General features: G+C 40.7%; 1 protein-coding gene across 1 annotated transcript; it reads left to right on the top strand.

Annotated features, from left to right (window-relative positions):
- Positions 1-24,998: 24,998 nt before the first annotated feature.
- On the top strand, positions 24,999-85,473 carry QSOX1 (quiescin sulfhydryl oxidase 1). Its single transcript, XM_051998843.1, has 13 exons — positions 24,999-25,586; positions 38,482-38,582; positions 48,842-48,890; positions 50,432-50,537; positions 54,576-54,666; positions 57,046-57,191; positions 60,377-60,511; positions 66,681-66,810; positions 75,804-75,926; positions 76,400-76,547; positions 78,080-78,256; positions 83,737-84,566; positions 85,331-85,473. The coding sequence occupies exons 1-13, from the start codon at positions 25,286-25,288 to the stop codon at positions 85,346-85,348; spliced, it is 2,355 nt and encodes a 784-aa protein (XP_051854803.1). The 5' UTR covers positions 24,999-25,285; the 3' UTR covers positions 85,349-85,473.
- The last annotated feature ends 30,609 nt before the right edge of the window (positions 85,474-116,082 follow it).

The raw sequence follows: 116,082 nt of genomic DNA, 5'->3' as shown, positions 1-116,082 counted from the left end.
GATGGATTTAGCTCTTTTCAACAATGAGGTGATTCAGGATAATTCCAGTAGACATGGGATGGAGAGAGCCATCTTCATCCAGAGACAGGATTATGGGGACTGAATATAGATCATAACATAGTATTTTTACCTTTGTTGTTGTTGTTTGCTTGCTTGTTTTTTCTTATTCATTTTTTTCTCCTTTTGAAATTATTTTTCTTGTGTGGCATGAAAAATGCAGAAACATGTTTAGATGAATTGCACATATTTGACCTATATTGGATTACTTGCTGCTGGGGAGGAGAGAGAGGAAAAAAATGAGAACACAATGTTTTGCAAGGGTGAATGTAGAAAATTACCTTTGCATGTATTTTTAAAAATAAAGAACTATTTTTATAAAAAAAAAAAGACATAGATGGTCATCCTTGCTTGATTGTGTTTGTTGGAACACCTTTCAGTTTTATTTTCTTTTTTCTTACTTCATATAATATGTTGATTTGTTTCTATTTCTCCATTTTACTAAGCTCACTTTGAAATACTAATTTTTTTTTTTGCTTCATGGAAAAAAATGTCTCCCTGACCACCTCCTTCTCCAGCTGACTTGGTAGCAACTGTTCTCAGTCACCAAGAATTTATTAAGAACTTACTATGTTGAACATCAAGCAAGATGTTATCTATATAATTCTTAGCATTGTGTAGATACCTAGTATATGTTTAATAATAAGCTTTCTCTCTCTGCTGTTCCCTTAAAAAAAAACTACTATGTTCCAGGTAATAAGTTCTGAGGATTACAAAGAAAGGTAAAAGACAGTCTTTCTGTTCTCAAGTACCTCATTCCAATGGCTCTTTTTTCATTTTCCCAACTCACTGGTGAAAATGTTAAACTTATTAAATATAAAATTATTAATATTACATTAAATTCCAAGTTCCTTTTCCAGTTTGTCACTTATTAGACCCCTCCAAACTAGCAGCAACTCTGATAATGGGTCTTATTAAGATCCTCCAGGTCAACTGTTTTTTCATTCATTCATTTACTCACTCAGCTTCTCAAGGGATTGTGATATAAAAAGAATGCTGAATTTCAAATCACAAGACCAAAGGCTCTATCTTTTATTATTTCAAGATCTTGGAAAAATCACAGAAATTGTACAAGCCTCATTTTTTCCATCTCTAAAAGGAAATATTATTGCTTGCATTATGTGTTTCATTGGGTTATAAAGATCAAGTGGAATACGGAGGATAAAATATTTTGCAAACCATCATGTGCTAAAATAGCAATTACTATTATTCATTCATTCATAAACAAATAAGCACTAAATACCTGTTCACTTGATAGGAGGCAATCACCAAGTTCAGGACTAAGAACAAAGGTAATATGGCACAGAGAAAGGTGTGCTGGCTTTAGATGCAGTGTCTCTGGATTCTAATTCTAGCTCTGAAATGTATCTGTGTGACCTTGGAAAAGACATCTTGCCTCTTTAGATCAAATGAAATAGTCTTTGTTAAGACAAAGTGTCTAGCACATAGTAGATGCTTAATCAATTCTTGTTCCCCTTCTCTCCTATAGACCTAAGTTATTTTATTTATAAAATGATGGGGTTAGGCTAGATGGCTACTAAGGTTGATTCTATCAATCTAGGTTTCTATGATTTCCAGATTTGGAATTTGGGGAATACAAACTAGTTAAGCTTGAAATAGAGATAGTTCGGAGAATAAATCCACTGCTGTCCATAAAGTTCATAAGGCATCCAGTGAGAATCACTACCCAGCCTAAGTTGGGAATAGGTTAAGGTACTTGTACATTACAGTTGGAGCCAAGAAAAGTTGGGTTTGAAGCCTGCAAACTTACTAAATTGTGTGATTCTAGACCAATCATTTAGCCTTGTTGACTCATTTGGAAAATGGGGCCAATAAGAGCAGCTATTTCATTGAATTTCTGTGTCAATCAAATGAGATGATATATACAAATATATATATATATATATATATATATATATATATAATTGTATATATAGTTGTTGTTATATTACCAGAGGCATTACCACAAAGCTGTAGGTCAGATCCATATACCTATAATTACTATGTGCTAACTTGGATTTCACCTTCAATGATTTGGAAAGACTTAAAGATTCTTCTTTGGAAATCATGAGCTTGTTCTCTAATCACCCCTTACTACCAGTACTGTAGCACAGTTTAAGTTCCAAGTGAATTTCATAATCTAAATAATGGACTTTCCATTTCTTAATAATCATTTCTAGACTGAAAATTGGTTCTTTAAGCAGTTATACATATTTAGCAGCTTACAAAAAGAACTAATAGGAAAGGATACGTCTAGGAGACAGAGACAGAGAAATGAGGAGACAGAAGGGAAAGAGGGGGAGCGAAGAAGAGAGAAGTAGGAGAGAAAAGAGGAAAGAAGTGGGGAGATAAGGGAAGAGAAGAGGGAATGAAAATTAGAGGCAAGAAGGAGGATAGAAGAGGAAGAGGGAAAGGAGAAGGAGAGGTGGGGTGGAGGGAAGAAGAGAGAAATGGAGACAAAGACAGATAGACAGAGAGAAACACAGAAGAGAGAGAGCCCACAATGAGAAGGTCATACAAAGGGAAAGGTATCATGCTCAAGCTAGCACATGTCATAATGACCTGAGGAAGAGTTTCCAGAAGTGAAGTTACAAAGTCTACATGTGAAGTCCAGACATGACCAATTATAGGCCTTCTCAATCTTCAGTGCTCCAGCCTTCAATACTGTCTCTTGTCTTTCTCTGTATCCTCAGCACTTAGTACACTACCTATACTAGTGTATAGCACTATACACTATATATACTAGCACATAGTAGGTGTTAAATCAATGCTCCTTGACTAATTGCACACACTGGCCCTAGCTGCTTGCATTTCTCCAGGACAAAGTCTGAAACCTCATTTTTTCTAGCTACAACAGACTAAAATCCTGAAGATTTATCATTAAGCATTTCTATAGCTCTTGATTTTGGCAAACATCTCCATTCTTTCTATTTCTATTGCCTACAGGATACAAATACAAATGCCTTAGCCTGGCATTCAAAATCCTTCACTACTTGTCTCTAGTTTCAATTTTCAGCCTTATTTTCTCTTCCTCCCCTATGTCTGGAATAGACTCCATATTTCTATTTCACACAATCCTGTCTTTCCAAACTCATCTTAGACAAGATGGCCACACCTCCATGAAGTCTTCCCTTTTCTCCCCAAATAGAAGTGATCTGTCCTTTCTTGATCTTTTTAGGTCAGGGAACTCAGGGAATTATTATAATTGTGGTTTTTTTTTCTTTTAAGAAAAAGGAGCAGCACCAGTCTTGGAGTCAGAAAGACTTGAGTTCAAATTCAGCCTCAGACATTTAACACTTACTAGCTGTATGACTCTGGGCAAGCCACTTAACCCAGATTAGAAATAAAGAAGAAAAGAAAGAAAAAGGAAGGAAGGAAGGAAGGAAGGAAGGAAGGAAGGAAGGAAGGAAGGAAGGAAGAAAGAAAGGAAAAAGAAAAGAAGAAAGAAAAAAAGAAAGCAAGGAAAGAAGAAAGGAAAGAGAAAAAAGGAAGAGAAGAAAAATTCAGCAAAGTTGTCAATACATCAAAATAATCTAACATTAACTGCAGTATTTTAAATCATAAAGATCTATCTCTGCAAAGGAGAATGAAGACTCATCTTTCTCTCTTTGAGGTTAAATTTGCTCTTCATAATTTTTCAACATTTAGTTCTTATTGTTTAATAGTTATTTCTATTTACATCGTTGCAATTATTGTATATATCATTTCCCTGGCTCTGTTTGCTTCTCTTTGCATCAATTCATGTATGTCTTTCTGTGTTTCTTTGTATTCACTGTACTCATCCTTTCTTCTAGGACAGTCAGATCCCAATATATTTATGGACATCATTGTCCACTCTCCAGTTGATGTGTACTCATTTCACTTTTAGTTCTTTTCTACCATCAAAGGCACTACAGTGTACATGGAGCCATTCTTTTTGTCAATGACTGTTTTGGGAAACATTCTTAGAAATGGAATCTCTGCATCTAAGAGTAGGGATACTTTAGTCACTTTATTTGCATAATTCCTAAGTGGCTTTCTAAGTATTAGTACCTATTCACAGCTCTACCAACAGTGTTTTAGTGGGTCTGTCTCTCCAAAACTCCTCCAGCCCTGCTTATTCCTGATTTTGGTCACCTTTGCCAGTTTTTTGGATATGAACATTGTAATGAGGGTAATAAACCGAGCACATATGCCACCCCCCCTTCTAAGGGACACACAGTTCACCAAAAGCAGCCTAAAATCCCAAAAATGGGAAAGGGAAAAGCTCAATTCTGATTCATACTATAATAATTTGGGTATATGTCTTAGCCAGGCTCTTATTTGCTTCATAGAATCCCTCATTTAGTTCAAGATACAATTCAACCAATAGCTTCTACATAAATCTTTCTTGATCCATTTCTCCCTCCTTTCTTAAATATGTTGTATTTATTTTGTGGATAATGATGTGTGTACATGGCATCTCCTTTAGTAAAATTAAGCACCTTCAAAGTAAGGATCATTTTAAAGCAGGTTGTAGTTCCTTTAAAAAAATGTATTTCCTATTGATCTGTGATCCTTCTGAGAGTCTCAACCATTCCTGGGGAAGGCATATCACCCCAGATAAGTTATCTTTCCAGGGTGCCAAGGCCTTTGAGTAAATTAGAAATCCTGGTCAAAAAGCACCCCTTTAAGTGTTAATTCCAGTAGGAGATCTGGGCTGTCCCAGCCTCCCACCTGATCTGACCTCCTTACAGCTGTCCCAACCCCCCACCAAGATACCCAATATAACAGCTTCCAACTAAGGTCTTTGCAGATGGACCTAGGAAGCTCACTCAGCTGCCAGGACCTTCTGTCCACTGAGAAAGCATTCTCAGTGCAAAACTCCATTTTCCAATAGTTCTGTCACTATAGAAATCAGTCTCTGGTCAAACTGATTTCTATACAACAATAAACTTTCATTTTGCAGCTAATAATTCGGGAATGAGTGAATTCTTTCACTCCTAACACCTGCGGCCGATTTAAAGGGGATTCTTAACAACTCTCTTATTGTCACTAACCTCTAAACCGCCAGGAATTGAGACCACCCAAACTGCATCAATTTAATTTTTTTTGTCTTTATACTCAGTAGAGGATAGAGACTCTTAATAAATGCCATTGATTGATTGATTTTTCCTACTAGACTAAAAGCTCCTTAAGAACTAAGACTATGTAGTTCTTCATCTTTGTTGCCCCCAAACCTAGCATGTTGCTTTGCACACAGTAGGAACTCAATGATTTGTTTGTGGAATTAAACTAGATTTCTATAATGAAATCAACCAAGTACTCCTGCAAGAAATAGGAATAATGATGATAATGCTAATAATAAATAATAAGCATTTGTATAACAACTCTACTTTTTATCCTAGATTCCATAACAAGTCAGTACTTATTGAGATTAACCCCCAGAACTCTAAAAATACTTTCCCCATTATTATTCATTTGCATTATTAGGATTTGGAGACTCTCTTTCTGTCTCTTGGTTTGTATCATGTGAGTTAAGAACTATGGGCTGGTTTGAATGATCTGAGTTACTTATCTTTGTTCATTACAACACTGCCCTGGTATGCGCTCTTCTGAGCACTGTGAGGATTATTTCTATCTATGATAGCAGATATGAACTTTAAAAGTCTGCCTGTTAGGCAGGAAGAACACAACCAAATAGCAACTATGGAGAGAGAGGGAAAAAAAGAAAGGAGGGAAGGACGGAGGGAAGGAGGGGAAGAGAGAGACAGACAGAGACACAGAGACAGAAACAGAGAAGTATACACAGAGAGACAGAAATTCAAAGGTAGAGACACAGAGAAGGACAGAAAGAAACAGAAAGGGAAGGAGAGACAGAGAAACAGCAAAAGAAACAGACAGAGACACAGAAAGAGAGAGAGAGAGAGAGAGAGAGAGAGAGAGAGAGAGACAGAAACACATACATAGAGACAGACATAGAGACAAAGGAGAATCAGACAGAGATTCAGAAACACAGAGGGGGACAGTAAGAGAAAAGGGGAGTAAGGGGAAGAGACAGAGAGACAGAATGAGAGATAGGATGGGGAAGGCAGAGAGAGACAGAGGAAGGGAGGGAGAAAAAACAGAGACAGAAAAATAAACAGAAACACACACAGAGAGAGACGGACAGAGAGAGAGAGAGAGAGAGAGAGAGAGAGAGAGAGAGAGAGAGAGAGAGAGAGAGCAAAAAAGACAGAGACACAGAGATAGAGAAACTCAGAGAGAGATGAAGGGAGAGACACAGAAAGACCCAGAGAGAGATGAAGGAGAGAGAAAGAGAGAGAGACAGAGAAACAAAGACAGAGATATGGGGAGAGGGTAGAGGGAAAGAGGGAGGAAGGGAGGAAGAGAGAATCCCAGAAGTGAGTATTGTTGGAGAAAATGGGGAGGATGTTTCACTTGGAATGTGGAAGACCCATTCCCATATTTGGGCTCTCTTTGCCAACCTGATAACTGATAGCAGCATGTTACAAAGTAATTCTTTGTTCTGGCCTCTCTGGTTATTTATGGAGCCTGGGAAATGTGTTCCAGGAGTACAAGGATTCAAATGATCTTGATCTGTCCCCCAGCTTGGAGCTGTCACAGGAATGGCCTCCTGTGATAAAGGAGGGGGAAGAAAGCAGGATTGTTTCTAGGAAAATACATGGGGGGGGGGTAGAGTTGGTGTTTGTTGCCACCATATTTGTCCCAAGGAAAGTGGTTTGTAAATCTTAAAGTCCCTTATAGGTGTGAGCTACTACTATTATCAAGAAAGGTGGGACAGCTTGAAGAGCAAGTGATGAGGACATAAAGTATGTCAATCTCAAAGCACTTGCTTTGACTTTAAGCCCAGACTAAAACGGTAGTATATTTGTTCCCTGTTCTTCTTTCTTTGAAGGTTTCTTGTGATTATCCCAGTGTTACTTCAAGTAACTAAATGAAAATTGGAACTGGGCCTGTGATTTCACTGATAGAGGGAATTCTCCAATGAGAAAAGTCTCACTGAAAATGCAGATTGACACCTTCTCTTAAGAGAGTTATCTGAGACTTGGGAAGTGACTTGATTGCTGACAGTATGTATCTGAAGTGGGATTAAACCCCCATTTTCCTGGCTCTGAGGAAAGCTCTCTTAATACTACAACATGCTGATTTGCAGTTAAAAAAAAGATGAGTTAATTAAGTAACTAATACTGCTTTTTCTATTTGCTCTTTACTTTCCTGTGTCTCTGCAAAATGTCAGGTTGAATAGAGCTCTCTGATTGGAAATGACATTGTCAGATGCTCTGGGATAATATGGAGGAAGAGATTTTGGCAATGCAACTCCAATCAAAGAGCTCCATTGAACCCAAGTGTGAAAAAAGAGAGACAATCTTAGTGGAAGGTAACAGAGACCTGAGATTGGAATTAAAGCTTTGCAGCATCTACTGTTGAGACATGGAGAAGGAAGGTGAGGGAGGGATTTGTGTGCCATAGTTCATACATATAAGGGATATGTGTTAATTTGCTGACTATATAGGGTAGTGATGTGATATAGTGGGTAAAGAATCAACCTCAGAGGCAGAAAAACCTGGCTTCAAATCTCAATCTAACACATACTAACCATGTTCCCCAGGTAAATAATTCAATCTGTAAGCGTTCTAGGCAACACTAAGTTTAAGACCTTTGTTTTAGGTTAAAGAGTTAAAACCCTTGTTTTGGTAAAGGAAGTTTCCTCACTTGAAAGTTCTCTTTCCCAATGACAAAAAAGTCCAGTCACTTTCTTTTTTTAGATTTCTTACCCCAAAAGTAGAAATGTGTTATATTCCATAGAACAGTGAATTGGGGATCAAAGGTGCTGAATTTACATTTTGAGTTGGCTAATTATTACCTGAAGGAACCTAAACAAATTATCTTTATGGATCAGTAAAATCTGTACTTTAGCTATAAAATGAAGGAACTGGATTAGATAAGGTCCCTTCCAGATGAATTATCTATAATGCTATGAGTCTAAGACTTACCTTTGAATTTCAAAAGCTTTTAATAGGGAACCACAAAGATATTTGTATGAGTGGACTGGTAGCAAAAAAAACCCCAAAACCAAAAACTATGCTGTCACATAGTGTTGCAAAGTGAGTGGCTTAGTCTGATGTTTTCTAGGCCAAGGGGAGCTTTATTATGATTTTTCTTTTGAGCTGAGGGTTGAGACTGAATTTTTTCTAAATGAGAACTACCCTCAACCAATATTATTGAGCACTGAAGGGCTTTGGAAAATAACCTTTGCTGCAGATAATGTTTCTTAATGAATTCAACCTAAAATAACAAGGCAAAAACAATACTTATGTACAAAACTCATGGTTTGATAAAGTTCATTTGATGACAACTAATGTTTGAATCACGGGGAATGTCAAGCTGCTCTATATACTTCTTAGATTATCAAAGGTTAAAACAAATAGTAAGATCTCTCATGTCCACACAAATTTGCAGCAGAGATATTTTTTGAGCTCAAACTATAGTTACAACAGCATATTGCAGACTTCAGTGAAATACAAAAGAAATTCTCATATTTCAAAATCCATTGTGGAGCTTCCACCTAACCTTCAATTGAAAATGATTAATCTGCAATGTAATGTCATGCTAAAAAGGCAAATATCAAGAGAAGAATCTAATAGAATTCTATAAATGTCATCCAGGTGATGAATATGCTCAATTAAAATCATATGCTCTTGGATTGATATCAGTATTTGGCAATAACTATCTGTGTGAAAAGACATTTTCAAAGATGAAATATGTAAAATCTAATTACAGATCAATGTTAATAGATGAATAATAGCAATCAATTTTGTTGATAGGGAACACTAACTTTAAACCCTAATTAAGAGAACTGTTATTCCCTCCTCCAAAAAAAAGATTCTATTCTTTTCAGTGCTAGAAAAATGTATTCAGTTATTATTTTTATATTTAAGATTTTGTCAATAAAATTTTGTGGGAAATTTGTTTTTTCTTTTTGTGTATCTATTTAATATTCTTGATTGTGCCTCTTGACCACAAAGTCTAAAATACTTATTGTCTGACCCTTTATAGAAAAAAAATGTTGCTGATCCTAAGACTATATCATCTCTAAAGTTCTTTCAGTTTCTAAATCCCAAGATTCAGTGAGAAATGTTATGATAGAGAAGGTCCACATAATATAAAATTTCTCTGAGTTGTACAACACCTCCATTTAGTTCAACCTCAAATAGGAATATCTTCTCTGACATCCCAAGAAATGGTCATCTAGTCTCTGTCTGATGAACTCAAAAGATAATATAAGAGGCCAGATCGAAGTCTAGTCTGGTTAAGAGCTCAGGTTTGAGATTGGAATTATATAAGAACGTCATGAAACATTTAGCAAAAAACAAAAAGGCTTTGCTATGGAATGGAAAAGATACTCAACTAAGACATGTCACTTAGCACAAATAGTGTGACCTTTCTTAGCTCCATGTAGAAACATGGGTGGTCAGAAGGCAAGGATATGATGACTTGCTAAGACTAAACAAATGTGAAGTATTAAGGGCACTGACTTCACATGAACTGACCTCTTTAAGCCTTTAATTACCAGAAACCAGAGTCAACTGGAAAACTCCTTGAACCTTGAGCTCCTTGGCCAATTAAGTCTTAGAGAAATCTTTTTTGCGTTTTAGGAAAAGAACTAACCAAACCAACTTAGTAAAGGATCATAGTAGAATTTATTTTTACCAAAAATGAGGGACTCATTAACTGCCAAGGCAGCACATTTAACTTTTGGATAACTCTCTTTGCTAGGATGTTTTGTTTGGCTTTCCCCCACTTATGTTGATAATTGCTCAGATCCAATAGAGGAAGTACAATGAAAGGGGGAAATGTTCAAAGGAGAAAAAAGAAAAAGAAAAAATCTGACTTTGCTATTACTGTATTTGTGGGTGTATACCCTGGGGAAGCAGAGTGACACATAGAGAACCCAGAATAATTTGGGTCCAGTTTTCAATGTCCCCGATGTTAACAGGAGTCATATGTTCATGAACCCTGTCCAGGAGGCAGGGGAATGTCAGAGAGAAGTTTTTTTAGGTTCCAGTTGGCTCCAAGCAGCAGGAGTAGTATTAATATCTGCCAGTTCTGGGGTCTAAAACATCATAAGAGTTAACAAAGCCTAGCAAGGTTTTTCTGAATTGGGTTCCCCCTGTGTGATGAGGTGAATGAGCTTTGGATCCCACTATTGTCTGTCATTCTCTTTATTTCAACAAGTCACATCACTTTTATAAATCCCAGATTCCCTGTCAGTGAAATGGGAATGAGAATCCTTATACTCCCTCCCTTGAAGAGTGCCTGTCAAAGAGGGAAGTACAGTATTATGTAACATGAGCTTTGCTTAGCATTAGCTTAATTCTCAGCACTACACCCACCTCTGGGCCAAGTAGCTGGGGCAAAGTTTCCTCCCACAGATCAAGGGCATAGCCAGAAAAACCTGCCCCAAGTATAGCAAGAGTTGAATCCCATAATCCCAGGCTCTCAAGAGTTAGAAAGAACCTTAAAAGCTGCCTAGTCTGGTCCACACCTAAACAAAAATAGCCTTTACAACATCTCTGACTAAGGGTCATGCATCCTTTGCTTTAAGATTTCAAGCTGCCTCCCAAAATAGTCCATCCCACTTTGAGACACTCAGATTGTTTGTTCTAATGTCAAATCTAAGTTTTCTATTCTATCACTTCTCTGTAATACACCCATTTCTGCTATTTGGAATCAAGCAAAACAGGTCTAATCCCCCTTCTACACAACAGTTATTCAAATATTTAAAGACTTCAATTATACCCTCTTCTTTTCCCTTCCCTAGAAAGATTCTGTCCTCCAGGCTAGTAAACTGATCATTTTAAGATCTTTAGGCCATCCTAGTTGCCTGGGGACAAAGCATTGGGAACTATTTGATAAACTAGATAAATATTATAAAATGAATTTTTGAAAAGTGCCATCAGAGGGACTTGGCTCTTTTCAGCAATGAGGTGATTCAAGGAAATTCCAATGGACTTATGATGGAAAGAGCCATCTGCATCCAGAGAGAGGATTATGGGGACTGAATATGGATCACAACATAGTATTTTCAGCTTTTGTGTTGCTGTTGTTGTTTCTTTGCATGTTTTTTTCTTTCTCGTTTTCCCTCTTTTTATCTTGTTTTTCTTGTTCAGCAAGATAACTGTGGAAATATGTTTAGAACAATTCTCATGTTTAACCTATATTGGATAATTTGCTGTCAATGGGGAGGATGGAGATGGGAAAAGAAGAAGAAAAATTTGGAGCACAAAGTGTTGCAGGGGTGGATATTGAAAACTTTCTTTGCATGTATTTGGAAAAATAAAAAGCTATTATAAAAAATGAAGTATAAAAGAACACTTGAAAAAACTGGAATTATAGTTGTTAAGGAAAGAAAACTATCTTTACATAGAAAAAATATTTTAAAAGATGGAAATGAAAGAATCCAAATAAGGAAATAGGTGAGGGAAATTTTGGGTTTCACTAATTATTTGTTGGGGAAGTTTGGGAATTTTACATAAAAATAAAGGAAGGAAAGAAACAAACATTTGCTAATTATTTATTATGCCCCATATGTTGTGCTAAGCAATTTACAAATATTATCTCATTTGATCTTCACAACAATCTTGTGTGGTAGGTACTATTATTATTCCTATTTCATAGTGGAGGAAACTAAGACAGGCAGAAATTAAGGCACTTTTTCAGAATCATATAGTAAGAAGCTGAGGCTAGATTTGAACTCAAATATTTGAGCTCAGGATTTGAACTTACTAAATCCAGGCTCAATATTCTATACAATATGCTGCATAGCTTCAAAAGAATAATGGACAATTATATTGCACCTCAGTGTAAAACCACATTGAAAAATTTTTTTCATTATGAACTTGTCAGCAAAAAACCCCAAACATTTTAACTTACAAAGAAGAAGAAAAGAGTATTAGAAGAAAACAAATTTCTGTTGCATCTGTTTTGTTCATTTTAAAATATGTATATATATATATATATTTATACATAGATATACTTAATTATCAATATATAGAGAATATAGTAATAAACTATATAGTATATTTACTATTATTGTATATGTATATAAATACAGTATAAAAGTTATAAATGTATAAGAAATTTAAAAGGGTTGTCAGAAAGTTTCTTTATTTGTCTCCCCTTCTGTATTTATATTTGTTTTCTTTTGTGTAACCCTCTTGTGATGTCATTGGTTTACTGATCCTCTTCAAAAAGCATTTAAAATATTTCATTGATGCTCTTTTTGTATATCCATTACTATTCACTAATCTACCACCTGTATGCTCCTCAACCAACCCCTGAACAGGAGGAGCTCTTTCTTGGAACAAATATGTATGGCTCTGTGTTTTTCCCCAATACCCAACAGTGGTCAGGGAATAGCACTTTTGAGCTGGAAAGAACCTGGCCTCATCTAATCCATGTCTTCCCATCTTTCCTCTCTCCCATCTTCACCCGTTCAATTTTACACAGAAGGAAAAACCAACAAACAGAAGCTCAGTGGGTTGTTCAAATTCACAAAACTCCACAGAACAGCAGAACCAAGATTAGAGTGGAGATCTCCTACACCAAATGCCTTTTCAACTCCATTGTACTGCTTCTTTTGAAAAGGGGTGATTAACACTAGTTATCAGAAAAAGGCAATTTAAGACAACTGTGAGATAGCACTACACACCTCTTACATTGGCTAAGATGACAGGAAAAGATAATGATGAATGTTGGAGGGGATGTGGGAAAATTGAGACATTGATACATTGTTGGTGGAATCGTGAACACATCCAGCCATTCTGGAGAACAATTTGGAACTATGACCAAAGGGCTATCAAACTCTTCATACCCTTTGACCCAGCAGGGTTTCTACTGGGCTTATATCCCAAAGAGATCTTAAAGGAAGGAAGGAGACACATATGTATGTGCAAGAATGTTTGTGGCAGCCCTGTTTGTAGTGGCTAGAAGCTGGAAATTGAGTGGATGCCCATCAATTGGAGAATGGCTGAATAAATTGTGATATATGAATGTTATGGAATATTATTGTTCTGTAAGAAATAATCAGCAGGATGATTTCAGAAAGACCTAGAGAGACTTACATGAACTGATGCTGAGTGAAATGAGCAGGATCAGGAGCAGCAAGATTGTACGATGATCAATTCTGATGGACAAGGCTTTTTTCAACAATGAGATGTTTTAGGCCAGTTTCAATTGAATGTAATGAAGAGAGCCATCTACACCCAGGGAGAAAACTATGGGAACTGAGTGTGGAGCACAACACAGCATTTTCAATTTTTCTGATGTTTGCTTGAATTTTTGTGTTCCTTCTCAGGTTTTTTTTTTTTTGATCCAATTTTTCTTGGGCAGCAAGATAGCTGTATGGATATATATACACATATTGGATTTAACACATATTTTAATATGTATTGTAATACTTGCCATCTAGGGGAGGGGATGGGGGAAAGGAGGGGATAATTTAGAACAGAAAGTTTTGCAAGAGTCAGTGTTGAAAAATTACTCATGCATATGTTTTGTAAATAAAAAGCTATAATAAAAAAAGAAAAGGATAAAAGAAAAAGGATGATTAAACAATTCTGAAGTACTACTGCATACCTATTAGATTGGCTAATAGGACAGAAAAAGAAAAATGACAAATGGTGGAGAAGATGTGAGAAGAAAATGAGACATTAATGCACTGTTGGTGGGGTTGTGAACTGAATAAACCAATCTGTAGAGCAATTTGGAACTTAGGCCCAACAGGCTATAAAATCTTTTTTTTATAATAACTTTTTATTGACAGAACCCATGCCAGGGTAATTTTTTTACAACATTATCCCTTGCACTCACTTCTGTTCCAATTTTTCCCCTCTCTCCCTCCACCCCTCCCCTAGACGTCAAGCAGTCCTATATATGTTGAATATGTCTCAGTATATCCTAGATATAATATATGTGTGCAGAAACAAACAGTTCTCTTGTTGCACAGGAAGAATTGGATTCAGAAGATAGAGATAACCCAGGAAGAAAAACAAAAATGCAAACAGTTTACATTCATTTCCCAATGTTCTTTCTTTGGGTGTAGCTGCTTCTGTCCATCATTGATCAATTGAAACTGAGTTAAGTCTCTTTGTCAAAGAAATCCACTTCCATCAGAATACATCCTCATACAATATTGTTGTCGAAGTGTATAATGATCTCCTGGTTCTGCTCATTTCACTCAGCATCAGTTCATGTAAGTCTCTCCAGGACTTTCTGAAATCATTCTCCTGGTCATTTCTTATAGAACAAAAATATTCCATAACATTCTTATACCACAATTTACCCAGCCATTCTCCAATTGATGGGCATCCATTCATTTTCCAGTTTCTAGCCACTACAAAAAGGGCTGCCACAAACATTTTGGCACATACAGGTCCCTTTCCCTTTTTAAGTATCTCTTTGGGGTATAAGCCCAGTAGTAGCACTGCTGGATCAAAGGGTATGCACAGTTTGATAATTTTTTGGGCATAATTCCAGATTGCTCTCCAGAATGGTTGGATTCGTTCACAACTCCACCAACAATGCATCAGTGTCCCCGTTTTCCCGCATCCCCTCCAACATTCATCATTATTTTTTCCTGTCATCTTGGCCAATCTGACAGGTGTGTAGTGGTATCTCAGAGTTGTCTTAATTTGCATTTCTCTGATCAATAGTGATTTGGAACACTCTTTCATGTGAGTGGTAATAGTTTCAATTTCATCATCTGAAAATTTTCTCTTCATATCCTTTGACCATTTATCAATTGGAGAATGGCTTGATTTCGTATAAATTAGAGTCAGTTCTCTATATATTTTGGAAATGAGGCCTTTATCAGAACCTTTAATTGTGAAGATGTTTTCCCAGTTTGTTGCTTCCCTTCTAATCTTGTTTGCATTAGTTTTGTTTGTACAAAGGCTTTTTAATTTGATGTAATCAAAATTTTCTATTTTGTGATCAGTAATGGTCTCTAGTTCATCTTTGGTCACAAATTTCTTTCTCCTCCACAAGTCTGAGAGATAAACTATCCTATGTTCCTCTAATTTATTTATAATCTCGTTCTTTATGCCTAGGTCATGGAGCCATTTTGATCTTATCTTGGTATACATTGTTAAATGTGGGTCCATGCAACAGGCTATAAAATCATGCATACTCTTTGACTTAGCAAGGTCTGTATCGCAAAAGAAAAAAAAAAACAAAGAGGAAAAGGGCCTATATGTACAAATATACATTTATAGCAGCTTCTTTCTGGAGGCAAAGATTTGGAAATTGATGGGATGCTCATTAATTGAGGAATAGCTGAATATATTGATATATGTAATGGTGATAGCATAGTATTGGGTTATAAGAAATAATGAGCAGAATGTTCTCAAGAGAACCTGGAAAGACTTCTATGAACTGAATCAAAGTAAAATTTACCATGTATCAAAGTAACAATACTGTATGATGATCAGCTATGAATGACATAAATATTCTCAGCAACACAATGATCCAAGACTGCTCTAAAGGGCTTATGATAAAAAATGCTATCCATATTCAGAGAAAAAACTGATGATGTCTGAATGAGACTTAAGCATACTTTTAAAACTTTATTTTTCTTCAGGTTTTTTTTTTTGCTTATGTTTTCTTTCATAACATGATTATTCTGTTTGACTACAAATGTATAACCTATATCAAATTGTTTGCATTTTCAATGGGAAAGTAGGAATAGAGAAAGGAAGGGAGATAATCTGGAACTCAAAGTTTTAAAAATGAATATTAAAATTGTTTTTACATATAACTGGGGAAAAATAAAATACTAAATTTGAAAAGTACATAGCAGAGAACAAAAGAAAACTTGAAAGGAAGCTTTGAAAACAATGTATAGTATTTCTTATGTGGTATTTTTAACAATAGTCTGAAATGGAAATTCATAGTTTTATATTGAATCTTTTATGTTGTGTTGTGTCCCTGGATATGGTTGGGTCTTTTTTTTAGGGGGGTCTTTTTTGTATTTAAGTTCAAAATGAAAAAAAAATTTTCAGAAGGAATAACCTGTCAATATTTGTTAACCAAAAGATTAATGAAGATAGTAAGCAAGAAAATAATTTAATTTGGATATGTTTTTAACATTTCAACTATTTTCATGTACTATTTACTGTCTCCAGGAAGAAAATATGTCATAGTAGATACACAAAAGTCTTGAATCTGGAGTTAGGAAGACTTGGTTCCAAATCTTTTCTCTAACATTTACAAACTAGGTGAACAACAGCAACTTACTTAGTCTCTCTGAACTTCAGGAAACTCTCTAAGACTATCAATTATGAACTGGGCAGGATCTCTCTCTTAAGTAGAGGGAGCTTCCCAAGTGACAAAATTATTATTATTCTGAAAGTTGCTTATTGTAATATTTCAAGTCTGACAGATGAGCTATGTATGGAATGGAATAATACTATATACCCTGAGGTCTGTCTGGATTGTCTTTCTACTATGACTCTATACTGAGTCCTGTGTCAAGAAAGAACAATTATTAGGGCAGCTAGATAGTGCAGTGGAGCACTGGCCCTGAAATCAGGAAGAACTGAGTATGGCCTCAGACACTTGACACTAGGAAGTATCTAGAAGTTTTCCTAACTTGTATGATCCTAGTTAAGTCACTTAACCCCAATTGCCTCATACACACAAAAGACCAAAAAAAAAAAAAGTATGTTTGTTCCCCTGAGTATGGAAACATTGAAGATTTTGTTTGCTTTGGTTTGGTTTGTTTGTTTGTTTTTTGGTATGTCCACATCACCAGAGTATTACAAAGTCTTAATAGTAAAGTTTTAATCTTTTTCAAGCTCTCAGAAGTTCACAAAACTGAATTCAAGAAGGAAAGTAGTTACTACCATTTTAATCCTGTAACTGCCCCACTCACCTCCAAAAGTGTGCAGCTTCCATCACTTATGGTCCCTAGTACGTTCCTTCTGTCCTTTATCTCTTCTTGAAACAGGAATTTTCTTTAAAACAGTACAAATATTTCAAGATCTTGAGACAGAGTAGTGCTCTCTGTGTGTGTGTATGTATGTGTGTGTCTATCTCTGTCCTTCTGTATGTGTGTATGATAGAGGTGTGCGCTCTGTCTCTATCTCCTCTCTCTCTCTCTTTTTCATCTCTCTCTCTCTCTTTCTCTTTATTATCTCTCTCTTTCTCTTCTCTCTCTCTCTGTCTCTCTCTCTCTCACACACATCTCTCTTTTCTCTCTCTCTCTCTCTCTCTCCCTCCCCCCCCTCTTCACCCCCACTCCTACTCCATTTCTTCTCATGAGAGATAGAGAATGACACCTTCTCTCACCCCTGGCAGTATGGAGGCTTTAAGCACATGTGCTGCTTAGGGAGGTTTGAGCCTGGGCCTCCAACCTCTGGTTCTCTGTTATGTTTTGTGTGTCCTTTCCTAAGTAAGAAATTCTGAGAGATGTTCTCACCTGAAATTAGCAGCCTTAGAAGTTTCTAGGCTCCTCAATCTATACTTAAGTACTGCCTATATACCCTAAACTAGTAGTTTAATTTTGAAGATTATTACAGTAAGCCTTAGCTCGATTTGCCAAAAGTCAGAACCAAGAATATTATTCCTACCACATAGAGGCAAGATCAAGGTGAAAAGTCCATTCAACAGATCCAACACAAATTTCTTATTTTAGTGTTTAAGTATTAATACTTAATACTAATTCTAGGAGAATATAATAATGGTTTTTAGTTACTGTTTTTTCTTTGTCAATGTGTAATTGTCAGTCTTTTGTGTTTTAAGCATTTCTTTTGGGGGAGGAAATATCCTATACCTCTACAACATCCATTAAGGACCTTATTACTCCATTTTTTAGGAGACCCTAGACATGAACCCAACCTGAGGTTAAAATTATTCTCCTTGAAGCCCAGATGTAAGGATGCGAAGAATCTCAGAGTGTGTGTGTGTGTGGAAATAAAAGATCATGTCTCTTCTCTTCAGAAATGTCTGCCCTAGTACTGAAACTGATTCATGACAGTGGGCCCAGATAGTTAAGAGCCCCTTTAGAGGGAGGAGGCAAATATCCCAGTTCCCTTGGTCCAGCAGTTTATTAGATATATTAAATATATATTAGAAATATATTAGAAAAATATATTTAGAAAATATATTAGAAAAAGAAAGAGAAATGCTAACACCTAAAGGAATAGGGAAAGTCTTTCTGTAGGAGATGGCATATAAGCTGACCCTTGAAGAAAGATACTAAAAGGATTCTAAGAGCAAATAATGAGGAAAGAGTATATTCCATGCAGAGGGGAAAGCCTATCTATGTCAAGGTGCAGAGGCAACAGAAGGAGGATTATGTTCTGGGACTAGTCAACTGACTTATTTTGTTGGAATTTAGAGTGCACAAAGGTAAGAAAAGTCTAATTTGTCATTAAGTATTAAACAGACTAGATCCAAGCCCATTTTTTTCTCCTTTCCCCTGCTCCTACCTCCACCTAATCTTTCTTTTTGTCTCTTTCTCCCACTGAGTATTCCCTCTGGGAAATATCGAATATAGCTGGTGTCTAAGCCCCTACAGATTTGGAGAACATGGTCCTCAGAGCCTATAAAAGTAATCAAGGTAACAATTCATATCAGACTTGGCTTTGCCCCAGAGATCTATTGAGCTATATATTTTAAAATTCTAATACTATTACTCATAATAGTTATGCTTATTTGTATTCTTGTTCCTTTATTAAAATAAATGCTCATTGTGAATAGGTATATTTCATTCTTTGTACTTGTATTCCCAACAACCACTTAGCACATATGTAGTAGGCATTTTATAAATACTTGTTTACTTATTGATAGGAAAAAGAGATAGAGTTGAGAAAAAAAATGACTATGATGCTCTCTTCTATTTTCTTTCCTAGACTGATAAACAGACTTAATTTTCCACTGGAATTTTCCACCACAAGACTCTACAACAAGGGTACAAAGATCCAGTTACCATGTTGTCTTATTTCTATGTCAATAAAAGATTTAATTTTTGAGGAATGCTTAGTACTATTCTTATTCCCCTGTAAGAAGAGATTTTTTTACTCTATCTAATATTTCAAATTTCCATTCATTTCTGACTTTGTAAGTTTCTAGTCATAAAACTGAGACACAGAACAATAATAGACTTTGTTTCTTTAGCCTACTCAGCCTTCTCAGAACTGAGCATTCTTGGAGGTATTTGACTAGCACTCACCCTGGGGAAAAGAATTAAGAAACATTTATATGAAATTAATATGTGTATATACCAGAAGATTGCTTGGGGTCCTTTGAATCAAAGTTCACTTTGACAGTGGAATGAGGAAACCGTGTTCCCAACCCTTCTTTGGAAATCCAGAACTCTGGGAAGTTGGAAATGGCACATAATCTGATCCTCAAGGAGGGAACCTCCAAAAGGAATTAGTGAAATGGGGTGGAAGGGATTCCTGAGAATGGACATGGAGGCAAAAATCTTGGGAATTAGTATAGTACAGTGGGAAACAATATGGACTTAATCAGAAGAACTGTGTTCAAATCCTATCTCTTATTTAATTTTTCTGTAACTTTGGTAGAATCTTTTAAACCATTCTGAGACTTAGTTTTTTCATTTGTAAATTAAAGGGGTTGGACTAGATGACTTCTGACCCTTCTAGCTCTAGAGTCTATGATCCTGGCTGAGAAATGGGGGTATAAATCTCCCTAGATCCTTGATCACACAGTTCTGATGATGTAACTTCTGCTCAAAACCCTTCATAGTTCCCTATTGCTGAATAAAGTCTAGACCAGCACTCAATACCTTTTATAAACTAGTGTTAATATATATTTCTAACTGTATCTTGTTTGTATTGTACTTTTCAATCAAACTACTTTTAATAATTCTCTTAATATATTTTTCCTTCTGGTATATTTCTTTCCCATTGCTTTGCTCACATTATTTTTGATGTCTGAAATATTTTTCCCCTCTTCTTTGCCTATTGAAATCCTTTTTGCCTTTTGAAATCTAGTTTAAATGCCACTGCCTCCCTGAAACTTGATTTGGCTGTCCCTATTATAGGGAAATCTCTCTTGTAAAGAAACATTCACAAAATATTACTATACCTTTATTTTATACTGTGGATTTTGCTTTTTGCATTAGAGTTATTTGTTTACATTATATCTTCCTATTAGACCAAACTCAGGTGCTTTTGTCTCATTTTTTTCTCTAAAAAATTTGAGGTTTTTGTTGTGAATTTTTAAATCATTTTTTAAAAGATTTTATTTTATTTTTGAGTTAAACATTTCTCAATTACTTTTCTCAATAATAACTTTTTCTTTTCAAAATTATGCAAAGTTAGTTTTTAACATTCCCCCTTGCAAAGCTTGTGTCCAAATTTTTCTCTCTCTCTTCCCCCCATCCCCTCCCCTAGATAGCAAGTAAATACAATATAGGTTAAACATGTGCAATTATTCCATACATATTTCCACATTTATCATGCTGCACAAGAAAAATCAAATCAAAAAGGAAAAAAGAGAAAGAAAAAAAGCAAGCAAACAACAACAAAAAAGGTAAAAAAGCTATGTTGTTATCCACATTACCCATAGTCCTCTTTCTAGATGCAGATGACTCTCTCCATCATGAGTCTGTTGGAACTGGTCTAAATCACCTCATTGTTAAAAAGAGCCAAATTCATCACAACTGATCACATAATCTTGTTACTTTATATAATGATCTCCTGGTTCTGCTCATTTCACTTAGCATCAGTTCATGTAAGTCTCTCCAGGCCTCTCTGAAATCATCCTGCTGGTCGTTTCTTACAGAACAGTAATATTCCATAACATTCATATACTATAATTTATTCAGTCATTCTCCAATTGATGGGCATCTACTCAGGTTCCAGTTCCTTGCTACTACAAAAAGGGCTGCCACAAACATTTTTGCACATGTGGATCCCTTTCCCTCCCTTAAGATCTCTTTGGGATATAAGCCCAATAGTAATACTGCTGGATCAAAGGGGATGTATAGTTTGATAACTTTTTGAGCATAGTTCCAAATCGCTCTCCAGAATGGTTGGATTCATTCACAATTCCACCAACAATGTGTCAGTGTTCCAGTTTTCCCACATCCCCTCCAACATTCCTAATTATCTTTTTGTGTTATCTTAGTCAATCTGAGTGTGTAGTGGTATCTCAGAGTTGTCTTAATTTGCATTTCGCTGATCAATAGTGATTTGGAACACTTTCATATGACTAGAAATAGTTTCAATTTCTTTGTCTGAAAATTGTCTGTTCACATCCATTGACCATTTATCAATTGGAGAATGGCTTGAATTCTTATAAACTTGAGTTAATTCTCTATATATTTTAGAAATGAGGCCTTTATCAGAACCTTTCAATATAAAAATGTTTTCCCAGTTTGTTGCTTCCCTTCTATTCTTGTCTGCATTAGTTTTATTTGTACAAAAACTTTTAAACTTAATATAATCAAAATTATCTATTTTGTGATCAATAATGATTCTAGTTCTTCTTTGGTCACAAATTCTTTCCTCTTCTGCAGATCTGAGAGGTAAACTATTCTATGTTCTTCTAATTTGTTTATAATATCATTTTTTATGTCTAGATCACAAACCCATTTCGACCTTATCTGGGTATACGGTATTAGGTGTGGGTCAATGCTTAGTTTCTGTCATACTAGTTTCTGATTTTCCCAGCAGTTTTTGTCAAATAGTGAGTTTTTATCCCAAAAGCTGGGGTCTTTGGGTTTGTCAAACACTGGATTACTATTGTCATTGACTATTTTGTCCTGTGAACCTAACCTATTCCACTGATCGACTACTCTGTTTCTTAGCCAGTACCACATGGTTTTGATGACTGCTGCTTTATAATATAGTTAGAAATCAAAGAAAGGGGGAAAAGATCTATATGTACAAAAATATTTATATCAGCTCTATTTGTGGTGGCAAAGAATTGGAAATCTAAGGAATATGTATCAATTAATTAATTATTAAACAAGTTATAGTATATGAATGTAATGAAATAATATTATGCTATAAAAATAGTGAATAGTGAAGAAATGAAAACATTTCTGAATGTTTTCAGAAAAACCTGAGAAGATATGTTTGAATTGATGCAAAGTAAAGTGAGCAGAAGAATAATTTATATAATTACAACAGTATTATAAAGATAAGCACTTCTGATAAATCTAGTGACTCATTGATTTGAGTATAATAAAATCTGATATTTACCAAAACAATGAAATAATAATTAACATTTATAGAGCACTTTAAAGTTTGGAAAGAGTTTCCTTCTAAACAATCTAAACAAGGTATGAAAGTCAGCTCTTTTTATCCTCACTTAATAGATGAAAATGTTGAGGGACAAAGAATCAACTTATACATAATCTCCCTCTAGTAAGAGAGAGTTTTTCTCTGCTCAGTCACCACATAAATCTTATCTTGATTTTTATCCATTATTAGCACCCTCTTCATTCGATATTACATTGTATATATTTTGTATTTACTTATTTTTATAAGATCTCCCCACATACACACAGAATGTAAGCTCCTTGAGGACAAGAACTGATTCCGTTTTTAGTCTATGTATCATTAGCACTTAGCAGAGTATCTGGCTCTTAGTAGAGGTGCTTAATAAATGCTTTTTAAATCAACTTATGAAGAAGTTACTTTGTTCACATAACACCTGATTCACCAGCAGTGACACTTTGGTTTAGGAAGTTCAAATAAGCTCAGGTCCTGTTTTCTTTAAGCCTATATAGAAAGGCAGTATGATACTGTATCAATCATCCATCAAAGGAGTATTATATCTAGGTTGTCCACTAGGTGACATCCTCCTTGAGCAACCAGGCCTTTGGTAACCCCAGTGTCTATCTAGTACAGATCCAGTGGTAACATACCAAAAGGTTGTGGCGTCACTACTGATCGCTAGAGAGCACTCAGCCAGCAAATGCCTAGATTACTCCTCCCACCTTCATATGGATGAGCAACTGGATTTCTAATTGGGTTAGGAATTTGGCTAGGAGATGACACAGAATACTACTCAAAATATCAGGAACACAGAATCTATCATTCCAGAGCCCCTACCTACCATCTGGAGTCTTATTTTTCAGTCAACTACATCCCCATTCACTAGACACAAGGACTCAGCATATCATGGCCACATAATTCATTGAAAGAAGTAAAAAATGAAAGAAAATGAGTATAGGCATCCTTATGTGAAATTTTCTATTTCTAGCCATTACTCTTCATATTTATCTTTCTAGATCTCTGAAGTTCTGGGGTAGGAGGTACCCCCAAATGCCCACACTCATTACAAAAATAAGTTTTGGGTTCGGGACCCCTCTCAAGGTAAGAAATGATATGCAAGGAAAATAAAGGAATTGTATTTTGTCTTCTAAAGCTCCATCACGAACCGGAAAGGATTTTCAGTAACTACCTAGTCCCAGCTGTTCTTATTTCTGCTCCAGGATTTAACTGGCTACCAAATGCCTCAGATTCATGAAAGCCCTGATTTCAATCTTGGCTCTTGTTCCTTTTTTAAAATTTTATTTTTAATTTTGTTTTTTGGTCCACCAACAAATTTGCTAATGGTTGCTGAAGTATGGCAGACCCCAATCCCAAAATCAGCTGTTGCTTGCCTTCAAGTCCATAAATAATCCTGGCTCAAGTATCCAATTGCACCAAATGCATGGTGACCAGAAGCCCTGCACCTCAAGAATTAAGCTTAATTGCAATGACTTTTTATGCCTCACATGGGGAGTGGAAAGTCTCCGATCTCAAAGTCATGTAAATGAGAAAAAATTCCAAACCTGCATGTTTATATGTAGATCTCACTATTTCCCTCTCCTTTAATCTAGAAAATACTGAGGCAACTTTATTTCCAGTGGTATCCCACAAACTCTGAAATGTTGAGCACTTGTGCCTTGTGAATGGGGTTGGGAATGAGTAGTTGACCTAAAAAGGAAATTCTAGTTGCTGAGTAGGGGTCTAATGATAGATTCTCCTGATATTTCTGTCTCCTCATGTAAGGAAACTCCTAGGGTCCTTCTGGTTCCCACAAAGATGAGACAAAAAAGAAGCATCAATTACAATACTATGTGAGATCTGAATTGGGGAATAAGGAAAGTTTTTTTAGAGTAGGGTCATTAAAGTTTAGGTAGGGATTCAGCAGACTGAACAGGTAAAGAAAACAGTAAGAGCAAAAGATCCTTAAGATCCAGAACCCTGGTTCTAAGGGGTGGGGAGGGCTGGCTGAGGTGGCAAAGTGAAGGCAGAAGGGATCTTGAAAAACCGTGGAATGGCAGGTGTGACTTCAGTGTCCCGAAGAAGAGAGGTAAGAGAAGGAGCTACAGGAATAATGTCGGAAGTGGCTTATCTTTTCCATTTTGCCAAGGGCTGGTCCTGTGAAAGAAGCCTGTAAACAAACACTAGAAGCCCAATACAGAACAGAGGTCCAAAATAAATAATGAGAGGGGCTTAACTCATGTCAAGGAAGGACACAAGTTCAAACCTCAGCTCTTGGCTCTCCTCAAGCTTCATGGTGGAGAGAAGAAATTATTGAGATGGGGCTGTGAAGTGCCTCTGGCCCTAGGAAAGCAGAGCTTATTTTCTCTTTATCTATCAAAAAAGGAGAGCCAACCCCAACGACCGAGTGGCGTTTCTGCTGCCTCCCAGGCCAAAAGCAGGTTCTACAAGGCAGAGGGCTCCTTCCCAATCGTGCCCTGCCTTTCTTGGCAAGGCTCAGCCCCGGACTTTGAGGCCGGGGATGGCAGAGCTGTGGGGGAGAGGAACTGGGGTGGGGAAGATGTGCTAAGGGCTCCAAATGGGAGAACTACCTGTTGAGAAGTCGGGCCAGTGCTCTGTGCCCAGCATGGAAGGGCACCCTTGAAAAGGTCTTGGGACTGGGGCACCCCTACATCAGTGTCCAATAGATATCAAGAACGATACGCACACGTAAACTTGGATCCTCCCCCGTTCCCCAGATTCAGAGCTGCCTCTTTGGACGGAAGGGGGAAAGGGGAAAGGGAAATGAAGAAGAAGGGCCCCCCTTCCAGACAGCTTCGGCCTTGCTGGGCGGAACTTTGGAGGGGGAGGAGTCTCCTCGCTCCTCCTTGTGGAGGGCGGGCGCAGGCAGCCAGACTGTTGGAGTACCCGGCTGCGGCCGGCCGCTGCGCTTCGGCAGCTCCGGACTGATTGCAAACTTGTCTGCAGCCGCTGGCAGCGGGCGCCTGCCGAGAATGGGGAGGCGCGGCCGCTGCTCCGCCGCCACCATGGGCCCGGACTCCGGCTCCGGAGCGTTCCGGCGGCCGCTTGTGCTGCTGCTGCTCGCCGCGCTCCTGGTACCCGAGGCGGACGCGGCGCGACTACGCGCCATGCTCTACTCGGCCCAAGACCCCCTGGTGCTGCTAACGGATAGCTCCTTGAAGTCAACTGTCCTGGGCTCCCCCAGCTCCTGGGTGGTGGAGTTCTTCGCCTCCTGGTGCGGACACTGCATCGCCTTCGCCCCCAAATGGAAAGCCCTGGCCAACGAAGTCAAAGGTGAGCGGCTGCTCCCCATCCCAGCCCTCGGCCGGGGCAGTCCCGGGCTCCCCGGGCCCACCAGCCCCCGGGACTCCTCCGTAGCTTGCAGTCAGGAGCCTTTTCTTCCTCTCTCCTTCCCCGGGCTCTCTTCTTCGATGGCGTTGCTCTCCTCCTCTCCCCACCCACCCATTCCCTTCACTGCAAGGAATTGCTCTCTCACTCTCCTCTCTGGTCAAGCATCCTTCTTCTTCCCCTAAATGTGCCTCCTCCCATCCCCCCCACACAGCCCTCAGCTTTATTATTTCCAGGCCTGTCTCTTTTTCCTCTCTTTCTTCCCAGCCCCACATCAACTCTTATTCTTGGCCCAGGTCTTTTCTTTTCTGTTAACTAGGATTCTGGGCCTCTAACTCCTCTCTCTGTCTCTCTCTTTCTGTCTCTTTCTGTCTCTCTGTCTCTCTCTCTCTCTCTCTGTCTCTATCTTTCTATCTGTCTCTCTCTCTAGCTCCTCTCTTTCTCTCTGCCTCTGTCTCTTCTTGTCTGTCTCTCTCTGTGTGTCTGTGTCTGTCTGTCTGTCTCTTTCTCTCTCTCTCTGACTCTGTCTCTGTCTCTCTCCCCAGATTGATGGCAGTTTTCTTAAGTACTTTAAGAGCTACTGCTGTTTTCACTTCATATACCTTTCTGAACCCCGTACTGTTTCCTCTTCCTGTCCCATCTGTCACAGATCCCTTGTGTTGACATGTTTCCTTTGAATCATTTACCTCCTCCTTAGCACTCTGTCCATCCATAATTCTGTAATTGTGTCACTGAGGATAGAAAAAATTTTTCTGTTAGATCACAGAGATCATAACTGATGTATTCCTTCATTTAACCCCCTTTCTTTATTGCTTAGCTATGTTCTGGTACTTCACTCTAATAGAAACTTTTCTGACTAGCCCATCCTCACTTCCTTGTTCTGAAGCACTTTTTCTTCTTTCACATCTAATCTCTTTTTGATATTTTATTTCTTTTTCCTTGTGAGCATTTCCCCACTCCTAACTTAGTCCTCTGGTCCCAACCTTAGGCTTTCCCAACACTGAGGATAACAAAGGTCATAATAAAAAATTAGAATTTTTTTCTCAAGGTAACTAATATATTTTCTAATTTTCTGATCCTGTTCCCCTTTCTTCAAAAAAAATCATCAGATTTACTTTTTTTTTTTTACCTTGAATCAAAATCTTCTAAGGCTGCCACAAATTGTTCTATCTTTGCTTCTTGTTCACTGTCTCCAAACTGGCCACTGTTTTGTAATTAAAAGTGGGAGTCTCACAGAACTCTATTTGAAATACTGATATCAAGGACCAGAGAAAGACTCGAACTTATGGAGATAGGATGAAGCTAGGCCCCTGCTGAATGGATTACAGTTCATTTGGTGGCACACTGGTTTCCAGATCCAAATAGTGTCTCACTAGAGTTCAGGTATTATGATATTTTTATCAGATCATAGCAGTGATTATAGATCTAGAATTGGAATATACTTTCAGGCCCATCTGAGCCTACTCCTTTATTTTTATACTGGAGACTCAGAAAAGTAAAGTGGTTTTCCTATTGTCATATAGCTCATAAATGGCAGATAGAGGTTTTGAATTTAGATCCTCCTGACCCTAAATCCTAATCTCTTTCTACTTCACAGAGATGGACTCAGTTTTAAAAATTTAGATTTTACAAAAAGTCTTATAATTTCACTTAAGCATTAATTGCATTCTCCCAGTTATTTATTGACACAAAAATATGTATGTTCCCCATTGCAAAAAATTCATCTACCTTTGAGCAAGGCCTTTGACTAAAGTACTTCAGTGATGTCAGCCCATGATGGGTCAGGGCAGGAAGTAATGAATGCCTAGTATGGAATTGAAGTGACAGAAGCTGAGTAAAGTCAAAGAAACATATTATGTGTCACAACATAGTTAGGAGAAAGGGAAATCCTATTCTCTGTTCATACTCGAAAGACTTTTGGGTAAGAGGGGTTGAATGAGCTGAAAAACTTTGTGGTACAATGGAAGGGGCACAGGATTTGAAATCAAGAGGGTCTGTTTTCAAATTCCGGTTCTGCTCTTATATATCACTATGTGACACTTAGGCAGATCACTATCTCTCTAGGTCTTGGTTTCTCTAATTGTAAATTGAGAGTTGAATTAAATGACCTCAAACATCCCTTTCAAATCTAAGTCATTGATTCTGTAGAGCCAGGTTATAGAACCAGACAATCATTGTCTATGATATCTCTTCCATCTGAGGGTTCAGGAGTGAAGCACTTCTTTCCAGCTGACTCACCAGCCCAACCTCCTGCACCCCTTGAAATATACACCCAGATACTGACCCAGCCTACTCCTGTGTGGGGTTTGCCAAACTTAAGGTGGCTCTCTGAGGCAGAGCCCGATTCCTGGTCAGCAAAGAGCTGGGTTCCTAGGAATATGGCACGCGTCTTCTTCCACTTAAGGGAAATAGTGGGTGTGGGGGAAGTGGTAGTGGTATGAAGAGAATGATAAAGAGAGGTAAGAAGCTCATACTGGTCTCTCAGCCACAGTTATCCCTAGATTATATCTACCTTACTTCTTGCCTATAATATATAGTAATATAATGTATCATGTATAATATAATAATATACATTATACTATATATTTTGATGAGAGAGAGTGTTGGCCTGAAGGATGGAGAGTTGGCCTTAGAGTCAGGATTAGGCAGTTTTCATTTAAAACCTATCAGTTGATAATGAGAAGCTAGTGAGAAGAAAAATGACTTGTTCCCTTTGCCCTGCCTGTATTGACCATATTTAGACCTCAGTACTATGACTGGAATCTGTTTTTTTATCTTTTCTTTTTTTCCCCCAATTAATATTTTTTCCATACAGCCATTTCTCTAACTGAAAAAACAAAAACAAAACATTCCTAGCAAATACGCACAGTCAAGCAAAACGAATTCTCATATTGACCATGTCCAAAATTTTTATGTGTAATTCTGCATCTCAAGTCCATGATTTCTCAGTCAGGAGGTAGGCAGAAGGCTTCATCATTGGTCCATAATTGAATTGTGGTTGGTGATTGCACTTGTCAGAGTGTTTAATTCCTTCAAAATTGTCTGTCTGTACAATATTGTCATCATAAAAATTGTTCTCTGGTTGTGCTCATTTTACCCTGCATCATATAAGTTTTTGCAGGCTTTTTAGAAGCCACCCTTGTCATTATTTCTTACAGATCACTTTTTTGACAATCTTTTTTTGTCTTTTATATCTATTGCTTCTTTTTTATATTATTGTTTTGGTTTTTCTTTCAATAGTGTTTTATTTTTATTTTTCAATTACATATAAAGATAGTTTTCACCATCCATTTTTGTAAGATTTTGAGTTCCAAATTTTTCTCTTCCCTCCCTTCTTCCCTCCCTCCCCAAGACAGCAAGCAATCTCATATATGTTATACATTATACTATATATTTTGATGAGAGATAGTGTTGGCCTGAAGGATGGAGAGTTGGCCTTAGAGTCAGGAAGATTCTGATGCATTCTGATTCTGTGAATCTAGGGAAGATACTTAACTTTTCCAGTTTACTCAAGACTGTATGTTGAAGAGAATGTACTGATCTGTATTTAGAAGAGATTTACCTTATTAGTAATTCACCATTATGATTCTGTCCCCCTTCATAAATCTGTATATGCTATGTACAAAAAAAAAAGAACCCAAAACATTTTGACACTTGGTAATATTAAATTTAGCAAATACAGACACAACATACACACACAGATAAGTGTGTAGACACTTATAAGTAGACAAAGGAAGAAAAGGAGGAGGAGGAGGAAGAGGAAAAAGGAACAGAAGGAAGAAACCTTGGAAGGAAAGAAGTAAGGGAGGGAGGGAAGAAAAGAAGAAAGGGAGGAAAGAAGGAAGGAAGGGAGGAAGGAAAAAAGGAAGGGAGGAAATGAAGGAGTGAGAGAGGGAAGGAGGGAGGGAGGAAGAAAAAAAAAGAAAGAAACAGAGAAAGAAAAAAAGAGAGAAAGAAAGAAAGAAGAGGGAGGGAAGAAAGGAAGGGAAGAAGGAAAGGAAGAGGGAAGGAAGAAAGAAAATAAAGAGGGAAGAAAAGGAGGGAAGGAAGAAGCGAGAGAGGATGGGAGAAATGGAGTAGGAAGGAGGGAAGGAAGAAAAGATGCCGGGCTTTGTGCTAACCTTGAGTCGAAAATAATGATAACAGTGAAAGAGCCCCTGTGGTCACAGAACTTATATTCTAAGAGGGAAGAAAGGATATATACAAAATGCTATGTATGAGATGAATGCAAGATAATTTTAGAGGCCCCCCTTGCAGTTGGAAGACCATGAATGGTCTTGTGCTTCAGCATATGGCATTTGAGCTGAATATTGAAGATAAGGAGAGGTTGAGGTAAAAAGGATATGCATTCCAGGCAAGGGGGAGACAATGGCTTCCCTCAAGAAGCTTATGTTCTTTGGGGAAAATAACCTGACAGGGTGACTTTGTGATAAAGTATTCCCTCAAGCTTGTTATGTCTCTTTCAGTAACAGGGTACATAGTGGTAGTTAGTAAGATGCCATACTTAAAATCAAGAAGACCTGAATTTAGATTTTGCCTCAAACACGTACATTCATTGTGACCCTGGGAAAATCATTTAACTTCCTCCAGCCTCAGCTTCCTCTTCTGTAAAATGGGGATAATAATAGCACAGATCTCACAGGATCATTGTAAGGATCAAATGAAATAACATGTATAAAGTGCTTTGTAAGCTTTCAAGGACTATATAAGTGCTGGCCAGCTAATTTCATAGCTATGCTAGCTTCCCTTGAGTCCCACCTCCTGTGCTGCTTTAGGAGAAATGACAGAATCACAGAATTGCCCTGTCCAGGGCAATCATAACACCACAGAGTGTTTTCCTACCAGAGCTCAGGTTTGGGCTCACATCATAGGACATGCTGATGCTGTTAGACATTCAAAAACACTGCACCTGAGTCACCAGGCAATTTGAAAGCACCTTTCCCCAAGAGGCATTCCTATTCAGACAGGGCTTAACTCTAACTCAAATGTACCTGTATTTGATTGATGTAACAGGTGGGGGGGAAAAAACTCCTTCCTATTATTATTATTACTGATAATGGTCCTATGAATAGTAAAATCCAAAACAATTAGTGTTTCAGCAAGACATTTAAATATCATTAGTGCCCATTAAGATATAGGCACTAACACTTCAGCGTAATATTTTTCATCTCAGGATTTTGGAGCACCTGACAAAGATTAACCTCTTCCTGACAACATCACCAGGTACTAATAGCTGCATGGTTTCATGTCAGAGATGAGGAAATCTAGTGCCTGCTGCGTGTAAAACATTGAGCTTATAACCTCGTTGGGCATCTTGTATTTCTTTGTCTTTATATCTATCTTCCATGTAGAATGAAATCTTTTTGAAGGCAGGGACTGGTACCTTGTGAGTACTACTAGTAATGTCAAACATATTTGTCATTTTCAATAGACTATTATAACTGGAGAGGGAATCATGCTTTACCATTTCTGTCCTTCCTTTTATAGCAATCTTGGTGTTGGGCTGTTAGGACTACAGTGAAATCCTATTTCAGTGAAATCTTTGTCATAGAATGTCTTAGCAATACAGGCCAGTGGTTTTTAGCTATAGGAAGAAAGAATTAGCTAGAAGCCTTCTCTGTTTCCAGCCTCATCTGTCTTTTTCCCTAGCTTGCCTCCAAAGGAAAAGGTTGTGATGATTCGAAGAAATAGTAGTAAGAATCTGATCTTCTACTTCAAGCCTTCATCAAGGAGATACTATCCCAGAGAACAATTGGGCTTTCCCTCTTTCCGTGTGTGTGTCAGTCAATTAATCAATTAAGTAATATTTATTGAGGGTATACTACGCCAGCCTACTATGTGTAGAGCTAGGGGACTCAGAGAATAAAATAATGAGTTTATAGTCAGGAAGACTTGAGTTCAAATCCAGCCTCAGACACTTATTAGTTGTGTGACTCTGAACAAGTCAATTAATTTCTGTTTGCCCTCATCCACTGGAGAAGGAAATGGCAAGCCAGTCTTTGCCAGGAAAACCCTATACATAGTATGATCCATTAAGAGTCAGATACACCTGAAAAAGACCTATTGGGAATTTTTTAAAAAAGCAAAAATCAGTCCTTCCCTTAGGGATTTTACAATCTAATGGGAGAGATAGCATGCCAAAAACAAACAAACAAACAACAACAAAACAACAATAACCAAAAAAAACCCTCCTTCCAAACAAGCTATACTCAGAAAAAATGGGAAAGAATCAATGATGGGGTTGAGAGTGGAACTGTAACCTGGACTTTTAGAGAGGGACTCTCACAGTGAAACTGTGCCATCATAGAAATGAATCTGCCTAGCTATTTTTGTGCAGATGACCTAAGCTTGGCTATTATCCATGCCCCTCCACCCCATTCCTACTTCCCCTTTCTTTATTGAGATGAGTTTAGAGGAAGCTTTGCTCTAACCTGATCTCCCATGTAATATCCTCCAGCCAACTCCAGTCAAGTGCATGCTTCCTAGAACAAGATGCCCAAACCATCTAGTTCTCTCCAACTGATCCCTTTCTAGTGGGCAGTAACTTATAGGAGGCAATGGCAGTCAGGGGTTGAACTGCTGTTTTCCTCTTACTCCCTGCTGGTCGTTGGAAAGGAGAGGAACTAATTCAATTTGACAAACATTAAATTCTTGGGCTGGGATGCTAAGAGAGAAACAACAACAAAAAAAGACAGTACCTGTCCTTGAAAAGGTTATTTTTTCAATTTAGAGGAGGAAGAGAGTTGAGCGAGGAGATTTAGGGGAGGAAGAGAATAACTTGTTCACTTCTGTGAGCCTTAGATTTCTCATCTGTAAAAGGAAGGGGTGGACCAGTTGACCATCTAAGGTCTCATCCAACTCTAAACCTATGGTACGATTGAATTTTTAGTACAGTGAATATCAGAGCAGTTAAGTGATTTAATAATAGAAGCTGACAGCTAGCACTTATTTGTGCCAGGCACTGTGCCAAGTGCTTTACAATGATTATTTCTTTTTAGCTTCATAACAATACTGGGAGGAAGGTGCTATTATTTTCTCCATTTTACAGATGAGGAAATTGAGGCAAACAGTTTAAATGACTTGTCCAAAGCCACACAGTTAGTAAGTTGCCTAAGGCTGGATTTGAACTTAGGTCTTTCTGATTAATGTTTTCCATTATATTAGGTTGTTTCTCCTGCATACTATTGTGATACAGGAGCCACCTGCCTGTGGCTGCTGGAGGTCTAACTCGGACCTGTAGAATGGGGCTTTTCATGTGAAAGGATGATGATAATATAAGGAGACTGAGAGGCAGTTGTTGTTCTCTGACCTCCCTACTGAGAGGCAGTTGTTCTCTGACCTCTCTCCTCTTCCCTCTGCCTCCAATTTATTTCATTCCAATCCACAAGCAACACCTGTGTCAGTAAAGGCTGCTTTGCACCTCCTTCAGATGTTATGATTCACAGCTGTGGAGGCTCTCGGAGAATTGACCTGCCCCTTCACCTAGCCATGGTCCTTAACAATATAGATTGCTCTTATGCTCTCATTAGCATCCCTTACCCTCACAATCAAGGTGAATTAAGTGGACTTGTGTCTTCCTATTTCCAAAAAAGTACTTCAGACTTCCCTTTTCCTGTACACTTTGATGGGCAACCTGAAAAACAGAGGAGTTGGGGTGGTACATCCCCAGCTTCTTGGAGCTCTCTGTTTTGGGGGGAAAAAAAGAATATGGCCCAATGTAGCTGTAGTTACTGTCTTTGGAGGTAGGATTAGTAGTTTCTAATTGGTCTGTTACTTGCTTAACTGCATCCCAGTCCCCAGGCAATTGCTTTTTCCCTTCAGTGGGTCCAGGGAATCAATTTAAACTGCTAGCACAGGGATTTGGGGATCTCTGAAAGCTATCACTCAGGAGAGGAAGGAGCATAGATTTGCCTCCTGGTAAGGAAAATTTTTCCCAGGATTACTCCTTGGCCTAACTCCACACCCTGTGTGAACGGCTATTCCATAAATATTGCTAAATGTTGATGCAAACCAGCTTGTGTGAGTATTTGGCTGAACTTAAGCTGTTACTGTGTGACCACGGATGTGGGGAGGTTAGTCCCTCCCTAAGAAGAGAGATAATAATAGCTAATAATAGCTAACATTTATATAACACTGTGTGCCAGTCATTGTGCTAAATGCTTTATAATTATCATCTCATTTGATTCTGACAACAGCCTTGAGAGGCAGGTGGTATTATGGTCCCCATTTTACAGATGAGAATAGTGAATGGTTGGATGGAATTTGGGGATCATGGGAAAGAATGGTAAACCACTATCCCTGCCTTGTGTTTGAGTTAGGATTCCTTTATAATTGCCACCTCCCTTCTTTCTCATATGTAAACTTTAAAGTAATACATAAATCTTGTTTTTTATTATCATTAATAAGGCACTATATAACTGCTATCTATTAATAAATTGTTATTTCTGCTAGATTTTGTTATTTTGTTGTTGTTATTCAGTCATGTCCAACTCTTCATGATCACATTTGGGGTTTTCTAGCAAGGACACTGGAATAGTTTGCCATTTCATTCTCCAGCTCATCTTACAGTTGAGAAAACCAAGGTAAATGGGGTTAAGTGACAGAAGGTCACACAGCTAGTATCTGAGGCCAGATTTGAACCAATGAAGATGAACCTTTCTGAGTTCATGCCTGGTGTTCTATCCCCTGCACCATCCAGCTACCCACTAGCAAAGATCTGTCATTTGGGCAAGAAGACTGTGGGAAAGGGGGAGAAAGTAAAAGCTTCCTAAATTACTCCAATGTAAGTCATTCTTATCTTCTACTATATCTTATCATTTATTCTCAATTCTCTTGGAGCAGGCAATGTTGGCCATTAAACAGTCAGTTCATGGGCTTTCTGTCCATATGGTGGAATGGAAAGAATACTAGACTCAGATTCTGGTTCAAAATGTTTCCCAGATGGGAGATGATTGGCCAGTTACTTAACTTCCCTGAGCTTTGGCTTTTCCATCTGAAAAATGGGAATATTAATTCTCTCTACCTGCTTCACAGGGTAGTTGTAAGGAGCTTCTCTGTTAGCTTTACAATTCTATGGCAGTGTGAACTGTTATTCTTTGTTAATCCCTAGTTCAAATATATTCTTGCTAATTTCCCTTGTGAGTAGGATTACATGCTACCGTCCATAATAATAAGGGCTTTTCTTTTTGGATCTAAAACTTTAATAGAGGCTGTGAAATCATCTTAGCAGTAAGGATTTCATGGGAATTTTGGGGGTATTGTCAGGATCAAAAAGAGGGATGTTATATGGAGCCAGAGGAAGGGAGGAAATAAAATTAATTAAATCTGCAAATAATATATCATTTAATCTCTACAATAAGATAATTTCTATTATTATCCTCATTTTACCATTGAGGGAACTGAGGCAGACAAAGGTTAAGCTATGTCGAGGGCTGCATAGCTAATAAGTGTCTGAAATCAGATTTGAATTCCAGTCTTCTTGACTGCAAGTCCAGTTCTCTATTCCCCATACCATTTAGCTACCTCTAAGGAAGTAGATTTGAATCCCAGCTCAGCTACTTGGGCAAATCATTTCTGAAGTTTCTAATCTTTGGTATCCTTATCTGTAACTAGAATAAACCACTTCCCTCACAGAATTTAAGACTTTGTAATCTTTGAGTGTTTGTTCAGTCATTTTAATCAATTCTTCATGATCTCATTGGAGATTTTCTTGACAAAGACACTAGAGTGATTTACTATTTCCTTCTCTAGTCCAATTGACAGCTGAGAAAACTGAGGCAAAGATGGTTAAGTACCCAGGGTCACACAGCTTGTAAGTGTCTGAAATCAGATTTGAAAAGGAGTATTTCTGTCTTCAGGCCTAGAATGCTATTCTGTATGCCATCTAGTAAATCTTAAAATGCTTTATAACCTGTGAGTAGTGATGAAATAATGGGGCAGGGTAGGATTGAGAAATCTCAAAAGAGTTGATGATTTCAGATTTCTTATTTCTTATTCACATAATGCTTTAATAAGCTTATATTATTAGAAGGAGGGAGGGAAGACAACAGAGCACATTGGATCACTGTACTGAAGATCTCCTTTTGCTCCCAAAGAAGACCCCTACTATTTGTCAATATGAAAAGATTCTCTTAATAAAAATATAAACTGAACCTAACTCATCACTTTACATGTGAATGGATTAAATAATCCAATAAGACAAAAGTTAGAAATTGAATAAGAAAACCAAACTCCAAAATCTGTGGCTTATCAGTATTGTTTAGAATGTTTTCTCTTCACTTCTTTCTTTTTCCTTTAAAAAATTGTCATATATCGAATAGGTCTAGTGAAGGAAAAAGAATACAAGAAGAAATTAAGCAATGTAACAACAAATTATATCAACAACAATGTTAAAAGATTTAAAAAAAGATTCCCTTAAAACCTCCTGTTTCTTGAGTCTTTTTTTGAGTTACTGCTTTATATGAAAAAGATTCAGAGTGCTTCTGTAAGCCCACCTCAGGCATCCATGGACACCACATGGAGGGTTCTCTCTGCTTCTCTGTGTTCTCCATGAAAGAGTCTTTTGATGCTTTGGGTCTCTGAAGGTGGCTAACTAGCTGTTGTGGTAGATAGAGTACTGGTTTTGGAAACAGAAAGGCTCATTTTCCTGAGTTCAAATCCTCAGATACTTACTAGCTGTGTGATCTTGGGTCCCCTAATCCTATTTACTTCTGTTTCTTCATTTATAAAATGAGCTGGAGAAGGAAATGGCAAACCACTCCAATATCTCTGCCAAGAAATACCCAAATAGGGTCATGAAGTGTTTGACACAACTGAACAAAAAATAAAAATGTACCATAATTCTTTTTAAAAATCAATTGTTCTATTTTTACTGGTTCTATATGTATATTAACTTATTTAACACACTTTTTTCATGAATCACGTTGAAAGAGAAAAATCAGAATAAAAGGGAAAAAACACGAGAGAAAAAAAAAACAGAAAAAAAGTGAATATAGTATGTGTTAATTTACAATCAATCTCCATAGTTCTCTTTCTGGATCCAGATGGTGTTTTCTATTATAAAGTTTGCTGGGATTTCCTTGGATCACTGAACCACTGAGAAGAAGCAAGTCTTTCATAGTTAGATCATTGCACATTCTTGCTATTATTGTGTACAATGTATTCCTGGTTCTGCTTGTTTCATTCAATATCAATTCATGTAAATTTTTCTAGTCTTTCTAACATCAGCTTATTCATCATTTTTTGTAGGACAATAATATTCTATTACTTTTATAAAATATAACTTATTCAACCATTCCCCAATTGATGGGCATCTACTTATTTTCCAAGTCTTTGCCACCACAAAAACAACTGCTACAGATATTTTTGCACATGTGGGTTCTTTTCCCTCCTTTATGATTTTCTTGGCAATCTACCATAATTCCATGTTGCTGAATGGGAACTAGTTCCTCTTCTTTAAACTGGCAATGAAGGGCCTTCACAATCTGGACTCTACCCTGTTGATCCAGTGTCCCAATATTTCTCCAAATAATTCTTTGGTCCTAGGAAGTCTGGATTTTTCCCCATAAAAGTTAGGTTAACAACCACCACCTTTCCTTTGCTCATCTCTCTCCCCTTACTCGAGATTCTCCTCTCCGACTAAATTCCATCTGTCCTTCAAGACCCAGCTCAATGTTCTACTTCCTCACTAGTTAGCTTTGCTGACCCCTACAGAATTCATTGCTTTTCCTCTCTTGAATTTCTCCAAAACTTACAGTCTGGATATTATGCAATCTAGCAATAATTATATTATTTTACATCTTGTAATGTTTATTTGGTGTGTGTAAGTGTATTGACTAATTGGATTATAAATTTCTTGAAGGCATATCTTCCCTTGAATGCTTAGCATAATTTAGGTACATCACTCAGGACATGGGTTCAGAATCAAAGAATCCTTACTTAGAGACCTGACTTCTGTCTACCACAGTCCATGTTCTTTCTACAACTCATCAGCTAACCAATCAGCCATGAAGTATTTTCTAAGCAACTTCCTTTTGAGGAATCCCTCTGTTGGCACTGTAGGCATTGTATGACATGGTCACCCAGGGTTTAGGAGTGGGTGAGGCTCATGATGAAGGAGCTATCAAGCATCTCCTCCTAAGGAAATCTAAAGACAAAAAGCTGGGCAGTCAATCAGTTTAGAACTGCCAAGTCTACCTGTAGGGTCTCTAGCCTAGGGCAGGACCTCCTATCCCAAACTCCATTACCCTGAGATTTCTACCCTTCTCTTCATTGTGACTCTGTTTCATACTGGTGTCTGAGACTCCTCAAAGAGGAGACTATCATGGCAATTCTTTGCTCTGGTTTACTTAATTTTTCTGAGCAAAACTGGAATGGTTTCCCATTGCTTGAGTTATCCCTATAAGGAAAACTATAGGGTCTCTATAGGATCACATTGTTTCTCTTTTCCTTATTCATGTCCTCCTCCATCTGCATGTTTTTTAGCACAGGTGGAATCAGTTCAAATGAACCTAAAGTAGCCCTTCTAATTGCAAATGCACACAGAAGAAGAGTAATTAGAACAGAGATTATAAACCCAAGGCAGTAGTATTCCATGCTCCTACTGCTCCTTGTGCCCAAGGTCCCTTCTCCCTCCATGCTAAGCAGTCCTGGAGATCCTTTCCCTACTGTTGGCAAAGTGTGAAATAATTGGCCCTTCTTCAGAGATCATTCTCATCTCATTCCTAAAGAAGGGACTTTACTCATCAGTTCTGACAGGGAATATAGGGACAAGCAGGAAAGATGGGTGAAGCTGACTGACTATTGTGGGTCTTCCTGATCATTGTACTGTTTGTCATTTCAGACTGGAGGCCTGTGCTCAGCGTAGCAGCCTTGGACTGTGCAGACGAAGCCAATTCAGAAATCTGCCGGGACTTTGGGATCATGGCTTACCCTACTGTAAAGGTAAGGGGTCTTGAACTGTGAGGGGAAAGTTGAGCCACAGGAAGGGAGAGGTTTTGGAAGGGGAGCCTGGTGAGAAGTAGGACATGACAATGTTGGTTGTCTCTCCTCAGCCCTCGTCCTGAGTATCTGGGTCTCTGGCTGTCATTTCAACTCAACAGAGCTCTAGGGATAAAGGATCAAACCTGCTGACTTGTACTTGTCCCACTGGAATATTTGTCTTGGAAGCAGGAATGTTACCTTTATACTTTGTTTGCTAGGGGTGGAAAGCAATTATTTTTGATAGGCAGAAAAATCTCTTATCTAAAAGGGATGTGGCCCTGCCCAAGGGGAAACCTGAACTGTTTAATTTAGGCTTTAAAGGACTCTTTGCCAGAAAAATGCTTTTGTAAAACCAGACCTACTGACTTGCTAGGGCTCTTTCAACTGGATCTTGTAACTGAAAAACTTGTGTAGCCTTTCAGGCTACACTACAGTAATAGTCTATGGACATGAATTCAGTCTCAGAGAGCTTAAGGGGCCTGTGAATGTCCTAATAATAGTAGTAGTAGTAGTAATAACACATGATAATACGGGAACAGGATGAGATCCATATCACTATCATCCTGTCACTAAACTTTTCCCAGAGATGCTTTCAGTGAGCCAACAGAAGAAAAACTTAAATAATAGTAATATTTGAAACATCCACATAAATGGATAACATCAAATAATATGGCTTCACCAAAAAACAAAGTCCTCCCTCCCATTAAATGGCTTCCTTCTTCTATAGAAAGTTTCTCTAATGATATCAAGTCTAAATAACATTTCAATGATTATAAAATTCTTAACTTACACCAAGGAAAAATAGAGATGGAAGGCTTTGTTCTGCAGCTTGGAGGTCGAATTGAACCAATGGATGAAAATTATACTTAAAAATACCTTGGTCTTCTCTAGGGAAGGCATATATACCTGGGGAAAACCAAACTAAGTTTTAAGTATAGAATCAAAAAGGCCTTCAAGGGTGACATCCACATGAACTCAACCATACTTCAAAAAAGTAGCTCCAGATAATGACTGAGTCATGATCATTTATTCACAGAAACAAGAATATTTATGGTCATTACCACCAAAAATTACAAATAGATTAGCTTTAAGCAGCCCAGACTTATGGAGCAATGCAGATTATTCAAAAAATAGTAGGAACTATATATCACTATAGGTGGCAAATATTTAACGTCTTAGTAGATACTAATACAAGAAGATATGACCTGTTGGCCAGACTTAACACAGTAAAAGGTTTTTTCCTTTTTATAAATTAATAGATGATAATATCCTGAAATACAAATACAGATCTCAAAATATTCTTGAGAATTCAGTATATAAGTTGTTCAGAAACTAGACATAGACTTTCCACATTCATCCAAGGATAACAGTTTTCCATGAATATTTGAGAACAACATTTTTAATAGATTCACTTAACTCAGTATTCATAATCTCTAAAATATGTAAGATGAAAACATTTTAAAGTATAGAGACATCTCAAAAGATTTTCTCAGAAGGATTTCTACTAGCTGAAGAAATAAAAGAATGAGATAATAACTTTAACATATTTAACATGTATTGGTCAACCTGCCATATGAGGGAGGGGGTGGGAGAAAAAAGGGGGAAAATTGGAGCAAAAGGTTTGGCAATTGTCAATGCTATAAAATTACCCATGCATATATCTTATAAATAAAAAGCTATTTTAAAAAAAAAAAAAGAATGAGATAATAATGATGAAAAATAACTAATATTTTTCTGAACTTTAGTATTGCCCAGAGCTTTGTGTGTGTGTGTGTATATATATATGTATATATATATGTGTGTGTGTGTGTGTTTATATATGTATATAAATCAATCAAACTGAAAAATCCATTACCTTAGCCCTATATCTTTATGCCCTACCTAGCTCCCAGACCTATGAACCAGAAAGCTCTCACAGTCACTACTCTCAAATTTGCCTATGTAGGCAAATGTAGGTGCCTATAATATTAAAGAAGAACTCTCTTCCAGAGAAAATAGTGGGGACAACCTTGAGAAAGGGACCTATCATCTCAAGCTCAAGTCTGGCAGGAACGCTCCCCTACCTCACTCTGGGGCATCCACAGTTTCATTGAAATCTTTTCAGTAATCTAAAAGGAAGTCCCCACATAGGCACAAAACAGCAATATTCCCTTAACAATCTGGTGGTCCATACAGAGGGTTTCTGTCCCATTGCTCTGAATTACTTTCTTTGTATTGGAGAGAAAAATTCAATTTGACTTTTCACAAACCTCCACTACCCCAGGTAATAAAAATAGATTTTCCTTATTTCTTTTGGAGTCAAGAATGGCTTAAAGCTAGAGAAATTTCCTTTTTTTGGCCATTGAGGGCTAATCAGGAAATCCATTTGGATTTGAAAAGCAAGACTTGGCTTTCAGTAACAGGATGCCTTTGAATCTAATGGTTCTTTCAGTCCAAACAGCCAGGAACCACTCTGCTTGCTCCTCCCTTCCCCTTCCCTCCCCTTCTGACTCCTTGCTCAAAAAATATCCATCTCTCCCCCCACTTTTTTTTCCATCCAGGAAACAAGATTTCTAAGGTCTGAAAGTTTTACTGCTGTTTGTTTGTTTATTTGAACTCTTTTCCTTGTAGCTTTCTTTTTGTGAGAACCTCCCAGTCTTAATTCCCACCGAGAGAGACGAAGGCTACCTTTCACATGTTAGGCCACTGTTTAGAACATGAGGTTTTGTAGATCCCCAAATCTCAGGACATTGTCCTCTCTGGTGCCTTAAGCCATGATAGGACTACAGGCTCCCATCTCTCAAGACAGCAATTCAAAGCATTTGACTATAACTGATCAGTCTGAGGAACTGGAAGAAGCCAGAACCTGCTGCAGTCATTTTGGGATAGAATATTACTGATGCATTTTTCATTTGTGTCAAAAAACCAGACTTCTTTTCCATGTTATTATTGCTCCTTTAGATTATACAAATAACATTTTTTATACAATAGATTGTACTTGTATAGCCCTTGAGAGATTAGATTATTTGCATATGATCATATAGATAATAAGTAACAGCTGAGATTCACATCTAGATACTCTCTCTCCACATTTATACCTTCCCCTAAAGCATACTATATCCTCCGTCTATTCCCTTAATCACTGAATAGGTATGCCTTCATCCAAAATGAGATCCTTTGAAGACTTTAGCTGAAAAAGCTTAAGGCTTCCTGCTGCATCTAGGGCTATTTCTAATCATTCTGATCCATATCTGGCCACTGGATCCAGGTGGCTCTGGAGGAGAAAGTGAGACAGGGGACCTTGCACAGCACCTCCCTCACTGAAATCCAATTCACTTGCATGTCACCTCTCTGATATCATGGTCCCCTTCGAGAAGGAAAGATAATCAACAACTCACAATGCTAGCACCCTAGTTTGGGGGCAGCTAGATGGCACAATAGTTTGGAATCAGAAAGGCTCATCTTCATGACTTCAAATCTGGTGTCAGGAACTTACTAGCTGTGTGACCCTGGGCAAGTCAATTAACCCTATTTGCCTCAGTTTCCTCAGCTGTAAAATGATCTGGAGAAGGAAATGGCAAACCACTTCCATGACTTTTGCAAGAAAATCCCCAATGGGACCATGAAGAGTCGGGCAGGACTGAAAAGCACCCTCATAAGGGATCCCCCTGCTTCCAATCTCTCCCCTCTTCAGGCTCTCTTCCAAACAGCTGCCGAAGTGGACACAAGTTTGATTTTGTCACTTCTCTGATGCAACAGTTCCCCTTTGTTTATAGAATAGAATACAAACTGAAAGGGATTTGGGGGATATAATCCAATTCTCCTTCATTTTACATGTTCCCAGTTCTGTGAGTTGAATTTGAACCCAGCCCTCCTGATTTTGTCTGGTTATCTCTCATTAGGTTATGCTTCTACATATATTATCTTATTTGATTTACCAGCATTTACCAATAGATATTTATGTACCCACTTTATAGATGAGGCAGCTAAGGTTTTCCAAGGCTAAATGACTTGACCAGGAGCACTCAGTTGGCAAAAGGTCTTTTGACTCTGAGGCTAATGATCTTCCTCCCTATACCTATGATTAGAGAATCACAGAATTTCTGTAGGACATGCTAAGAAGTCCTTGAACCCAAGCCATGTGTCACAGGGATTTCAATTGGGGTATGTCCAAATCAATGGACATCAGTCTTTGATTGAAGATCACTACACAAGAGGGAGAGCATTTCCCACCCCTTGGTAGCTCGTTCCATTTTGGGATAACTACAGTTTGGGAAATTTTTTCCCTCACATTGAGCCTAAGTCATCATCTGTACCAGTGTTCCCTATTGCTTCTCATTTGACCCTCTGGGATCAAGCAGAATAAACTTAATTCTTCTTCCATGTGCCACCCCTTCAAATACATGTAAAACACTATCATTTCCCTCCTCAGCTTTCTAAATCAAATTGACCTCAATCTAGGTCTTTGTCACATTTCATTTATAACTTATGGCCATAGTTAATTTTTTTTGATGTTGTCACCACCTTTGGCAGACGAGTGAAACTATTTTTAAAATAAATAAGACAAAAGAATTAGGATTACCAATTCCTAGAGTGGGGTCTAGAGCCCATCTCTGATACATACAGTTATATAATGCTGGTCAGCTCCCAGCTGCCTAAGGCTTCTCTACGAGGTGCCAGAAAGGTGCTGACTTGCATGGGTAAGGAATCCCCTATCCTAGTTTTTGTTCCCTATATCTTATATTTCAAATACTTGGTATGGAGGCTACTACCACTTCAGTTGGATCCAGCCATCATTTATTAAATCTGTTTTCTGTAAAGCTCTATGTTCTCACACCTGCGGGAAACAGGCCGGGGATCTTGCTGCTTGCTTTGATGGCCAAATGTTCCTAAGGTACAAAGTACATTGTGTGTAGTGTTCATTCATCTATCACCAGGTGCGTTCTGTTCCAGACAGAGTGAAGTGGGAGATAAGTAGAGTAGGAGGAAGAGGGAAGTCAGGGAAAAAATTATAGAGAGATAGAGGCTTACAGGGCTTGAATCTCCCAGTGCCCAAGTCCCTTTGTGGAAGCAAATTATGCACATTAGCAAGGCCAATTTTGCCAGTTGTGGGCTGTTGTCCTAAACATATCAACTCATTCCTTAGAAATCAAGAAGGGCTAAGTCACTTCTTTAACCATCTGATTTACAAGAAAAGCAGGTCTAGTCTGTACAATCCCTGCAACTAGGAGGAACCTCAGTGGATCATAATCCATCCTCTGCCTCTTAGAAAGACCACACCTCAGATGGACCAGCGAGTCATCAACCTACTTCTTAGAGAACTAATCTCTCTTGGTGGCCATTCAATAAGCCTTCAGATCAAAAAGGTGTGTGTGTGTGTGTGTGTGTGTGTGTGTGTGAGAGAGAGAGAGAGGGGGGGGGGGGGGAGAGAGGGAGAGAGAGAGAGATGACACTTATCTGGGTTCAAATCCTGACGGATTCTTACCACCTATGTGGCCTTGGACAAGTTAGTCATTTGTGAAATCAGAGAATTAGGTTGGATGACTTGAAGGACTCTCCCAACTCTAAATCTGAAATTCTGTGTATTCTTTTCTTAAATTGCTTGGGATTTCTTGGTTCCTGGAGTTCTAGGTGACAAGAGGAAGCAGAAAAAATGGCCTTATTGGCTCAGCATTGGGGCTGATGTTTTCTCTGGCAGCTGACAAAGCCATGGGTCAATTTTTACTTTGATTCTCTAGCTGTCTTTCCCAACCAAAGAAAATGGAGACAACCACAGGTGTGTGATGGAGAAAGCCAGAGAGTGGGTGGTTGGTTTCTTCCTGTCTTATCCACCCCTAGCTGAGTATCTGGATTCTAGTGGAAAGTTGTGGGATGGGCCATCGAGAGTATGGCTTCTGTGTGTGTTGGGTGTCACGTAAGACTTCTAAATCCAAAGCCCAAGGGCTATGGGTGTCAGTCACCCACAGGGCTGACAGGGAAATATTGTGAAGATGGAAGTCATTGTTATTGCATTCTCTTGAAGATTATCCTAGCCAATAAAAGACCAACAGTAGTGACTTACATGTTATCCTCCAAGGAGGGGCTGGGTTAAGTTATAATAACAGGACTTTCCTAGAAAGTCTGTTCAAAAATGAGGAAGTCTGAATGTCCAAAGGGGTATGTTAAGGCAAGAGGAGGGTGGGGTCAGGTGACTGAAGCATGGACACGCAAGCCCTTGGGTACTCCGGCCATCTGTGGCACTATCGCTTTCGGGTTCCTCGTCACCTTTAACAAACAGCTCAGCTTCCATCTGGTCCAACCTGTTTAGCAAACACTTGGTTTTAAGGCGGGCTCCAAGTCTGTGTCAGGCTTACGTCAGGCCCAGGGCTGATACACAGCTGGAGGTAAACAAAGGGAGCCAAAAAGGGAGGGGCCAGTTTGCCTAGTGATGTGGATGGTACTTACTCAGAGCTGGAAACTCTAGCTCTTTTGGTAGACATCCCTTAGCAAGCTGTGTAGTGGGCAAACTTGGGGAAGTTCCCAGCCCTCAGAAGAATAAAAAAGAGAAGAGCTTTTTGGTTTCCAGACTCCAGAAAAGAAACCAATCAGAAAAACTGGGAAAAAAGGTTTATCAAGAATCCCATGTCTTTATTTCCATAAAGAATACCTTCTTTGCTCATTCCTTCACCTTTCCTTTTGGACATTCAGATCTAATGTAAACATCCCTTTCTGTCAAGAATGTCAGAAATAGCTACCTATCAATCAGTCAGATGTTGATTGAGTGGGAACAATGTACTTAATACTGTTCTGGGTGATATGAGGGAAATACAGATAAGGAGATATAATGCTTGACCTTAAAGGAGTCTAGTTGGGGAATAAGACATTAGCACATTTACAAAAGGAAAAATCATCTTTGGTCTCAAGAAGCTTACATTTTTACTGAACTAATATTCACACATGTGAACCTTTAAAGTCTTAAGTCCGACTTCTTCATTTCACAAATGAGGAAACTGAAACTCAGAGAGGTAAAGTTACTTACCTAAAGTCATAGAGGTGATAAGTGACTGAGACAGGATTCTAATTTAGATCTGGTGACTCCAAATTTAGAGCTTTCCCCAATGAACCCATTTTCCCTCTCACACAGGCCTCAGTGATATTCAACTTGACTCCAAGTTATAAGCCCTTATCAATGAAATCTTTTTTCCTTTCCGTGAAAGGGGCTGTTGTCCAAATTAACAGTGGGGACCTTGACAATATTCACTGCTTTCCCAATTCAACAACCATTTATTAAATGCCTATTGTGAGCAGTTCACTCTTGTTGGCGTTGATTTGGGGAGGTACAGGGAAAGAGGATGGAGGTTGGAAAAAGTAAATGATGTCCTTTGTTAGAAGCAAAGAAAGGAAAAGGAAGCAGTCCTTTTCTGAAGAGAACATTTATTCCAAAAGTCTTAATTACCTGTTTCCAAGATGGCAAGCTGGCTCCCTGAGGCACGGCACACCTCCCAGGAATGACGATAAAGAGGTGCTTTAGCCTGGGAACAAAAATGCAGCTTGGCTTGACTCTAAAAATATTCCCACTTGGGCTCCCACAGATGATCAAAGGAAATGCTCCTTAATTGGCCAGTTATGGAAATAGTGAAAGGGACATGGAAACAAGGAAAGGCAGAAAGATTCTTCTTTCCAATTCAATACTTGTTACCTACTTTCTTTTTTAAAAATTTAATTTGTTCCATTAACAATCATTTCCCCCCTCTTCTACTCCTTCGATTTAACAAAAAAAGAAGAAAATTTGTGTAACAAACAAGGCAAATTCCTATAATGACTATGTCCAATAATGTTTGTCTCATTTTGTAACTGGATTTCACTACCTCCCTGTCAGGAGATAAAGATCAGCTTTATCTTTAGTTCTTGGGAATAGTGTTTTGTTATTGTATTAATCAGAATCCTCAGGTCTTTCAAAGATTTTTTTATGTTCTCCCAGTTCTGCCCAGTTTGCATCAGTTCATATAGGTCTTCGCACTTTTCTCTGGAACCATCCATTTTATCATTTCTTACTCCATTATATTTGTATACCATGATTTGGTTAGCCATTTCCTAATAGAGTCACCCCCTTAGTTAACTGTTATGTACCTTGTTAAATATAAAACACAGAACAGAGGAATACAGAGATAAATAAGGCAAAATCCTTTGATCTTAAAAAGATTGTAATCTAGTTGGGGAAAGAGTAGATAAAACAAATATACAATATAAATATGCAATAATAAAATGGGTTATGATTAGAACTATCAAATATATAGTAAATATATATATATAGTATATTTTTATGTACATATATAAACATATGTACATGTGTGTGTGTCAAAGTTGTTTTGGAAACTTAGAGAACAGAAAGTTTACATGCATATGGAGGGATATCCAGGAGGTGACATTTGAGCTAGGTCTTGAATGATTTAGAATTTAGAGTGAACAACTTGAGCAAAGGCAGTGGGGGAAAGGGAGAGTAAAAAACATGTTAAAAGAATGGTGAGCAGTTCAGCTTAGATGGAATGCAGACCATGTGGGAACTGGGAGAGATAGATCAGTAAAAATTGACTGAGAACAGAGAATTAAGGTCTTTGAATGCCAAGCTAAGAGGTTTCTTTATTTGGTAAGTTATAGGAGACATTTAACATTTTTAATCAGGGACTGACCTGATCAGACCTGGATATTAGGAAGATTAATCTGGCAGCAATGTATTCACTAGTTGAATACTATTGAATAGTTTAGAAGATGCTACAAAGATTGGAGTTGGGAAGAGCAGTTAAGATGTTGCTGTAGTAGTTCATGAGAAATCATAGTAGCCATTGCTATTGTAATACAGAGTAATGAGGACCTGAAATAGGATTAGGAAACTGTAATGGATAGAAGATACCTGGAATGATAAAAGCACTGCAACTAGGGTGGTAGTTATATAAATGGAGAGAAGGGGATGGATTGAGAAGGGGAGGGTGTTGTAGAAAATAGTATTGTAGAAATGACAAAATGTATCTGTGTGGGTGGGGGGAAGGATTTATGAATTCAGGAAGATTCCAAGGTTGAGTACATGAATGGCTAGAAGAATGGTGGTGCCCTTAGGGGAAAAGAAAAAGTCAGGAAGAGCAGAGGGTTTGGGGAAAAATATGGTGAGCACCATTTTGAATGAACTGAGTTTAGATACCCATAAAACATCCAATTGAAAATGTCCAGTAGGCGGTGGGTGATCCAGGTTTGTAGTTCAGGAGATACTATTTAGCGCTATTTAGATCCGGGAATCTTCAACATAGATAGATTATAGGGGTAAGAACCAGATCTATGATATCCCTTAGTATAAGGAACTCTCAGATGAGGAAACTCCCAGTACCAATGCAAGTCAACACTTTCTCTGTACTGAGAATACTCTGAAGATGAGAATGACCAATATGGATCAGAGGCAAAATTTGAACCCAGATTCTTTTTATTCTAAAGCCCCTCTAGCTATGAAAAGAAATTCGGATCAGCTTGGGAAGACTTTATGGTCTGATACAAAGTAATCAGAACCAGGAAAACAATATACATAATGACTAATGTAAATGGAAAGAAAAACAACAAAAAGAAACTGCATGCTACATAACTATAATGACTAAATCTGATCTTGAAGATAACATTAAAATGCACTTCCTTCCCTTCTGTGTAGATGTGAGGGAGTATGGGAATAATATATATACTGTCAGCTTCAGTTAATATGTTGGTCAGTTTTGCTGAACTGATTTTTTTTTTTCATTGTTGTTAATGTATGACTCTGGGGAGATAATAGGATAGGGATAGATTTGGAAATGAAGTTTTTACAAACTATATCTATCTATTAAGCCTAGTCACAAAGGAATGGAGTTAAGAATGTAGGCAGAAGGATGCCTTTCTTCCTGAGGCAGGAATAGAGTAAAGGAATAGAGAAAGGTTAAGAACAAAGATTTTTAGGTGTGGATAATAGTGAGGGAAGATAAGGGAACTCAACTTGGATATAGTTGATTTTAGAACTTAGATTAAAGTACATAAATTATGCTGAGATTCTGGCTATGAGGGACAGAGGGCCTGGAGGTCAAAGTCTTTTCAAAGTTGCACTTTACCTTCATTCAGACCTTATTTATCATCTGTAAATTCATATATAAATGCAAAACAGTGGAGAGTATTGGGGTGCTGATGATAAAAGGGGATACCAGAGTCCAGATACATACTAAATCGTGGATGTCGTGTGTGTTTGCTTTCAGTATTTTAAAGCCTTCTCAGACAGCTCTTCTCTTGGAACAGAGTTTTCAGGTATGTATCTATAGCCTGTTCTTGGGTCTGGCTGACCTGGTCAGACACTTCCAATGTTCTCTCTGATTTCCCAGCCCCTTCCTACTCCCATCACATTTCCGTCTTTCTTTGTGGCGACTGAGAGGACATAGCTTATGGACACCTGAAGGTTGTCCTTTGAAAAATTCCTTTAGGAGAGAGAGAGAGAGAGAGAGAGAGAGAGAGAAGAGAGAGAGAGAGAATATAAAAGAAAGAAAAGAGAGAAAGAAAAGAGAGAGAGAGAAGAGAGAGAGAGAGAGAGAGAATATATGAAAGAAAGAAAAGAGAGAGAGAGAGAGAAGAGGTCAAAGATCAAATTCTCATTAGCCTTTGTCTTTGCCAGGCAGCATGGCACACACTGGTAATGAAATGGTATCTAAAAAGGCCCTGGATTTTTTACCTCATTCTCAGGTATAAGAAGGGGCTTTTTAGCTAGGATAAGTCTGTGATACTCAAATGGTAAGCAATCAAAGATTGTCCTTTAGATAAGAAAGATCTTTCTCCCAACGAAAGGCATAATTTCCTTGGTTTTGAGTGGGAAATCAATATGCTCCATTCTTCTTTCTTTCTGAGGAATGGGTTGAAGCTCCTTGGTTGAAGCTTCAGGAGTCTCTTTATCTGGTGTAGGTTTCTATGGCCTCTATCGTAGGGGTTTGGACTTTAGTGGCCTAAGTCAAAGGTCTGTGGATCTATGACCTTTTATGAAGAAGTACCCTAATACTTCTGATTCTGGAAAGAACATGGGAGAGTACCCTCCACCCCCTAAGGGACAATGGGGAAGGTCACTGCTAGGCCAGTCAGTCAAAAAAAATTCTAGGGACTTCTAAATCTAGCAAGGATCCTTTCCATAATATAAATTCCCTTCAATCAATATGTGTTCATTAACTGTCCACTAGGTATTAGTGTTTTAGATAAATCTAGATAAATTAAAATATTTAAGGATACAAAGACAGAAGTGAAAGAGTCCCTGTCCTCAGGAAACTTAAATTCCATTGGGTGAGAAAGTATACACATAAATGTATTTATACAAAAGGAGTTATTAACTTTTTTTGTATCATGGATGCCTTTGGTAGTCTGATAAAGCCTATAGTTCTCTTCCCAGAATGTTTTTAAATTATGAAATAAAATGACAAAGGAAACCAATTATGCTGAAATGTAATGATTGAAAGATTTTAAAAACCTAGTTTGAATACCTCAGACTTAGAACCCCGATGTAAAAAAGGTGTCATTCAACAAACGTTAAGAAGGAAACAAGAGATTCTAAGGAGTAAGGATGAGGAGGGAGTATATTCCTAAAGAGTAGAGTCATTGCAAAGATGTAGAGGGGGGACATGGAGTGTTGTTTGTGAAGAACTGGAAGAAGATCAGTTTGGCTAGATCAGAGCATGCAGCCAGAGGAGTCAGTGTATCATAAGTTAGAAAAATAAATTGGGGCCAGATTAAGAAGGGGATTTCCCTAATCTTTGCCACTGAAGAAAGGCCTTTTGGAGTTAATTTTTCCAAATGTTCAATTCCTTCTTTAGTATCTGGGAAAACTGTTGAAGAGCTTCAAGCATCCCTCATCGATGCCCTGGAAACACATCGTGGTGGACGATGGCCCCCATCTTGTCCCCCATTGTCACCAATCAGGTATTTGGAGTCTGACTGATGTTATCCTGTGCTCAAAGACAAAAGGTGTAAGGGGAGAGGGGAGAGCTCAGGGCAGAAGAAGATGGGGCTGATCTGTTATTCCTGTTATCTCCTCCAGGCTGGACCTCCTCCCACAGGGCAGACACAAATGTATCCACCTCTAAGTGATCTCTTTCTATCTCTTGTTTCTCTGTCCCACAAATAGAGACATTCACCAGAGCCCTGATTTCAGCTGCCACTGGTGTCTTAGCAGCTGCTACAGAGGAATTTCCCAGGGATTTTTTGACTTGCCCCACTCCCCACACATAGAATCAGTGGCCTCTGTTGGTCATAATTGGCCAAATGCTGCTCCAGATGAGAAGTTTTGGGAGGTGCGGAGGGTAGATCACCCCACAGACAGGTGTACCTATGGTGGGGTGGAATGGAGGGAGAAGACAGTTGGGATGTGTACAGATTTCAATAGCCATTCACTCTTTTCTTGATATATCTTTGCTAGGTCTTGTCTATTCAACAAATTTTCACACGATTCATTTGTTCATATATCCATTTAACAAATATCTGTAAAATAAAAGATGGCTTCTAAAGTGCCATCTACTGTTAAATCCTATGATCCTATTTTTAAAAGGTTTCCTGTGTACTGAACACTATATCATGGGGTGGGAAAGATATGCCATAAATAATTTTGGATCCAGAACATTTATTTGTTCAGACATGGCAAAAAGAAATCGGCACCCTTTAAGAACAAAGAAAAAAGATAATTACTGCCCAGTTCCTTGAAAGGAAGCCATTTGCTTCCAGCACTTAGTAGGTGCTGAATAAATGCTTGTTGGCTAAATGTTGATTGTTTTGGAAGGGGCAGGTCTCAAGGTTAAAACTTGATATCAATTCTCCTTTATTTATTAATCAAGCTGGTTTCATCCATGGACTGAATGTGGACGGTATATCTATCTTGCTCAGGCTTTCCCAAAGGGATGGTAGCATCAGGACTTAGTCCAAGGGTGATTGAGACAGGTTACTATACTATCTCTGTGGGCCCGTGGACAGTAGAGCCAGGTCTGCTAGGGGAGGGAATGAAACAATATAAATGATCTTGGGTCCAGGAAATTTATTTGGTCAGGCAAGGGAAGAGGGAATTAACAATGCTATTAAGGATTGATGGAGATTCAGCAGACCCATTCTGAACTGGCAGTAGGGAGCTGCCTATTTCCTCAACTGCATACTTATTTATGACTTGAAAGCACTTTATACTCATTAATTACTAGTTTCTTTATAGCTTTCCTCTGGGAGAACTCTAGATTGTTTCCCCAAGCTTTACAAGCAAGAGAACCCAGAGATCCAGTGATGTATTTGTCAAGGATGTGGGTGATAAAGTCCTAGATCAGAACTCAATATGTTCTGATGAATCTTATAACTGGGCTGTTGTCTTATTCAGGAAACTACCTGTGTTCTCCTGGAGCTAATTTGAATTAGCCCAACAAAGACTAGCCAGATACCTGCCATATGCCAGACATCAGAGGTACAAAGATAAAAACAAAACATCTCTTAACTCTCAAGAAGCTTATATTCCACTGGAATGAAAACAAAATATATAGAAAATCAATACAAAGTAGGATGGGAACAGGAGGGAAAAACTAATTTTTGAGGGGATCAGGAAAGGCCTCTTGTAGTTGGAGCTTTAGAAATGAGACTGAAAGGGAAATCAGAGGTAAGGATCCAGTTTTTTTTCCACAAATCGAGAAAATTTATTTTTTCCCTATATTGTGTATACATACATATATTCCTCCACTCCCAGCCCAAAACACATACTCATACATTTTTACTCCTGAGGGCTCTTAAAAGTCTCTCTCCTGGGACCATGGAGAAAGTCTGCTGACAAAAAGTTATGTCTGTAAACCTACCTACTTAGTCATCCCTTTAAAAAGTATTTTGTGTGTATTAAATATCAATAGGGAAAAGGTTAACTATCTACTGGAGGAGATCTTGGAGTATAAATGAATAAGGAAGAGTAGAGTCCAATAGCACTTACTGTTCTGCTCATTTGTATGAAGTTGAAATGAAATTACTTTGGATGTAGCATCTTCCTAAGCAGAATACAACAAGGTAGAGGCTGCTTCAATTTTAACTGTGTCAACAATACTTTGGATGTTTGCTGTTCGTTCAGTCATTTCAGTTGTGGTCAGTTCCTTATGATCCCATTTGACTTGACTGCGATATTGGAGTGATTTGCCATTTCCTTCTCTTGATCATTTTATAGATGAGGAAACTGAGGCAAAAAGGTTAAGTGACTTACCCAGGATCATTTTGCATCAGGTCCTCATATGTATCTGAAGCCAGATTTAGACTCATGAAGATTAGTCTTCCTGACTTCAGGCCTGGTGCTCTATTCATTGTGTCATCTTGCTGCCTCAATTTATTATATATTAGCTGGTGCTTATATTACTTAAACTAACTTGCATTGAACATCTCAGGTACCAGCTTCGAGATCCCATTTTCTATCACTTTATTGAGAGGAATGACTCTAACCTCTTCTGCCATTTCCCTTTTTCTCTTTCACAGTCTATGTGTTCACCAGGATTGCTCAAGGCTCACATGGTCAGCATCTTAAATGTGCTGGTATTATTCATTTTGTTAATTAACTTTATGAAACTGGGTTGTTTTCTAAGTCAAATATATTTTGCTTAAAAGTTTTTTTAATTAACATCTCCAGTTTTTTCTATAACCAACTCTTTTCTTCCCCCAGTGATTTTGGTTTTGTTTGTTTTATTTCTCCCAGTTTTTGGTCTGATTTTTCATTTTGGCTTCTATTCTGTGTCCTCATCTGGAAATGAAGTTGAATTACATGAAGCCCCTTCTGGGTCTGACATGCTATGATTCCTCTTTTTAATGATCATAAGAGAATCAGATTTCAAGTTCCTGTGGTACTTTTTGCATCAGGTCCTTTGCATCCCGTGCCAAATTGATAAACGTTTATTAAATGTTTGGACTGTGCTAAGCATTAAGGATACAAAAAGATTCAAAAATAAGTTCCTACTCTCCAGGAGCTTGCAGTCTAATGTATATGGTTCTTTTTCTACTTTATTGCAGTTCTTGCTGCCTCTGGGCATCCACATTTTTCTCCCAAATTACGTGGATTTGTCATATTGCTGTGTGCATAGCATACCCCACTAAATCTAAATAGCAGATACCCTTCCTTTTTGTTTTTTCCTGAATTCCAGATTTTGACTGAATCAACTGTCTCTTCTTCCATTTGCTTTTATTTCTCTCTTATATCCACTTTCTTTTCATTTGAACCTTTCTCTTGATTTATAAGCATTTGCTTTTTCTCTCCTATATTCCTCCCCCCCACCGGAAAAAAAAAAGAAAATCAATAAATATTCGTAAGCAGCCAAAATAAATTCCTGCATTAGCCAGTGCCTAAAATTGCACGTCTCCTTCTGCATCCCATGTCCACCACCTCTCTGTCAGGAGGTAGATAGCATGTTTCATTATCAATCTTCTGGAGGCTCCAAGAAAGCTAAATCGACTCTCAAAAGAAGGAAGAAGGGATCTAATGAAGGAACAATATTCACTTAGAACTAGAACAAGGAGGTAAAATGCCCATTTTTCCTCTTCCCCTACTGATAACTATAGGTGACTGGTTGCCCCGTGGTTAGAGCATTGAGACTGGAGTTAGGAACACCTGAGTTCAAATACGGTCTCAGATACTAGCTGTGTGATCCTAGGCAAGTCTGCCTCCATTTCCTCAGTTATAAAACAGCACAAACCTCTCAGGATTTTGTGATAATCAAATGAGATAAAATTAGTAAAAGGTGCTTGGTACAGTAGACACATCGCCCTTTTCTTCCCCATGCTTTAAAAGCCTGGGATGAGCTGGCAAGGTATGCCTCTGGCAGGATGATTCGGGAGGTTTTATTGCCATTCTCCGAGTCTTGTGTCATTACCATTGTCTCATACGCACATGGGGAGTCAGATGTTCTTTGGACTGGAGCAATGGCACCCTTTTCCAGTGGGCACAGCCAATGTTATTATCTCTTGCAGGCGGGACGAGATTAATAGTTTCTTCTTGAGAAACAATGATGATTACCTGGCCGTGATCTTTGAGAAGAAGGACTCCTATTTGGGTAGAGAGGTAAGATCACCTGAGCTTGCTGGGGAGCAAGGTGAAAGTTTAGGGATGGGAATTGTTATCATTTGGGGTGGGGTGGGAGTGGGGTTTGACCTGCCAGCTGCTTTCACTTGGGAGACATCTGCTGGGGGAGACAGGTACTACAGGAGCTTTGTGGCAGAATCATAGAAAAGGAACGAATTAAAATAAAATCAAATATAAAAAAAGAAAAAAGAAAAAAGAAAAGGAACGAATTTTAAAAAGCAGCTGTCCCAGTGCTCTCTTTTTATAGATAAGGAAACTGAGGCTCAGACATCTTAGATGTCTAAGGTCACAGAAAAGTCAAATGACCCAACTGGGATTAGAATCAAAGGCTTCAGATTTTTTTAAATTGTATTTTGTTTTGGTTTTTGGCTTTTTTTTTTTTTGGATCAGACCCGTGATTTCATTAGTATTGGGTAATTCCTTGGGGGGGGGGCGGGAAACAGCAACAAAATTACCTATGCAGTCTGACTGACTCTTGCTCTGAAGCTTAGAGCCTTAGAGAACATGGACCTGGGGGAGAGAAAAGGGAGGGGATGAGTGCCAGCAGAGAGAATTGAACCTTCCTTCAGAATCTGGATTTCTGATGTACTAGCGGTGTCAGACCCAAGTACAAATGGACCCCTGTGGGCTCAGAAAACCTCAAGTAAAAAGGATTGGTGTGATATTTTTATTTTTATTTATTTTGTTGAACATTTCATAATTACATTTTAATCTGGTTTGGTAGAGTGTCCATGTTGGGGGGGCAGCGTGTGTCAATATACCTTAGCTGCCCCTTTCCCAAGGTTTTTCCCCATCACATTGCCTCCCTCTCTGTCGCCCTTTGTCTCTCTCTCTCTCTTTTTCCCTTCCTCCCTCTTTTCTCTGTCTGTTTCCCTTCCATCCTTCTCTTTGTCTTTGTCTCTCTGGGTCTGTCTCTCTCCCTCCCCCTCCTTCTTCCTTCTGTGTCCCTGTCTCTTTGATTCTCTCTCTCTCCTTTCTTCTCTCTTCTCTCTTCTATGTGTATGTCACCATCTTCCATTCTTTTCTCTCTCTCCTCCATCTGTCTCTCTCTTTGTCTGTCTCTCCCCCCCTCCATCCTTCTCTATCTCTCTACCTCTCCCTCTTTCTGTTTCTCTGTGTCTCCCTGTCTTTCTTTGTCTCTCTCTCTCTCTCTTCCCTCTATGCTTTTCTCTGTCTCTGTCCCCTCCATCTCTATCTCTCAATTTCTCTCTTCCTTTTGCTCTCTCTTCCTTCTAGCCATCTCTCTGTCTCTGTCTTTCTCCCTCACCCCCTGTGTCTCTCTGCTTCTCTGTCTCTCTCTCTCTCTCCCTTTCTCTCCTCTGTCCTTTTCTACCCCCCACACTGACTCTCCTCATAGCCCTTTTTATTCATGAATTAATTTAATTCAAAAGTGGATTAGTCTCGTGCCTGGGTGAGATTTCTAGGTCTGCTCCAAAAGAACCCTAGAGAAAAGGAGAAGGGGGTAAAAGGAGATTGCACTGTGGCACAAAGGAATGAGGGATGGATTTAGAATTTGAAGAACTGGATTCCATTCCTTGCCTGGCACTAAATCTTCAACAAAAGAATTTCTTAGTAAAGATTACTAAATTAAATTACTAAAGTAATCTTTAAGTGATCTTTACTTTGATGGACCTCAGTTTCTTCATTTATAAAATGAGGAAGATGATTTGCAAAGGTACTTTCCACATCTAAAGCTAAGACCCTGTGATTGTTGATGCATAAGGAAAATTCTGTGTAGTCACTGTGCTGGATGGGCTGAACTGAGAAAGATCACTCTGGTGACCTGGAAGCAGGAGGGATGGGGAAAGGGAAATACAGGTACCTATTCTCATCCCTGGGTGAAAGGTCAATGCCTTTCTTCATTACCATCCCCTAACCCCTTGAAATGACAGTGTGCAAGACAGGGACCACAAGAAATGATTGTAGGGTCGTCAATAAACACTGCCTTTAAAGGATTTCCCCCCTAAGTTTTCAAGTGAGGAGGTTGAGTAAGTGGTCTGTGGGTTTCCTAGTCGTTTTTACTCATGGCAGTGACCATGAAAAGAAAAGTTTGAGAAGCTTAACCCTAGATCACTTGGAGCCAGCACTCTCTAGCTCTCCACTAGCCTGAGAGTCTAGTTTGGAGTCAGAGGATCAGAACTCAAATTATGATACCTGTCTGACCAAAACTCATTTTGGGGCTCAGTTTCTTCTTTTGTAAAAAAAAAATTTTTTTTTTGGTAAAATGGTTTCCGAAGTTCCATCCAGTTCTAAAACTGTGGTTCTGCCATTCCAAGTGCACTGAAAACAGAGACTGACCATCCCTCAGGTCGTTCTGTGCAATGCCTGTTCCTTCAACAAATTCACTGATTTTTACAGGTAGAGCTGGACCTGTCTCAGTATCATGGCATCAAAGTGCGCAGGGCCTTGGATGTGCAGGAGGATCTAGTGAAGAAATTTGCTGTTACCAACTTCCCTTCATGCTACCTACTGAGCAGAAATGGTTCTAGTTTCAGGGTTCCTGTGTAAGTACTTCCTCAATTCACCCCTCTTTCTCCCACCAGCCCAGTCCCTGCCCCCACTTCCTGCACAGAGTAGGCATCAGGAACCCTGGTTCTGTCCCCCCAGTTGTTCCAGCCCATCACAACTTTGAAACTTGACTCTGTCTGCAGTGTTGGTGGGCAGACACACTGGCAAGCTTGCTTACTTGGCAGGGAACCAATCGTGTCTGACCCTCCCTCCCTTTGGTTTCCTAATTGCAGAAAAGTTCATTAGAAATCTGACAATAGCCAGTTCCGAAAAGCTGGCAGAGAACAATGAGCCCAGCGCCGGGCCCCTCTGGCAGTCCCCTTCGATGAATAACGTGTTAAATAGGGGCCAGATGGTGCCTTCCTCCCCTCAATGGATGATGGATGTCAGGCTAGCACTTGAAGGAAGAGCGTGGAGGGCAGGGAGACAAAAGCCTGGACCTCAGGTTGTCTCTGGAAGTGATCTGGGGTTGGGGGCAGTGAATGTGCCATCCTTTTCCTCTGCGGGGGGAAGGGGTGAGTTAACTCTTCCTGGAGACCCTGCTACCCTGACTGAGTCTGCTCTGCCCTCTCCTGGGTAGACCTCGCTGGTAGGGTTTGCACTGAGACAGGATGGCATGAGTGGCAGAGAGGGGCTTGGCCTTCTGGGCGAGCTCAGATGATGCCAGCTCTGGCAGAGAGCAGTGTTATTGTTTCCTTGCTATAGAGTTGGTGGAGGGGAAAATTGCTTGTGACGATGCCATCTCCCAGCCATCTGCTCATCGATAAACATCGGGTCGTGAAATCAGGGCGGAAAGTGATGGTTTCTCGCTGCCAGCTCCCCTGCCACTGTGCCTCACTCCCAGCCTCTCTCTTGGGGGGGGAATCTGTCCTTTTGCCTTCCCCTGCTTTCCTCTCCCTCCCAAGCCAGAGGATTCATAGCCTTAGTGTCCCCAGAGCCCTGTCTGAGCCTTAGCACTGTTTGCTGGGACCAACAGCCACACAAGTAACCTGACACTGTAGTGTCAAAGGAGGCGATATCAGGGACCAGGTGAGTTGTGTCTCCAGGCATAGAAGGGGAGAAGTGGCCTTCTCCAACCTCCCTGCACGGCCAACCCTTTAAGCACCTCAGAAACATGATCGCTGCAGCCGAGGGACGCACATACATCTGTGGGGTGGGGTGGGGTGTGAATGTGCTCGGGAACCCCCGTGCACACAGATTGAAATACAAATGTAGTCCCGGAGAATAGAGCAGAAGGGAGGAAGGACAGCCTGCAATGAAGAGGGTAAACTGTTGCATGTAGTGTTCAATGTGGTTACTGTATCTGGTGTTTTTGTTTAACTGTTAAAAGGAAGGTTTCACTTTCAAGAGACACGGAGATGGGGGTGATTCCAGAAATGATGATGATGTAAAAACAAAGGTAGCAATAAAAACTTTTTCAAGTTAAAAAACCCAGTTCAGTAACAATAATAACCATATTATTATAAATAATAAATAATAATTTCAAGTTTAAAATCTCCAGTTCAGTAATAATAATTATCATATTATTATATATTATTATAAATAATAAACAATTTCAAGTTAAAAACCCCAGTTCAGTAATAATAATAACCATATTATTATATATTATTATAAATAATAAATAACAATTTCAAGTAAAAATATCCAGTTCAGTAATAATAATAATTACCATATTGTTATATATTATTATAAATAATAAATAGTTTCAAGTTAAAAATATCCAGTTCAGTAATAATAATTATCATATTAAAATATATCATTATAAATAATAAATAATAATTTCAAGTTAAAAATATCCAGTTCAGTAATAATAATTATCATATTATTATATATTATTATAAATAATAAACAATTTCAAGTTTAAAATACCCAGTTCAGTAATAATAATGATTACCATATTGTTATATATTATTATAAATAATAAATAAGTTTCAAGTTAAAAATACCTATTTCAGTAATAATAATTATCATATTATTATAAATAATAAACAATTTCGAGTTTAAAATACCCAGTTCAGTAATAATAATGATTACCATATTGTTATATATTATTATAAATAATAAATAAATTTCAAGTTAAAAAATACCCAGTTCAGTAATAATAAATATTTGATTATGTATTATTATAAATAATAATAAATAACAATGTATATTTACACATAATATTCATTAATAATAATACAATTAATAATAACAATGTGCTTCAAGGTTGGCAAAAATATTTACAAATGTTATCTCATTTGATTCTCACAACAACTTGGGAAGTAGATTCTATAAATCCCCATCTCACAGATGAAAGAGCATTGGTGCTAAAGTGAGACTGCTTGTATTCAAATCCAGTCTCTGATGCTTATTACTATTACGACCCTGGACAAGTCTCTTACGTTTCCCTCATGAAGGATTTGGACTAGATGATCTCTAAGATTCTTTCTAGCTCTAGATCCCATATGTTCCATAGAATCCCTGGATTACTGTCACCCTTCTGATAGTTCAGTCAATTTATAGCATATATAACTTCCACTGTGAACCTTCTTGCCCAATGGGAAAGGTGAAACAAAACCCAATAAGGGGTCTTGACATGACAGGACATAGAAGAGGCTGGCTTTCTTGAGATTCCTATCCATCCCCATTCCCTTTTCTTTTTTTCTTCCACCAAGACTCAGTGACCTTAGATCTCCTTAGGGACTGGATCAGTTTTCCTGCAAGGTCTTTCCCTCCCTGAAGAGGGCCCTACAAGAGCAGATTCTCTAGAATAGCACCTTTTAACCAGATCAACATTTTGACTTTCGCAAGATTGAAAACAGTTTGTAGCTCCTCTGGGCATCTAGCTGCTTTTGAAATGGAATATAGAAGATTCCAATCAGGCAGTTTTTCCATAAAGGAATATGGATGGAAGATAAAAAAATATTCTTTTCTCAAACTGTTCCAGAGGTTAGGCAGATAGATACTTGAAAAATCTTACTAATGTTTCTTAAAGAAAAATCTTCACCCCTTAGAGTCTCCTTTAACCCATTCTTGGTAATGAACCATGGGTCAGAGACTTCCTCTTGCTTTTTTTCTGGCTGAGGTGCAGGCATTTCTGTAAGGAGATTGGGATTTTAGTAGATTGGTTTTGACTATCTCCTCCCAGCCCCAGTGACTGCCTCTTCACTCATATTTTTCTGTCTCTCTCCCTTCACAGGCTTATGGAATCCAGATCTCTTTATAGCACTTACCTACAGAAATTACCTGGAGTGGGCAAAAAGAGTTTAACCCCAACAGTGCATCCAAACACATCAGAACGGATAGCACCTCCTGTTATTAAACCCGTAGATCGGTAAGCACGCTGCTGAACCTTCTTCTGCTCTGTAATGATCATTGACTCCATTTTCTACTCTTCCACTTGTCCAGGAATCCTTTCTGACTACTTTGGGTGTGTGGGGAATGTTAGTAAGAAGTGTAAGAAGAACTCTTGAGATGGAAGTGTTGTTAGGAACCATCTCATTCAGAGTCCCACCTAATATAGGATGTTATTGAAGGGATTTCTATTGTCAGCTACCTGATGTCATGGTTCTCTTTGAGAGTGAAGGACCAATAATAACAACCAAGTCAAAACAACTATCCCTCCTAGCTCTGAATTTCTATCAGTATCCCTGACAGATAGATGAGCCATCCAGCTTCAGAACTGGAGGGTCATGGAGTGTCAGTGTGATCCCTGCATATAAGGATCATATATAAATTCATAAAACCTACCAGGATTTTGGCTGCCAAAACAACATTCCCAAAACATGTCTTATGGACACTCTTATTCTCAGAAGTCTTGCCTTTAAAATACAAGACCTAAAATTTTCGCCCTGGTGTTTAATACCCTCCACAGTTTGGCTCCCACTAATCTTTTCCTTTATGTTCTCTCTTTATACACTCTCTGTTCCACTCAAACTGGCCTGCTTAGCTCTTCCCCTTTTATGGTATTTCATCTGCCTACTCTATAACCCTTTGTATGTATTGGGAATGTATTCTCTTCTCACCTCTGCCTCGTTGAATCTCTAGCTTCCTTCAAGAATAACTGAATTCTTATGAGCCAGCTAAGTGGTACCATAGGTCCATAGAGCTCTAGATCTAGAATTAGGAAGACCTGAGTTCAAATCGTATATTTATTAGCTTTATGACCCTGGACAATTCACTTGATCCTGTTTGCCTCAGTCTCTCCATCTGTAAAATGGCCTGGAGAAAAAATGTCAACCCACTCTAGTATCTTTGCCAAGATAACCCCAAAAAGATCATGGAGAGTCAGGCACAACTTAAAACAATTAAACAACAAATCTGTATTTTCCCATTAGAATGTTAGCTCTTCAAGGGCAGAGATTGGGTTGTAGGTTGTTGTTGTTATTGTTGTTGCTTTTTAAAATTTTAGATTTTTAAAAATCCCCAGCAAGCACCTTGCCTATAGTAGACACTTAATATGTTTGTTTACTTTCCTTTTATTACTTTATTTTCTTGAATTAATTTGTGATATAATACTTAATTTGTTGGATTTATTGGTGGGGACCAGGATTCATTTTCAAAATAGCCTGGTTTTTCACTGGGCATCTCCTATGAAGGCTAGATAGCTTTTGCTTTTATTCTTGTTGTAAACTACCTAATAATTCTAGTTGTGTAGGCAAGTTCTGGAAAATGAAACTGTGAATATCTGGACAGCACATCCAGTATCCCTGCTCCAAGCCTCAAATTATGTGGAAATTTTCCAAATTTTGTGACTGCAGGAGGATTCTGTTGACTTCCTATGGACATATTGAAGAAAAGGAGGGAGGTCTCTAGGAATAATAGAAGCAAAAGTGCAATGTGCTCATTTATTTTAAATTTAAATTTAAGAGTTAAATTTTAGAAAATTAACATCTTTTGTTTGTATACTACCTTTGTTTCCAAACATATTCCTTTCCAAAAATATTCTCTAACCAGGGAGCCATCCCTTGTAACAAAGAATTTTTTAAAAAGTGGGAAGGGCAAGGGAACAGATACTGAGAAGGAGGCAAAGAAGGGAAGGAGGTACATTCTCATATCACTTCTTCCAGAATTTAATTCCAATGTTTTATACTTCTTCATTTTGCATCAGTTCATATAAGTTTTTCCATGCTTCTCTGTAGTTATATTCACATGGCAAAGTAATATTCACTCATTCACGTCTCATTGTTTGTTTAACCATTCCCCCAATCAATGGGCAGCTGCTTTATTTCCAGTTCCTTGCTGTTATTTTTTTTTAATGATGTTAAAAAATATTTTGGTATATATGAGACCTTTAAAAAAATCACTGATTATCTATTGATAGATAGATAGATAAAATACAAGACCTAAAATTTTCGCCCTGGTATTTAATACCCTCCATAGTTTGGCTCCCACTAATCTTTTCCTTTATGTTCTCTCTTTATACACTCTCTGTTCCACTCAAACTGGCCTGCTTAGCTCTTCCCCTTTTATGGTATTTCATCTGCCTACTCTATAACCCTTTGTATGTATTGGGAATGTATTCTCTTCTACCTCTGCCTTGTTGAATCTCTAGCTTCCTTCAAGAATAACTGAATTCTTATGAGCCAGCTAAGTGGTACCATAGGTCCATAGAGCCCTAGATCTGGAATTAGAAAGTCCCAGTGATTCAGAATCCACTTTGAAAGTGAAAAGTCTATGGAATATTATTGTTCTATAAGAAATGACCAGCAGGATGATTTCAGAGAGGCTTGGAGACACTTACATGAACTGGTGCTAAGTGAAGTGAGCAAAATCAGGAGATCTTTATACACAGCAACAGCAAGATTATACTATGATAAATTCTGATGGATGTGGCTCTCTTCAACAAAGAGATGATTCAGGCCAGTTCCAATAGTCTTTTGTTAAAGATAGCCATTTACATCCAGAGAGAGGAGTGTGAGTACTGAGTGTAGATCACAACAACAAAAACATTTTCACTCTTTTTGTTGTAGTTTGCTTGCATTTTGTTTTCTTTCTCATTTTTTCCCTTTTTGATCTGATTTTTCTGGTGCAGCATGATAATTGTAGAAATATGTATAGAAGGTGGGGGAATGGAGGGAAAAAATTTGGAACACAAGGTTTTGCAAGGGTGAATATTGAAAATTACCCATGCATATGTTTTGAAAATAAAAAGCTTTAATTTAAAAAAAAGTAGAAAGTCAAAAAGTATCCTTAACAGAGACTAAAAAGTGGGCAGTTTGGCGTTTATTGCCAAAGCAAGACATAGAAAGTGGCTGTTATGTCAATGTAAGCCTGTGGTTTACCAGTAAAGCTAAGTAGATAAGTAAGTGCCTTTGGAAAGAAACTGCTCTGGAGAGAAAAAAATAATAATATCTAATAATTGTGTCAGGCTTTATTGTTTTCAGAGTACTTTTGAGTCCATTGTTTTGTTGCTTGTCCAACAAAGCTGTGAGATAGAAGAGATATTATTTATTTCCATTTTATAGGATGATATATTTAGAGTTGGAAAGAACCATAGAAATGGCATTCAATGCCCTCATTTTAGAACTGAGGTGCTAAATGATGTCTTTAAAGTCAGGATTCAAACACAGATCTTTTCACTCCTTATCTATAGTTTTTTACATTTCACCTCATTTTTTTACATTGAGAAAATGGAGAACCAAAGAGGTCAATTTAATCTTAAGTCAAAGTTAATTCCCTGGGACTTCTTTGCCTGAAGTTATGTGTAGAGGGCCACAGACAGTGGGGGAACTCTGGGTGAGGTATAAAGACCCTTCAGCCCAGAAGGAACCTGCTGACAACATCTGGTTCGGCTCCCCATCTCCCCTACGGGCTCTCAGCCTTTCTGAGAAGTCAGAGGCCGATGACAACCTGTGTTGTGATTAAAGCAGAGTGATACCAGGTGGCAAACTACATACAATAGCAAGTTGTTCTTGTGGTCCCATGGGCACAGTATATACTTGACGCATGCACGGTGTTGTTTTGGTTACATAAGCATATATAAAGGGGGAAGACCTTAGAATAAACAGACTCCACATTTTAACCATCCTCGGGAGTCCCTCCTCATCACTCCTCCATTAAGAGAATATATTTTAACCACCCCAACTTGGAGGCTCTAGAAAGCAGGACACAACAGTCATGTAGTTTGATAATTAAAAAATGAAGATTAGAACTGAGTTTTCAAGGAGTATGATCACTGTTAATGACAATTCAGAACTGTCTGGATAGAAAAATTCAACTTTGAGGAAGCTTTGCTGACACTGGAGTGACTTGAAACCCCTCTTCATCCTGGGCTAATCCAGGCTTTCTATGGTGGCTATTCAAATATAGTAGCTCCCCACTTACACCATTGCTTTGTCTTTTAAATCTTATAACTAAATTTTGGGGACACAAAATTATAATTTATTAACAGAAATTGTTTGATTTGTATACCTATTTTATATACCTATATGCCTGGAGTCAAGGAAAAATTTCTCTGGTGAGTGGAAAAAGTTTAAGAAGCCCTCCCTTAGACAACACTTAGGCACTCAGAAAGTATTTGAATGAATTCCTAGATGAGTGTAACTTGGAGGACATCCAGTCAACTGCCACAAAGAGAATCTTTCCCCTTAAAGAGCTCTTTCCCAGTCTCTAAAAGGGCAGAGCAGGTGTAGGAGTGTAGAAAGATTCAAGGAAGCCTGTAATTCTCTCCCAGAGGGGCATGGCTACCTAGCAAGAGTATCCATCAGCTAGGAAAGGGTCAGAGACAAAAATGGAGCCAACTTCCATGTTAGGCTGGGCTTCCTCAGTTCTTGGCAATTGAGAATGAACCTCCTAGGAAAGACCAGCCCCAAAGTCCTGAAAAAGAGATTCAGGTTCCAGAACATGTTTGATCAGGTGACCCAACAGATAGAGCAGGAGTTAAGAAGACCTGAATTCAAATCAGGCCTTACTGGCTGTGTGACACTTGGCAGTCTCTGTTTTCTCATCTATAAAATGGGGATAATAATGGTACTGTTCTGTCAGAATTGACATATTTATAAATCATTTGATAAATCCCAAAGTAGTGGGTTTCCATGCCAGCTTCCTTAATAACACCTTTAGGTGTGGGAAAGGAGAATCCCTAAGAAAGAGAAGATCCCTCTTTACACTTAGCCCAAGGAGAGTTCAGCCCAGCCAAAAAAAAAAAAAATGACTTTTTATTAGACAGCTTTAATGGCTTAATTGAATTAGATGGTTTTAATTTATTTATACATTTGTTCATCTATTTCTTTATTTATTTGTATACCTATCTGTTCATTTACTTATTTTTAATAATAGTTTTTTAATTTTCAAAATACATGCAAAGATAGTTTTCAGCATTCACCCTTGCAAAACCCTGTGTTCCAAGTTTTTCTCCTTTCCTTTCCCTACCTCCTCCCCTAGATGGCAAGCAATCCAACATATATTAAATATGTGTAGTTCTTCTATACATATTTCTACATTTATCATGCATCACAAGAAAAATCAGCTCAAAAAGGGAAAAAATGAGAAAGAAAGAAAAAACAAGCAAACAATAACAAAAAGATGCAAATACTATGTTGTGATCCACATTCAGTCCCCATAGTTCTCTCTCTGGATGTGGATGGCTTTCTCCAACACAAGTCTATTGGAATTGTTCTGAATCATCTCATGTTGAAAAGAGTCAAGTCTATCATAATTGATCATCACATAATCTTGTTATTATGTACAATGTTCTCCTGGTTCTGCTCATTTCACTCACCATCAGTTCATGTAAGTCTCTCCAGTCTTTTCTGAACTCATCCTGCCAGTTGTTTCTTATAAAACAATAATATTCCACAGCATTCATATATCATAACTCACTCAGCCATTCCTCAACTGATCGGCTCATTCAGCTTTCAGTTCCTTGCCATTACAAAAAGGGCTGCTGCAGATGTAAAAGGCTGGGGGGTGGTGGTGAATATATATAGTTGATTTGCAAAAATCAAATGATATCTTTGTATCAAACATTACAAAGTATTGTTTTTTGTTTTTGTTTTTGTTTTTGCAAGGCAATTGGGGTAAAGGGACTTGCCCAGAGTCACACAGCTAGGAAGTATTAAGTTTCTCAGGGTAGATTTGAACTCAGGACTTCCTGATTCCATTGCCCTATCCATTGTGCCATCTAGCTGCCCCAAAACTACCCTTGTTACAAAGCTTTGTAAAGTGCTTTGCAAACCTTAAAGCAATATTTAAATGTTAGCGATGACGATGATGACAATGTGAAGAATCCTATAGGATCATGGAATTAGAGATAAAAAGAACTTTAGAAGCCCTAGTTTAATCTCTTCATTTGGTCCGTGAGGAACTTCACTGAGAGATAGAATGCTGGCCGAGACTCACACAGTGTCTGACGTTATGATGGAGATTCTTTCTCTGACTGTGGATTGTTTAAATTGGTCCCAGGTGGGTGATCAGAAAATAATAACTTTCCCTTTCTGATCCCGCGTTGCCCCTCCCCATTGTCAATACCACCTTTCTCTCCTTCCCCTCCTTGTCCCCAGATCCAAGATATATATGCTCGATTTGGAATCTACTCTCCATTACATCCTTCGGATAGAGGTGGGCAAGTTCAAAGTCCTAGAGGGAGAGCGTCTGACAGCTCTGAAAAACTTTGTGTCTGTGCTGGCCAAGGTAAGTTGGGCCTGTGGCCTCCATCATCCTCATTAACATTCTCATTAGCTGATTAATTAGGGCCTGTTTCTTCTAGTCACTGCCAGTCACTATCAGTTCATCTTGAAGTTTGCTCAGGTGGCTCCAAGGACCCCGCCCTAAAGGGTAGAGGGAGCGAGACATTTTCCTGGTGACCTGCAGTGCCTAGAAATTGTATTTAGGAAACTGGTGTCCTGTGAACTTGGACATGGTGTGTGTCCAGCTGTCCAGCCATTTACCTTAGAGCCTCAACCTGAAAGCTACCAGGCTACCCAGCCCCGGGGCACTGTCTGCTCTCAGACTGGGGCATATGAGTGACAGAGGGCCTTGTCGGCGAGCCCTTCTTTCCTCCCAGATCCTGGCCAGAATAGAATCGAAAATTTGAAAGTCGGAGGAGAAGTTCGGGCAATATTATAGGTGGCAAATCTGACTCTCAGAAAGGGTTCAGTTTCTCCTACTAGAATTTAAAGCCTTAGACTCTCATTCAAAAGCCTCTATTTCCCCCTTAAACCAAACCTCTGCAAACCTCTTCTGTGTGAACCACTCAGTTCTTCCCTTGGCCCCATTTGCAAGATCCATACCTCTGTTTCTGTCTCTCTGTCTTTCTCTCTGTATGTCTCTCTTTATCTCTCTGTTTCTTTCTGTTTCTATCTCTTTCTGTCCCTCTGTCTGTCTGTTTCAGTCTTTCTATCTGTTCTTTCTCTGTCTCTATCTCTTCCTCCCTCCTTTCCTCTCTCTGTGTTTCTGTCTTTGTCTTTTCCTCTGTGTCCCTCTCTCTCTCTGTCTTTTTCTGTCTCTTTCTATGTCTGTGTCTGTCTCCCTCTCTGTCTCTCTCTGCCTTTCGGTCTTTGTCACTATTTCTCTCTACTCTCCCTCCCTCTTTGTGTCTCTCCCTCTCTCTCTGTGTTTCTCTCTATAGAGATCTATAGCTGATCTAGAGTTTATACTCCATTATTTCCTTCACATAGAAGTGGGGAAGTTCAGAGTCCTGTGGCCCAATTAAAACCATCTGCATTATGTAATGTTTTAAGACTTGCAAAGCATTTTCTTTACCACAGCTTTGGGAAGTAAAGAGTTCAGTTCTTTTATTCCCATTTTACAGATTAGAAAACTGTGACTTGGCAATAGAATTGGCAGTCAAAGTGACTTGGCCATAGACTTCAGACTTAGCTCCTCTGACTGATCATGCTCTTTCTACTGCATCATGTTTCCTTTCAATATTCCTTTTTTAAAAATCAATATAGTTTGGTCTCCTTGGAATTTCTAGGCAAGAGTATAACCCCAGAATACTGGTAGCGTCCTTTCCTGGCTCCAAAGGCTGAGTGCTGACTCTGCTTCTCCCACCCTCGGCCATTCCTCCCCCGCCTTCTCCCTGTCTCAAGAAGAGCAGCCAAAACCCCACTACTTAAAACCCAAAGCACCTGCCACTAAGTGCTGCTGAGTCAGACATGGGCTTTGGCTAAAAGGGATGGCTGAATGCTGAATCAGCTGCTCTGGGCATTCCAACGTGCCAAGCGATGGAGCCTAATCCAGTTCTCTGAACCACCCCACCGTCCAGTCATAGCTGCCGGCCTCCCTGAGCCTTATTCTGCCAGGCGGGCTCTTTGCTCTAGTTCCGAAGGGACACTCCTCCCGACCCCCCCCCAAAAAAAGATAAAGTGCTTGCTTCCTCCCAGGCCCCCAGCTCCCTCAGGCTTACTCACTCTTCAGCTTTCATCCCAGCTGGGGATCGGCCCCTGTGCGATCACCAGCTACACACGCTTCTTCTAGAGTCCCAGGACCTCGCCCCAGGATGGCCCTGGAGAGTCCTGGAGGGCGCCGAGTCCTGTGACTTGGGGTAAACTGACTGCTGGTTGTGGCCAGCTTCTCAACCCCTCTGAAAATGAACGGGGGAGCTGGCAGCCCCAGAGGCTGCTGGGTCAGCGCTGGAGAGATCCTCTGAGTGTTCTCCTGCCTTCCGCAGAGAAGAGAAGAGGCAGCGGGTTTTCAAACCCTGCCGATGAGTCCCTTTCAAAGCCTAAATCCGTTCTGTTGTGGTCCAGGCTTGCTTGCTGCTGCCCAAGTCATATGAATAAGGTGGACAGAGGCTCTGGGTCAGTACGTCTCAAGCACTTCCTTTGCTCCAAGCATTTGTTCATCCCTGGGGATACAAATTTTAAAAAAGCAGTTCTTATTTTCGAGACACTTACTTACCCTCCTAGGGAGACATCAGTTACTCCAACACACACACGTATGTATGTATATGGTCATAATACATATGCACATGAATATAAGAGCTTACACAGATGTGTATATATTCACATGTGCATTTATGTACGTGTGTGATGGAGCTGTTTGAATGCATGTGGTCTGATGCTCAAATAACCCACACCTTGGGCAGGAGGCAGGTTGAGCTTTGTGTATACCTGTAACACAGGTGGAGAATAGATTTCTGTGCTGTGAGTGCAGCAGAGCTAAGCCTGCCTCCTGCCCAAGGTGTGTGTCATTCGGACCCAGCCTTGGAGGAAGCCGGAGATTTGAAAAAGAGTCAGAGGTTAGGAAGGAGAACATTCCAGACAGAAGGGCAGCCTTGGCAAGATGGACTGGCACTTAGCACGGTGTCTGACACATAACTGTCCCTGAGAAGATGCCCATTGGTGACTGATTGTAGTGGCAGCGGGAGAAAATTCTTTAAATAATTTAAAATTCTTTTTAAAAAGTGGCAGTGGGCAGGGAGGGAGTGATTGGTCAATCGTGGAGAGAAGGTAGGATTGTACCGGTTCATTGGCAATAGGAACGCAATAGGATTCTTAACAGTCTCCACTGGAGATGCTATGAGGCTCCAATCCTTCTCTCTGACTGGGAGCTCAAGGATGAAGTAGTCGGTTCATTCAGTTTTCTAGCAAAATATACTCCCTTTCTTGGGCTCTGAGTGTACTTCCTTCCCCCTCAGGCTCTGAGTGTACTCCCTTACCCCCTCGGGGTCTGATTGTACTTCCTTCCCCCTCAGGCTCCGAGTGTACTTCCTTCCCCCTCAGGCTCTGAGTGTACTTCCTTCCCCCTCAGGTTCTGAGTGTACTTCCTTCCCCCTCAGGCTCTGATTGTACTTCCTTCCCCCTCAGACTCTGAGTGTACTTCCTTCCCCCTCAGGCTCTGATTGTACTTCCTCCCCCCTCAGGCTCTGATTGTACTTCCTTCCCCCTCAGGCTCTGATTGTACTTCCTTCCCCCTCAGACTCTGATTGTACTTCCTCCCCCCTCAGGCTCTGATTGTACTTCCTTCCCCTCAGGCTCTGAGTGTACTTCCTCCCCCCTCAGGTTCTGAGTGTACTCCCTTACCCCCTCGGGCTCTGATTGTACTTCCTTCCCCCTCAGACTCTGATTGTACTTCCTCCCCCCTCAGGCTCTGATTGTACTTCCTTCCCCCTCAGGCTCTGATTGTACTTCCTTCCCCCTCAGGTTCTGAGTGTACTTCCTTCCCCCTCAGGCTCTGAGTGTACTTCCTTCCCCCTCGGGCTCTGATTGTACTTCCTTCCCCCTCAGGTTCTGAGTGTACTTCCTTCCCCCTCAGGCTCTGAGTGTACTTCCTTCCCCCTCAGGTTCTGAGTGTACTTCCTTCCCCCTCAGGCTCTGATTGTACTTCCTTCCCCCTCAGACTCTGATTGTACTTCCTCCCCCCTCAGGCTCTGATTGTACTTCCTTCCCCCTCAGGCTCCGAGAGTACTTCCTTCCCCCTCAGGCTCTGAGTGTACTTCCTTCCCCCTCAGGCTCTGAGTGTACTTCCTTCCCCCTCAGGCTCTGAGTGTACTTCCTTCCCCCTCAGGCTCTGAGTGTACTTCCTTCCCCCTCAGGTTCTGAGTGTACTTCCTTCCCCCTCAGGTTCTGAGTGTACTTCCTTCCCCCTCAGGCTCTGATTGTACTTCCTTCCCCCTCAGACTCTGATTGTACTTCCTCCCCCCTCAGGCTCTGATTGTACTTCCTTCCCCCTCAGGCTCTGAGTGTACTTCCTTCCCCCTCAGACTCTGATTGTACTTCCTCCCCCCTCAGGCTCTGATTGTACTTCCTTCCCCCTCAGGCTCCGAGAGTACTTCCTTCCCCCTCAGGCTCTGAGTGTACTTCCTTCCCCCTCAGGCTCTGAGTGTACTTCCTTCCCCCTCAGGTTCTGAGTGTACTTCCTTCCCCCTCAGGCTCTGATTGTACTTCCTTCCCCCTCAGGCTCTGAGTGTACTTCCTTCCCCCTCAGGCTCTGATTGTACTTCCTTCCCCCTCAGGCTCCGAGTATACTTCCTTCCCCCTCAGACTCTGAGTGTACTCCTTCCCCCTCAGCCTCTGAGTGTACTTCCTCCCCCCTCAGGCTCTGATTGTACTTCCTTCCCCCTCAGGCTCTGAGTGTACTTCCTCCCCCCTCAGGTTCTGAGTGTACTCCCTTACCCCCTCGGGCTCTGATTGTACTTCCTTCCCCCTCAGGTTCTGAGTGTACTTCCTTCCCCCTCAGGCTCTGATGTACTTCCTTCCCCCTCAGGTTCTGAGTGTACTTCCTTCCCCCTCAGGTTCTGAGTGTACTTCCTTCCCCCTCAGGCTCCGAGAGTACTTCCTTCCCCCTCAGGCTCTGAGTGTACTTCCTTCCCCCTCAGGTTCTGAGTGTACTTCCTTCCCCCTCAGGCTCTGATTGTACTTCCTTCCCCCTCAGACTCTGATTGTACTTCCTCCCCCCTCAGGCTCTGATTGTACTTCCTTCCCCCTCAGGCTCCGAGTATACTTCCTTCCCCCTCAGGCTCTGAGTGTACTTCCTTCCCCCTCAGGCTCTGAGTGTACTTCCTTCCCCCTCAGGCTCTGAGTGTACTCCCTTACCCCTCAGGCTCTGAGAGTACTTCCTCCCCCCTCAGGTTCTGAGTGTACTCCTTACCCCCTCGGGCTCTGATTGTACTTCCTTCCCCCTCAGGCTCTGAGTGTACTCCCTTACCCCTCAGGCTCTGAGAGTACTTCCTTCCCCCTCAGGCTCTGAGTGTACTCCCTTACCCCTCAGGCTCTGAGAGTACTTCCTTCCCCCTCAGGTTCTGAGTGTACTTCCTTCCCCCTCAGGCTCCGAGAGTACTTCCTTCCCCCTCAGGCTCTGAGTGTACTCCCTTACCCCTCAGGCTCTGAGAGTACTTCCTCCCCCCTCAGGTTCTGAGTGTACTCCCTTACCCCCTCGGGCTCTGATTGTACTTCCTTCCCCCTCAGGCTCTGAGTGTACTTCCTTCCCCCTCAGGCTCCGAGTATACTTCCTTCCCCCTCAGGCTCTGAGTGTACTCCCTTACCCCTCAGGCTCCGAGTGTACTTCCTCCCCCCTCAGGCTCTGATTGTACTTCCTTCCCCCTCAGACTCTGATTGTACTTCCTCCCCCCTCAGGCTCTGATTGTACTTCCTCCCCCCTCAGGCTCTGAGTGTACTCCCTTACCCCTCAGGCTCCGAGAGTACTTCCTTCCCCCTCAGGTTCTGAGTGTACTTCCTTCCCCCTCAGGCTCTGAGTGTACTTCCTCCCCCCTCAGGTTCTGAGTGTACTCCCTTACCCCCTCGGGCTCTGATTGTACTTCCTTCCCCCTCAGGCTCTGAGTGTACTTCCTTCCCCCTCAGGCTCCGAGTATACTTCCTTCCCCCTCAGGCTCTGAGTGTACTTCCTTCCCCCTCAGCCTCTGAGTGTACTCCCTTACCCCTCAGGCTCTGAGTGTACTCCCTTACCCCTCAGGCTCCGAGTATACTTCCTTCCCCCTCAGGCTCTGAGTGTACTTCCTTCCCCCTCAGGCTCTGAGTGTACTTCCTTCCCCCTCAGCCTCTGAGTGTACTCCCTTACCCCTCAGGCTCCGAGTATACTTCCTTCCCCCTCAGGCTCTGAGTGTACTTCCTTCCCCCTCAGCCTCTGAGTGTACTCCCTTACCCCTCAGGCTCTGAGTGTACTCCCTTACCCCTCAGGCTCCGAGTGTACTTCCTTCCCCCTCAGGCTCTGAGTGTACTCCCTTACCCCTCAGGCTCCGAGTATACTTCCTTCCCCCTCAGCCTCTGAGTGTACTTCCTTCCCCCTCAGGCTCTGAGTGTACTCCCTTACCCCTCAGGCTCCGAGAGTACTTCCTTCCCCCTCAGGCTCTGAGTGTACTCCCTTACCCCTCAGGCTCCGAGAGTACTTCCTTCCCCCTCAGGCTCCGAGAGTACTTCCTTCCCCCTCAGGCTCTGAGTATACTTCCTTCCCCCTCAGGCTCTGAGTGTACTTCCTTCCCCCTCAGGCTCCGAGTATACTTCCTTCCCCCTCAGGCTCTGAGTGTACTCCCTTATCCCTCAGGCTCCAAGAGTACTCCCTTACCCCTCAGGCTCCGAGAGTACTTCCTTCCCCCTCAGGCTCTGAGTGTACTTCCTTCCCCCTCAGGCTCTGAGTGTACTTCTTTCCCCCTCAGGCTCTGATTGTATTTCCTTCCCCCTCAGGCTCTGAGTGTACTTCCTTCCCCCTCAGGCTCTGAGTGTACTCCCTTACCCCTCAGGTTCTGAGTGTACTTCCTTCCCCCTCAGGCTCTGAGTGTATTTCCTTCCCCCTCAGGCTCTGATTGTACTTCCTTCCCCCTCAGGCTCTGAGTGTACTTCCTTCCCCCTCAGGCTCTGATTGTATTTCCTTCCCCCTCAGGCTCTGAGTGTACTTCCTTCCCCCTCAGGCTCTGAGTGTACTTCCTTCCCCCTCAGGCTCTGAGTGTACTTCCTTCCCCCTCAGGCTCTGAGTGTACTTCCTTCCCCCTCAGGCTCTGAGTGTACTTCCTTCCCCCTCAGGCTCTGAGTGTACTTCCTTCCCCCTCAGGTTCTGAGTGTATTTCCTTCCCCCTCAGGCTCCGAGTGTACTTCCTTCCCCCTCAGGCTCTGATTGTACTTCCTTCCCTCAGGCTCTGGGTGTACATCCTTCCCCCTCAGGCTCCGAGTGTACTTCCTTCCCCCTCAGGCTCTGATTGTATTTCCTTCCCCCTCAGGCTCTGAGTGTACTTCCTTCCCCCTCAGGCTCTGAGTGTACTTCCTTCCCCCTCAGGCTCTGAGTGTACTTCCTTCCCCCTCAGGCTCTGAGTGTACTTCCTTCCCCCTCAGGCTCTGAGTGTACTTCCTTCCCCCTCAGGCTCTGAGTGTACTTCCTTCCCCCTCAGGCTCTGAGTGTACTTCCTTCCCCCTCAGGCTCTGAGTGTACTTCCTCCCCCCTCAGGCTCTGAGTGGCAGCCCCAAGCTCCCAGAGAAGCTGGTTTTCCATTCTGCTTGGTTTCGGGAGCTCCATGTATCTTCCTAATCCAACTCTATCTAAATGACTCCCTTAAGGTACTTTTAGGTTCCTGACAAGATGTCATTCCAGTTCTGGCCACTAGGTTGCATGCTCTCACCAGGATTTCACTGATGTTTTTCCCTCCATGAGATCTGCTCCTGGAGAAAGGGGTAAAGTTCCAAGTCAATGTTAAGAAGGCCGGGAAGGTCGGAAAGGATTGTTGACTTCTAAGCAATGGTCTAGCCATTAATTTAAGATTTGTGAGCCCCATGAGAACCCCAACGTTGGTTAACAGGGAAGATGTATCAAAGGAAAATCATTTCTAGCAGTCTCTGACCCCTGGAGTTGCTCTCCCATCTAAGATTTGTTGAAGGTATTTACTGGATCTGTCTTGAAGGATTTTTTTTTACTGTATCTTTGATTTCCACAGTGTAGGGAGCTCCTAGTGTAGGTACTCCACCTTTACCCATACTCGGCAACTTTGAGATTTAAAGAATTCCCTGGATCGCAGTGAAGGAAAATACCTTACAGACAACCAAGTTTTTTTCAGAGGCAGGATTTGAATTCCGGTTTGCCAGACTCTCAGAGAGTGAAAGACTATACTACTATACTATACGTTGGATCTCCTTGAGGGATTAGATTTATTTAACAGCTATCCCTGTTTGTTTCATTCCCATCTATAGCTCCCACGTTCTTCATAACTTTCTCTCTCTTGTTTTCTTTCCTCAGCTTCTTCTGTGTCACTTAAATACTTTAATTCCATCTTCCTGTCTGATTTTCTGTCCTCGGTTTCTGTGCTTCAATCTTTACTGCATTCTTTCTTCTTGTGACTGAGTTTGTAGTGCATTTGCACACACACACACACACACACACACACACACACACTCTTTCCCTCTCCCCCGACTGCTTGTGGTTTCAGAGTGCTGATACTAATCAGATTTGAGTTGACTTATTGTCATAGTAGCTTTTCATGTTCCTCGGAGCAAGCCTTGGGGGTGGGAAGGAGAACAGACAGTTCTACCCCAGCCAAGAGGTACCTTACTGATCCACTAGAGGTGAGGTCCGAGCATCCAGCTTGGAGAGTTCCTCCCTGCTTAGTTTCATCCTTGTCCTTCTCTTGTTCCCCATCAGTCTCCTAACATAAAACAGCTTTTCTCAATATAGTCATCCTAGGAAAGGAGCTTTGTTCCTCCATGCATAATACTTAGGATTTTGAATCACTGCAGCTTTGGAGGGGACATATCCTTTCTTGATCCTGCTTGGCCCTGCCCCCACCCCAATCTCTTTTCTTTCTTTTTTTATTAAAGCTTTTTATTTTCAAAATATATACATAGATAATTTTCAACATTAACCCTTGCAAAACCTTATGTTCTAAATTTTTCCCTCCCTTCCCCTCACACCTCCCCTAGATAGCAAATAATTCAATATATGTTAAATCTAATATATGCATACATACTTCCACAGTTATCATGCTGCACACAAAAAAATCAAATCAAACAGGAAAAAATGAGAAAGAAAATAGAATGCAAGCAAACAACAACAAAAAGAGTGAAAATATTATGTTGTGATCATACTCAGTCCCCACAGTTCTCTCTCTGGGTGCAGATGGCTCCCTCCATCATGAGATCATTAGAACTTCTCTGCCTCTTTCTTGGGTCTTAGGGAACATAAGGCTGTTTCTCACCTTCCCTTCCTCTTCTTCCCTCCCCTCTCCCCCAACTTACTTGTTGCAGTACTACCCTGGTCAGCCCATGGTCCGGAATTTCCTTCACACCATAGACGTGTGGTTACACTGGCAGCAGCGGAAGAGTGTGCCCTACAGCTCCTTAGAAGTGGCCTTGAACAGCTGGAAAGAGGTGACTAAATCTCCATGGCTATTGGGTTTCCCTCTTTTTTGTCTGTGTTCTCTTTTTTGATGGGAATGGAAATGATTTATTAGGCCCTTCCTTGGCCTACCGTGTGAATCCAAGTGAGACAAGGAGAGCTTGGAAGTGTGTTTCCCTTCCCCCCATCATCATGTGCCTTGAAATCTCACCTGAATTTCCTCTTCCCTCTTCAATGGCACATTTTTAGGCACTCCTATGTCTGGGGCTAAATCTGCTGGGGTCCGGATGGGGGAAAGGAATTAAAGGATCTTTTTGGATATTCAATCCAGGATCAGGAATTCCACTTGGCGGCTCAGATGCTGGGGTGGGAGAGGAAATGCCCTGTTTCTGGGGTCCAGGAGGGAAGGGAAGCTTCTCCCTCTGCTTGTGTTCAGACTTGCCTTTGCTGACCCTAGCATGGCTCCTTTTTCTTGACCGATTGCTTCCACACTCTCTTGCCGCAGGGTGTTCTTTTGCCCAAGAAATCAGTCTGGGTGGGCTGCCAGGGAAGCGAAGCTCACTTTCGTGGATTTCCTTGTGGTCTCTGGATCCTTTTCCATTCACTGACCGTACAGGCAGCTCAGCGCAACGAATACCTTCAGCAGAAAGCAGGTAAAGGCTTAGCTGGGTCACCTCCTTCTATTCTGACTCTCTCCCTAACATGGAAGGAAGAGGATGAAGGGAGCAGAGTTACAGACAGAGGATGGGGAGCAGTTACAGACAGAGGATGGGGAGCAGAGTTACAGACAGAGGATGGGGAGCAGTTTCAGACAGAGGATGGGGAGCAGAGTTACAGACAGAGGATGGGGAGCAGAGTTACAGACAGAGGATGGGGAGCAGTTACAGACAGAGGATGGGGAGCAGAGTTACAGACAGAGGATGGGGAGCAGTTACAGACAGAGGATGGGGAGCAGAGTTACAGACAGAGGATGGGGAGCAGCTACAGACAGAGGATGGGGAGCAGAGTTACAGACAGAGGATGGGGAGCAGAGTTACAGACAGAGGATGGGGAGCAGTTACAGACAGAGGATGGGGAGCAGAGTTACAGACAGAGGATGGGGAGCAGTTACAGACAGAGGATGGGGAGCAGAGTTACAGACAGAGGATGGGGAGCAGTTACAGACAGAGGATGGGGAGCAGAGTTACAGACAGAGGATGGGGAGCAGTTTCAGACAGAGGATGGGGAGCAGTTTCAGACAGAGGATAGGGAGCAGTTACAGACAGAGGATGGGGAGCAGTTTCAGACAGAGGATAGGGAGCAGTTACAGACAGAGGATGGGGAGCAGTTTCAGACAGAGGATGGGGAGCAGAGTTACAGACAGAGGATGGGGAGCAGTTACAGACAGAGGATGGGGAGCAGAGTTACAGACAGAGGATGGGGAGCAGTTACAGACAGAGGATGGGGAGCAGAGTTACAGACAGAGGATGGGGAGCAGTTTCAGACAGAGGATGGGGAGCAGTTTCAGACAGAGGATGGGGAGCAGTTATAGACAGAGGATGGGGCGCTGTTACAGACAGAAGATGGGGAGCAGCTACAGACAGAGGATGGGGAGCAGAGTTACAGACAGAGGATGGGGAGCAGTTTCAGACAGAAGATGGGGAGCAGCTACAGACAGACGATGGGGAGCAGTTACAGAGGATGGGGAGCAGAGTTACAGACAGAGGATGGGGAGCAAAGTGATTACCTGGAGTTAAATATCAGGGGTGGAATTTGCCATGCAGGAATCTGGAATAGACAGCCTGGCTGAATATCCACTTTCTGATGTGGATACATCCTCAGACAGAGAAAGATTCACAGAGATCGGAGGCCCTAGCTTTTAGGCAGGTCAAGTCTAAATAAAAGCATCTGTCATACTTTTTAAGACTTGAAGGGCTGGAAATTCCATAGTACGACAGGAGGTAGTTAGCTTAGCTTAGTAGTGGAGTATGGGAGGGACTGAGGTGAGGGAGGGAGGGAAGGGAGCGGAGGGGAAATCCCTGTTTGGATTACAGGGAGTTTTGGCTCTGGGTAACAGGGAGGGAAATGGAGTCAGGTTTGGAATTCTGGAGAAGGAAGGGAAACTGTGGGATGGGGTGGGAAGAGGAAATAACAGAGATACTGAAGGGCATTCAATTGAGTGGGGACATGTCCTTTCTCCCAAAAGATCCCCAGGAAGTCCTTCAAGCCATCCGCGGTTATGTGAAATTCTTCTTCGGCTGTCGTGAATGTGCTACACACTTTGAGCAAATGGCCGCTGCCTCCATGTACCGCGTCAAGAGTATGGATGATGCCGTCCTCTGGTTCTGGAACCGTCACAACCGAGTCAATGCTCGCCTGGCAGGTAAGATTCCAAATGGGAAAGTGGAAGGACCGGGAGAAGCAGCAGATTTCTGAGCAGAGGTTGAGAGATGCAGCGGTCCAGCGCTGGGCCAGAAGCTGGGCTCTCGACTACTCCTTCTTTAGAGAGCTTCTAGTTTTACTTTTCTTTTTTTTCCAGTTTGATACCTTTTAAAAATACATTTTAAAAATGCGGCAGCTAGATAGTAGTGTGGTGTTTAGAGCTCTGGTCCTGGAGACGAGAGGACCTGTGTTTAAATCTGGCCTCAGACACTTAAAACTTTTTAGCTGTGTGACCCTGGGCAAGTCATTCAACTCCAAATGCCTCGCCAAAAGTAAATAAATAAGCAAATAAATTAAAGTCCTCTATCCCGTATGCCCCATCCCCACAAACAGAACCATCCCTCGTATCAAAGGAAAACATCTAATCATAATTCACCAACACAGAGACCGTGTCTGGCAGCGTATGTCCCACGAAAATGTGTGCTCTGCTTAGAGGAAGGAATGCAGCCTTATTTTAGAGCGGGGCCGCACTGGGCCAGTCCTTTGCCATCTATGTGCCTTTTGTCACCTCTTCCATACCAAGGGGTATATGCACTTTAAGGTCTGGATAACAAAGGGATTTTCCACTTTTTTATGTCGTGAATCAATTACAGATTGGGGAAAATAAATTATTTCAATTTTAGTTTAAATTATTTCAATTATAGGTTAGGGAAATATATTATTTCAATTACAGATTAGGGAAAATAAATTTCCTAAATTAGAGAAAATAATTTTTTCCTGACTAAATTCATAGACCCCCTAAAATTCAAGGTGGAGTTATAAACCCATATGGGTTAAGAACTCCTGCCACATGACAGATGGGAGGTCTGGCTTTGCTTCTTGGGCAATAATGAGCAATGGAGAGCTAACCTTAGTGCTCTGTGCCTGAATGGGGTGAGGATGGAAAGATATAGACATTGTCTTTTGTGATCAGGAATCCAGGAGGTTGGAGGCACTGAACACTGGGCAGCAGGTGGTGTGGGAGTCAAAGCTTCTAAATCTGGTGGGGCTTGAAAAGCTGACACGTGCCCGGCTTCTCCCTCGGCTCCAACTTCCTCCTCCCCCTTCCACTTGTCATCAAATGCTCCATTTAACCATCTCCACCCTCTGTGAATTCCAGAGATAACTACTTCCCCAGAAAGAACTGGGGTCTTTGCATGGAGGGGCTCAGCACCAAATGCTTGATCCTACCACCAGAGGGTGTTAGCTCTAGGGTTCTAGAGAGTTGTCTACCTCTGGAAGTGAGCAAAGACCAGTGGGCTAGGGATGAATTCTGTCTCCAGAACTCTGGGCCTAGAATGAAGAGAGAATTGGTTTAGATCTGGCCTCAGATACTGACTAGCTATGAGACCCTAGACACGTAAGTCACTCAGCCTCTGTTTTGTGGTGGGTGAAAGATAAAATGAAGGAACAAATAACTGCACTTCTAAGCATATCGATTTATTAAACAGTGTGTACCAGTTGCCTAATAAAGAGGAACTGGCCAGCTTAGTTCTGGAGCCTCGAATATAGAAGGGGACAGACTTTTATACATTAAAATAATTAATCAAAAAAGACCAATTAATTAAATGGAAGCAGTACAACATTAGGTTCTGATTTCTAATGGGATGAAAGATTAGGGATTTTCCAAGTTGGGAAGGAGAATCAAACAGGTGCAATTCCCTGAATTCAGAAAAAGAAATGTCCCATTCCCTTACTATCCCCCAAGTATCTGTAAACAGTCGAAGGAACATGGAAAGAAAAAACTGATCAATATGGGGTCAGTTTTCAGATGACATATGGCTTGCTTAAGATGGACGGTTGTGAGAAAAATCCTTACGTCAATCTCAGTTCCTTGGTTAAGGGTCTCTAAATAGCAGAGAGAGGCGGTCCGGGCCTTTATAGGCCTAGGTTCAAACAATACAATAAGGGTTTCTTCCAATTCCTACAATTGAATAAAATTTTTACGAAGACAGAAATTGGACTAGACACATAATTGAATAGAAAGGGAACTGAGCCAGCTCCAGAATTGAGTCGAAAATGGAGTCAGTGGTTTACTCAATTTTTACAATTAACCACTTGCCATCCTAATCCCCTCAATTCTCTCAGTTTGCTCCAGTTTCATCAACTACAAAATGTAGATCTTAGCAGTACCTGTTTCTCAGCACTGTTGCGAGAATAAAATGAGATCATATTTATAGAAGCACTTAACATAGTGCTTGTATATGTGATATACAAATACTTTTCCCCTCACTTCCTCCTATCTCCTCCTCACTGGCAGAAGAGAAATATGTTCAGAACTTTCTCATCCCTTCTTTTCACAGCTTTCAGTTGGTTGGTTGGTTCCTTTGCTCATTCAACACATTCATTTATTAAATGACTATTATGTGTCAGGCACTTTGCTAAGTGCTGGTGATACAAAAAGAGTAAACATCCTTTTAGATTGAAATTTGTAATCTAACAGGGAGGAAAACTATATCACAAATAATTATGATGTAAGGGAAATAATTATAATGTAAGGATGAAAAGGGAAAAAGAAATTATGATGTAAGATTATATAAAGGAAAAGTCTAGACAAAAAGCTAAGAGAAAGATAAGAAGTTAATTTAGAATCATTCATTATAAGATTTTAGAACTGGAAGGAAACTGAGAGGCTAACATGTCTGACCTTTCTACTCAACCTCCACGCCCCCATTTTATAGATGAGCAAGTTGAAAGATCAGAGTGTTTAAATGACTGATAGAGGTTCACACAGCTAGTAAGTACTTGAGGTAAGATTTGAACCTGGATCTTCTTGAGTAGAGAGGAAGAACTGAACTGAGAATTGCCATGGAGGACAATAATTGAATAAAGGTTCAGAAAGGGCAATGAGATTTCACGCTGTGGTATCTGAGCAATAGTGATGACAGTGCAAGCTAAGAAATTCTTAGGGAACAAATATGGCAGCCTACCTTAGTGTAGAGAGCATTGGAATTCCTAGTTTCAGTTCTTTCAGTGCATCAGTATAATTTTCAACAACGAGTCACAGAATCTTAAAGTTAGAAGGAGCCTTGGAGGCCATCTCACATGACTTCCTACCCATTATATTAATCTCTTTGCCAGAATTTCTCACAAGTTGTCCTCTAGCCTCTACTTAAATACTTGGAGAGGACAGATCACTTAATTTTTTCAAGATAGAGTTTTGGCATTTGGAAGGAAATCCCTGACCTCTCTGTTTCCTGCCTCCTAATAAGATGCAAAAATTGAGGGCCAGTGAGAGATTGGCTTTGGACCTGGTGTGTGTGTGTGTGTGTGTGTGTGTGTGTGTGTGTGTGTGTGTGTTTGCACACTCTTTGGATCTATTATGTTTGTGTGTATGTATGTTGGAGAGAAACTGATAGCATCTCATTACTCCTCTGCCCCCTTGGAAAAAAACACAATCCAGCAATCCAGAAATGTAAATCAAATACTAGAGGATCATCTATTATCTTTACCAAATGCCCTTTCACTAGACACAAAAGATGGCTCATAAGATTTTTTTGAAGAGTGATTTCCCCTGGTGCTTTTAAGGTAGGGCACACTTTTCAAAAATATGAACAATTCTATCTCATTCTGAAACACACTCAAGGTGCAAAGCAAAGCACCTGCATTACACAATGGGAAAATGGCCTTGAATGCTGGACTTGGAATCAGGAAGCCCTGAAAGTGAATCTAACCTGAGACATTTACTAGCTGTCTGACCCCAGGCAAATCACAACCTCTTCTTCTTTGGGCTTCCGTTTCCTCAACTGTCAAGGAATGAAACTAGAAACCTCTAAGATACTTTCCAGTTCTAATTCTATCATTCTGTGTTTTTCCCAGGGAAACAGAGAAATGAAGTAAAATGAATAAGCATTTATTATGTACCTTCTGTGGTAATCATTGTATTAAATGCTTTACAAATATTATCTCATTTAGTTCTCATGATAACCCTGCAAAGTTATGATCCCCATTTTACAGTTTAGGAAATTGAAACAGTCAGAGGTTAAGTGGCTTGCCTAGGATCGCACAGTTATTAAGTGTCTGTGGATGGATTTGAATTGAGGTCTTGGGACAAGTAGGTAGGGCAGTGGATAGAGCACCAGCCCTGAGATCAGGAGGACCTGAGTTCAAATTTGGCCTCAGACACTTAACACTTTCTGGCTGTGTGACCCTGGGCAAGTCACTTAATCCCAATTGTCTCAGCAAAACAAACAAACAAACAAACAAAAAATTCTTAAATCGAGATGTTCCTGAGTCTAAATCTGGTGCTCTAACCACTGGACAATCTGGCTTTCAGGGATGGAATTGGTCCAGCCTATGCGGCACTGTAATGAGAAAGAAGGAATACAAATATTCAACAAATATTTTGAAATATCTAGTCAGCAAAAGACACTGTGATTCATATTAAATGATCTGAAATCCAAATCCTGGATCGTTGAAGCTACTTTGGGACATTCCCAAAGAAAGTAAAAGATACAGATGGGAGAGTCAGGCAAGAGATCTATCTGCTGGCCATAAAATTTACTCTTCCTCCATCCCCACACACAGCCTGAAAGTAGCTGAGACCCACTCTAAGAGCTCCCCATTCCTACTGCCAGTTTTAGAATAAAACTCGGTATCTGCTAAATGAAATGATCATAATAATGAGCTGATTGGGGAATAATCACATTTTTAATTTTCCCACCCCTGGAAGGAACCTTAAGATAGCATCTAATGTCCCATCGTGTTACAGTTGAAGAAACGAGGAGCCAGAGAAACAAAGATGATTTGGCCAAAGTCAGCTAATCAGTGCTGAAGGCAAGACCAGAATTCAGGCTTCTGGACGACCTGATGTTTTGCCTTGGACATCACAATCTCTTTAGTTTAAAAACATCATATACAGTTGAAAGAGATAGAGAAGATTAAAGTAAACTTCCCTAAGAATAAGAGGAAAGGGTGAGCAGAAAAACACATGAGAATGAATGGATGATCAAAAAGGCCTGATGAATTCTTAGATGGAAATTTATGTAGCAAGTACCACACTAAGGGGTGGGAAAAAAATGAGCCAGTCCCTGCTGTCAGAGTGTTTACACTCTGATTGGAGGAGATTACTTGTAAAAGAAAGATGGGGGTGGAGCTATTAGAAAATTCCAGAAGTTGTAAGAACACATCAGGGGACGTCAGATGATAGTGCCGGAGATCTGGAATAGATCAGGATGGTAAGGCTTGGATGCCATAGGAGACAGGGACGGGCAAATAGGAATGTCTCATGCTTCTTCAGTTGGTAGGAGGAAGAGCTGGAACAAGAGTGGGTCCATGATGATGATCGAGTTTCAGTTACATAGCAGCTTCAGTTTTCTGAGTTTTCTGAGCCTCGAAGGCTGTCCGAATCAGGACCCCCTTTCAAGTTTTTAAACTCACGAGTCTCCTCTTCCTGTAGATCAGCAGATTGCAACTCACCCTCCTGTATACTTCCCTCTCCAGGTACAGCCAGTGAGGACCCTCAGTTCCCCAAGATCCAGTGGCCCCCAAGGGAGCTATGTAATCCGTGTCACAATGAAGTCCAGGGGGACCCTGTGTGGAACCTAGGTGCCATCCTTAAGTTTTTCAAGAACCACTTTGCTCTCCGAAACATCGTCGTCACCAGCCGGAACCCATCCGTGGAAGCCTTGCCGGGCCCTGGGAGGCTGCCTGAGGAGCTGGAGAATTTTACTGCCCCGCCTCCCGTGGAGCAGCCACGCCCCACACAGTCACCTGGGGAACAACCAGCGGACGAATGGGGAGGAGATTTGAGAGCAGGGGAGGAAAATGAGGTTTCGGAGGATTTGTTGACTTGGCTCATGGAGGATGACGTTCCAAACATGGGGAAAGTGGTCATCTCCACAGAGCGGCCAAAATACTATGGTATCCAGAAGCCAAATGTGGAGGAGATGATGGTCAAAGAACTCCTGAAGAAGCGATTGGTAAAAAATCCAGATGCCCCTAATGGAGAAGCCCTAGATGGTAAAGCTAAGTCCCTGATCTCAGATGACGGAGACCAGCCCCTAGTCGTGGACGATAGAGATAGAGCTCTGCTCCTGGGCATTGAAGTCCAGCCCCCGATCCAGTATAGTAGAGCTGAGTCCTTGGATGAGGATGCCCAGCCCCTGATCCAGTATGGAGGAGCTGAGTCCCCGATGCTGGGCCATGGATTCGCTGAGCTCTTTCCCAAGCCACAGATTGCACAGAAGTTGACCAAGAGAGACACGTTGACTCAGCAGCTGGAGGAAGGCGCAGGCAAAGTCAAGCAGCTGGCCAGCTTCCATGAGAGAAAGGTGGGGGCTAGGGCCCAGCTGGGCAGCCAGTTGCTGTGGAGGCTTAGGGGGAGCTTCTCCTACCTGGATGTCGGTCTCTGCATTGGGCTCTACTCCCTGTCTTTCCTATGTCTCATGACCATGTGTACCTACTTCCAGGAGAGGATGAAGGTTCGAAAGAGCCGAGCCAGTGCCTCCTCAGCATGAGCTGTAAGGTCTCCTGGGGGGAATGGGACTAGGCTGGGGGACATGGCTTTGCTGCCTCCTTCCATGGTTTAAGAGTTTCCAGGTGGTTGGGAAGGGGGGGAGGGCGAGAAAGGCCATAGCCCCAATGCCCCTCTGTGTGTAAAAGGGAGGGATACCTGCCAGAAAGAAATGTCACTTTAAGGTGATTCTGGGTCAATGTGAATCTGACAACAATGTTGGGAAATGAGATGGAGGAGAGCACTCATGCAGGAAGCTCTTTTCATTCCTTATCCCAGATAGGGGTCATAGAGAAGAAGCATTAAAGGGAATCCCATCAGTTCCTGCCACCAATTTGTCTTTAGGCTCATCCAGGCTCCCTGTGTGGCCCCTGCTTCTCTACCTGCACCTTTCCTCAGAATGTGGGGGAATAGAGTCATTGCTTCTATGATAGTGCTCCCCAGCATTCCTCTGAGGTCTGGAACTAGGGGGAGATCAGCACATCCCTCAATAAACACCCGTTCTCTGTCCAAAGTCCTAGGCACTAATATTCTAATACCCTCAACACTGAAGCCGGCTTGTTTCTTCCCTTCCACTGACAGGAGAGTGCTAGAAGATGAAGAGTTTCTCCGCAGTGTTGCTACAAGCCTTTGTCCCTCCTCTTCAGCCCCAAGGACCCTATCAAAAACTTGGAATCCAGGTCACTTTTGGATTAATAAAAGAATGAAGAAGAAAATAACCATAATTCAGAAGTTCTGGCCCAATTGAGAGGTCTTGTGCCTTGCTTAGCTACTGCGTGGTCTGGTTTGAGATTGGAACTGGGAGTTTCTAGGATATGAAGCTTTCTTAGGGGTGTGTGTGTGTGTGTGTGTGTGTGTGTGTGTGTGTGTGTATGTATGTATGTGTATGTGTTGGGGATGGTGGGGGAGGTTAGAATGGAGGAGAATCTTAGTCCAGGTGGCTGGAATTTCCTGTGAAAACCTGCAGCTTGCACTTGCTGCTCGCTTACTTTCCCAAAGTCATCGTCCTCCCCAAGACAGTGCCATCAACTTGAGTGCCACTGGGGATTCACGAGTGTTTACTCCTCTGGGGATGGGGTGTCGGGTGGGGGGCAAAGTTGCTCAAGGGTTGTGGGTGGAATTATTCACTTAGGTAGCAAGGGGGCACGGTGGGGACTTAAGGGCGCTGGAGGGTGCACTAGAATTCATTTGTGGCTGGTATAGGGTGGCTGGATATATAGCTGTGATCACAGGAGAGGGAAGCTTTACACAAAAGGCAAGAATTCTTCGCAGGAAGGGAAAAAAACTTGGGAAAGAGTCAGTTGGTCATTTCTTTCTCCTCCTAAGCTAGAACCTCGTATTTTGAGCTATGTCCTCCTATATTCATCTTCCTGTCTTTCCTCTGACAGTGACACAGGGCATTGGTTGGCTGGAGGGTATTGGGATTGGGCAGCAAAGTTTCCTTTCCCTGTAGACATCAGGTTCTCTATTGGTCAAAGAAGGTTGAGGGCAGGAAGGAAGGAAGCAGCCTGAATCTATGAAATGCCTATCTCAGCTGGGGATTTGCAGAATAAATTATTTTTTGCTAAGGCAAGTGTCTGTGTGTTATTTGCCCAAGCTAATGAGAAAAGGAGTTTAAAACTCATCTGGATGCCCAAATTAAAAATCACTAAGATGAAATTTGCTACCTCTCTCCAACTGTCATCTCTCCCTGTCTTTGTCTCTGTCTTTCTCTGTCTCTTTGTGTGTGTGTCTCTTCTTTTCCTTTCTTCTCTCTTTCTGCCTCTCTGTGTCTGTCTCCCCCCCCCACCCTCCCTCCCTCTCTCTCTCTCTCTCTCTCTCTCTCTCTCTCTCTCTCTCTCTCTCTCTTCCTCTTCCTCTCTCTCTCCTCTTCCTCTTCCTCTTCCTCTTCCTCTTCCCCCCCCCAATCTGTCTGTGTCTCTCTGTCTCTCTCTCTCACACACACAGAGCCTGGAAAATCTACAAATAAATTTAGGAAAGAGAATCACTCGGTCTTATCCCAGCCTTAGAATCTGAGGGAGTTGGACAACAGTTGGGGGGAGGGGAATATAGCACCCTCTAACCCAAGCTGGCTGTCTGAATGGATAATCGAATGATTATCTTACTCAGCCCTTAGTGATTCTTAAAATCATAGATCAAGAGCTAAAAGAGACTTTTAAAACCCTATTGTTCAGCCTTTCAGTTTACATAGTGGGAAACTGAGACCCAAAGAGTCTGACTAGCTTAGTGACAAAGCCACGATCCGAACCCAAGTCCTCGGACCACAAAGCCAACATTTTTTCAAGCCAAGATTGTGGTTTCCAGTCCCCTTCATTCCTAGTAACAAAACGGTCTCTGGATTTCCCAGTTTCTCACCCTTTGATCCTTTCCCATCGCTCTTCCAAAGTCTGCTTTTTGTTTTTCATTTCTACTTGAGAACTAGCTGTCCCAACATGCTTTTCTACACTCCCCTCCCCACCTCTCCCTTTTCTCTGCTGTTCCTCCCCCCGGTTTTTTTAGCCTCCTGGAAGATCATTAGGGAAAGGTGGTGTTTTTGAGATCGGTGCTGAGCCATCTGCTGCAGCCTTGGATGAAATCAGCCTGGAACAGATTCTTTGGGACTAAGCAGCCTTCCTCTAATCCAGCCTCCTCCTGCCTGCAGAGGATTTAGAGGGATCAGAGACTGACTGATAATAAACTTTATTAAGGGGGGGAGGCAGTGGCTGTCAATCGGATTTGGAGCCTTTTTTCTTGACATCTTCACTTGGCTCCGATGGCTCTTGGGGCAGGGGTGGCAGTTGGGTCCAGGGCTAGACTGAGCAGTAATGTCCTGAGTGACAGTGACCAAGGAACCATAAGGGGGATGGAGAAAGGCTCCTGTCTCCTGAGGAAGAGAGGGAAGGGTTAGAAGTATACCCCACTCACCATTACCAAAAAGACCAACTTATCTTTCTGTGGCTCTTTACCATGTACAAAGTGCTTCCTCACAATTACCTCTGATGGAAAGTAGGGCAACTATTATTATTATTATAGATGAATTTGTGAAGTCTCAGGAAAAGAAGTGATTTGCCTCCACTCAACAAAGCTAGTAAAGGGGCAGCCACGTGGCACCATAGTGCACAGAGAGATGGGTCTGGAGTCAGGAAAACTCATCTTAAGAAGTTCAAATACAGCCTCGGACACTTACTAGCTGTATGCTCCTGGGCTAGTCACTGTTTGCCTCAGTTTCCTTTTCTGCAGAATGAGCTGGAGAAGGAAATGGGCAACTACTCCAGACTCTTACTAGCTGCGTGACTCTGGGCAAATCACTTAACACATCTGTTTCCTCATCTGTAAATGAGAAGGAAACGACAGCCATGAAAACCTCAAAGGAGTCACAAAGAATTAGAAATGACTGAAAAATGACTGAACAGTAACACAAAATTAGGAAAGGCTAAAACAGGACTGGAGTCTAGGAACTAGAACTTCTGATTTGAAATCCCTATTGCCTCTTAATAAACAAGCAGCATTAAATCCCATTTCTCTTTCAGGCACTGTGCTAAGCATTTGGGGTTACAAAGACAAGAGTGAAATAGTGTCTGCCCTCAAAGAATGTTCTATCTGGGGGCGGGGCATTGGGTATGTATTGATTGACTCCCTCAATCAACATTTCTTTATTAACAGAGGAACTTACACTGCAAAAACAGTCCCTGCCCTCTGAGAACTTATATTTTAAAAGGGGGAGACAGCAAGGAAATATCAAAAGAGAATCCAGCATAAAGAAAGCGTAATTAGTAGAGCCATATTAGCTGCTCCAGCAGTCAGTGGTTTATCCTAAAGTGAAGTAGGTATTCCAGACAGGTGGAGATGAGGAGGGAGAGGTGGGAAAGGCAGATTCACTAGCTACTATTGAAAAGACCTGAGGGGAAATACACACACACACACACACACACACACCCCTACAGTATTAAGTAAAAGAATAATAAAATGAAAACTGCAATTATCATGACCAGTTTTGGCCAGAGAAAAATGTTGAAATGTACTTCCTTTTGTATGAGAGGGAAAGCTTTGTTAACACCATTTTTTGTTTTGTTTTGTTTTGTTTTCATTCCTTACTTCAGTCTCTCTAGTGATTTGTCTTCCTTCACTTACCCCCACTAACACCTCTGTCTGTCTGTCTGTCTGTCTTTCTCTGGCTCTGGCTCTCTGTCTGTCTCAGTGTTTCTGTCTCTGTCTTTCCTGTCTCTCTCTTTATGCCTGTCTCCCTGACTCCTGCTCTCTCTGACTGTCTATTTGTCTCTTTGTTTGTCTCTGTCTCTCCTCTCTTTTTGTCTGTCTCTCTCTGTCTCTCCTTTCCTTCTTCCCTCCCTCTCTTCTCTTCCTCTGCTTCCTCTTAGTGAAACAGTATATACCCATAGGCTCCACCTCTCATACAAAAGGAAGTACATTTCAACATTTTTCTCTGGCCAGTTTTCATTTTATTATTCTTTTACTTAATACTGTAGTTGTGTGTGTGTGTGTGTGTGTGTGTGTATTTCCCCTCAGGTCTTTTCAATAGTAGCTAGTGAATCTGCCTTCTCTACTTGCCCCTCATCTCCCAGCATCACTGCCCAGCATAAGGCTCCCCCAGATCCTGGGACGATTCTCTGAAGTAGCAAATCCAGAAATTTTCGTATATTATAAGGAGCTTAGGAATGGTGACTGGCATCATTTGCACCCTATTACTATTAAAAATCTTCACTCTTAAGATGGTAAAAACTAAAAGAGAGAAAGAGAGGAGACATTTATTATACCCCCAAAGGCATCTGCGTTGGACTTTCCCCATCTAGTTATAGCCTAGAGATTGCACCCAGTTTCTATCAATTAACCTTTGCAAAGGATCTATGTTTCCCAGCTAACTCCAAAATGTTTTTCTCCCAGTTCTCATTTTTCTAGAGAATTTTGGTTTTCTTTTGGGAACCCATCACATACTAGTCAAGGGTTTTTAAGCTAAGATTTATGAATTCATCATACATAGATAGAGGGGTGGCTAGTAGATATAGATAGATGGAAAGATAGATGATTAGTTGGATGGCTGGATAAAGTATTTCAAGATAATTGTTTTCCTATATAATCCTATAGATTTTATTTTATGCATTAAAAAATGATCCAAAGAAGAGATCCCTGGACTTCCCCAGTTGGCAAAGAGGTCTGTGAGACACAAAAACTTCAGCTCTTTTAGCCTAGCTTTTATCCCTTACCTATGTTCATCTCAATGTCTAGTCCCTCCCCCTCCACACTCGGTAGAACATAAACTCAGAGAGCAGGAACTGTGGCATTTGGGGGAAAAATCTTTGTGATACTAGGGTTTGAATCCCAGCTTTCCACGTTTATTAGTTAATGAGTTAATGTGTGTAAAGCACTTTCCAAACCTTTAACGCGAACAAATGTCAGCTATTACTATTATTCTTCTCCGTGCCTTGCGAAGAATAGGAGCTTTAATGTCAAATGAATGGGTGGCTAGAGGGGAGGGAGGGAGAGCCTCCTCGGAACCCGCTCGTCTGAAGGAGACTGCCGGGGAGGGGGAGGGGCACGGGACCCTGGAAGCCAGCCTGGGTCTCCCCCACACGATTGTCTCGAGCCCGGCATCTTTCTTTGCTCCCTCGGCCCTCTGATTGATAAACAGGGGGTGGTTTCTCCTTGTTAGCCGGACTGCTGCCTTTCACCTTGATTTCCCCAGGGCTCTCGGGAACAATATCAATAAACACTAGGCTTCGCCCCCACCAGCTGTTCCCCTCCCCCACGCAGTCTGCCAGGCCGGGAGCTGGGGGCCGCGGGTCTTGGCAGCGGAGAAGCTGCGGGTGCTGCTCTAGGAGCGGTTCCCAGGTGGTCCGGCAGGCACGCGGCCGCCGGCCCCCCGAAGGCTTTGTCTCATTGTGTCGGAGGAGCTGTGCCCTCTGGGAGCCGCGGAGGTCGGGGTCATCTGGGAAACGGGAGAGGAAGCCCTCCCCTAGCTCCGAGCTAGCTTGTCTAACTGGTTAGGATGCAGCCCGAGAATATCGGGAGGGAGAGGGGAGTCTCCCCGGCCAGTAAGAGGCTTCTGGGTCAGGAGTAGAAGTGGGGCAGGCGTGGGGGGAGGGCAGCCATCATGGGGAGGCTTTCAGGTCCACACGCCACTGGCTCTGAGCCAGAGGATAAGAAAAGGTGACTTGGATCCCCAGTGATGGTTCAGTCCGAGGGCTCTCTCGTAACCCTTGTCCTCGTGGTACTAGCTGACATTTAGGCAGCACTTACTATGGGCAGGGTACACAGGTGCTAGGGTGGCCGGAGGACCGGCCCTGGAACAGGGAGGATCTGATTTCAAATCTTGCTTCAAATACTTACTAGCTGTGTGACCCTAGACAAGTCACTTAACCCCATTGCCTCAAAAATAAATTATTACAATTATTATTCATTTGATCTTCACAACAACCTGGGAGAGAGGTGCTATTATGATCCCAGTTTTATAATTGAGGAAATTGAGGTAAACAGAGCTTGGGACTCACCCAGGATCATACAGCTAGTGGGAGTCTGAGGATGGGATTTAAATTCAGAGCTTCCTGACACTACACCAGGTGCTCTATTCCCTACATCACCCAACTGCCCCTACCACAGAGTAGGTCCCCACACTCAGTGTGTCATTCATTCCTACAAGCTTAAATTCCATCAAGGAAGAATATGTCAACGAAAACTCAAGTTTACAAATGAGTCGTGACTTTTGGGACACCGAGAAGCAAAGTTATTTTGAGGGGAGGGCAGGAAGCAGAGCTTGAGCTTAGCTCTAAAGGAACCAGGGCAGGATGAGGAGGGTGTGCATTCCAGACAAGGGAGACACATAATACTAGAGATAGATGTCGTGTGTGAAGAACAGCAAGAAGACCAGTCCATCATTTATCCATTCAACAAACATCAAACATCAACATACCTAGGATACACCAGGAATGTGCTAGGTATTGGGCCCTCATCTTCATGAGTCCAAATCTAGACTCAGACACTTGCTAGCTATGTCCTCCTGGGTTAGGCACATAACCTTGTTTGCCTTGGTTTCCTCATCTGCAAAATGAGCTGGAGAGGGAAATATCGAACTACTCTAGTTATCATTACTAGGAAATCCCCAAAGGCGGACTTGAAGAATCAGACACCACGGAAATGACTGAACAACAAAGAAAATTAGATCTTATGAGAATGATGGTTCTGGTGAACTGTAGGCTCAATGAGTCAACAGCGTGACGTGGCAGCCCCGAAATAGTTAAGACAATCTTGGGTTGCCCAAGAGGTGCATGAATAACCCTATTGTACTATGCTCTGGCCAAACATTCTCTGCATATAGGAGTCGGTTCTGAGCATCACGATTTAAAAAGGTAAATTGGACTGTGTCCAGAAGAGGATAATGAGGATGGTCTTGAGTCTATGACATCCGAGGATCATGGAAGGAACTGGGCATATTTGACCTAGAAAAGAAAAGATGAAGGGGAGAAGAGATAATTAACCTTGTGTTTGTGGCAATTGGGCAAGGTCACACGCCTAGGAAATGTTACATGTCTGAGGCTGGATTTGAACTCCAGGATCGCCGCTCTAATCACTGCACCATCTAGTTGCCCCAAGATAACTCACTTTGTTTTTGAAGAGCCGTCCTGTTGAGAAGAGATCAGATTTGCTCTGTTCAGCCCACAGCTAATCCCCAGTGCTTAACAAAGTGCCTGGCACATAGTAATAGCTTAATAAATTCGTGGGAACTTCAAAGAAGCAAATTTAGTCTTGAATTCAGGGAAATTTTCCCAATGGTTTGTCCAAATGTGAAAGGAGCTGCCTGCTGAGCTCACTGGTCTTCCCTTCATTGGAGAACTTCAATCAAAACTTGGAAGGTCATTTCTTGTGTCATAGCAGGGATTCCTACACTCCCGATTCCATGATTCTAAGATAGCCCAGCCCCCATCTCCCCGGCAAATCTATAACCGAACCCTTTTTTAAAAAATGCACCTTTGATGAATATGGAAATATATTTCGAAGAATTGCACATGTTAATTGATATCAGATTTCTTGCTGTCCTGGGAAAGGGGAGGAGAGGGAGAAAAATTTGGAGCAGGAAGTTTTGCAAAGGTGAATGCTGAAAAATATCTTTGCATGTAATTTGAAAAAATAAAATACTACTAAAATTGAAAAAAATGCAGCTCAATCCTGTCTTTTTAAGATTTCACTATATATCACTTTCCCCTGTAACTTAGGGCAGTGTTTATTAAAAGCTCCTTTACATGGGCCCTTGGGTTTCTAAAATTTTGAACTTAGTGAAGTGAAATATTCAAGTCATGATGAGGTGCAACGAATTATGAAGGGAGGGAGTCGTGCTGAATGAATTCACAGACTCAAATCATCTCCAGGTTGAGAGATAAAACTTTCTTCTGATGCTAAGAAGCAGGCAAAGTTCTTAATGAACTTATAATTAACAAGTGGGAAAGTGGGACCTTTTATGAGAAAAGACCCCAAACAAGGTAAGTTAACTGTGCTAATTGTATGTCAATAAAGAGTTAGCTGGCTCTTCTCTGAATCTTACTGGATTGCCACTAAGGGCACGATCTTTTGCTGGAGTCTGTTCATCCTGTCAAAATCATTAAAGGAAACATCCAGGTGGGTTTGGGGTGGAGGACCTCTGCAGAACATGCTCCAATGAGATTAGAGTCTGAAGTGTACACCATTCTAGGGCTATATAACTCCAATAGCCCAGCCGGGAGAAAGCACTGATAGAAAAGATTGATAGATAAATTGTACCCATACCTTTTTATCCCCAGTTGCTGTCCATGGTGGCCTTTGAGCCTTCACAGCAATATATTCAACTTGACTTTATTACAAAGTAAAAACCTACTTACTTATCTACCAGCAAAATTTTTTAGCTATATATATGTATACATATTCATATTTATATATGTATGCATATATATACATATATATGCAGATTCATAAAAAATAATACTTTAGTGTTCTTCTTTCCATTTTTTCTTCCTACATGTTCTTCTCTAGGCAGCTCCCTTATTGACCTATCCTGGTCCCAGCTCTCTCTACCAGTTGGGATATGGAACTCTCTAAGGGAATTAAGGAAGATTGTGAAATAAACAACAAGTCACGATAAAGTGCAACAATTTATGGAAGAAGGGAGTCATGCTGAATGAATTCACAGGCTCAAATCATCTCCAGGTCGAGGGATAAAGCTTTCTTATGAGGCTAAGAAGCAGGCATAGTTCTTAATGAACTTATAATTAACAAGAGGGAAAGTGGGACCCTTTATGAGAAAAGACCCCAAACAAAGTATGCTAACTATGCTAACTGTCTATGTCAGTAAATCAACTGGCAGTCAAGGTCATCCTGTTTATACCAGATAGTCTAGAGAGTTGATGTCTATAGTTTAATCTTCAGGATTTGAATGAAACTTGAAGACTGATTGCATATATGAATAAGAGCAGCTAGATGGCCCAAAGGATAGATCACTGGCCCAGACTCAGGACAGATTTGAGTTCAAATACAGCCTCAGAGAGTTACCAGCTGTGAGATCCTGGGGAAGTCACTCTACCTCTGTCTGCCTCAGTTTCTTCATCTGTTAAATGGGGATCATAACAGCACCTACTTCTCAGGGGTTTTTTGTGAGGATCAAATGAGATAAGAATTGTAAAGTCCTTAGCAGGGTGGTACCTGATCCATTTCCTAGAGCCTTGTACCCACCTAGAGGTCCCCAATTCTCAAACTGAACAGTCAATTGATGCAGTAGATGGAGGATTACTTGTGGAGTCAGGAAAATCTAAACTCATAATCTTTTCTCTGAGCCTTAATTGGCTGGGTAAACTGAGGCACGTCACCTTACCTGCAACTTCCTTTTTTGTGGTGAGAATGATGGGGACAACAGCACCCACACCACCAAGGTGGCTGTTGGGATCAAATGAGAAAACAGATTAAAGAATTTCGGAAACTTTAAAGCATCATGAAGATGCTACTAGAGACGACACCTTCTGGACTCCTTTCTTTCTCCCTCTAGCTGGACAGAAGCCCTATGGAACGTCATGACCTCTCCTCCCTCCCAAGGGACATTGGAAATCTGGGGCTGGACCACAATCAGCCCTGGCTGGACTTCGCAACGATCGCCTGCTCCCAACCCCCCACCACGGCCTCAGCAACTGCAGGAGTTAGTCACTTAAGACTTGGACCGAGATCTTGTCAAGCCTGAAAATCTAATTTTCACACATCCCATCCCCTCGCTGCCTGAGGAGATGACTCTCAGGCTCTTGTCTTCCCAGAGCTTTCCTCCCTCCCCCCTCCTCCTCCCCCGTCCCCTTTTCTCCACCAGGTGCAGGGCACACTGCCTCCTTCCTTTATGTCTGAGATTGTTTTATGTCTGAGATAGAATATCCTCCATCTGAGACATCTGCTCCCTCCCCAGCCTCCTTTCTCCCTGGGGGACATTCCTGTCATCGCCCACACCCACTAGACCCTAGCTGCCACCTGCCTTTCTTTCCTCTTCAGTCCTGCTCCTTCCAAGCTGTACTTCTTCACCTTTCTCTGCTACCCTCTCTCCTTCTCTCCCCGCCCCACCCCCAGCTGCTCCTGGGAAAGCTGGGGAAGAGTGCCCAGCTCTTTTTCATTTCATCCCCAATTCCCCAAAGCCTTGAATCTATTGCAGTTATTTGGCTCTGAGGAGCACATCTCCATTTAAAGCTCTTGGGCTCTGCCTTCAGCAAATCTGGAGGAGATGGACAGGCAGTGCCAGCGGGGCTCCCAGCCCTGCAGCCACAATTTCCAAGGGGGAGAAGAAAACCCCGGGTCTCCATCTCCACCTGACTCAGTCCCAGTCACTCTCCTCAACAGGAAGGTAGCGGTGAAGATGAGGGATGAGGTCACAGCCAAGGTGGGGGCATCTTGGCAAAAAATGAGGCAACTATCCAGCTGGATTCAACAAACATTTATTACTTGTGAACGATTTTCGAGGGGAAGCAGGGCCATGTAGTGCAGAAAGCACTTACTTGAAGTCATGGGTGTGAGTTCAAATCCCAGCTCTGTTACTTCCTCCCTGTATGACCTTGGTCAAGTCAATTAAACTCTCTGGGGCTCGATTCCTCATCTGTTTTTGGGTTTTTTTTTAAGGCAGAAGACCTGTGATTTCACTGGTATGAGAATCTGATGATCAGATTTCCTCTATCCCAGCAGGAGTCTTCCCTGCAATGTATAACCTAGAAGTCAAGTGATTTACACATGGTCACTAAATCAGTATGAAATATTTGAAACTAGATCTTGCTGACTATAAAGCAAATTCTCTATTCAGTATCTACACTGGTTCTAGACATTGGGACAAAAAGACAAAGACCACCCTGCCTCCCATCTCCCATCAAAAAAACAGACATCAAATGAACTTGGGGATATTTCTTCTGAAGGATTCTATTCAATTAACAGTTAGCAAGTGTTTACTGCCACATATGCAAGACTCTAGTGGGGTACAGAGGATTAAAAGAGGGGGGAAATGAACAGTCTTTGCCTTCAAGAAGCTTCCATTCTTCTATATAGGAGGGATGAGCATAGAGGATAATGCATAGATGTATACAAATTTCAAGTAGGGTATGATGAAGATGAAGAAAAAATCTAAACAAGGTACACTAGGAAAATTCGAGGTGGGGGAACTTTTTTAGTTAGGAGGTATCAGGGAAGACTTTCCACAGGACGTCAAATATGATCTGAGCCCTGAGGGAAGATGAGGGAGTGAATTCCAAGGATGGTGGAGGGCTTGCAGGAATGCAGAGGCAAGAGAGAGCTTGCTGAGTCAGAGGGAATAGCTTTTATCCAACTGGGCTGGAAGGAATAGGGCAGGAAAGGCAGTAATGTGAAACAAGGCTGGGGAAAAGTGGGTTGTAGTCAGATTGAAAAATGCCACACTGAGAACAGTGGAGAAGAAAGCCTGCAGAGAACCTGAGGTCATCTGTTGGACAGGTTTACTTGAAATAGCCTCCTCAGTAAACAAGGGAAAGACTTGATGGAGAAATATACACTTAGATACTCTGAATTACACCTCTTACTTTCTGCTCAAAAGGTCACTTTACCCTCACTGAAGGGTCTAGTGGCCTGTGACAAAGACAGAAATTTTCTGGGATTTAGAGGGAACTGCTATTACTTGCTACTGACAAATATCCACTTTTAACTTGTCTCTATAACCTCCCTTTCTCCCCGTCACTGACACCTCCCAGGAAGCAGCCTGATGTACTGGAAAGTACTGAGCTTAAAGTTGGGATACCTGGTTTTGAATTACTCCATTTATATGTTTAAAATGATTGTACATGTATAACATGTATCAGATTTGCTTGTTATTTTGGAGAGGTAAGGGAGGAAAGGAGAAAAAAAATGAAACTCAAAATGTTACAAAAATGGATGTTGAAAACTAATCTTTACATGGAATTGAAAACATAAAATGCTATTTAATTTATCCATTTATCAACTACGTGACTTTGGCCAAGTCTATTAACCTCTTAGAGTCAAGCTCAGTTTCTCCTCATAAAATAGGGATAACATTTGTGAGGAGCAGCATAATATAGTGTACAGAAGTCCATATTTGGAATCAGGGAGAGACAGATTCAAGAGATGTCTCTAATAGCTATTTTTGGAAAGGAGGTAATAACAGTATTATTGTTGAATCATTTCAATCATGTCTACCTCTCTGTGACCCCATTTGGGATTTTCTTGGCAGAGATAACAGAGTGGTTTGCCATTTCCTTCTTCAGCTCATTTTATAGATAAGGAAACTGAAGCAAATAGTAAGAGCCTGAGGTCAAATTTGAACTCAGATCCTTCTGACTGTATAAAGATACACTGTCTATTTTAATCCTAGATTTTAACCTAGTGGTGGGTTCTGTGTGACATGGGCAAAGTCACTTCATTTCAGAGGAATCCGAGCAGTTTTCTAAGATGATTAAGTTGGTGGCTATGAATTACTGTCCTACATTGGTAGATGTTTCCTAAAATTAATAAAATCACAAATCCAAAACAACAACAGAAACCACTTCTTCATAGAGTTATTGTGAAGTTTAAGTAAAATTATAGACATCCAGAGGCTTTGTAAGTGGAAGCTTGGATCCCTCCCATCACCTGTTGGCTCCTTTCCTATTCGTGTGATGCTGAACAAAGCTGGAGATCATCACAAAACTGTTCTGAGTCCAGAACAAATTTATGCTCCATAATTTCCATTGGGTCCTCCTGCAGCAAATCAATCCCTTTTCATCTCCCTGATCCATTTAGGATCCCATTCAGCACAGCAGTTTTTCCAGATATCTCCATCCATCCTCAAGCCTCCCTCTCCGGGGAGAGCCTTGCCTCATATTTCACCGAAAAAAAAATGGAGGCCATTCACTGAGAGCTCACTCTTCTCTCCTCTTCACTTCATATCTCTCAGAAGCCTTTTTCTCTTGCCTCCTCCTTCGCCCCTTGTCTCACATAAAGAAGTGGTCCTTCTCATTGCCAAGCTTACTCACACAAGTGATCCCTTTCAATTCTGTCTTCTGCAGTATATTGTCCCTTCTGTCATCCCCAATCTACCACTGATGTTCATTCTTTCCCCGTATCCCAGCTGCTTCCCAACTGACCACAATCAAGCCTCTATCTTCCCCATCCTCAAAGACCCCTCCTTTGCTAGCTCTCTCCCTATATTTCTCCTCCCTTTGGTAGCCTCTATCTTCCCCATCCTCAAAGACCCCTCCTTTGCTAGTTCTCTCCCTATATTTCTCTTCCCTTTGGTAGCCTTCCCCAAACTTAAAGACCCCTCTTTTGATTCAACCATACCTACTAGCTCTCTCCTTATATTTCTCTTCCCTTTGGTAGCCTTCCCCAAACTTAAAGACCCCTCTTTTGATTCAGCCATACCTACTAGCTCTCTCCCTATATTTCTCTTCCCTTTGGTAGTTAACCTTCTTGAGAAGGCCATCTCCAATGAATACATTCTCATCCTTTTTGCTCACCCTTTTCTTCTCTCTCTTCAGTCTGACTTGTGACTTCATCATTGAATTAAAATTGGTGTCTCCAAAGTTAATAATGGCATTTTAATTGACAGATCCAATGATCTTTTCTCAATATTCCTTCTCCTTTATCTCTTTGTTGCCTTTGAGACTCTTAGCAAGGCTGTTATCCTGAAATATTCTGTATAGGTTTTTTTCCTCATTTTCCTCTGCCTTCAGTTCTCTTCTCTTCTCCCTTTATGCTATTTCACTTGGTGATTCCATCAGTTCCTAAAGCTTCAATTATCATCTCTATGCAGATGATTCTTAGATTGACTTGTCCAGCCCTAACCTCTCCTTCTGATCTCCAGTCTTGCATCTCCAACTGTCTATTAATTGGCTCAAACATTTAAAATTCAATATGTTAAAGACAGAATTCATTATCTTTCTCCAAAAATTCTCCCCTCTTTCTAACTTCTCTATCATTGTTGAGGGTTCCATCATCCTTCATCACCCAGACTATCAACCTCAGTGTCATACTCAACTTAGAAGGGAAGGGATAACAATATTTAAGTATTTTAAATACCTCACATATAAAAGGATTTAAGCTGGATCTGCAAGTCTCCAGAGGGCAAGGCAAAGATCAATAGATGAATGTGAAAAAAGGGAATTTATCAGCTAGGTGACACAGTGGATAGAGCACCAGCCCTGAAGTCAGGAGGACCTGAGTTCAAATCCAACCTCAGACACTTAACACTTCTTAGCTCTGTGACCTAGGCAAGTCAATCCCAATTACCTCAGCAAAAAAAAAAAGGGGGGGTATGAAAAAAAGGAATTTAGGCTAATCTAAGGAAAGCCTTCCTAACAATTATAACTGTTCACAAGAACAAGGTTCTTTGTCACTGGAAGTCTTTCTTTAAGCATCCCTTATTGAAAGATTAGTTGACATTGGTTGAGCATTTTGTAGCTAGGAATCTTATTTCAGTATATGTTGTTTGGTTCAGGTGATATTGAAGACCTCAAAAATCTGTTGACTCTGTGACAAGATAAGTATGTACTTTTCAAGAAGGAAAATAGAAAACAGCTCCCAAAGCTTTCATATTAGTGAGCTGCCCCCATCTTCCTGTCCCTGATCATTCATCAGTTGTATCTGGGAGCCCAGATTTCAATTTCAGGCCCTAAGGATTTCTATAGTTGATTCAGACAGCTCCTTCCCCTAAAGCTCTCACAACAGCTTTTATTTTGTGCATCCTTAAAACAGATCCAGCCACTGAAATAGGAATAGACTGGCTAACAGAAAGGATTTTCCCAGCAACTCTATTTGTTAATAATGACGATATTAGCAGTAACAACTACTTAGTCTCTTGATAAATATTCATGCTTGCAGGGCAAGGCTTGGCAGCCCAAGATGGCTTCCCCCCAAATCTGTACTTAGTATGAGAAGACGGTGCTGGATACCCGGGTACCTGCTGCTTCAGCCAAAGCAGTTGTTTGGAAAGAAATAGCCTCAGGTCCTCAATTTAGGGGCTAGTGATAAGATATACTGACTGACTATTGAGGAGAAGAGGGGGGTAGCAGTTGAAAATGGTAAAGCTTTTTTATTGTAAGTACTGCAAATAAACAAAATCCCATAAAAAACTTGCTCTTTGGAATCTTCTATCCAAAGAGAGCAATCCAAACATAAGTCAATAAGTCATCATCTCAAGCTAGGTAGAACCAAAAGATGAGCAAGATGTCCAGTATTCTTGGTTCTTGGCTATGCTTGTCAATTCAGCTCTGACAACGAATGGGAAACTAGGAGTGGGTCTAATGGAGGGCACAGATTCAGGATACAAGGGAAGCCCCTCGGAGGAGGGGCTGTACTGGAAGCCACCATGAGCCCACAGAAAGCCTAGGGCCTTATGCCAAGAAAGTTGATTTCAACGTCAGTGAAAAAACACCAGCCTGGATTGATTCAGGCAGATCAGCCAGTATTACAAAGGCTGAGGAGATAGGTAGAAACAGAGAAACAAAGACAGAGACAGGGGGACAGAAAGAAATGAAAATGGCCTTACTCTCAAGGAGTTTACACTCTATATCAGGGGTCCTCAAACTACGGCACAGGCCAGATGCTGCAGCTGAGGATGATTGATTATCCCCCTCATCCAGGGCTGTGAAGTTTCTCTATTTAAAGGCCCACAAAACAAAGTTTTTGTTTTTACTATAGTGCGGCCCTCCAACAGTCTGAGGGACAGTGAACTGGCCCCCTATTTAAAAAGGACCCCTGCTCTATATCCTTGAAGTATTGATGTAAGAAGAGGGAAGCAACAGGACTTGACAGCTGATTGGATATGGAGCATAAGTGCAAATGAGAAATCAAGAATGAGATGAAGATTGTTACCCTGGGTGAAAAGGAGAATTATAGAGGGATGGGGGAGAATAATGAATTCAGTTTTGGACTCATAGAGTTTAAGATATCATTGAGTTATCTAATTCAAGCTGCCCCATAGACATTTGGAGATGTAAGATTGGGTATAAGGAGAATGGTTCAGGCTGGCTAAATAGACCTAAGAATTATCAGCATAGCAATGGCCATTGGATTGTGAGTGTTGATGATATCAGTAAGAGAAATAATTTAGAGGGAAGAGAAGAGAAGGTCCAGGACAGTCTTGGGGGACACTCACAGTTAGTGGGTACAACCTGGATAAGATCCAACTAAGGTGTCTGAGAAGAGGAGACATAGGAGGAGAACCAGGGGAAAAGGTTAGGGCTGCAAAAGAGCGGACCTGAGAATCATCTGCAGAAAAATGATCTTTGAATCAGAGGAGCTGGTGATTTTGCCAGCAAAATGTTGTTGTTTAGCCCTCATTTTTGAAGAAGAATAATGATATCAAGTCCTGATTAGAGAATGAACTAGATTTAAGGGAAGTAGAGCTGCACAAAGTAGTCAGCCACTCTCTTTTTTCCAAAGTCATCAAAGACCAGTAGCAAGACAAATGACAGGATGATTGGCAGTGGTCCGGGATACAGTGGATGATCTGGCATCTTTGATACCTGGCCAACCTCCAAGTATTCTATAGCACCTGCTTCAGTCACCTTGGTGGCCATTGGAGTCAACTGTTCTCTTCTACCTATTGCTGTGAGGGAAGTCTTTCGTACTTGCGGCAGATATCCCCTTAACTCACTGTACCCTTAACCTGGCTTAGCCCGGCGGCTAAAATGGTTTTACTGGGTTTGGTCGCTGTGCATTTTGCAGCTTCCTGGAGCTGCACAAGTGAGAACTGAGTGAAGGTGGACACCAAAGGTGGATAAGCAGTCCTGAAAAGATGTTAGACCAGAGGTAGTGAACCTCCATGAAAATCCAAAACATCAGGGAATAGTACGTTCTTGGAGCTTGAAACAGAGGAAAGAAAAAGTCTGGAAAGTCTTTGAAATGAGGAGAACAATGGATTGATCTGTTGTTGTTCAGTCATGTTTGACTCTATGCGATCCCATGGACTTTTTGTCCATTGGGTTTTTTGGGTAAAGCTATTCTGATTTGCCATTTCCTTCTCCAGCTCATTTTATAAATGAGGAACTGAGGCAACCAGAGATTAAGTGATTTAGCCAGGGTCTCAGAGGAAGTATCTGAGGCCAGATTTGAATTAGGGAAGTGTAAGAGAATTTCCTCATGCCAGAGTTGAGATTATGTGACACAAATTTATAGCAAAGCCAGTTAGCACAGTCTTGTGATGTTATCCAGACTTGTGTGAATCAGAGTGAAGGCAGAGGATCCAAGAGGAGGCAACCCATGACCTACAAGAGAGGGAAACAAGACTCCAGGGGAGAGGAAAGTATGAGTCAAAGTGGTTTGCCAGTTTAAGGGATCAAGATAGAGAAGGGAGGAGAATGTAACAAGACTGATAGCCTGGGAAAGAACTGTAGGGACTGGAGGCGCTGAAGAAGGCAAAGAACAGGTACAGAGAGTCATAAGGTGGAGGGATAAATGATTATGATTCAGAGGCAAGAGCAAGGAGGCAGGACACTGATGAGTGATGGCAAGATCAGAGCTATGACCATTTCTGTGTAGCTGAGGTGGACAAGAGATACAGGTCACAAGAGACAGTGATTTAGATAATCTCTGAGATCTCTCTTCATTCTGAGGTTCTGGAGTAGAAATGTAGCCATAATAGAGGTAATATCAATACTGAATATATGCTTTATACTCCTGGCTTTGCAAAGGACATTCACATTCAGTGATGTTCACAATATCTCTGTGACACAGATAGGACTGTCGTTGTTATTGTTGAATTATTTCGGTTTTACACATGGGGGGAGTAAAAAGAGATTAAATGACTTGCTCAAAGTCATAAAGCCAGTGAGTGTCAGGGCCAGAATTATCACCAAATTCTCTAGCAGTCCTATGCCCTTTTTTTCCCTGCCAAACTGCTATCTTATCGGAATAAGGGAATGATGAGCTGATATCCATCCCTTTGCTTATCTCCCCCCACCATGACCAGTTCCTGAGATCTGGCTAGGAGCCTTATCTCTGGCCAAGTCTCAGGATTGGAAAAGCCACCAATTACCCTGAAGGGTCCCGATTTTCACACCCTGGAAGCCAGAGTTGAAGAGTGTGAAATTCATTCTCCATGGTAGATTACCAGTCCCCTGGAAGCTTTCAGTGCGGGGCCTGGGGGTGGCACTCGGAAGCTAATCCTCCAGTTTCTGTTTTTCACTGGAGGAATTCCTTTCTGTGTCCAGAATGCAGCCTCAGCAACAGCATCTCGGGAGTATTGTTCAGTTTTTGTGATTTGCTTGTCTCTTTAGTTCCTGGGCCGAGGGCAGCAATATTAAATTGCTGTGGTGCGGGTTGCCCTGCTCTGCAGGCACTTTCTCTGGAGGTTTTTCTGAAGTCTTAGGGTAATGGCAACAGGTGGGACAGAATTCTCTAATTCATAATAAGAGGGAGAGGGTGACTGAGCAAAGGGACAGGACTTCCTGTTCATATTTTTTTCCTATCCCCAAATTCTCCATTCAAGAAGGATCAGGCAAAATGTATCATTCTATACATCGTTCAACCAACATGTATTTATTAAGGCACTTCCCATGTGCCAGACATTAGGTTGACATCACGAGAGTGATAAGTCAAACGATGTAATTGATATTTGATTATTATTATTATTCTCTTTTTTTTAAACCAAGTCAATTTTTATTTATTTAGACAAAATAGGTAATTAGCTGTCTCAGGCCCCATATTAAGAGGGGTATAACAAAGAATACTTTTCAATGTTGCTTTTTATTAAAAAACATTCATTTTCAATATCAGGAATCTTTGTTCTCCAAGACACAAACATTTATTTGTACTAAGTCAGGTGATTTTGAAGAATATCATCATCATCATCACCATCATCTGTTATTATTATTATTACTATTATCCTCAAATTTCCATTTCATTTAAACATTAGATTACCCCAGAACCTTGTTGGAAGCTCCCCTTGAAAACTTCCCTGTGATGATACTATCCTCTCAAGTTATTTTCAGAAATAGAAAAGGCACTGACTGAACTTAGGAGTTAGGAAACGGGTTCAAATGCCATCTGCAAACTTAATGTCTATCAGACCCCAGACAATTAGCTTGATGTGTATCTGTAAAATAGGGATAGTCATCTTTATTTATCTTTCACCGTTGCTTAAACTACTATCAATATAAGAGCCATTGCTTTGTCTTTTTTATTGACGAAATGCTGGAAAGAGGGATCCTATACCTCATTTTTACTTCTTTACTACCTTGCCCCACCTCCCAGAGTTGTGACAATCAAATGAGATGATGCTTGCAAAGCACTTAGCATTGGAAGCATTGTATGAATGTCAACTGTTAGGGTTATTATTTTCCCCAATAAAAGTTAGTTCAGTCAAAATCAAGAGAATATTATACACAGTGACAAGAAGACTATGTGATGATCAGCGGTGATAGACTTGGCTCTTTTCAACAATGAGGTGATTCCAGGCAATTCCAATAGACAGGGGACGGAAAATGCCATCTGCACCCAGAGATCTATGAAGACTGAATGTGGATTGAAGCATAGTATTTTCACATTTGTTGTTGTTCTTGTTTGTTTGTTTCTTTTTTCATTCTCATGTTTTTTTTTCCCTTTTCTTGCACAACATGACAGATATAGAAAAATAGAATTGCACATATTTAACCTGTATCAGATTGTTTGCCATCTTGGGGAGAGGAGAGGTAAGAGAAGGAGGGAGAAAAATTGGAACACAAAGTTTTTTCAAAAATGAATGTTGAAAACTATCTTTAAATGTATTTGGAAAAATGGAATATTATTGAAAAGTGTGGGGGGAGAGAAAAGAAAATTAGCACAAGAGCAGGAATTCCTCTATTTTTATCCATATATCTCTGGTATAAAGTGCAGTGCCTTAAACTCAGGACATGCTTAATAGATATTTGGCAAATGAACAGCAGCACATTTTGAGTGAATTACTGAGTGAATCTGAAAGGTGATCAGGAGGGTGCTTTTGATTTCTAGAGCCAACTTCACATTGATACCACAAAGAGCAAGGAACAAAGTTTCTCCAACCTATCAATCTCGGAGACTGACTATGGATATAACTTGGTGGGATTGATGCTATATGTGATATAATAAATAACAGATACATAAGTGAGAAAGAAACACATCTTATTCTGACATAGGTTTTCCTATGGGGAACACTAAATGTACAATTGTTTTTTTCCTTAATTGTTTTCTCTCTCCCCTTCTTCCCTAGAATAGGGAAAGTCCAATTCTAGAGTGGTGGCAGGGTGTATAAATCTAGAAGGGACTATGATATAAACATACAGAGAATTTTTAAAACTTACTTTTGAAAGACATGAACAGAAGATAGAATGAGAATACCAGTTACAAAGGATAAATAAATTGTCAATCAAATATTTATTAGCTACCTATTATATTCCTAAGTGTTGTGGCTACAAAGACAAAATGAAACAGTTCCTGCCTTCAAAGAATTTCTGTTCTATGGGGTGAATGCAAAAGAATGGTGGAGTCTATAAGAATAGTCTCAGGAATAAATAATGTTGGAAATTAGATGAGGTTAGTTGTTGTTCAGTCATTTTTTTAGTCCTGTCTGACTTCCTGATCCCATTTGGGCTTTTCTTGGCAAGAACATTGGAGAAATTTTGCATAATTCACAACTGGTTTCTTAATTGTGAATAGGGATAAGGGAGAGAACCTAAAACTCAAAAATTTTAGAAACAAAATGTACTTTTTTGTTTTGAATATAATTGAGGGAAAACATTAAAAAAATAAATAAAATTAAAATATTGGAGAAGTTTTTGCCATTTTCTTCTCCAACTCATTTTACAAATGAGGAACTAAGCCAAACCGGGCTGTCTTACACAGAGTGACACAGCTAATCAATATCTGGGTCTAGATTTGAACTCAGGAAAATGAGTCTTATTGATTCTAGGCTGGGGTACTCTAACTACTTGATCACCTAGCTGCCCATGAGGCTGGTAAGGGAACCTAAAGGACAATAGCCTGCGTTTGATTTATTTTTAACTTTATTGGGGAAAAGAGGAAGATCAAAGGAGAATAAGAGGGCTATTTAGTTTCTATAAGACAATAATAAAGGACAACAAAAAGGAGTTAGAGCTGACCAATTTCACTTTTTTTGTCTCTGCTCTGAAAATGGCAGAAGAAAAATTGCTAAGAGGGAATTGATCCCCCCCCCCCAAGAGTAAGAAGACATAGTAAGAAAAAAAACACAAAATTGTCCTTAATGAGGATGGTAAGGGAGCCTGCATGGCCCAAATGACCACATTCTCAAGTACCAATGTGGTCCTAACATCACTAGTAGCTAGGGTTTATGTAATAACTGGTGGATGTTACTACTGAGTCATGATCAGTGACCTCTAAAATTGACTGCAGAGAAGAGGAAAGGTGGGCAAGGACAGGAGAAAAGCATTATGTTCCATTTGGTATAAAAGCGGGGGAGAATGGAGTCTTTACTTTAAATTCCTAAAAAAGTTCTAAAACATATGATTTGAATGATAGTTAATGAACATTTACAAAAGAAAGCCGTGATCACAAAGCATCATCATGGCTTCATCAACAAGTCCTGCCAGGCTAACCTTATTTCTTCTCTTAAAAGGGTTAATAATCATAGATTATTATATGTATATAATATACACATATTACATATATAATATTAACATATATATAATACATATTTTTGGACTAGACCCATAATTTCTAGAGCTATAATATAGACATATACTTTGGATTAGACCTATAATTTTTTTTGTGTACAGGATCCTTAGTGAGGCATCTCCCCACCTCTACTAATGCAGAGTATTTCCTGACCTGTAACTTAGAGTTGCCTGAGGACACTGAGAAGTTGCATGAGCCCAGGGTCATAGAGTAAGTATGAATTTAGGGTTACAGTTAGACTATTGGATTTTGAACCCATATCTTCCTGATTTCCAAATCACCTGTCTACCACTCTGCCCTGACTCTTGTACAGGGTCTGGAATTTAGCATGTAATGTGTAATAAATGATGGTTTATTGATTGATTATGAATTCCAATGATAAAAGGAATAGTTGAAGACATACCGAAGACTTTGTGACTCTTAGTATGCTTTTAGCCACTGTTATTGAGGAAGTGGAAGGGAGTCCCATGAGGATTATTGTTCATCGTTCTTTCTTGAAGAGGACCACTAACATCAGCCTCAGGGATTAGATTGGATGGATTGGATTTAAGTGAGGCAGAACTTTAAAAAAGTCATCAGCTTCACTCTCTCCTACAGAGGCATCCGAGTCAACTGGCAATGGCCCATCACCATGAGGCAAGGGACAGTTTGGCTTATCAGTTTTGTGGGTCATCTTCGATAAAGACTTCATCACTTTATTATTGTTCTGGAAGAAATGACCAGCAGGATGAATACAGAGAGGACTGGCGAGACTTACATGAACTGATGCTGAGTGAAATGAGCAGAACCAGGAGATCATTATATACCTCAACAACGATACTGTATGAGGATGTATTCTGATGGAAGTGGACCTCTTCGATAAAGAGAATTAATTCAGTTTCAGTTGATCAAGGATGGACAGAAGCAGCTACACCCAAAGAAAGAACACTGGGAGATGAATATAAACTGCTTACATTTTTGTTTTTCTTTCCGGGTTATTTATACCTTCTGAATCCAATTCTCCCTGTGCAACAAGAAAACTGTTCAGTTCTGCACACATATATTGTATCCAGGATATACTGTAACCTATTTAACATGTAAAGGATTGCTTGCCATCTGGGGGAGGGGGTGGAGGGAGGGAGGGGAAAAATCGGAACAGAAGTGAGTGCAAGGGATAATGTTGTAAAAAATTACCCTGGCATGGGTTCTGTCAATAAAAAGTTATTTTAAAAAAAGACTTCATCACCTAGTTGCCAATCTTGCATTACTATGTCTCTCTGTCCTTATTCAGTCTGATCTTCCAAGCTGCAATTAGAATTATCAGGATCACAGTTGCAGTGCAAGGATTTTCCATCATGACAAAATTCTCCAAGGCTTAAGCAACCTGAGCTTAATTTTCAAGAATCAGATCATGTCCATGTCATAATATGGTATCCAAACAGGGCTTTTGTGAGAGAAGATATGATGTCTGAAAATATTTGCTGTCATGATTATCTGCTATCTCCTAGCCAACCCAGATTGCTTTGCTGAGAATCATGGACATTGTACTTCCAATGACTATAGACACTCATATCCCCAAGAACATATAACACATGTGTGTTCTATAAACACATATGAATGTTTTGGTGATTGATATTTCTTTGGCCAGTGATTACCTGTCTCTTTAAATTTCTCAAAGTTTTATGACATGTCTGTCTTTATTGTAATGCTTACTGAATTGATTCATTCAGTTACTATTTGTTGAAATATTGGCATTTCCGGGATATTTCAATAGTTTGTGGCAGGGTTGGCAACTAGCCCTCAGGAGCTGTGAGCAGCTCTTAAAGTCTATCCAGGATGCTTTTTTAGCTAAAATAAAAGAATGAGTCTGTACCTGTGTGATGAGTCATCTCATTAACAGGCAAGCATGAGTCTCTGTCCTCAGAGAAATGCCAGAGAATCGATGATTGTCTTTCATTAAAAAAAAAATTCAAGAAGTCTATGGAAGAGTGAATGTTTTGAATCCTGCCTGAAAGTGAAAACGACCACAAATTCACTTAACTTTGAGAAAGTCTTCAAAGAGGTGCAAGGACAGAAGCTTCACTAATTGGAGCAATACCACATGACATTTGAATGGGTGATCTCACCTCTGTCGGTACTCTCCTGACAGCATGGTACAGTGGAGAGCAAGCTAGTTTGGGAGTCAAAGGATCTGGGTTCAAATCCTATCTCTGTCACCTATTACTTAATGAATTTGAACAAATTACTCATGTCTCCAGTTTCTTCATCTATAAAATGATGTGGTTGGACTATGTCCTTGTTTGCTGTGAATCTGTGGGCCCACGAGTACTCCAGTGATGCAAATAGTGATCCATCCTTCACCTCTCTGCCTAGGGCAGCTAGGTGCTATGGTGACGAGTTTAAGGTTTGTGAAGGGCTCTGTTTATATTATTTTAGTTGATAGAATAATAAAGTGGGAGAGTAAGAGTGCTGATAAGGGAAGCCAGGTGGTGCAGGGGATAGGGCACTGGCTCTGGAATCAGGAAGACCTGAGTTCAAACCTAGTCTTAGATACTAACTAGCTCTATGACTGGGCAAATCATTTAATCTCTACCTACCTTACTTTCTTCTGTCTATAAAATGGGGATGATAATAACATCAACCTCATAGCTTGGCTGTGATAATTGTACATTCCTTAACACAGTGCCTAGCACATAGTAGGTCTTTTTAAATAAATGTGTGTTTCCTTTCTTCCTTCTCAAAGTAATCAATCTACAAGCATATATTAAGGACCTTCTACATTATGGGCACTATGAAAGACATTGGAGATATAGAGACAATAACAACAATAGCTAGTTTTAAAGTTTAAAGTTTCTAAAACTATATAATTTTTTTGGTCCTCACAACAACCCTGGAGGTTCCCCATTTTAGAGATGAGAAAATTGTGACAGAGTTCTAGTGACTTGTCTAGAATCACACAGCTAATAAATGCCTGAGGTTCCAATGTAGGCTACCTACTTGCCTAAAATGAAATTTCACACAAATGAAATAGTCTCATTCCCCCCAAACCTTATATTTAGTTGGGGAAAACAATATTCCAGATATTCTACTTAATATCTGTGTAATCTTGGGTGAGACTCTGACCATCTGCAGGACTCAGTTTCCTCATCTGTAAAATGAGGTTGAATTCAATGATTTCTCAGGTTTCCTCTAGTTTTAAATTCCACGATCCTGTTATGGTTTGTCCAAAGATAGAGGTGATTCTATGACATGCAAGTGAATTGGATTTAAATGAGGAAGGGCTGTGCAAGGTCACCTGTCTCACTTTTTTTCTGGAATTAATGAGTATTTCCTTTCCTGAAAGCTGGAAACCAATGAAGGCAACTTGTAACAATAGTGCTTCTGAAGAGGCCACTTGTGTTATTTTTATGAAACTAGCTGTTTCTGAAACATAGAATGGGATTTTCAGTTAAAAAATTCTTCCTCCTCTTGATTCACCCTTCTGTCTAACTATGCTGCTCTTCTTGTTTTAAAGTTTTCAGGGACATTTTCTTTTAATTATCTACCTTGAATTTCACAACAACCCCATGTTGTAAACCCTACAACTATTATCATCCCAATTTAAAGAAAAGGAGGCTTAGAGGAGTCAAAGGACCTTAGGGAAACCGAGGGCTAAATCTTACCCTGGTCCCTCAGACACTCCCTTACTTGGTCTCAGATTTATGACTTCCTTGATGAATTGTTGTTGCGTAATCATATATGACTCTTTGTGATCCCATTTGGGGTTTTTGGCAAAGATACTGGATAGTTTGCCATTTCTTTCTCCAGCTCATTTTGTAGATGAGGAAATTGAGACAAACAAGGTTATGTGACTTGTCCGGGTGACACAGCTTAAAAATGTCTGAGGCTGAATTTGAACTCGGGATTTTCAGGACTCCAGACCCAGTGCTGTCTCCACTGCCCCATCCAGGGTATGCCCATTGAAGAAATTTCTTCTACCAATACAGATCAGTAATTGATCTATAATCCATATTTCTACCTAAAGCCACCCTGCCTGTAATGGAGGTTGGGCGTGGTCCCATTGCCCCATTTCTCTTAATTACTTTCTCAAGCCTGCCTCGAATTTCTCTAGCTCACAGAAAGCCCTCCAGCAAGTTCACATAATAATGGGTAAAGGGCTTTGAGCTATCAAGAAAAGAGACACTACATTAAAAGCTTGGGATTATTATAGATATAAAATCAGCAGGGACACTGACAGACTTCATTATTATTAGAATCTAACCAGCTGACCACACCAATAACATGTCAAGCAAGGTAACTAGGGCTGACATAATGACATTTGGCAGCATCACTGTCTCTGGAGAGCTGATGCTCACACAGTAAAACTGCTTCCTCTCTTTCCACTGGCAAGTGGTGAAATTTGCTTCCTTTCTGCTTTCCTCTTTATTTATTTATTTTTGACACTGGATCTTCTTATGCTGCCCAGGCTAGAAATGCAGCAGACATTCACAGGTTCAATGCGTAATTCTGCTCATTGGGCACAGAAATTATAACTTGCTCCATTTCTGACCTAGGCTGATTTACCCCTTCTTAGGCAGCTAGGTGCCTTCCATGCTCAATACTTACAATATTGGTGCCTTGGAATTAATTTGGATACACAATTATTTTTAACCCTTTTGAAGCTCAGGAAGCAACTGAAACAACTCACTGATCTCAGTCCCCCCCTAATAGCAGGACTCTTACAGAATCAGAATCTGAACTATCTTGAGATCTTATATTAAATAAAGGCAATATAAACATAAAATAGAGTCCTTGCTTTTTAACTGGAATTAATAGGTATTATCCTTGCTTACACCCTACCACATCTTCCTCCAAACAACTCCCCAAGATCTGCACTCCAAAGGAACAATGAATGAACTTGATTTTTAAGCAACTGGGATAAAGCATCAATTTGTTCTTAGGCTTGACTTGATATGAAGGATGAGGGGCACTTATTTGTCAAGTCTGGGTATTGGGTTGATCAACAAACTCTGAAGAGGACTCATATCCATTACAGATACAGGATCTCAGGATATTAGAGACAGCAAGGAGCCTGTTCCTGTCCATCAGAAATCCTGAATCTTTTGGGTTCTGGGGCCAGTATCCTACAATGAAGGAGATTCTCTTCTGTAACAGATGCCAAGTCTCAGGAAATCAAAGTTACTAGGAAGCCAAAGAGTGGTGACAACGTTCACCTGTAGCTCAAAGGATAGCTTACAAGGGGGTCAAGATCTGGGTCCAATTGAATTTAATCCTAAAGAAGCTTGACCCTAAAGAAAGGGAAGTTAGACTTATTCCCCACTTTCTGGCCTCTAAAATAAAGGTTTAGCTCAAGTTGGGTATCCTTAAAAGGGCCCATGCTAGAAAAGTTATTCAACAGACAAAGGAATGGATGCCAAGAAAAGATAGCTATTACTTTTCTCTCCCTCAAAAGAACTGCTGAAAACACAAGACTCACAAGTACATATATGTACTTGTATGTAAAACATAAATTATCTCTCACATTTATTATATCTCTTAGAAGTTAGACTCCATGAGGCTTGTGGCTCTATTGAGCACTATCCAAGATCTCTATCAAAGACCAGAGTTTAAATATTCTGACCAGCCAAACTCATCTTTCTTGTGATGGTCATTTCCTCTGAGAAGGCTATATGTAGAGGCAAAAACCCCTCCCACTAGGCAGCCAATCCCCAATTCAAGGACTTCAGACCTCTCAAACTCATGAGATCGGAGATTGCATTTACTGCTTGCTCTAGAGATCAAAATTCCTTATTATAACTCTGAAGAAGAGAAGGAGAAATCAAATATTTGTGCCATGTACTGGTGTACCTTCTGGGTATACCTCATCTCATATAACCTTAGGACTAGTGCCAAATATATGACTTTAAGACACACTGAAACAATAAAACCAGATGCTTAGACAGCTCCCTGCTTCCTCCACATGTCACCACACTCCTAAGTTCCCTAATACTTGAAATACCCAAGCTGAAAGGGATATTGCCACCTCCAAGGGATGTTGGATTTATTCATCAGGACCATGGAGAGGGAAGGCTCCACTCATTAGGCTCTTTTCCCAAGTGATAATGGACAAACTTCAAGTCCACTATTGTAGTTCTTGACTTTGTTGTTTTCCTGTTTCTGCTTACTTCACTGTGCATCAATTCATATTAGTCTTCCCATGCTTCTTTGAACTGATCACATTCATTGTACGGGTATATAATAGTAATATTGTTATTCTTGTGTAGCACAATTTCTTTCTCTAATCAATAAGCAATCTACTTTGCTTTTGGAAACTTAGTTTTGCTCTAACAAAAGGGCTGTGATTAATATTTTAGTACTTTTTTGGGGGGAGGGACTTTTTTTCCTATCTTTGACCTCCTTGGAGTACATGCCCAGAAGTGAGGTATTTAGATGAAAGAGTATGGATATTTTCTCATCTCCCTACCCATCCTTTTAAAAGCACAATTCCAAGCTGCTTTTCAGAATGGTTAAGCCAATTCTCAGATCCACTAACAATATATCAGGTGGCCCATTTTCTCCCTGTTTCTCCAATATTTTCATCTTGAGGGCTTTTGTGAAAAGCAAAGATCAGGTATGTAGAAAACTTAGTAAACTCTAAAGTACTAAATAAATGTAAGTTTTTATAATTTTTAGCCTCATATTTCACTTCCTTTTCTTCCTATCTCAACAAGCTCATAAATTTCACCATAGCAAAAAAAGACCTGTATAACAAAAACATTTCCCAGCCCTAGATGGGTACTGGTGTTTTTATCTTGAGTCAGGGAAAATTAAGTTCAAAGCCTGCTTCTGACACTTGCTAACTGTTACTAAACCTTTCTGAACCTATTTCTTCACTTATAAAACAGATCTAGGACCCTGTAATTGGTATGTGTAGTACTTAGCTCACAAAATTGTAAAGACCAAATGACCTAATACATGTAAAGGGCTTAGCAAATTTAAAAGCATTATATACAGATCAGTTGTTATTATTATAAAGACAACATCTTATGGGCCCAAATTTCATTACAAACCAAGAGTTTGGCAAGTCCCATGGATACTATTCATATTAGGAAGGGAGTGTTCTCCATCATAGCATCACTCACAGAACTGTGGTTGCTAAGAAACTTAGAGGTAAGATAGGAAAGCCACAGGAAGCCATAGTCTGAAACATTAATTTCAATGAAGAACAAATTCGAAAATCTTCCCGGAACCAAGCCCTTTAGCTGGATGCAATGTGGGTGAATTAGGAGAAGCCCAGAGCTACTGGGTAGGCATGAGATGCAATTAGGATAACGCTCTAGTTATTGACTATGAAGGACTGTTGAATCCTTGCTCCCCTCCCCTCTATTTCACTGCTGCATGATCCAAGTGAGTTTTCAGGGTCTGTGAAGCTTCTGAGACCCACATACTGGTAAAATTCTAGCCTTGGTAAAAAGATGAGAAAATGCACTTTTCTCCCTCCCTTCTTTTTGCAGAAGTAGAAGACTGTGGAGGTGGAAAATTATATATCTTGTCAAATTTGGCTGATTAATTTTGCTCAATGATTTTCTCTCCCTCCATACCTTTCCTTTTTAGCATACTGTGTTAACAACAGCTGGTTCTTGGGATAGGAAAGAGGGAGAGGATCATACCATAATAGATTTAGATTGGACAGGATCTTAGAGATGTTAGTTTATCCTCCTCGTGTTGGGCTCCAACAAAAGGCTATAGGATGGGGCAGCTAAGTGGCACAGTGGATAGAGCACCAACCCTGAAATCAGGAGGACCTGAGTTCAAATCTGACCTCAGACACTTAACACTTCCTAGCTGTGTGACCCTGGGCAAGTCACTTAACCCCGATTGCTTCAGGAAAAAAAAAGACTATAGAATTTTCCAAAGTCATCCATGAAACAAGAGACAGAGTCAGAATCTGAACTGTCTTGAGATCCAGTACTCTTATATTAAATAAAGGCAATATAAACATAAAATACAGTATTTAAAAACTAAGGGGTTAGACAGTGATCTCTACTGCGCTCTGTTGGAATACATGGGAGAGCTGCTGAAATACACAGGAGCCACCTGACAGTGGTTGCTGGAGATCCAACCCAGAATGGATCTCCTCTTGTGAGAGGATGGTACAAGGAGACTAAGAGGCCGTTTGCACTGTCTGACCTCTCTCCTCTTCCCTCTGCCTCCAATTTATCTCATTCCCCGTCTGCAACACCTGTGTCAGCAAAGGCTGCCCTGCAACTCTTTCAGATGCTATGATCCACGGCTGTGGAGGTTCTTGGAGAATTGACCTGTCCCTTAACAGTGCTCTCCAGCTATAAGTCTATAATGCTATCATCTATGATACTATTATTATACTCGTTTTACAGATGGGGAAACTGAGGCAAACAGAGCTTCAGTGACTTCCCTGAGCGTTACACCACTAGTATGTTTCTAAGGTTGAATTCAAATTCAAGTTTTCCTGACTTCAGGTCCAGAGTTCTATTTACTGTACCACTTAGTTGCCCATGGTATAAAAACAAAAGGCAATAATAAAACTTTTAAAAGGAATAAAAATTGCAAGTGATTTAAAAGTTATGGAAAAGACAAATATGTTTCTTTGAACATTTTATCTATGGTGACCTACCTATGAAGGCAATTTTTTTATAAGACATAATGCAGGAAATCATCACATATCACAGTATTCGTTTCCCCTAATCTCAATCACTTGAATGTTTATTTAATAGTGCCTCAACTAGAGCAAATCTTAAACAGTGGGTTGTGACCCCTTATGGTCACATGGAACTGAATGTGGGGGTCATGAAATTATGATTTATTATCAGTAAATGGTTGGTTTTGTATGCTTATACTTGGGAGAGAGTAAAAAATTCCTGGGCAAAAGGGGGTCACAAGTGGAAAAAGTTTAAGATAGAATATAATCAGGATAAGAATAAACTCCTGGATTCAAATCACAAACTGTGTGAGTTTGGGCAAGTGCTTAACATCTCTGGACCTCAGATTCCTGATGTATCCAATAAAGTGTTTAGACTAGATGTAGCTTCTGAGGTCTCTTGCAATTCTTAGTCTGTGATAATAGGATTCTTGGGGGAGGGGCAGAGTGTCCTACTTTATGTCCTATCCCTTCTTCCCTTACTCCCCCGCCCCAGCACCTAGCACAATGCCCAGCACAGACAGTGCTCAATAAATATTTATTCCCAACACAGAGAAGAGCCCAATTAGGAAGAAGCAGCAGAGAGCCAAAATCG

This window comes from Antechinus flavipes, chromosome 4, assembly GCF_016432865.1.
Source record: "Antechinus flavipes isolate AdamAnt ecotype Samford, QLD, Australia chromosome 4, AdamAnt_v2, whole genome shotgun sequence".
In the NCBI taxonomy this organism is placed as follows: Eukaryota; Metazoa; Chordata; class Mammalia; order Dasyuromorphia; family Dasyuridae; genus Antechinus; species Antechinus flavipes.
The sequence above is the reverse complement of the archived record's forward strand: the minus strand, read 5'-3'. Positions and strand labels throughout refer to the sequence as shown.

Excerpts from the sequence above, each read along its gene's own strand:
- QSOX1 (XM_051998843.1), top strand. The coding sequence starts at position 25,286 with ATGGGGAGGCGCGGCCGCTGCTCCGCCGCCACCATGGGCCCGGACTCC. Across the intron at positions 38,583-48,841 it reads TGGCTTACCCTACTGTAAAG|TATTTTAAAGCCTTCTCAGA; the intron begins GTAAGGGGTCTT and ends GTTTGCTTTCAG. Across the intron at positions 60,512-66,680 it reads GTTATTAAACCCGTAGATCG|ATCCAAGATATATATGCTCG; the intron begins GTAAGCACGCTG and ends CCTTGTCCCCAG.